The following is a 142,680-nucleotide window of genomic DNA, read 5'->3' on the forward strand; positions in this document are numbered from 1 at the left end:
TCGAACTCGTGCTGCTGAGGCTGCAGATTGCTTCATAGTGCAGTGCTTAACCCCTTGAGCCACCAGGGAGGCCCGAGGCATCTCATTTTGACAGAGAAGAGTGAGAAGATGCATGGGTAGATGTTTCCAGTTGCGTCCAGGGCCCTAAGTCAGCTTTGATTAATCCACTTGCAAGTGCTAGTCCTCCCTGCAGCCTGGGATGAGAGGTAGAGAAGGAGGAACTGGGGGGTAGGGTGGAGGAGGGGTGACTGTTGGCCAGCACCAACATCCCTTCTTCCCCTCGACCCTACCACTGCCAAAAATAATGTAGCAATGACAGAATGGACAGCCTATAATTAGGCACATGAAGAGAAGTGGCCACCAGCTTCAGCTCTGTTAGCAGCTGGGGGAATAGAAAGGGGAGGGCTGTTTTCCAGGACAGATAGCTTAAAACTGACTTCTGAAAACAGTGAGGAAAAAGAAACTTAGGGGGGAAAAGATGCTTCAAACCTCTGGAGAGGGAGTGGACTCTGGAATGATCTAAATGAGCTCTGGGTCTTGTTGACTCTGCGGTTCTGGCTATATTACCCAGCATCTCCCAGCCTCAGCTTCCTGGTCTGAAAGGCCCATATCATCTTTCATTCATATGTGGGGTATAAAGAACAAACCCTAGAATCTGCAGAACTGAGGGGACTAGAGGGGGAGGGGGAGGGTGGGGACTGAGGTGGGAGGGGTTGTGGGAGCCTTGGTGGTAGGTGGGGTGAGGTCACACACATCTGAAGAGGTGTGGACCTAAATCACATACAGTTTGTGAACCAACACTACCTCAATCAAAAATAATTGAATACACAAAGGGGAGATAACTTTATAATAGTCCTATTAAGACTTTTTCTTACAGCAAAAAAAAATATGAATGGCCAGACCATGGCCATTTGTATAATAATTGACGTTAACAACTTGAATATGACATTGCTTTTTTTTTTTAAAGATTTATTTAGTCATACAAGAGCTGGGGTACAGACCAGAAGCACAGGGGGGTGAGAGGATTCACCAGAGACACAGTGGGGAGCAGAACAGGCAGATGGACCGAAAGTGCTGCTGAGGGGAGCAGCGGGCGAGACAGGAGAGGTCTGCCATGCCATGTGGGTTTCTCCCTGGCCGGCCAGGAATCGAACCCGTGCTGCAGAGGCTGCGGACAGCTCCACAGCGCTGCACTCAACTCGCTGAGCCACTGGGGAGGCCCATGACATTGCTTTTTTAAAATGTGTAAATGGGGCCTCCCCGGTGGCGCACAGCGGTTGAGCACTGGGTTGCAAAGCTGCCCGCAGCCTCTGCAGCGCCGGTTCAATCCCCAGCTGCCGCTGCTCCCCTTAGCAGTGTACTTCGGTCCTTCTGCCTGCTCTGCTCCCCGCTCTGGCTCTGGTGAATTCTCTCACCCTCCCACGCTTCTGACTGTACCCAGTGCTTGTATAATAAATAAATAAATAAATCTTCTAAATAAATAAATAAAGTTAAGATCTTTAAAATAAATAAATTAATTAAATTAAATGTGTAAATGAGTAGGGATGTGAAAAAATTCTAGGCCTGTAACACCATGTAACATAAAGTCTTAAAATGAGAAGTCTCCATCATCCATTCTAAAGTGCACCTTTATTTTTTAATATTTTTCAAAAAAGATTTATTTATTTATTTATACAAGAATCAGGGTACAGGCCAGATGCACAGGAGGGGTGAGAGGAGTCACCAGTGACAAAGTGGGGAGCAGAACAGGCAGATGGACTGAAATCCACTGCTGAGGGGAGCAGCGGCCAAGACAGGAGAGGTCTGCTGCGCCATGTGGGTAGCTCCCTGACCAGGGATTGAACTCATGCCATGGCAGTGATAGCATTGCAATTCAACTCCTAGGCTGCCAGGGAGGCCCCCTGTACATTCCTCTTTTTTTTTTTTTTAAAGATTTATCTATTTATGCATACAAGAGCTGGGGTACAGGCCGGGGATCAAACTTGTGCTGCAGTGGCTGCAGGTAGCTTCTTAGTGCTGCGTCTTAACCCCTTATGCCAAGGAGGCCCCCCCAAACTTTCTTTTTAATTGGAAAGATGCAGACCATTGTTGGGACAAAGCTCCCTATTGATTTCTTTCTTTCTTTTTTTTTCCTTTTTCTTTTTTTTTTCTTTCTTTTTTTTTTAATAGAGGCATTTTTTATTTATTTGTTTGTTTGTTTGTTTGTTTGTTTTGTTTATACATGCACTGGGTACAGTCAGAAGCGCGGGAGGTGAGAGAATTCACCAGAGCCAGAGCGGGGAGCAGAGCAGGCAGAAGGACCGAAGTACACTGCTGAGGGGAGCAGCGGGCGGCAGGAGAGGTCTGCGTGCCATGTGGGACCCTTGCCCGGTGGCGGGGAATCGAACCGGTGCTGCAGAAGCTGCGGGAGATGTGGGAGAATGCTGGCTATGATCTAGCTGTCCCCCCTTCTACTCCCTCCATCCCCTACTCTTCCCTTCCCCCAAGTGATTTGTTCAACTTGAATTGTATCAATTTTCTTAGAAGGTTGTTAGCACATGAATATCTGGGTATTTGTTATTGAGTTCAATACTTGGGTGTTTCATTTGGTTTCTGAAATGCTCTTTTATGAAAGGATTTCACTGCTTGATGGAGTGGGGGAATTCCTGAAGTAAAATCCAGGCTTGCTCTGGATGGATCCAGAGTAGTGATGCAGGAGGTCAAGCGTTCATAGTTTTGCAGGTCCCCAAGTATAAGAGCCAGGGAAGGACATCACATCAAGGTAAATAACTTACAAAGAAATTTGTGCAATTGGCGACTCAGGACAGTCATTATTCTAGGAAAAGGGCATTGTAATGAGTTACTTTAAGGGTAGGATTGCCAATTGTTATGCTACTTTTTTTATAGTTTTTTTTAAGGATTTATTTATTTATACAAGAACTGGGGTGCAGGCCAGAGGTGTGGGGGGTGAGAGGATCCACCAGAGACAGAATGAGGAGCAGAACACGCAGATCCACTGAAATCCACTGCTGAGGGGAGCAGCAGGTGAGACAGGAGAGGTCTGCTGTGCCCTGTGGGTCAGCAACGTGGCCGGGGATCAAACTCATGTTGCAGAGTCTGTGGATAGCTTCACAGCGCTGTGCTTAACGCCTTGCGCCACCAGGAAGGCCCTGTTATGCTACTTTTTTTTAAAAAAAAATATTTATTTGTATATATTTGTTATGCTACTTTTATGCAGAAGAGAGCAAATGTGAAAATGCTCAGTTTTGTAGCTAATTCAGCATATGATTGTATAATGTGGCAGATTCTGCTAAATGACAGTATAAATATGATTAACAGATTTATATTCAGAAAATACAGATGATACAAAAATGCAGAACTGAGTTTTTGATCATGAGTTAGCTTGGCATATTACAACATGTTTATAAATATATTCTATGATGTAATTGGTCCTTTAATTTAATCAAGATGACTTTTCTTTAGAGATAATTTTTGTTAAAGCAGTAGAGATAGAACTTAAATTTGAAATTCTGAGCTAGAAATTGGGCTGTTTGAATGTAATTTTAATTTAAAACATTCCACAACATTAGAGTTCATTTGCTTGGTGAATTTAATTAGGGGCAGGCAATGGTAATCACTGGTGAATTCAATGGGACTCTGTCTCCATAAGTAGCTTAACTCCTTGTTCCACCAGGGACGCCCCATTTCTTTTACTTTGAAAATTGTCCGCTGTGTCGTCAGTATGGTTCCAACCAGAGGTGGTTGGAAATTCACTTGAAGACCCTGGGTGGCTGGCAGAGCATGCTGTGAATGTGGAATGGGTGTGGCTGGATGAGCTGGGGGTGGGACATGGATCTTTAGCTTGAGAGAAATCAAATTTCAGTCGCATGGATTTGATCTGGGTTATTTCCAGCACAATTTATGAACCTTATGTACTGTTAAGTACCATTCTTTATTTTTTAAAAAGATTTATTTATTTATGCATAGAAGAACTGGGGTGTAGGCCAGAGGTGCAGGGTATAAGAGAATTCACCAGAGAGTGGGGAGCAGAACAGGCAGATTGACTGAAATCCACTGCTGAGGGGAGCAGCGGGCGAGACAGGAGAGGTCTGCTGCTCCATGTGGATCAACTCCCTGACCAGGGATTGAATTCACGCCATGGCAGTGATAGCACTGAGATTCAACTCTTAGGCTGCAAGGGAGGCCCCTATACATTCTTTTTTTTTTTTTTTAAAGATTTATCTATTTATGCATACAAGGGCTGGGGTACAGGCCAGAGGTGAGGGGGTTGAGAGGATTCACCAGAGACAGAGTGGGGAAGAGAAGAGGCAGATTGACTGAAATACACTGCTGAGGGGCGCAGCGGGGAGACAGGCGAGGTCTGCCTTGCATGTGGGTTGCTCCCTGACCGGCTGGGGATTGAACTCGTGGTGCAGAGGCTGTGGATTGCTTCATAGGATGGTGCTTAACGCCTTGCGCCACCAGGGAGGCCCGCCCCCGTACATTCTTTAGACACTGTGACAACACAAATAATATATTCTGCACCTAAAATAGCTGACTATATTGCAGCTCCTTCTAGGGGCCCCACTGGCAAGTGGAGGTGAGTCGGTCAGCTGCCTCCCGCTGCACCAGTGCAGGCATGAGCCCTGGTATGCTGTCGCTCATCCCTGACTGGGACTGGGAGAGCCAGTCTTCTGCACAACTCAGGGTCTGAACAATCCTTTCTGGAAGCAGCAGTATTAGACCACAGTGGCTAGCAACTTCCCCAGGCTCTCTGCGACTGTAGCAACATCTTGAGAAGGTTGGATTCCAGCCAGGGTCGCTGCTTGGACCTGGAGCCTCTGTCCCATTCCCACATGGCCCCAGTCCTTCCCTGGACCCTTATTCTTCCAGAAGCTTGGCCACTGCTCACGCTGGCAGACATCACTGGTTCTTCTTTGGTGTGAGGGCAAGTGTGCCTATATTGGGGCTTGTCCCACCTGCCAGAGGTGCCCCCCCTCCTTTTTTTTTCCAGTAGGCAATGAACTGGGTAGAAGATACCAGGTTAATAGAGTTCCAGATCGAATTGTCCTGACTAGCCTGGCAGGCACTGCCCTGCCTGGGGTGGGTCAGTGGGTTTTCTATCTAGTGTTGCGGGCTACTACCATTACATCTGCCTCATTTTTACACACAGCTGTGCTCATTCACCTGTATAACACACGCATGCACACACACACACACACACACACATACCAGCCAAATGGCAACCCCCCACCCCCCAAGGTAGCTACGGAACATTCCCCACTTATCCCTTTTCCAGCTATCCCCTCTGAGTCCCTAAGAATGATGTCACTCACCTGAATCCAGATACAACCCTTTTCCCTAAATCCCAGGACAGGAAGAATCTGGCTACCTATTGAATTACAGGTAACTATGATCTTTATCATGACCCATTACAGGGTATCTAAGAGCCTTCTGAACTCCGGTTCATACCAATATGGACAGAGGACACCACAGTCCCTGCTACCGGGGTATCCACCACTGCACAAGCACACCCAAAGCTTCTTGTCTAAGTTCTCGAAACTCCACTGCTCTGGGACCCCCAACCAAAAGTTCTTATTGAATGTTCTAGTTCCTGCAATCGACACCTTCCCGCGTGGGTGTTCCCCTGTAGATTATGCCAGAAGCATAGCAAAATGAGTATATTCATCTTTTGAAGCTCAGATCTTCCAACCAGCAGAAGAAGTTAGCAAATCCTTGACAACACATATCAGGGACACGTGTCTTTGTAAAGAAGAAAAACTGGGAGTTCCAGCTGCAGGGTCAGCTCCCCAAAAAGGGTCAGACAGACTTTTCTCAGTAGGCCAGAGTAGGCCTCTTGTCATGTAGGTATGGGAAATAGAGGTCAGGCAAGGCTCTGTAGCTTCGGGAGGTTACTAAAAGAATGCAGATTGTTTTGGGTGGAGCGCAGAGAGGGCCTTGGAGGCTGAGAAGAAGCACCTAACTCCTTCACGCCTCCCCTATCAAAGAAGAGATCAATATGTCCTATCCTTCTGTCCTTTTCCTAGTAGAAGAAGCAATCACTGCTCTCCCTTTTAGGACCTAGAAGAATGTAGTTTGAGAGTCCCACTCGGTTCCATGTTTATCAGTAAACATGTTCTCTCTTTACACTCAGAGTAAGGATGAAGAGTAAGACTTCATGTCTGTCATGTGAAGTCTCCCCGTCTTGATGCCCCAGATCCGAAAATAGAGCATAAATATCCCTGGTCCAGCCATTATTCTTTCGAATTTACAAACATGTACCTTCTCCTTATGGATGTTATTTTTCTTTGCTCACCGATCTGATGCTGTTTTGCTCACATGTCTCACATAAGAAGAACCTAGAAGGCATGGGATAATTTCTTTTGTGCCCCAACACAGCTAAAACAAGACTGCCAAGAATCAAAGTGGGACCCCCAAAACAGGAGATACTCATCTGGAAAGGAAACTGAGATCTATCTCTGTGACTTGCTCATAAAAGTCCCATGTAAACACTTTCAGCCATCACACTCCCACCTCCATCTTTCCCACCAGGATCCACACCCTGTCTTGGTGGCCCTAAGTAGCACCATCACAGTAAGAGACAGTGACTCACTCCTGGTTATTGTCAATTTGTCAATATTGTCATGAAGCCAACTCAGAGGAGCCAGTCCTCTTGTAAAGCTGGACTTCTGAGGATGAACAGTTCAGCTGTGGGCCCATGAACCATGAAGAAGGCCTCCTGGATGTGTTTGGACCAGCCCAAGTATTTGGTGATCTTATGAGGCCTGAGTCACCCCATGTGGATTCTAAGGACTCACAGATGTGAGCTGGCCAGGGGTGAAGCCCTGTATGACCCCAGTTATTTCTTGGACCATGTATCCACAGCACATGTGGGTCACTACTCTGTCCCCCAAATATGTATTTGACATACTTGAGGTTGAGTTGACCAGGTTCCTACTGTCAAGTCATAAACCCTTGTAGCACCAGGAGTGAGCTAAATTCTCTGTTTACCATAGATACTCAAAAACTCACTTTTCCGTTGCCACCTTGTCCACGGACCTCCTCAAAACAAAAGGAATATTTTTGGACCCCAAAATGAGCAAAGACTCTCCAGGAAACCAAGAATCTTTCTTCTTCTGCCCTCAACTGAATCTGTCCTTACTCAGCCTACTCATATCCTCCTGGCTTAGACGTATCCAGCCACATATGTGGGCTGCCACCGTGTTGCTAGAGGACTTAGCTCTTGGACCTATTTTTCAAAGAATCTGGTTCTGTGTAAAGCCAAGTCCCAGGTCTAGAATGACATTCAAAGAAACTTTAAAGCTTGGAGAGATGATCTCAGTGGAAACTGGCACCAATGGGTCTTGACGCCTGACCATTGCAGCTTGAGCTACACTAAGGGAGAGGAAAATTTGACCCTGGTGATTTAGAATGGGCACCTGGCTTTCCAACAATGGACTTTTCAAACAACTAGTCCAGGCAACCATTTGGCTAAAACCTTTTTTATAGGAGCCCATATAACAGGAGTCAGCCAAGGCCATCCTAACTTGAAGAAGATCCCTGACTCTGAAAAAATGGTAGCTAAACACCCTAGAGTCACCAGCATGACTGGGTTCCCACACAGACCGAGGCTGCATTCAGAAGCCCCTGGACAAGGCCCTGTGCCTCTCTGTAAGGACTTCCAAAGTGCAGAGGACGGGGGCTTGCTCTGCCCGAGACCCCGCCAACACACGGCTTGGGGTAAAACCAGCCCCCAGAATGCACTGCAGCTGAGACACCAGAAGGACCCCAAGGGAAGGTCTTCTGGCTGGGCTTGCTCAGGTCAAGGTGAGGCCAGTGAAGACCTGAAAGTTCCCTTTATCCATCTCTGATGCCAGGGCCCCTCATAAGCTGGGCTCGCCAATGGTCTTGGCCCCTTGAATTGCTGGTATGATGGGTAAAGTCATCCAGACCTGCCTGTAATCTCCCAGGTCAGAACCTCCTTCCTAGGCCTTGTACCAACCCTACCCTCACCAAGTAGGGTTCCGATCCATGACCACCTGTGGCCTCAGTGTGCTCCCCAGCTCTGGAGGCATAGTTCAAAGGCTAATGTGTGCCAGTCCGTCTTTGTCACCCCCATTTTTGTTAAAAGAGTGAGTCAGCCCCCAGAATGATCCAGCCATCACTCTACACAGGGCTAGGTTTCAGTCAGAATCTATTCCCTTTAGTTGGTACCTGGATAGTTCTAGATTTAAATATGACATTTTTACTATCACCCTGGCTACGTGTCAGAGTCAGCGTGGCCTTTCCCCTACCACGCCTCTGATCACCTTTTTGTCAGTAGATTGCCTCCTCGTACCAGGCACTGGGTTAGACCTGGAGACAGCACAGAGCATGCCTAAGAGCCCTGAGACGTCTCAGGGGCTTCCCTGTTACCCCTGGGACCTCACCCCACATATGTTAGTTTCACCAAAGGACTCATACATCTGACACATCAGAGAAAAGTCTACCCCAGATGGATGTCTAGAATCCTCAGGCTACAGGAGAGAACATTCCAGAATAAAGACATCATCTGGGCCACCTCGCCCTTCTCAGCATGTGCCTTTGCTATAACTTTCTTATTCCTGTGGAGCCGCAGAGATGGCGAATCCCATCCCTGGCAGCCTTTAGAGCCCCTGACGGTGACTATGGTACTCGGTGGAGCCTTCCCTGCCCTCACCCACTCCCTAAGGGAGGGGAATAGGGTGGGTTCAGGGCTGGTTAGAGGTTTGCACACCTTTTTATTTTTGGCCGGTCTTACTCCCAACACTTTCCCCCTTTGGGGCCTCCCCTCCTCCCACTCACCACTTTTAGGGCTCTCCCTAGTATTTCTGACTTCCAGGCTCACCCTTGGCCTTTAGATTGGCCACTCTGCCAGCCCTCCAGCACCTACTCTGTCTAGTTCTGCCCCGGCCTGCACTCTGCCCAGCACCTGTCCAGGCTGGCACCCCAGCTGCTAAGAGATCATTTCCTCTTTCCTTTAAAGGTCTATCTGGGGGTTTACCCTTGGACTCAGCTAGAAGCATCTCAGGCTGACTCATTTCTGTCCATTCAAGAGAGGATGAGGGAGCTCCCTTCCGTGACCCCACCACTGCCTCAAGTGTCTAGGGCCACACGCCCCTCTGTTTACTCATGAGTTGAGCTGTTGAAAAGGAGGTTGTCATATGACCCAGGGCATCTATCCAAGGAACATGAAACCATCAACTCAAAAAAATTATATGCTCCACATCGTTGATTGCAGCACTGTTTGCACTGGGCAGAAATGGGAACAACCTGGGTGCCCACTGATCGCCAGCTGGATAAAGAAGACGTGGTCTATCCTCACAAAGGAGCCCTATTCAGGCACAGGAAAGACAAAATGTTGCCATTTACAGCAAACTTGGAGGCGTTCAGGGAATTCTGTCTAGTGAAGCAAGTCAAAATGGCAAAGACAAATATTGGACATTTACATAGTGGACAATTTAAGAAAACAAAATAATTATAAAAACCAGCAGACACTAATAAATGAAGTGAGGTTTCTGAGGTTACGGGGGACAAGGGGGAAAAAAACTTAAAAATAAGAATCAATAAAAAAAGAAAATGTGGTTGTCTGCAGGATGAGGTCACAGAGGAACCGCAGAGCCTCAGCCACAGAGGACAGCCCCTCCTCAGGACAGTCAGGGAGAAGCTGGCTGCCACCAAAGGGAGGCTCTCGCTGGGGATGCAACAGACAGAATTCACCAGGTAATTAAAGAAAATATTTGTTTTTCTTTAAAAAAAAATGGGGATGGGATCTGGGGTTTACAGAGTCAGGTAGAGAAGGGAGTCATTTTAAGAGGGCTCTGAGGGAGGAGGGAAGATTTTCTGGGAAACTTGGAGGCCAGCGTGGTCCTCTGTGGTCAGCTGGGTTGTCATTTCTGAAACACAGAAGGGTGGGGGGATTTCTTCACCATCACTGCGGAGGCTGCACAGGGTTCAGATGAAGTTCAATATTGCTGATACCCCCTTTCTGTTCAAGATGAGTATCATTCTCCACTGGCAAGTCAGAGGGCAGCAGAAACTCCTGAGTGGGGTGACCCAAGAAATAGTCTCTCCAGGATTCTTGTTATGTTGTTTCTATAAAATTAGTTGAATGGGGCCTCCCTGGTGGCGCAAGGGGTTAAGCACAGCGCACAGCGGAAGCCTCTGCAGCATGAGTTCAATCCCCGGGAGGCCAGGGAGCAACCCACATGGCACAGCAGACCTCTCCTGTCTCGCCCGCTGCTCCCCTCAGCAGAGTATTTCAGTAGATTCTCCTGTTCTGCTCCCCACTCTGTCTCTGGTGAATCCTCTCACCTTCCTGCACCTCTGGCCTATACCCCAGTTCTTATGTGCATGGATGGATAAATCTTTAAAAAAAAAAAAAAAAAAAAACTAGTTGAATGGCAGTGGCAGAGGTTAGTTATTTTAGGGTCCTGGAAGTCAGACATTGTAAAAAAAGAAGCTGAAAATAGAGAAATGGTTCTATCAAAGTTGTATAAAGTGGGTTGTCCCTGGTGGCACAAGGGATTAAGGCACAACACTATGAAGCTATTGGCAGCCACTGCAGCACAAGTTCGATCCCTGGCCAGGGAGCTGACCCACATGGTGCAGCAGACCTCTCCTGACTCGCCCACTGCTCCCCTCAGCAGTGTATTTCAATCAGTCTGCCTGTTCTGTTCCCCACTCAGTCTCTGGTGAATCCTCTCACCCCCTGCACCTCTGGCCTGCACCCTAATTCTTGTATGCATAAATAAATAAAATCTTAAAAAAATAAGTTGTATAAAGAGCCAAGAGTTGATTTTTGAGAATTAACCAGTCCAGTGCATTCCAAGAGGTCAGCAAAAGAAAATCTTGCAGTGCTGCCCTTTTGAGTTTCTTAAGCTATGATGGCCATGCTCTTGGAGACATTATGTGTAGTCTTGGCTGCCTCTTCTAGAAGGGTAGGTGTGACCAGAGCACTCTGTTGGACTGCCTGAGTGGTCCAGCAGTGGGTTGTCTAGGGGGAATTCCAGTCTGTGTAAGGTCTACTGTGCTGCTGAGTTCTTCAAAGCTAGTGTCAAGTTAACAGGCTTTAGTTAGTAGAGTCTCTTCAGATTCTGGCAGGAAAAGCCAGCTTCATGACAACCCAGAGTAGTGATGGGGGTCTGGGGGGTCAAGTTTTAGTTCTTGGTGATGCTGAGTCAGGCAGGGGCAGGAGAGGTTTTAAAAGTTAGTTTGGGGCCTCCCTGGTGGCTCAAGGGATTCAGACACAACCTACGAAACAATCCGTAGCCACTGCAACACGAGTTCGATTCCCAGCCAGGGAGCAACCCACATGGCGCAGCAGACCTCTCCTGACTCTCCCACTGCTCCCCTCAGCAGTGTATTTCAGTCAGTCTGCCTGTTCTGTTCCCCATTCTGTCTCTGGTGAATCCTCTCACCCCCCATGCCTCTGGCCTGTACCCTAGTTCTTGTATGCATAATTAAATACATCTTTAAAAAAAAATAAAAGTTAGTTTGGAGGTTCATAGTCAGATCTTGAAGAAAACTGGATGGACAACTGGACAAGGCAGAAAGATGCAGTCCAATTTACAGGTAAGTACCAGAACTGGTTTTTCCACAAGGGGTAGGAGAGGAAGTCAATGAAATGTCATCTAACCAGACAGTTTGCCCAGTCATCAGCTACCTGCAATTTACAAGGAGGTGCAAGAACTAGGCCATGAAGAGCCTGACAACCTGAAAGTCTGTACTATTAACTGAGCCTCAACATTTCTCATTTTTGTCCACCCTCATTTATTTATTTTAAAGATTTATTTATGCATACAAGAACTGGGGTGTAGTGAGAGGTGGGGGGGCAGGGGACGTGAGAGGATTCCCCAGAGACAGACAGAGAAGAACAGATGGATCTACTGAAATCTACTGCTGAGGGGAGCAGCAGGCGAGACAGGAGAGGTCTGCTGTGCCATGTGGGTCAGCTTCCTGGCCCAGGATCAAACTCATGTTGCAGTGGCTCCCGATAGATCACTTGCTAGGCCTGTGTCTTTAACCCCTGCACCACCAGAGAGGCCCATGTCAGCCCTCTTTAACAAAGTTAACTGCAAAGTATGATTTTTCTTGATCTCAAAGTAAGGTTGGTCTCATTACTTTTGCCCTATTTACACAGGTGCAGCAAGAATGGCAATTTACCATGTAAGCCTTCTTAAGTTGTTTTACTGGAAGTTTTAATAATCTAAGATTGGATTTTGAAAGCTGCTTGAGGCTAGAAAGCCAAGCCAACAAATTCACCTACAGTACTTAAAAGTTTGGGGAAATTTCTCTCTTCTCATGGTTCTCTCCAAGTACACCCAGCTTCATGGCCTGCTAGGAAACAATCTTCCTTACTCAGCAGTAAGGCTGAGAACCACATAAGCCGGGTACCAGTTTTCCAAAGAGGTCTTTGGATCTCTTGGCTCCATAAAGTCAGCCTTAGTTTCTCAAAAATGTTAGGTTATGTCTGGTTAAATGAACCTTACTCTCAAACATGATATCCACCCTGGGTGCATAAAATACTTTTACTATGTCCTCTTACCAAGGAAGACAGATCCTTTCCCTTACACACATAATTACATTGCCATGAAGTTAAGAAAACTCTTTTTTTTTTTTAAGTGGCATGTATTTTATTCATTCATTTATTTATTTGTTTGTTTGTTTGTTTGTTTATACATGCACTGGTTACAGTCAGAAGCGCGGGAGGGTGAGAGAATTCACCAGAGCCAGAGCGGGGAGCAGAGCAGGCAGAAGGACCGAAGTACACTGCTGAGGGGAGCAGCGGGCGGCAGGAGAGGTCTGCGCGCCATGTGGGTCCCTCCTCCAGTGGCCGGGGAGCAGCTGGGGATCGAACCGGCGCTGCAGAGGCTGCGGGCAGCTTCGCAACCCAGCGCTCAACCGCTGCCACCGGGGAGGCCCAAGAAAACTCTTAAGAGTCTCCAAGTTCTAGAGCCAGCAGAGAGGGAGAGTAGGATATTTGCAAATGGCTCAGTTTTGGTTACCAAAGCATGGCCCACCAAATTGTGAGATATGGAGAACTTAAGAGAATGGGCTCCTTGTTTAGTCACAAAACAGAACATTAAAACAACATAAACGCGATTGCAAACAAAGCCCACTGTCCTCCCTCGTCTGTTCATTAAGTTCTAGGTTGTTAGTTCCTAGGTAGGAGTCTCATGAACTTATCTGTGTCTCCACTACACTTCTAGGAGCTCTGACTTGATTCTCAAAGTTGTTTAAAGGAGGCCTCAGAAGTCGGTGCTCAAAGTACCTAGCGCAGTCCTGTCCCCAGGCTCTGAGACTCCCATTCTCTGTTGAGCGCAGAGGTCTGTCGCCGCTGACAAATCATCAGAGTAAAACACCAGCCCATGTGTCGCTGACAAAGCAAGAGGGCGGTGGTTCGCCTTTTGCTGACAGTTTTCAAAAGGGAAGGGTCTGCTGGGAGCTCATAAAAAGAAAAGGGCCAGGAAATGCGGAGGTTCCGCAGCATCGTGAAATAACAGTCCATCCTGAAAACGCTTGAGGCTAAATATCAATGAAGAGAATGAGTAACTCGACTCTCAGAGAAGAGGCTATCATGTCTAAGTTATAAAAATGGGCGAATATCCTCTTCCCTGAGAAAAATGACAGGTAACCATCCTGACCTACCACACCGTGAAATTAGGGAACATGGAGTTAGACTATGTTAAGACTACATAAAGGACACCTCGCAGAAAGACTGTGAATCTGAAGTAGCGCCGAAGCATTTGCATATTAATGTAACTCCACAGGCAGGAGATGTGTTTCCGGTTGAAAAGTGCCATCCCAGGAGGTGCCAGATCCAATTAGAGAAGTTGTGGCTGAGTTACCACCTGAAGAAATAGCTGAAGGGAGAGGGAAGGAAGGGGACAGGACATCAGCACTGGGCTTTGGGGGGACTGAAACTGTGCTCCCCAATATGATACAGTCGCGTGAACCACAGGCAAATTAATGAAATTGGAGAAAAGAAAAAAAAATAGTGAGATTATGGCTGACAGCACCTACTGTGGTGTTTAGTGCCAGAGACGCAGTCTGGAGAAGCATCAGGGCCAGGCGGGCATTGCCAAGCCCCTGCGATTTCCCCCGAGCCTGAGGCTCTTGAAATCCGAGTTTAATTACATCTTACCATTACCAATTTAACCTAAACAGCATCTCCTCTTTTTTTTTTTTTTAAGATTTATTTTATTTATTTATGCATGCAAGAACTGGGGTATAGGCTAGAGGTGTGAAGGGGTGAGAGGATTCACCAGAGACAGAGTGGGGAGCAGAACAGGCAGACTGACTGAAATACACTGCTGAGGGGAGCAGCAGGCGAGTCAAGAGAGGTCTGCTGCACCATGTGGGTTGCTCCCTGGCCAGGGATCGAACTCATGCTGCAGTGGCTGCAGATTGCTTCATAAGGTTGTGTCTAACCCCTGGGGCCACCAGGGAGCCCTATTCTCTCTTTTACCTAACAAAACACATCCTGTATACCTCAACGCCCCCTCCCCATTTTACTCAGTTGCCATCTCCCTGGACCTCCACCCTCTTCTGGGCTATTACAAAGAAGGTCCACTCTTTCATGTCCTGTGCTCCCGTGAAGTGTCCTCCCTCATTAGGGACCTCTCAACACCTGTGATCCTTTCTCTTTCAGGTGTTTTCTTTATTTAGTCCTCCCCAGGGCATTGAAACATGTTCAAGTCTCCACCATCTTGACCAGGTCTTCCTCCACAACTTCCTGGCTTGAAGGTGCTATCTAATGCTCATTACTTCCTTTTCCATATCTCCCATCCACACCTTAATCCCACTGCCATCGGGCTGCTTCTTCACCCTCCACTCCTCTGGGACAGCAATCTCCACAGTACCACAGTCCTCCTGTTGCCACATCCAACAGGCAGAAAGCTTCCATCCTTGTATTATAGGCTCCTACTGCAGTCTTGGATTGTGGCTCTTTTTCCCTCCTGAAAATTTCCTGTGGAGCTTCAAGCTCTCTTGGTTTCCCTCCTGTCTTCTGATTACTCCTAGATGGTAACCGTCTGATAAAAGTCTTACCATATAAACAGTGCTTGTGTCAAAAGATTTCCATCTTGTTTCCCATTCTCCCCTGGCATCTATAGAATCAAATCACCAAGTACTGTGTTCTATATACTTTTTGTCAAAGTTGCAATTTGTTCCATGGCTGCTACCACAATCTTCTGCAGGCCCCCACTATCCCTCGCCAAAATGAGAATAGCCTCCCACTGGTCTTGCTGTGTCCAATCTCCCTTTCATCCCATCATAGTGTACACAGGATCAGGGTGGTCTCTAAATCTAAATCACACATCTGAACTTGACACTCCACAATTTCAAGTCTCAATGCCCACTCCACTGCCCTCATGTTGAAACCAGTTTCCTTGAGGGAGATGATCCTGGGCCTTCCTGGTGGCGCAAGGGATTAAGTCTCAGTACTATGAAGATATCGCCAGCCATGACAGCACGAGTTTGATCTCCAGCCAGAGAGGTGACCCACATGGCACAGCAGACCTCTCCTGTCTCTCCCGCTGCTCCCCTCAGCAGTGTATTTCAGTCAGTCTGCCTGTTCTGCTCCCCACTCTGTCTCTGGTGAATCCTCTCACATACACCCCATACACACATCCCTCTGGCCTGCATCCCAACTCTTGTGTGCATAAAATAACAAATATTTAAAAAAAAAAAAAAAGGGAGAAGATCCTGCCCTTCATTATTGGACTTTGTTATTGCTACAGTCTTATCCTGCTTTTTCCAACATGGCTGAATCTTGAGGGTGTTATGCTAAGAGAACTAAGTCAGAAAGAGAAAGACAAATACTGTGTGTTATCACTTAGATGCAGAATCTTAAAAAGCTGAACTCGTAGAAACAGAAAATAGAAAAGGGGTTACCAAGGCCTTCAGGTGTGAGAAATGAGGAGATGCTGGTTAAAGGGTACAAACTCCCAACTATCTGATAAGTCATATCAGGGCATCTGAGAACAGCCTGGTGACTATGATTAACAACACTGTATTATATACTTGAAAGTTTAGAGTAGGTCTAAGTGCTATCAACACATACACACTCACAAAATTGCAATTATTTGAGGGGACCATGTTAATATACGGGTCCAGAAGCCTCACTGCTCCACCCCCTGACTTCTTGAGTGGTGACAGCCAGAACTGAGAGGCAGAGCAGAGCTTCAGGTAGATACTAAAAGGAAGAGCTGGGGGGCTTCAGAGGGCCTGTCCGCTTCTGCCAGGCCTACTGCTCTCACTCCCACATCCGTTCCATGGGCCCGCTCCCCCTCTGGGGAAGGGGTCCGGTAGGAGACCTCCTGCTTCTGCTCAGAGTTCAGAGCGCACCCCTTTGGCTGGCTTCTGTCTGCGGCGGCTCTTATTTCAGCTACGGTGCTTTGGCAGGTGGAAGATCTGGCTCGCCTGAGAGAGATTATGGCAGCCGCCATATTGACTTTTGCAATTTGGTTCTCCCTTCTCTCCCTTTGGGCCTCATGTTTATGTTTCCTGTCAGGAGATTGCCTTGGATTCGCTCTCCTGGAGGTTCTGGTCTTGGGCCCTGCCTGCTTGGCTGAGTGCTTGCCAGCTGGTCCGGAGTCCATGTTTTGAAGTCCTTTTCTACTCCTGTCTGTTCCCTTTGAACCTCTCAGCAGTTAAAAATCTTTGGGCACAAGAGACTTTGATTACTCGCTGTTATCCTTACAGGTGAGCACAAACCCTTAACATGGACCACATGAGTTTTTTCCCTGAACATTTTGGGGCCCCTGGGCACCCCTTGGTTTTTGCCAGGTATCATTAGTTCACCTTGACTGTGGTAATTATTTTACTGTACAGAAATGCAGCTGATCATCACATTGTACACATTAAACTCACACGTGCCGCGTGGCAATAATATCGCAATAAAGTTGGGGGGGGCAATAAACCACAATAAAAAAAAATTCCGTTCTTCAACCTCTAAGTTCTATCCAACTTCTGAGCTTCTAACTAGTCATACGTGCTCCTCAAAATCAACTGTGCTTTCCTTTTTGTTCTTGTGATTTTCCTTCAACATTTGTCCCCGTCTACCATGGGCTAAATCTTATTCCGGCTTCATGTCTCACTCTTCTATCGTTGTTTATTTGTGTGGCTCTCCCCAGTCATAAATTAGTTGAGAGGAGGGACCATGGATGGTTCAAGGTCTCATTCCACTTCTTGGGACCAGTCATTATCTGCTCTCAATAAGTATTAGTTGAGCAAAGTTTTAATGTGATTTAGAGCAGGTTAGGTGGAGAGGTGGGCGTGGGAGGGCGGGAGCAGCAGTTCGTAGGAGAGTTACAGAGAGTTCAAGCTTCAAAGACAGAATCACCAAGACAGCAGAGATCAGGGTGGGGAGTGGAGCTGAAGGTCACCGGGCACTGAACACGAAGGAACTGTGGAATCCAACACATTGGATGAATGGCACTTCCGTGGCCCGGGAGAAGCCGGGTGTGGAGTGGGGTGAGGAGGGAAGCCGTGATTCAGGCTCCAAAGTCCTTTCACGGATGGTGTGATTGAGTCAACAAGGCCCTGTCTGCCTATGGCCCAGGTTCAGCAGAGAGGAAGGAAATGAAAGTGATGGGAGGGTCACACAGGACCAATAACAACTGCCAGAGAATGATGACCCTGCCCTGTGGCCCGAGATCCATCGAGGGACATTGTGTGGGCGAGTGAGGGGCTTCCGTTGAGAGCGTTTCAAGATGAAGATGTGGAGGGATTTCCCAGAAAGAGGTTGTGCCTACAAAGAAATATAAGAATAGAAGGGGCCTCCCTGGTGGCGCAAGGGGTTAAGCACAGCCCTGTGAAGCTATCTGCAGCCTCTGCAGCACCAGTTCCATCCCCCGTGGGCCAGGGAGCTACCCACATGGTGCAGCAGACCTCTCCTGTCTCCCAGCTCTCCCCTCAGCGGTGTAGTTCAGTCAGTCTGCCTGTTCTGCTCCCCACTCCCTCTCTGGTGACTCCTCTCGCCATCCCGCACCCCTGGCCTGTACCCCAGTTCTTGTGTGCATAAATAAATATTTTTTAGCGCAGCAGGTTGAGTGCCGCACTGTGAAGCAAGCTGTCCCAGCCTCTGCAGTGCAGTTTTGATTCCTGGCCGGCCAGGCGAGACCTCTCCTGTCTCTCCTGCTGCTCCCCTCAGCAGTGTCTTTGGTCCGTCTGCCTGTTCTGCTCCCCACTCTGAATTCTCTCACCCTCCCGTGCCTCTGACCTGTATCCTAGTTCTTGTATAAATAAATAACTCTTAAAAAAAAAGAAAAGAAATATAAGACTAGATGGACTTCCCAGAGATCCCAGAGGAATCTCCCCAGTGTAAATTCAAGTGGTCACCGAATAAGTTACAAATTCCTGCTCCAGAAACTTCTGCTCTCTGGAAGCGCCAATGCTTGCTTGAGGCTAGTTAAGAGATTAATTGGGAATCCTGCTTTGACTCTTAGAGCAAAGGCCTCAATCCCCCCAGCATATGGGATGTCCCACATCCATGCCTTCTTTCTTGGGGGAAATTTGGTCCTGACTTGTTTTTGTGGAATGTCAGTACAGGAGAGACCTTGCTTTGGTTGGCAATGCAGTTAAGAACTCCAGTCTTAAAAAAAAAAAATCTGCAGGGGGCTGGGAGGGATAGCAGAGCATTAAAGTCCTTATTGAACAAAGTCTCAAAATTAGGTAAAACTCTCTAGAGGAACCTCCTTCCAGGATTCTTAGACAGAAGCAAAGACATAGCTCCAGGAGGCCGCCCTTCCTCCAAGTCCCGGCTGGCTGAGGTCTTCTGGTCAGCTGACCTCTCTGAGGCCAGATAAACCCTGAACAGGAGCTTCTATTATGCTTGAGATAAATTGTTCTTCATCGGGATGAACTTTATTTTTAACATGCGGTTATTTATGTTTCCTACTTTTTATTAGGTTTTTCATATACATTTATTAGCAAGAGTCATATGCTTTTGTTGTTGTGTGTTGCATTTATCAAGATTTTGGTATCATGGCAATTACAAGAATAACAAGAATAAGTGTCACCCTTCCCCATTCTACCCCTACTTGTTAGAAATGCAGAATCCTGGGCCCCACCCTAGACCAATGGAACAATATCTGCGTTTTGACAAGACCCGCAGTAATGCACACAGACACTATCATTTGAGAAGCTACCTGGGTCTTGTCACTACTGAAATCTCCTTCCAGAATCTCATAACCTCCCCCATAGTGCTGACTCCGATCACCTTTCCACACATGGTTCATTCCGAAGACCCAAACACTTACAGGGTCTCCCCCCTCTTCAGCCCCCACTCGCCTCTGCATTTTCTCACTTCCTCCTTGCATGGCTTGAACGCAAACAGCCAGCCATAACTCCATTACTTCCTCGTCTAAACCCTCTCCTTCCTTGCCCCTCTCTTCCTCCGTGGAGCTCTCTACCAAAAAGGTAGGTCTCATTCTTTCTAGAATGAGATGGCTCCAATCCGGCTTTCTTACCCACCTTTGTGCTAAAACAGCTGTTACAGAGGCCACTAGTTACTTCTAGGTGGTGACATCAATGGCCAGCACTACCCTTATTGAAGTCTTAGCCACAGTGGAGGCACATATCCACCCTCCATCCCTGGCACATGGTGGTCTCAGGGTCTCCTCCCTCCCCTTACCCCCAATACCCTTTACTGGTTCCTTTTCATCTCTTTGCCCTCTCAATACTGGCAGCCTCGGTCTCCTCCTTGGCCTAGCCATTCATCAACATTCCCTAAATGTCTTTCTTCACTGAGCCTCTTATTATCATGGCATCATAATAATCCTGGATAGAGTCTGAAAACTGTCATCTGGCCAGAACCTCTCTCACCGGTTCTGGGCCTGGCCACTCAACACTATAAAAGCGAAGAGTCTTTGGTGCAGGGGAAAAAACCTATTTATTCTAACCGACAGGGTCGAGGGCTGTTTCATCAGCAACACCGCAATGATAAAGAAAAGAAACAGGAGTTGTGGAGCAGGCTGAGGATGCAGGACGCTGCTAAAGAGCAAGATCCTGGACTTTTTATTGACAGAGAAAAGGGTGGGTCAAGCTGAATACCGGATTTGGGGCTTTAGGGAAATCAAGTCTGCTGATACACTCTCAACCCCCACCCTTGGCTCCAATCTTATTAACAAGGCTTGTTCCATTGATCAGTCCCTGGGACACAAAGCACGTCAATGGCCCCCAGACGTTCCTGATCATACCTCAGGATGTACACCTAGCACCCCAGAGCGATCAAGCCTCCAGCTCTGTCTAATTTGAAAGGAGCCTTGTAGCTCCTTGTAGCTCCACCTACAGAGGACAAGGGAGAAGGTCCGTTACTGAAACCGTGTGAAGTGAAGCTGTTGTTACAGGAGCACCCTACTTTAAAGGGTTACCAGGCCTTTCCACCTCCCCTCAGACTGCCAGGATGGCTTTTCTCACAGAAGCTCTGACAGCAGAGCCCACAGGGACCTTGTTCCCTTTTAAAGGCGCCCCCCAAAATGGCCGCTCTGCTCTGCTCTGCCCCCTTCCCAGCAGCCCCTTGATTCTGGACCTCAGGGGTGGTCAGAATACCACTGTCTCCCCTCCCAGCTTGGGCAGTGCTAGACATCAGGGGACGGAGTTCATCCCTCACCCAAGTTTGTCCCAGCCTGGACGGCCCAGCTGGCAGCCCAGGGCTGCGGGGTACAGGGTCATTCCAATATTATGACATTATCTAAGTTTTAGGGTCATTAAGTATTGAGATTTTTACTTACCTTTGCGGGTTCCCAAAATTCTATTTTCATCTGCTTGGATCCAGACTCCAGGCTTCTATATCCAGCTGCGTGTGCAATGGGCACCTCCAACAGTATGACCCAAGATGAATTCACAAGTTTTGCCCTTCACCTCTAATTCTAATAAGTTTCAACTTACCAGATTTCTGATTAGTTTCAACATATCAGTTTGTGATTAGTTCCCATTTCACCAAACTGTATCTTCCAGTTAATTGAGAAAAAAAATCTAAAGCAAAAAAATGTAGAATCAGCAAAATCCTATCGATACTGCCTTTTACATGTATCTAGAACCCTATCAATAGTTCTCTCCTCCAGGGCTGCCACCCTGGGCCTCTTCTCCTGAGGATCATTTCAAAAGTGTTCTAACCAGCCCCCTGCTAACTCCTCAAACCCGGCAGGCTGGTCTTCACGCCACACACAGAGCCATCCTTTCCAAATGTCAGATCCTGCTCTTTCTCAGTTCCATCCAAAACAGCCTTCAACTCACTCAGGGTGAAAACCAAAGTCTCCAGGGGACCCCACTCTCCTTATCTCTACTTCTCCTCTCATTGTGGCTCTCACTTTGCTGGGCTCCATGGAGTACCACCTCAGGGGTTTGGTCCTTGCTCTTCCCTCTGCTTTTCCATACACAGATCCCAGAGCTTGCTCCTTCTTCACATAGCTGCCCCCGTAGGAATGTCACTGACAATACCCTGCCATGCCCCTCCTTAGGTGCTGTCGTTTTGTACACAGCACTGAGATGACCCCATGTTATAACACCCGTGTTGGGGATAGGGGGCTGTTTGTTCACTGCCCCATCATCTAGAATAGTGCTTGGCACACAGCAGATGCTGGAAAAAACCTGTTCAATTACAACTCCCCCCCCAAAAAAAAAAATAAAACAAAACAAAAAAACCAAAGCAATGCAAAGGAACAAAAATACACACGCATGAGTTTTTAAGTACCAGACTTGTCAGAACCTTGCAATGCATTGTCTCGTTCGTGCTCGTGAGCCTAGGGTGCTGTGTGATTACGAACAGTGTGTGTGTGTGTGTTGTGTGTTGCATGGGTAGGAACTTAGGCTGACCTGCAAGAAACAACCCATGGAAACTAAATGGTGGGGCCGGGATTTAAATGCACGCCGTTGAACCCTACTCTTCCGGATCATTCCATCATTTCCAACGTTCTCTCACCAAGGATGCAAAAATGAGAGGTGCATGTTCCGTGCCAGTCTCCAAAAGTCGGCTGCAGGTCTTCGGCAGACAGAGAGCTTCGTTTCGAGCTGAGGAGGCGGTGGTGGCAGGTGGCGGGCGGGTCCTGCAGGAGGAGGGCTTGGGGAGACGCACCTGCCGCGGCAGGTGGCAGGTGAGCCGGCCGCGCTCTCGCGCTCTGCTCGGGCGGTTCCGAGACGGCTCCCGCCCGGGCCTGGGCGCGCGCGGGGCGCCCTGAGTCCGCCCGGCCGCTCGGGGGCGCCCGCGGCCGCAGGGGGCGTTGCGGCGCGGCCCGACGTCGCGCCCTCGGCGGCCGCGGCTGCGCAGTGCGCACGTCAAAGCCGGGCTCGGCCGGAGGCAGCGGCGCGGCCTGGGGGCGGCCGGTGTCCGGAGCGCGAGCGAGGCGCGGCGCAGGCGGCGAGGGCCCCGCGGACGCCGCCGCGGCCCCGGAGCGAGCGCAGCAGCGCGGCGGCCGCCGCGGGAGCCCCTGGGCCGCCGCCGCGGGGAGCGGCCGCCGGCGGAGGACGACGGAGGGGCCGAGCGCCCGCGCCGCGGGGACCGAGCGCGCAGCCCGAGGCGGCGTCCGGGGCCGGGGCCGGCGACGGCGCGGAGGCGGGAGGGAGCCGCCCGGCCCAGCGCGGTGAGTGCCCGGCGGCCGCGGCCCGGCTTCCGCCGCCCGGCCCCGGCGCTGCCTCCATTTTCTCGGGCGGCGGCGGCGGCCCCGGCCCGGGAGCCGCGGGAGCCCGGGCGCGGCCTGCGCTTCCCGCCCGGCGCGGCCTCCGCGGCCTCCGCGGCCTCCGCGGCCCCGGGCGGGCGGCGGCACCAACTGTCACCGGCCCCCGCCCGCCCGCCGGGCGAACTTCCTGTGGTCGGGGCGGCGCGCCCGGCGCCTCCTCGGGGTCCCGGCGGCCGCGGGCGCGGAGGGGCGGCCGCGCGGGCCTGCTTGTGCCCGAGCCCGGCGAGGGGCCCGGGGCGCCGCGAGTCGCCGGGGAGGCCGGGCCGGGTCGGGGGCGTCCCGGAGGCCGCGGGGCGGGGCGGGGCGCGGGGACGGGCGGAGGCGCGGCTGGCCGCGGGGGGCGACTCCGTTTCCTGCCGGGAACCGGCCGCGGCGGGTTCGCGAGGCGCTGGGGGCGCGGACGGACGCGGGACGCCGCGGAGGGGCCCAGGGAGCGGCGTTTGGAGGGACCCTTGGAGCGCCCGTTGCAGCGCGTTTCTCTGTGACTCACGAGCCCGGAAACGTCAGCCGGAGGGCCCGGAGCGCGCGGGTGGGGGGAGGCGGCCGCGGGGAGGGACGGGCTGTGCTTGGGGTGGAACAGGCTTGAAAGCGATGGGGACGGCGCCCCCCGTACTCGGGCAAACCCCCGTGCGGGCCGCGCGCAGCCCCGCCGTCGAACGCCTCGTCAGGTCCAGGGCTTTCCGAAGGTGATGGACGGACGGATAAAGGCCGTAGTCAGCGCTCCCTCCGCGAGCGCGCCTCTGATAGTGCAGCTCCCCAGCGTGTGTCCTCTCACGACTTTGCACTTTGTGTTAGGTGTGTCCGCTTTGGAGCGAATGACCTGGAGGGGCCCCTTACAGGAAGCCAGGTCAGATGGGCGCGTTCAGAAAGATTGTCACTAACCCGAGAGAGACGCTGGACACAGACCCTTTTTATAGAAAGATACATTTTCCTGGTTTTTAATTTGGAAATCTTTAGAGCAGCATCAGAAGTGAAAATCGTTAGCTTTGTTTTGTACGTTTTCCCCTAAATTGCTAACAAAGAATTAGTGCCTGTGTTCGAAGACTAGACGGTGTCATCTGTAGAAGCAGCTTAGAAACTGTTGGAGTTGGACACACTTATTTGTTGTTTGTGTGTATTACAAGTATCAGCGTTTTCCCAGTTAAAAAGAAGACCTTGTGTCCGTGCAGACAGTACTGGACAAGCATTTTTTAAACTATCTTCTGTGATTTTACCACTTAGATCTGGCCAGTGTTAACATTTTGGCATATTTCTTTTCAGTCTTTCTGTTCATAACTAAATAAACTGTGTGTATATGTGTGTGTATATATATATATATATAAACTTATTTTTTGTGTCATTAAATATCTTCACATAAAAATATTTTTCCCCAGACAAGGGATGTCTTCTGAAATGTATTTATATTTTTTCTGACAAGTTGCAGTATTTATCTTAGATAAAGTGCAGGGATCGTGCTTAGGAACTGCTACTGTGGATTGAGCTTTTCCAAAGACTTCTTGTTTGAAAGATATTTGTTCGCTTCCCTGTGAGACTTGGATTCTGTTACTGGTTGAGATGCGCTTGGGATGCATGTGGTCATCAGGTATGGAACAGTCTCTGCTGTGTGAGTGGGTGTACTGAAAAGAGAACTCTATAGAAAGATTAGAAAGATTGCATTTGTGGCTGGTACAATATCTCCTTGTCCTAGGCTGTACCTCCCCATCCCACCCCACCTCCACAACCCCCTAAAAATAGTCATTATAGTAGGGACAACCTTATAGGTTGACTACTTTTTGATCATGACATCACAAAGATCCAGGTTAGATATATTTAGGTTTTCTATTGGTATTTCTTTAGTAAAATATAGAATTAATGATGAAATAACTTGCTGCTACAACAAGAAGATTTTTTGGCTTTGTTTCAGGGCGGTTCATTTCAGTGTGTTAGCATTTCATGCTGCAGGTTCTTTTTCTTTTTCTTTTTTTGCAAGTTCTTTTTCAAATGAGTTTCTTCCACTACATTCAAAAATGTAATAATGAGTTCTCTGTTTCTGATGGCATGTAAAGTGATATGCTGATAGGTTAAACTATACAATTTTCCATAAAGTTAATAGAAAACTGCTCGTGAAGTCCAGTTTAAATGTGAGGTTTGGTTTTATGACTTGATTTTATTTAAAACTTTATATATTGCACAGGTGTATACCACAAGATCCTCTATTACTTTGGGATATTTACTACAAAGTTTTTCTTTTGGTCAACTTTTGTGGATTGTAGACTTTTATAATTATATCGCCAAGAGCCTTTTTTCCAGTAGGCATTGATCACTGATCATTCAGTCTAACCATTTGCCATAAAAATATGGACACACCCATATGATCCCCCTCTCCCCCAGCTTTACAGCATGTGAAAATAAAATCCAATAAAATATAGGGCAGAATTTCTTTTCAGGTGGTGTCTTCTGGTTACTTTGCTGGTGGTCTTTTTTTTTTCTTTCAATATTTATTTATCTATCTATCTATTTATTTATTTATTTATACAAGCACTGGGTACAGTCAGAAGTGTGGGAGGGTGAGAGAATTCACCAGAGCCAGAGCGGGGAACAGAACAGGCAGAAGGACTGAAGGACACTGCTGAGGGGAGCAGCGGGCGGCAGGAGAGGTCTGCGCGCCATGTGGGACCTTCGCCCAGCTGCTGGGGATTGAACCGGCTGCAGGGGCTGCGGGCAGTGTGGCAACCCAGCGCTCAACCTCTGTGCCACCGGGGAGGTCCCACTGGCAGTCTTTTTATTTAAAAAATCCATTTCCATCTTTTTTGTGGCTCCCTTTAATTAGCAATTTGACTTTATGAATGTTATCGGGTGTAGAGATAAGAATACGATAGGTGGCTTGTTATGGATAAAAGCAAAACTTGGTTGTGTGAAACTGTCGGTAAAATTTTTTGTCATGTGATAAATTGGGGGAAAGAGGATTGAATCTGTAAACTTGGCTTAGATTGTGTGTGACTTGTTTTGTTGTTTACTTATTAAGATGTAAAGATCTTGCATTTGAATGTAGATCAAGCCTAGAAACCGAGAAATTGCATAGCAATTTAGCCATCAGCCTGTATTTTGGCTTTTATTGGAAAGAAGACCTGTATTGGAGTCTGCCTTAAAGAAGGGCTCAAAGCGTCTTGAGAGCGTGTCTCTCCGTGTTAGTGGGCTGTCTAGATGAACCTGAATCACCAACTGTATCCATCCAGAATTCGGGGCCAGAGCAAGTGAGGCAGACTCCTGCACCAGCATTGGTGGGACATGCCTGTCTGGGCGTAAATGCTAAATGCTCTGCTTCTGTTCTGCAGGCTTCCAAGGATTGTGAGAGTCATCAAGAGACAAGGTGGTAGATGTTAGACTGATGGTGATGAAATTAAGGTGAACAGCTTGTTGCCATGGACATTTTGTTTTGGGCTGTGTGTGCACACGAGTGTGTGTCATCCTCTGATGTGTCATTTCTACCTTTGTGAGCTTCCTGGCCCCATTGTGTTTTTAACTTTTTTCTTGAGGGGCAAGGGACTGCAGAAATGTGGTTTATAGCAACTGTGATTTTCAGCTGGCAGGGACCGGAAGAATGGCATGCAGAGAATTTGCGGGAGGTCAGTCAGGTGTGAGGTGGCCCCAAAGGAGGGCGGTAAAGCCTGCTGTGGCCATTTATATTGGCAGCCCAGCACATACCTATTTGCTAATCCTTAATAGATTATGTTTGACTTGAGACCCACACAATGTGTAAGTTGTACGTTTGTGCTTGCTTGTTATGTGTATCATGCGTTTTCATATGCATCCTTACCAGACTGAGAAAATCCAGTTAACTGACATTTAGTGGCTACTCTGGTTGTATATGATCATTACTCCCTGGGAGCATTATCCAGCAGATAAATTGTTGCTGCTGACCAAGGACTTAGGATGTTAAAAACATTACAACTTTATTTTGAGAAAATGTTTGCTGAGAAACAAAATACACATTTTGTAGCTTGATCTTAATTAAGTTGCTACTTTATAACTTTGTCTAATGAACTGTAGCTTGCTCTTTTATAGGGTAATGGAAAGGTGTTCATTGTTCTCTCCCTTCGAAGTAGTTAAGTATGAGATCTGGGAGGATTTAGCAGGAACAGATTTTCGTTTTCATGTCTGTAGTTAAGGTCGTTTTGGGAATTTTAGGGTTCTGAGAGGCAGTCATAACAGTGGTTCAAAACAGGTGCAGCCAGCCCCATGCAGCCTTGACCCCTCCGCCCTTCTGTGGGCTCTGCAGCCTTAGGCAGAGCCTAAATAAAGGCAGGTTCCTTTACTTCTCTTGAGCTTCCGTTCCTTGTGTGAGAGTGACATAGACCATATCTGAGGAAACTGGGGGGGAGTTGAGAGAGTTACTGCTCTACAGTGTTTAGAACCGGGCCTGGCACATACCAAGTGCCACACATAAATTTTGTGATGCTGCTGATAGAAGGTTTCAGGAAGAAATGCAGGCCTTTAGAAAGCATCTCATCAGTGTGGTTCCTTGTGCCAAGACCCACCCTGACAGAGCAGTGCATGGCTCACTTGGTAACTGGAGGTGCTTTTGTAACAGGGTGGTCCCCAGGAAAGGGGGAGGTTCCCTGCCCCACCCAAGGGAGGGTGGAGCTGAGCAGGAAGAGGAGAAGCTGCAGAAGAGACTGAGGAGGGAAGCAGGATGGAGCCAGGAGACCTGGAGGAGGCGCATGGAGCCTAGAGACACGTGAAGAAGCTGCGCTTGTCTTTTGGTCGTGGACGGGGTGACACAGATGTAGGTGAGACCCGTGGGGAGGTGACAATGGCAGCTTTTATCTTGATGTTGATTTTGCTCTTTTCCTTCCGGACTTGTCCGGTTGTTTGTGACCCTTTTCTGTGGGTCCCCACTGGAAGATGCTTTAGACTTTTAGCAGGCTTTGGGGCCTTGTTCTGGGCCGATCCCATATGGATGGACTTTTACCCACGAGGGGACGGGTCACTTTGGGTGCTTCATTTAGAAGCTAGATCCTTTGCCTTTCCTGTATTGTTTCCTAATTAAAGTTTCTTCCCATTAAAGTCTCATATGTTTTGTGTTGATGCGGCGGATGGCAGAACCCATTTAGAATAGGCAAGTTTGCGGGGCTTGGGCTGCCCCTCTCCCTGTCCTATAACAGTTTCTACAGAGTGGACTCACTGCTGAGGGTTATGGGTATTAGGGGTAGGACCAGACACCTAAAGCCTTGGTCTTTTCATTTTTTTATCCAGTTTGCTTGAAGAAATTAAATTTTATACTTTATGCAGTAATGCCTAATTTAAACCTTTTCACAAACATTTACAAAGATCATATTCATGTATTAAATGTTCTTGGGCACATGATACTTTTTTTTTTTTCTCAAAGATTTATTCATACAAGAACCCGGGTACAGGCCAGATGTGTGGGAGGATGAGAGGATTCACCAGAGACAGAGCAGGGAACAGAACAGGCAGACGGACTGAAGTACACTGCTGAGGGGAGCAGCAGGCGACACAGGAGAGGTCTGCCACACCATGTGGGTATCTCCCCGACCAGCCAGAGTCATATCCGTGCTGCAGAGGCTGCGGACAGCTTCACCGTGCTGCGCTCAACCACCTGCGCCACCAGGGAGGCCCGCACATGATGCTTTTTTAAAACAAAGTTATTTAATATACTAATATTAATAATATTTATAATTGACAATCTCTTGGGGGGGGGTATGAAGTTAAAAATTGAAATAGACAAAGAATCAAAGGCAATGAGCAAAAACTACTTCATAGTCAGGGGAGAAAATTACCACTGAGTACTAAGTGCTGGGCAGACGTCTGAGGTAGGTAGTACTGTCCCCAGCATCTTTACAGGGGGGCTTGTCCAAGGTTACACAGACATTGCACAGTTGAGCTAAGGTTCGAGTTCAGGTCAGCCTCAGTTCAAATGTGTTCTCTGTGGAATAGGGTGTAGACGCTCATGGAATAGTTTTATTTTCCTCCTTAGGGTCTTGTTTTCTTGTTGACCATTTTTGATTTACTACTTTAGAGTGAGGGTTTGTAAATACAACCTAGTGCAGATTTTAATAGGTTTCCAGGCAGTAACTATATGTTATAATGCAAAAGGAGGTGGTTTATTCTAAGTTCTTTAGTTGTATAGTCATAATTTGATTAGTGGTTTATAGTTTTACTTAGGCCAATAGGTAGTGTTTATTTTTCTTGTTCTCCTTGTAGAGAAGTAGGGAGACCTTGGGTTACAGTGGGAAAGGCAGAAGCCTGGGAATTGCAAGATCTGGGCTGGACCCTGATTTGATGACTAATCATGCCACTCTGGGCAGGGGTCACCCTACCTCTCTGGTCTTCGGTAACCCCATTATTATGCTAAGGGGACCAGTTTGAATCCCCTGAGGTCTTGATCTGATTTTCTCTGATCCTTTGGGTAGACTTTCTGACTTGCCTTTTTGCCAGTGTGGTCTTGAAGTCAGTTTTTGAGACTTTGATGACAGATAACAATGTTTTGACTTTTTTTTTCTCATGGTTTGTCAGATATCTAGAATTATTTCACAGTACTTTATTTCTCTGATTCAGGTACTGTGAGTTACAGCAAGATGTGTATTTCCAAATTTCCTAATTTTGTACTTGTGAATAAATGGTTAAGAATTAAGTGTTATGTGGTTGTAAAAGTACAAGCTTAGTCAAGTTATTGAGTAACATATCCTCCAGCTTCACATCAAGTTTCATTGTCAACTTTTAAGTACTATGTGTTGTAAAGTTCTATGAGTTCTGTTTTGGGGTCAGGTAAAACATTAAGCGGAGGCAATGGAAGTAGAAAAGAGGACCAAAAAAATAGATTTGAGGATGTGAAGAAGAGTCTTCAGGTAGAATTCTTGGTCTGTAACTGGTGCTACTCTTCTCCTTACCTAGTGGTGATGCTGGTTAGATCATAGAGTTGTTTCCACCCAAGGTTCAGTCACTGATAAGAAATGACAGGTGATAGTCACTACCTGTGAGTATTCATAACTCCTCAAATATCAACTGTGAATTAATTTGTTCCACGAGTAATTTTATTACCCACTATGCTGGGCCCTGTTCTAGATGCCAGTCTTACAATGTTCCTAGTTTGGGTAAACATCTCTTCCCCTCTTGGATGGCATGTATGAGTCAATTCTTTTACTTCTGGATGACTCCAGCAGGGACACAGAAGCTCAGGTCACAAATAAAATCTTGCAGATCTTTTGGTGATTTACAGTATGATTTTATTCTCTACTCAGCCTTCGTATATAACTTTCCCCTGTGTATGTAAGTTTTGTCTCTCTGGGTTCTAATTTATTTGAATGGCAGATCTTATTTTGTCTTTTTTAAGCTCCTTTCCTCTTCCCCCACTTTATATTTTCAGAGTACATTGTAATACATTGTTTCTGTAAATATTTGTTAAATGATGTAGCTATGTAATGTTCTCATAAAACTGCTCAGCAGAGATGAAATGCTTAACCAAAATATAATCTTTGTCTATTTTCTTTATCTCTGCTGTGTATGTGCTTATTTGAATGAGGTTTGCCAAGTGTGATAACTGAAACATACTAGGACTTCCTTTTCTGGAGAGAGCATTGTTTCCTCAAATTGTTTTTCACAGAATACTACTTTTATGAAAGACAGTAGTTATAGGAGAGATTGAGGGATGAAATTCAAGTTTGAGGAAACATTGGCTTAAAATAGTTGATCATTTTTAACTTTTAATGGTGGTTGTGTTTTTTGTTTTTCTGAATTCACTAGAGTTTTTAGTAGTGTGCGTTGCGACTATTCAGGAAGGAAATGTAATGTGCAATATTTCCAACTTGCCAAGTTTATTTGGTTACAAGAATGCCCCTTCTCCCAGGAAATACCCACAAACATCTTGAAAGGAAGATTCTATAGGAACACAATTTGGGAAAACAACCTTTGACATTTACTAGCATGAAATGCAAAGAATTTATTTTTTGATTGGGGTCATTACTTACTAGGGTTGGAATCCAACTGAGATTGGAATAATTTATTTTCAATTTTGTTAAGGAAAAATAAATGAATACTTTATTTTTTATTTTAAAGATTATTTATGCATACAAGAATTGGGGTACAGGCCAGAGGTGTGGGGCGGGGTGTGAGAGGATTCACCAGAGACAGAGTGGGAACAGAACAGTAGGATTGACTAAAACATACTGCTAAGGGGAGCAGCAGGCGAGTCAGGAAAGCTCTGCTGCACCATGTGGGTAGCTCCCTGGCCAGGGATCGAACTCATGCTTCAGTGGCTGCGGCTAGCTTCTTAGTTTGCATCTTAACCCCTTGCGCCACCAGAGAGGCCCCTAAATAAATAGTTTAGAGTTGCTTTTTTGAGCCTCTTTTTTTATTTAATTCAATCCACAATGAAAAATTACATTTTTCATCAGTGACCTAGCACATACATAGACACACTGGCAAAACTAGATTCTCACAAGCCATACTTAGGCCTTGTTATGGAATATGTATTCTCATATTTTGTATTATGTTCTGTTTTCCAGTGTATGTTACCAGCTACTAATGTAATTCACACGCAATTTGAGAAACACAATGAGGTTACATGAATTTGTAAACTCCTAAGGTGTTAGAGTGACTTTTTATGAGTGAGAAAGATAAAACTAACTTAGAGATAAGAGTAGCAGGGGCAAAAAAAAAAAAAAAAAAAAGAGTAGCAGGGGCACTTGCCCTCAAATTCCAGCATTAAATTCTGGTTGTGTGTTCTTGAGTGGAGTTCTTCATGTCCATCCTTCCTCACCTTTCTCATCTGTAAAAGAGCAAGAGTAGTGCCTATGAATAGCACTTGCACACTAAATAGGTATGAGAATTCAGTTAGAAGCGCAATGCAATATGTCTGACTTGCCCTGCCTGCTCAGAACTTATGGTTTTTGTGATAACCAAAGGTCTAAAACACTTCCTGCTGCACACTAGCACTTTCAGAAATGTTTGAAGACTAGAAAATGTGGAAGTAACCTCCAAGTAAACCTGGACTCTCTGGGTCAGTGGCTGGATGTATCATTTGCTGTGATACCAGCTCTGAAATAGTAAGTTTTCCAGTAGCCATAAAGAGCCACTTAACTTGTTTTGCCTCATAGTTACAAATGGATTCATAGTTGCAGAACTTATGCTCTAATAGCCTATGTTTAGAATAACCTTTGTTGATGGCCTGTAACTAAAGACAGATGTGTACACACCTATATTGTTGATTAATGACATTCTTATGGTTTAATTCGCTGAAAGGGGAACAAGGTAAAAGTTGCTGTTTTCTATTTTATCCCCATTTCTGGGGGTTTTTAATTCTCCCATTCTCAATATTTTATATGGCTACTGGAGGTTTACTTTTTTTTTTTTTTTTTTTTTTGCTTCAACCTAAGAAAATGACTTTCAGAGATTAACAGCGGGGGTGGGTGGGAGACAAATGCCGTTTGTAGGCTGTTCTCTATGGCCCGAACATAACTGGTACCTCATGCATTTCTATCACTGACTGAGGCATGTGCTCTGCCTAGCCCTGGAGTAAAGTGTCTTTCATTGCCCATTTGCCCTTAGTATGGTCTGAAATTGCTGAAATGAAAGATTGTAATCAGCATCATTGAGGCATACCAACACAGGATGAAAGGAGCATAGAGGTTCTCTAGCTGTGTGTGTGCGCGAGAGGAGCAAGGTGGAAAGAATAAATAATGCTAACACAGCATGGACCTGTCACCTGCTGGTATAAAGTTTAAGATCACTCTATATAGTTTCCTCATTTAACCCTATAGTAACAGTATTTTCATTCCCTGATTTCCAGTGAGTACCCAGAGAAAAGGAAGCTAAGTAACTGGTCTGAAGTGCCCTAGATTTGCACCCCTAGTCTCAGTGTACCCCGCGTGCTCAGTTGCCCCTGCCACCGGATACTGAAATGCAGAATCATCACGGAACAGAGGAAATTTGTGTTCGAGAAACAGATGAGGTCAAGTTTTTGGGTCAGGATGTGTGATATCCTGGGACACAGAGAATTTTCATGTTACTTGAGTCACCCTTAATGTATTTTGAGGCGTTGTGAAGAGGAGGAGTTGTGCAGGAAGGTGGGAGAAGCTAATGTCTTATTTTTCAAAAAAATGAAAAGTAAAGTATCCATATGTCCCACCAACATGAGCAAGATCACATATTAGTGGAGGAGAAAGGACTATAGCAAAAAAAATTTTCTAGACAGTTGGTTATCCTTTGGGAAATCCATTTTGATAATTAAGTTATCCTTTACCTAAAAATAAATCTGATGAAAGAATGGGTGAGAAACATAAATTAGAAGGCCATTTATCTGAATACTTGGCAGACCTGTAGATGAGGGAGCAGGCAGATAGCTGCTAGGTGACGGAGAGGAGAAGACCTTACAGTCTATTTTAGAAATAATTGGGACTCAGAAGGTTAATGTTTTGCCCAAAGATTGGTGCGCACCTCCACTAAACCGCAGAGCTGAGATCCCAACTTGAGTTTGGTACAAGCTTATGCTTTTAGCTCTTTATTGTTCAAACGCGGGATAAATGCCGTCAATTCCGATAAATAAAATCAATGCAAATGAGCAGTGGGGGTCTGGTAAAGATTATTTTAAGTGGTAACACTAATGCTAGTCATGATACACTGAGGCATTGAGATAGAGCAATTGCATGTATGCCCTTTGGGCTTTTCTGGGAAATAGTTTGGACCCATATATATTCAGATTCTTAAACTGTCCATGTCATGCAAGCTAGGGGTAAAAAATAATGTGTTTGTGTTTTCTGCCCTTACTATAATTGATCCTTCAGTGCCTTTTTTTTTTTTTTAAAAAAAAGGCTATTTTAATTATGATGATAGCTGCATAACTGAATATACCAGGAACTTCTAAATGTTGTACTTTAAATGGGCAAATCTGTATGATATATGAACTGTATCTCAGTAAAGCTGTTATTTAAAAATATCTAGCTACTCCCGAAACCCATACAGTGTTATTTTAAACCAGTATTACCTAAAGAAAATCCCAAGAAACTAGTTTTTACTATTGAGTAGAATAGTTTACTGCTTTGGATTGTTAAAGACATTTAATTTAAGCCTGTTAGAGTCTTCCAGTTGATGCTTTCCTGACTGTATGTATACTTTATCTGATGCTGTATCACAGACCCTAAAAAGGTGGAATTGGTTCTTCTGAGACCATCCTAATGGTCAGAGTGGGGGGGAGAGAGAGCTTGTGGCCTGAGGAGTCATCTCTTAGCAGAGAGCTCAGAAGTGCTGAAGACTTGTGTTTGTCAGTTGGTCTTCAGGCCACATGCTGGGGTTTTAGGAGACGCCCTACACCTACCTGCGTGCATTTCACACTCAAGTGTGCTCATACAGTCTCTCATTGATTTTCCTTTAGTATCCCACAGCCGCTGTGGAGATTAATTATTGTGAGGAAGAAACACACACAAACCCGATGACCCTTGTTCTTGCGGGGCATGCGTGAAATGTGTTTCTTATGATTTTCAAATGCGAGAGGGCAAAAGCCAGAGTGAAATAGCCCAGAGTCTCAATGGAGGGAGGTGGCGAGAGGTGAGGGGGACTTAAGAGATAGGGAATTATTGGGGGATTTAGATCAGCCTGGTTTTTTTTTTGTTTGTTTGTTTGGTTTGGTTTTGAGTTATACCAAATTATTTGAAGGATGACAAGGAATAAAAATAGCATGTGGGCTAGTAGGTTTTAGAAATTCTGTAAGGTAAAGCAAAGAAACAACCAACCAAAAATATATGAACACTTGGGATAGAGTTTAAGTGGACAGATTTAAAATGACATATCATTGGGAACGGTCTCTAATGAGTTGAAAGCTACTCTGTTTTTATTACGCACTTCACTTAGTTGCACCTTGTGAAAAACCAGCCTGTCTGCCCGCTCTTTTGCAATGAGAGCAGAATGGCATGAATCATGGCACTGTTTAATCATGTGCCTGTAGGGGCCTTGGCAACTTAGTGGCCACCTGGCCTGGAGCAGAGTAGTTTGAACAGAAAAGTTAGCTGCCAAGAGGGAGGGAAGCAAGACAGCTACTGTCTAGAAGGGTGGCCAGAGGCGGCCTGGTTTGCTCTGGCAGGGGTAGGTTTCATCCTTTGTCTCCACATAATTGTTCCTTTAGATTATATATGCAAACACCTTCTTTTCACGCAAATTCACACTTGGATTCTTCTTCTACTCTCTTCAGTAGCTTCTTGAGAACTACTGAAGAAAGAGAAATTGGGGAGTTCATTTTTAAATGGGTGTTATTGGGTACCATAACTTAGAAAGGGCTGTTCAAGGAGATGATAGACCAGTTTTTAGATACTTCTGTAGTATATTGATGTAGTCTTTAATTTGTTATACTGACTTTTCCATATCTTTTCCAGGTTTTAGAGCAAAGGTATCCAAGGGAAAAATCACGAGATTCACAAGATCATCTTGACAGTTCAGTTAGGATGACCAGGAAAAAGTGCCTTTGATTTGCATTTGTTTATATAATCTTTTTTTTTTTTTTTTGGTGGGACTCTCGCCAGTGGCCGGGGATCGAACCGGTGCTGCAGAGGCTGCGGGCAGCCTCGCAACCCAGCACTCAACCGCTGCACCACCAGGGGAGGCCCCTGTTAATATAATCTTGGACTTTATGCTCAATTTGTGTGAATAAACAGATATCTGTTTCCACATTTTCATATTTCCTCCTCTTTCACTTATTGACACATTTCAGAATTCCAAACCCCAAAGAATTTAGAATATATAGTATTTAGAGTACATGGAAGAAACAATAGTGCCACTTTTATTAGTCTTCAGAGGCCAGTTTAAGAGAAGGAGTATAAGAGCTGCCTTTCTGGAGCTACAGACTGCAGCAGTCCGTCCGGGGACGTAGCTCCTGTGTTCCTCAGAACTCTCGTTTCTTCCAACAAGGTAGTGGTTTAGTTAAAGTTTATTTCAGGAAGGAGTTACTCAAGGTGGAGGAAAAGGCAGAGATGCACTTGGGTCTCACCAGCAAGCCTACACGTGCTTACTACTGCATTTCCCTGCTTGCTGGCCCCATCCTCTCTGTGCAGGACAGCCTTGCCTAGCTGATAGCCTGGCCGCCTGCGTAAAAGTTCTCTCACGGAGCTTCACCCCTGTACAGAAACCTGCCCTTTAGGGTATTATTTTGCTGGGGCCAGCAGGAGTATGTTCTGGATTAGGTGAATGGTGCACACATGCAGGGAGGAATCAGTGCCAGAAGGAGGTGGCACTGGGGAAATAGAGCATGCCCCTATTACCTTCCCAACCGGGAAGTCTCCCAACTGGAGGGTTCGCATCCTCCGACCCAATTTGTTTGGTGCCCACAGTATAAGTTCTAACAGATTTCTTAATTATTTATCTTCCCCAAGGCTGTATGTTCTTTCCTGTTCTTATTTTGTCCTTTATCTCTCAGTTTAGCTTTAAAAGTAGGCCCCCCATTTTAGCTCCTGGCCATAGATACCCTCAAGATACAGAGGAGTCTAAAAGGACTGGGTCATAGGATCCTAGAGGAATTCCACTCCGACCAGAAAACCACTACGCTTACATCCACTAACAACCTTGGAAATACGGAGTCTTTCTAGCCAAGGGTGGAAAGTTAGTTTTTGTTAGTCCGCTTTCAGCCTGAAGTACCTGCATTTGTTGATTGGATCGAGTTTTGGCTTATCTTAACCATTCTCAGTTTGTTTACATTTACATTGTGCCCAGGCATATTCTCGTTCTTTCCCCTCATTTTCTAGAAGAGATTGCAATAGAATATAGGAGGGGAGTTTGGAAGTACAGCTCAGTCATTATTTTAATTTAAGAATGGCCTTTTTCAGATTAGCTGATAAAATACATTTTGTGTAACTGGCTAAAAAATCTTTTCCTATAGATAGGCAGCCATTTCAACCATAATTCTGTAATGCCTCCTATATAACAGGGGCTTGAAAAATCCATTGACAGAACATGGACGTATTTTTATTTATCCTTACTTAAAGAGAGGAGATTTACAGGGCCTGCGTTTGCCTGCTGGCATGGGAGCATTGAGTTGGAGGAACCGCATCCACCATCTCTTGGGCCACAGAGGAGGCTGGGCCATTGTTATTAACAGATTGAAATTACTTGACTCTGAAGAAGAAGACTGGAAGCGCCTCACTTCCCTGGGTACCATACACGTTGTCTTGATATACTCTTCCTCCTGTGGACTTAGTGCAGTGATCTCTCCAGACCATCCCAGCGCTCTACCCGCGCAAGAGAAGTGGTAGACTGGGTCTAGCAGAGTTGAACGGACTTGTCTCAGTCGTGTGGTTAGAAGCCACACTCTTCATACTGAAAGTACCTGTTATTTTTTCATTTTCTGGAATTGAAAAAAATTAAGGGTATGCTTCTCTTCTTCCTCCTCTTCACCCCAGGGAGTTAGGTAAGGAGCAAAGGAAAAATAAGGGAAGACAAATAAGATGACTCCTAGTGCTTTTATGGAAGTTAGGTGGGGACTGCACATTTGACTTTGTGAGTAGCCAGAACAAAGAGGACAAGATCATTTCCCAGCTGGTGTTCGTGAGATAGGAAATAAGCCACCTGGAGAAGCATAACTTTTGCAGGAGTTGAGACCCTGTGGATCTTTCATTCAAGTAGGTTCTGCAGCCTTAGTGCACTTCTCATTCTATACAGTATCTGAAAATAAAGTGTCTGAGTTCAAGTTTAAGCTATCTTAGTACAAGGCAAGGACTAATATTAGGCCAGAGTGCAGTTTAATGAAATAATTTCTTGTCTCATGCCCTGGAGCTGTGTGGCCCTCTCCAGTTTTCTTTTCACTGAACATTTTATTAAAAATGGGTACCAGAGAAGTCCAAGGTTAATGTCCAAGTAACCACTCTTAACAGCTGGGCAGGTGGGCAGCACTATTGAAAATAGAAGCTTTATCAGAACCTTATTTCAAGTCTAGTTATGTGAATTAACTTGAATGCCAAGTTGGTGCTTTCCTCAGAAAATATACCGGATCCAACATGCGGGCATATTTAATGGACATTGTTTTGTGTTATAAAGTGGTTTTTAAAAGTGTGTAAAACTGGTGACATAGACACCCAATTTAAATAGGAATGAAATAGGCCATCACCTGCTCCAAATCATAGCGCAAGGCTTAAATGCCACTGTCAGCTTCATGACTGAGGTCATTTTGGTGTGGAATATCCTCAAAGTCTAGATGACCAATCCCCCACTTTTATCGAACAAGCTTACCTGTGTACTCTCCCACTGCCAAGAACACCTATAGAAAACCTAATTTTTTAAAAGATTTATTTATTTATGCATACAAGAACTGGGATGTAGGCCAGAGGTATGGGGCCGGGGTGGGGGGGCGGTGAGAGGAATCATCAGAGATAGAGTGGGGAGCAGAACAGGTGGATCTACTGAAATATACTGTTGAAGGGAGCAGCAGGCAGGACAAGAGAAGTCTGCTGCACTGTGTGGGTCAGCTCCCTGGTCAGGGATCCAACTCATGCTGCAGTGGCTGGAGATAGCTTAATAGTGCTGTCTCTTTAACCCCTGCACCACCAGGGAGGCCCTAGAAAACCTAATTGTAATTAATACTAATTTCTTGTTTGAATCACTAAGGTTCTGGCAGGTTGGCAATATGGTTAGCAGTAAAAATCCAAAAAAAAATTTGGGAGAGCCAGCTAAAGCCAAGGGAGATTTTTGAGTCCTGCACTAAAATGAAATTATGTTTGCTTTTTTGCATATAACAGAACACACACAAGTAGTTGCCATGCTCACTTGAGTTAGTAGTAGTCTTCTAAAATAGTTAAGGAAGATGAAATCCTATGTTTAAAATTTTTGTTTTAAAAAATTTTGAAGGAAGGAAGTTTTTAATGTAAGTATTCATTTTATATAGCTCTTCCTGAATATTTCAGGATCTCTACCTAAAACTTTTTATACTTAGTTGGATATAATGTTTTGGTTGTGCATTTTAGATACCACTTTCAGATTAAGAAGCAATTTTCCATTGTGACTATATTGTGATGTCAACACTCACCTGGAAAGCACAACTCCATAAAATGTGGAATGTTCTTTGAGCAATAAAAGAAGGCATGTAGTTATTCTGTAAACAGCCCTTAACTCTACAGTGAGTTTTTCACCTCCTGCCTTCCTTTTAACTTGGTATTTTATTATCCACTAAAGCTTGATGAAATTACAAAATAATTTTTGTTTGCCTGTCATAGTTCAGACTGTTGCATAAAGTTCTCCCTCCAGTCAGCTGTCATATATTTCCTGACTTCTTTCTGCAAAACGCAGCTCAAGAAGTTTCTCCATTGAAGTCTGAGACCTTCAGCATACAGTACCTGTCTGTCTCCTGAATGTGCTGCCTATATCTCTTGTTTGGGGTTACTCATACAGGGTCTGTTGTTTGGGCTTACTCATACAGGGTCTGGAGGAAATACATTAATCTTCCATAGAGGTCAGTCTTTTCTGTGTGTGTTGTCTCCCCAACTGTCTTGAGTCCTGAAAGAACTAGTGAGTGTGTACTGCAATGTGAGGTTTGACCCCCCAAAGGTGACCTGAGTTTTGGCTATAGAATTGGAACTTTTCCCCTTTAAAAGCACGAACAAGAGTTTTTATAATTTGATCATGCTCGTCAGTTGACAAATGAACTTCAGTTATGTCCTTCCCTTGAAATTAAATGATTTTTAACATTATTTCATTTAGAATTTTTTTTTCTACCCAAATCAAGCCTCCATATGCCATTTAGCGTGTTGATGGGGTGGGATGGTTTGGAGAATTCTCACAGAAATCACCCTTCAGTTAAATATTCTGCGTGATCCTTTAAAGGACCATGTAACTGTGTATTCTGTGACTAAATACTTAAGCTGGAAAAAGTTTGTTTACACTAAATACCACTCTATAGTGGCCTTTGAGCAGTTTAAAAAGAAAACAGATCTTCAGATCTCCAACTATGGTGCTTCAGCTTGAGCTGGTTTGGTGGCATGTTTGTGCTTTTGTGGGCATTTGGCCAGAACAGAAATAGAAATGTTTGGACCTTGAAGGAGAGTGATTTTCCAGGTTTACAGCTGATCCTCTAGAAATAAGTCTTAAGCTTGCACATTTTTGAAAGGACATTATTTTTTCAAAATACAGTTCTTTATTGGAATGACTAGGAGGACAAAGTAAAAGTCATCAGGTGTGACTTAGAACCACAGCATGCTCTTACTTTTTTAATCTATCTTACTTCTTGGACACCGTATTCTCTAAAAGGCTTCTTTTCATCCTTAAACTTTGTTTCACATTTTCTCATTTACTTACAGTTCAAGTTTTGAGGCACATTCTTTTTAAGGAATTATCTGTTTAAAAGAGCAGGATAGGCTGTTTGCTTTTCTTGTTTACCAAAATGTGGGTGAGGCCATGAAGTTTGCGCATGATCATAAGGACCGTGTTTACAAAACCTTGTGGCACACTGAGTAGGAAATTTAACCAGAAGAAAGATGGATTTACAATTTCATTTTCAAAGGCTGACTTTTTAAAGTGTTGGTTACCGTTAGTATCATTAAAATACAGTGTTAATTTGTAAAGAAATAAGTGAAGTTGACTTTTTCTAAAATTATTTCTAAAACTATAACCTAACTTTTAATTCTTTAGAATATCTGTGAGTAACTAGCTGTAAGTAAACTAGAGTTGGAAAATTCCAATTGATAAGTCATTTAATATATTCCTGGAAATCTGTTAATTAGTTATATATTGTAGGTATTTCTAAATAATGCTTTGTAATATATAACCACAATTTCAAGTCTTAAACCTAGTGATGAAACTTTTTGCCTTGTGGTATTTGAGAAATTCAGAATTGTGAGTAAGATGACTATCATTTGTAAAAGAGCTATTCAGATTGATTTTGTAAATATGTTTTACAAACTGCAGATCTCATCAGTTGATTGTGAAAGCAACTTAGTGGGCTATGACTATTATTTTAAAAGGGAGGGAAGAGAGCAGGGGCCTAGGAAAAAATGGAGTAGAGAATATTAGTGTAATTTTACATAGTAAGGATAACTGCTGTTTGGTGATTCTGTGTGTGTGTGAGAAAGAGAAAGAGAGAGAGAGAGACTTTTTATGTAAGAATATATGTGTGTTAAGAAGTGTGATGGTTTACAGAAACCATCACTCTAGTAGTAATGCAGTTAGGTTGCCTGATGGTTGCTTAAATGAGTGTTCACACAATGTAAATTGATGGCAGGCTTTAATTGGAAAGCTGCAGTATTTGTATTTAACAACTGGAAATTGAGGAAGACCTTTGTGACTTGCTGGTCAGATTTTAGTTGATAGGAATCTGGTAGGGAAAGCTAATAATACACTGGATAACAGAATCAAGACCCAAGGAAAAAAATCAAATGTCACACTATGTACTGAATCTAAGTGAGAAGCAATTTAATAGGAATGGTTGTTCAGTCTGGCAGGTATGTCCCCAAACGCAGCAGTGAACAATGGCGAAGTTGTGGCTCACTGAAGAGCTTATGGAGAAGATGTAGGTTAATAAAATTGCTCCATAGAAAGCAGCCATGTAATGTATCAAGATTTTTTATCAGTGGAGTTTGAGCCACATTTATGAAATATATAGGTAGGTAGGTAGCTCTGCTGTGAGTCACCTGTAGAATACGTGGTCGCAGTACCACACTTTCTTTTTTTTTTCTTTTTTCTTTTTTTTTTAAGATTTATTTATTTATTTATTTATTTATACAAGCACTGGGTACAGTCAGAAGCACAGGAGGGTGAGAGAATTCACCAGGGCCAGAGCGGGGAGCAGAGCAGGCAGACTGACGAAGTACACTGCTGAGGGGAGCAGCGGGCGGCAGGAGAGGTCTGCGCGCCATGTGGGACCCTCCTCTGGTGGCCGGGGAGCAGCCGGGGATTGAACCGGCACCGCACAGGCTGCCGGCAGCTTCGCAACCCAGCGCTCAACCGCTGCGCCACCAGGGAGGCCCCCCACACTTTCTTGACGCGGGTGCATGGGGTTGTCTCTGATGGTCGCTGTCTTTACTTGTAAAGCATAAGTTGGGCTCACTTTATGTTAACATCAGAAGGGACTAGACCACCACACTCTTAAGAGGGATGGTGACAAGCCGGATGCCTGATGATAAATGAGGGGTCATTTGATTGAATCATCTCCCTCAACATTCATCTTCTTTATGTGCAACAAAACCTCCGTGGATAAATCTTACAGGAATTTGGCTGCCAGCTATGCCAAGTATTTTACAGATAGACTGTGACTATATTCTTACTTCCAGATACCGCACAGGCCAGTATGGTGATGATAATTTACACATTTAGTATGCCTGGTTAGACTGTTCAGAATGCTTTGAGTTCCTTCTACATGACATGTCTCACTTTCAATTTTCATAATCTCAGATGCCTCAGTGATTAGGACTTAGGGATACAGACCAGTTGCAAAATATTCCTGAAATTGTTGCCCAAGTTTGATGGTATATTTTGTCAACTTCTAATATTTGCCTCTGCTTGACTTAGACTGGGATGAAGTCTAGGGGTGGAAATTCTCTCACATCATTAGTTCGAATCCTTTTCCAAAAGGCATATCTTTAAGTTCATCTTTCAGAGTATTCTCAAATCAGACTTCTAATTTTGAAAATGGATCTTTTTTAAAAATTAAAGTAACATGGGTTTATAACACTATATGTTTTAGGTGTAAAGGTTCACTCTTAAAGAGATAATACCACACCACACCTACCACCAAAGCACGAATAACCTCACACCACAGCTCACTGGAGCCCTTTACTACTGCTTCCATCCCTCTCCTACCCCTCTGTAACCTCAGTTATGTTGTCACAATCTAAGGGTCTGTTTTTGTTTTGTTTGCTTGCTTTGTTTCTTTATAATGCCACATTTGAGCAAAATTATTCAATATTTGTCTTTATCTTTCTGGCTTTGCTTAACATACGTCACATAATTCCCTCATATTGCAAATGGCAAGATTTCATCTTTTCTGTGGTTGCACAGTGTTCCATTGTGTGTGTCTGCCGAAGACCAGCCTCGGCAAAATGTGGTGTCAGGAGTCCCTGAAAGGATGAGACTGCCTCCGGGAAACTTAGGGGCTGAGGGGAAGGGGGTGTGGCAGAGGCAGCAAGGCCCCCTGCAGCATGTGTCTTTTTGTATATGATCATCTGCTGATGGGAGCTTAAGTTGTTTCCATAGCTTGGCTATTATAAATAGCACTACAGTGAGCAAAGGACTAAATATGTCTTTTTTGAATTAGTATTTTCATACTCTGCATAGATGCCTAGAAGTGGAATTGCTGGATCCTAAGGTAGTTCTCAACGATGTATCAACTTTAATAAGTTCATTTAACACTCAAGTGTAGTTACCAAATATGCAGAATATGTTCTCTCCCTCCCCCCAGCTTAATTAGATGGTGACTAGAGAAAGTTCATGAAGTCATGTTACATTGGATTTCATGACTGATATTTTTCTCTTAGAACTAAGCACAACTAAACAGAGCTAGTGTGTAAGTTGCTATAGTTTGACTAATTGGATAATATAGTGAGGTTTGTTAAATTATTAGAACTTCAAAAAGGATACCCTGGTTTAATTGTAAATGATATGCCTTATGTCTATGATCAGAATGAATATGAAATCTTTCATTCATAGTCAACATGCAGTGACAACCTGATAGGAAATCCAGAATTCATAAAGAATTGTTGGTAAAGCTGTAAGGAAATAAAACTTCGGTACATTAAATGAGAGAGTTAAAATAGAAATGGTAAACTAGGAGAACATATTTGCAAAGACCAAACAGTCAAAGGGATCATATTCATTATATGATGTCCTACAAGTCAGTTTAAAAAAGGGCATCAAGCCCTGTGGACTAATATGTGGTAAAGATGTACAGTTTTTCTATAATACAAATCAATAACAGGTATATAGGGCCTCCCCGATGGCGCAGCGGTTGAGCGCTGGGTTGCGAAGCTGCCCGCGGCCTCTGCGGCGCCGGTTTGATCCCCGGCTGCTCCCCGGCCACTGGAGGAGGGTCCCACATGGCGCGCAGACCTCTCCTGCCGCCCGCTGCTCCCCTCAGCAGTGTCCTTCGGTCCTTCTGCCTGCTCTGCTCCCCGCTCTGGCTCTGGTGAATTCTCTCACCCTCCTGCGCTTCTGACTGTACCCAGTGCTTGTATAAACAAAACAAACAAACAAATAAATAAATAAAACATGCCTCTATAAAAAAAAAAAAAACAGGCATATACAGATATGTTCATTATCACCAATGATAAGCAGTTTAAGTCAAAGTAATTGAATTGTTCAGAGGGCTGGAAAGAGGAAGAGGTCAAAGAAAGAACATTTTAATCCTGCAGATTGGCAAAAAATCAAGGGTTCCTGGGGCCAGGTGTTGGGCAGCAGCAGAAGAATCTGAGGCTCCCGCGCTGTTGATGCCAGTGTACGTTGACATAAGCTTCGGGGACAAATTAAGAATCTTCATGTTTTGACCTTCAGACTGTAACCCTACTTGAGTAGCTCAGAGTCTTGGCTTCTTGTACTCTGGTATCTTGCAGAGACTGCACAGGACATTGTGTAGTGTTTTTGTGGCCAGAGTAATCTTTGTTTAGTCATTCCTTAGAAGAACATAGCTTTCTAAGGTGGGCAGGCCAGGGATCATTTCCTCCATTTTTGTAAGAATGAGGAACTGACACTTAAGTCCAGTGACTGTCCTGAGTCAGATGGGTCTAGCCAAGAGAGAGAAACCAGGAGTTTCTTGACCCTTGCCTTTTTTTTTTTTTTTCCCCTTCTGGGGACAACCAGACTGAGATATCTAAGACAAAATGGGGCAGGTCCTGCACAGGAGGAAAAGGACACAAACAGTAACACATCGGAAATGACACCTGATGCCTGTAACCTAAGTGACTTTGCTGAAACGGGTGCAAGATAGTCTGTCCTTTGGAGAAATGCTGCAGTAGCCGCCTGCGGATGCAGAGAAGAGTTGTGTTCTACCAGCAGTTTCAGCTGCAGAGAAAATGTGTGTTTACTTCTCTAATGAGTTTAAAAAGCATTGTTAGGGTAAGGGTATGTTTTGTGTGAATTGTTTTATAAAATATTAAAAGTTTTTCCAAGCTATGTTCACACAGAAAATGGAAACATAAGGACACAGACCTTAATTTTTAAACTCTACCTGTACTGTTGTCAAGCTAATTCAGAAGCTGATATTTATTCACAACTGAAAGAAATGCTTTTAGAATAGTGCTCCCATTGATGGCAACTGATTTTAGTCCTGACCTGTGCAAACTACCCTTTTCTAAACAAGAGATATTTAAAAACTGAGTGGGGACAAAAAGCAAATATATAAATAGCAAACTTTATTCTGCAGAAGTTGGAAATTGGATTAGCACATGTATACATGCATAATGAGTAATTAAACTTACAATGATGAAGTCATAGAATGCTGATACATGATACATTCTTGACTCCTAAGAGTTACTCAGCTGTGTTCGCTTAGGTAAAAATACTTGGAACCATATCATTAAGTGAATTCTAGAACTGTTTAAGTGGATTTTTGTACAAGCCCTGCCTTGTTTCAGAAAGAATTTAAGGCAACTCTAAATATTCTATTGTACTTGTCATAACTTCAATCTTGAAAATCCATAATGGCCACATGACGCACTGAAATTACCACAGTAAAACTTGACACTAGTAGTATGAGTCTCTTTATAAGTGCTTAAGATTTAGTATAAGGTTCAGTGTGTAAAATTAACACATTGTTTTTCTTCTTTTACAAGAGCTGGTGTGTTTAAAATTATCATTGTAAAATTGTCTAAAAATCAGCTTTGAAGCAGAGCCCTCCTATAAACAAGTATATTTTGCTGTGTTGCTCAAATAAGGAATGAACTTTATCTTTAGAGCATATTTCATAAACATAATTTACATTTCTATATTTAATGTGGGCAAAAGAAACTTAAGGACTAACAGCCTGTTTTGGAAGACTACAAAGTAAAATTTAAACTTGTTTAAATTTCATTAAGTAGTCATTTTTTAACTCAGTCAGAACAAAGGCTATTAATTTAAAATGCTGGTGTTTTTTTTTTTCCTCTGAAAATTTTAACTGGGGGATACTGGTAAAGATTGAATCACATATGAATGAATACTTGACTACAAATGGAATTAATGTTTCCTATTACAAATATAATAGGTACATTTAACTTTAAGAATCATGGAGAGTGTTCCCACTAGTAGTCTACCTTTACCCTCACCTCTGAATTGTGAAATATTAAAAAGATTAAAAGCTCTGAGACATTATTTCTTTTTAAAATATTATGGAGGGCCTCCCTGGTGGCGCAGCAGGTTGAGTGCAGCGCTGTGAAGCTGTCCACAGCCTCCGCGGCGCCAGTTCATTTCCCAGCCAGCCAGGGAGAATCCCACATGGCGCGGCAGACCTCTCCTGTCTCGCCCGCTGCTCCCCTCAGCAGTGCTTTCGGTCGGTCTGCCTGTTCTGTTTCCTGCTCTGTCACTGGTGAATCCTCTCACCGTCCTGTGACTCTGGCCTGTACCGCAGCTCTTGTATAAATAAAAATAAATCTTTAAATATATATATTATGCAAATTTTTTTAAATTTTCGGCATAAATTATGCCAAAAGAAACTGTTTTAGTTGAGGAGGAGGAGTGGATGGCAAAGCTCATGGTTACTCAGATCTATGCATGTATTTGGAGACTTGGTTGGAACTGGAAAGTAGTATCCAATATTCATGCCCTAGCTCTCTATGCAGTGCATTTTTGAGATTTCATAGGAAAGGATGAGCAGTGATGAGCAGTAAAGATCCTCTCAAAAGCATATGAAACAGACTTACGGGGCATTTGTGTTTGTTTTATCAGAGAAGGGGACATTTTGGTGTATCCTTTTAAGTCTCAAGCATAGCTAACATAGTTAAATGCTTTTTTTTTTTTTTTTTTAATGTTTGATCTGTATGTAAGAAGATAGGACAAATAAATATGAAGAATAAAATTTGGAGCCAGGAGACATAACTTGAATCCTGATGCATATATCAATACTGAATTTGAGGGCCAGCCTCTTCTGTGAATCTAAAGATGTACAAGTAGTATTTTATCATAGGAGTTGGGAAAAATGAGCAGGGGTAATTTCATTCATAGACATTGGATTAGAGAATACACATCACAATACAATGACCAAGTAGTCAGTAATCCTAAAAGCTAGTAGGAACAACAAATGAATACAGCAAATTACAAAAATCCATAGTCTTTTTATACATAAGCAATGAACAAGAAGCAAAAGAAATTAATAACTTAGTAATTGATTGCGAGCTATTCTCTCTTTTCAAAGCAATCTAACAAAGGAGATAAAAGACCTACACTATGAGAACCACAGGATGTTACTAAAGTATTCCAGTTGCGACATAGAGATGGAAGGACATCCCATGTTCATTGATGGGGAGAATCAGTAAAAGCAAAATGACTATCCTGCCTAATCTGCATCAAAATCCCAGCAATATTTTTCAAAGAACCTAAACAAAAAATAACGAAATTTGTAAGACCTACAAAAGGCCTCGAATTGCGGAAGCAACCCTGAGTAAAAAGGAGAGTAATGGCAGTATCAAGTTACTTGATTTCAAAAACTACTGTAAAACAGCAATATTAAAAATGGTATGGTATGGCATAAAAATAAATAGGTCAGCGTGACAGAATTGAAAGCCCCAAAGTAAAACATTGTTCATATGAGCACGTAATCTATAAGACAGCTATGATCATAAAATGGAGCAAAGACAGTTTCTTTAATAAATGGTGCTGGAAAAAATTGGAAGGCCACACACAAAAAATAAAGTTGAATTACTAAAACTTAAACAAAACTAAATTCAAATGTGACAAAGACCTGTGACAATAAAATACATGGAAGAAAACAATTGTAATCATTTCATGATACCAACAATTACATATCAACAATGAAGTTTTTTGGTAACAACTTCCATGGCAAGAGAATTAAAAACAAAAATAAATAATTGAGATTAACTCAAGGTAAAAAACTTATGTACAGCACAAAAATACAAGATGATTACATAGACAACCTATTGAATGGGAAAAATATTTGTAAAATAGATAACTGATAAGGGATTAATATCCAAGATATAGGGCCTCCCTGGTGGCGCAGCGGTTGAGCGCTGGATTGCGAGGCTGTCTGCAGCCTCTGCAGCGCTGGTTTGATTCCTGGCCACCAGCAAGGGTCCCACATGGCACGACAGACCTCTCCTGCCTCGCCCGCTGATCCCCTCAGCAGTGTATTTCGTCACTCTGCCTGTTCTGTTCCCAGCTCTGGTGAATTCTCTCACCCTCCCATGCTTCTGACTGTACCCAGTGCCTGTATAAATAAATAAATAAATCTTTAAAAAAAAAAAATCCAAGATATATAAAATGTTCATAATTCATCATTTTTAAAAAACCCAACAAATAGCTATGGACAGTCCACCAAAGATGATATCCAGAATGCCAAAAGACATGAAAAAAAGTTTATCATTTCTAATAAGAGATGCAGACTGAAACTCATTGAGATAACTCACACCCACAGGAATAGCACATATTTAAAAAGACCCCCAGCAACAAGTGTTGCAGAGAATGCAGAAAAAAAAGAAACCATAATACACTGTTAGTGTACTGGTGAACTGGTACAGCCATTTTGGAAAGCAACTTGGGTTTACCTTAAAGAACTAAAAATGCAATCCCACTCCAAAGAATATGAGACCATCAACACAAAACCCCAGATGTGGGCCTCCCCTGGTGGCGCAGCAGTTGAGTGCCGGACTGTGAAGCTGCCCACAGCCTCTGCAGCACCAGTTTGATCCCTGGCCGCTGACAAGGGTCCCACATGGCACGGCAGACCTCTCCTGTCTCACCCTCTGCTCCCCTCAGCAGTGTATTTCGTCAGTCTGCCTGTTCTGTTCCCTGCTCTGGCTCTGGTGAATTCTCTCACCCTCCTGTGCTTCTGACTGTACCTGGTGCTTGTATAAATAAATAAATAAATAAAAATCTTTAAAAAATAAAAAAGCAAAACCCCAGATGTTCCACAGTGTTCAGAGCAGCACTGTTTACAAAAGCAAAGATGTAAAAGTAGCCTAGATGTCCATTGAAGGACTATTGGATCAAGAAGCTGTTGTCTGTCCACACTGTGGAGTCGTAGTATACAGCCCTGAGAAAGGATGACATGCAGCCATTTTCATCAAAGTGGAGGGAATTTGAGAGAATTGCTTGCAGTAAAGTAAGAACAATATAGACAAGTACTGGACATTCACACAGCAAGACAATTCCTAAAACACTTTTGAAACCAGTGGACATCAGTAAACAACATCCTGAGGGCTCTGAGGTTAAGAGGGAATGGGGAGGGCTCGGGGCAGGGGACATAAGGGATGATGGTAGGGGAAATATTTTAAAGAATACAAAAAAAAAACCCAAACCCAGCTTTTTTGGTAAGAGATACACTGCATTGTTCAGCGAGATTGGGTTGCCTACAGATGCTATTCCCTAGTGAGGTGTCAGTGTTACAGTGCCAGTTGGGGATTCTTGGGGACTGCATTGATCACTCAGACTCTGTGAGTTTCCAGGTGGTCCAGAGAAGACAAGTTAGCTTTTCCAAAGACCCACAAATACTTGAGAGATCTAGAACCCACCCCAAATTCAGTGCCCCTGTGCTGCCTCTTTTAGTGGAGAATGGAGTCCTACATTGATAAGGAAATGCTACCTAATCCAGCCTGTCAAGCATGATCATGGAAAGGGATCTTCATGGGTTTCAGGTTCAAAGCCCCAACTCTGCATTTTATGGGCACAGTAACTGTGGGTTAGAGAGGTGAGGCGTCATTATAAAAAGAGTAGTTCTTTTCTCTTTCCACATTTATTAGCCGTGTGGATCTTCTGTAAAGAACTTTCCCTTGTCACCTATTTAGTTACCTTCAAATACAGACTATGTAGAAAAGATAGGGTAATATGTCTCCCTTTCATTGACTGGTTTTGGGGGTGTTGGTTTGCTCTTATAAAATCCAAATGCATGTCAGGTTGTAGTGAGAGGCGCTATTTTGGAGACAGTGGTCAGGGAATGCCCTTTTGTTTGAGTGGCATTTGAGCAGAACTATGAGTAAAAAGGGTGAGGAGAGCCACGTGATAGGAGCTAAGAGCGCCCAGTATGAGAAGCCAGTGAACGTGACTGAAGCCTAGAGTGTCAGAGGAGGGAGCAGAGTGGCTGGGCCGCCAGGAGCCTTGCAGGCTGTGGTCAGGAGCTTGGATTTTATTGAGTGAAATGGGAAGTCACTGGGGGCAGGATTGAACAGAGCAGTAACAGTGTCACTGCAAAGCGTAGTACGGGAAAAACCTCATTTTAAATACTGCTTCGTTAACACCACTACCACCATCTACTTTACCATCGAAGCTGTAACAGAATGTCTGTGTGACTCCTGCATAGTGTCTGGCGTGGAACATCGTAGGCCCCTGGAAATTTGTTCAAGACATGTTATAAAACACACTCCAGAGTCTTAGGTGTGCTTGACACTAATTTGGTTTTGACACAATTGATGAAGTCTGTGTTTGGTAACTGATAACTAACCAACTCTTCAGTTGCTTCTTTAAACTAGTTTAATGTACCTGCCATTGCATCTTATTTATAGCTAAGAAGGACATGTCTCCTATCCAAAAGCGCAATCAAAACTTTTAGATGCTGGGTTAAAAAGGAGGGTCAGATCACTCCTTTTATATTGCAGTCTAGTCTGTGTGGATACCTTTTTAACACATGTTAAAAGAGCAAAACAAATAAAAAAAATCCCATATACCTATCCATTACTACTATTTATTTGGATTTTACAATATGGAGATGTTAAAACTTTAAATGCATGTAACTTAATTCTTGCACTGCATTGTAGGGAAGCGGTTGTTTTTCCCTTTTAGTGATGAGGAAAGTGGGCTTAGAAAAGTCTGACGTAAACTAAGGCAGGATTTGCAGCCAAACTCCTGTGTGGCCCCTATGCTTTGTGTCATTGCCCTGCCCAGCTGTCTGCATAGTCTTGAACCTGTCCTGTTGTAGGTATTCAGTACTTACTTGAGTTAAGTGATATTTCCACTGGAAGCAAGAGATGAGGTCTTAGAGCCAGCTAGCTTAAAAGGGGGGTGGGGGGGGAGGCCTATAGGTGTGTACTACGTTTTGCAGTTTACTTAACTGCTAAGTACCTTGATAGTCCTTGTGTCCAACCATCAGTCCTACTATTGTGTGTGAGTTGTGTTGTTTGTTTCATTGTTTGTTTGCTATTTTTGCATTTGACTACTAGATTTATGAGTCAGATATAGCAGATATGTTGGGGTAGAGTCTTTGTGAACTCTGCGTTCTAGGAATGCATAGCAGTCGGTCATTGACTGTAAACACGGACACCCACGTCCACACACACCAGAGTGTTGTCTTCCTGAGAGCAGGCACTCTGGATGCCCTTTGTTTGTGGCATACAGTAAGTGCGTGCGAATGAAGTTGCATGCATTTGAATGAATGAATGACCTAATGACTGACTTGTGATCATTTGACTGCTCTCCAGCACTTGTCATTACACAGGGACATAGTTTTAGTGGAGTGTGTGGGAGAAGCCCAGGGCAACTAGATTGCCTGAGGGCAGCACCTAACAACCCTACCTCCAAAATTGTTAGACTCCCCTTCCCAGGGACCAGATACCCTCCAGCACTTTTCTGGAGGCCGGACATGGAGGTGGGGGTGGTGGTGTGGAACTTTGAAGTTTCTGTGCTTTGTAAAATAGAAGTAACCAGTTCTGGTATTGTCTGGTCTCCATCTGTTTCAGAGAGAAGACTCCATGTATAAAAGACCATAAATACAGAGCAAGTAATGAAAAGGAAATACATTGTATCCAACTGTTCATACCAGCTGTCTCTATAAGCTTTGCAGGTGATTCTCACATTTTAGCTTATGTGGTCCTATAGAATTTGAATTTTGCATAATGAACAGTGTAACTTTCAAAAGCTAGAAGTTTGATGCTCAGTGATGGCCTTAGATACATGAGTAAGGAGAAGGATTATTCTGACTCTCCCTCAGTCCTCCCCTGTAGTGGGTTGTTGGAAAAGTCATGATGCATTTTTGCTTGAAAAACATAGAAGAAATATGTCATGACTTTTCCGACAACCCAGTAGAAATTAAGAAAAAGGCTACGCTTATGTCAACAGCAGCACACTATAAATATAAAATTTCCGGCCTCCCCTGGTGGCACAGGTGGTTGAGCGCAGCACTGTGAAGCTGTCCACAGCCTCTGCAGCGCCGGTTCGATCCCGGCCAGCCAGCGAGGGTCCCACATGGCGCTGCAGACCTCTCCTGTTGCACCTGCTGCTCCCCTCAGCAGTGTATTTCATCAGTCTGCCTGTTCTCCTCCCTGCTCTTGTCTCTGGTGAATCCTCTAACCCCTCCCCTCCCCCCCGCATCTCTGGCCTGTACCCCAGCTCTTGTATGCATAAGTAAATAAATCTAAAAAAATAGTCCCTAAATGCTAACCTTTTAAATATATATATATATATATATAATTTTACTGAATATATATATATATATATATATTTTCACTGATCAGTAACCGTCCCAATCATTGGAACAGCCAAGTTTTCTAAAATATCGAGGGGTGATTGACAACCACTGCTGAATTTGGAGATAGTGAAGATCCACGCTTGGTGTCTGTAGGGAGGGATAGAGAGATTTGAAAATAGAGTTAATTGAAACTGAACTGATTATAGGGGAAAGTTAATGAAGGGAAAGAGTGGTATGACAGCCAGATTGGATGAACAGTGATTGGATGAACAGTGGATCCCTTCACAGTGAAGAGAAGGTCAAATAAGAAGTGAGACTTGAGGAGGAGATTTGAACTTCCCAGAGGACATCTAGAGGGAGCAAAAGTTGGAGTGTTGGCTGACTGGTTGGGGCATGCGCTAGGTTTCAGGTTGTTGAAATGTGGGTGGATGTGATCACTCAGGGAGAGTGTAGGTGAGAAGATAGCCAAGGTGGAACCTTGAAGGACATCAGGATTGGTGTAAAGATGAGCCACCGAATGAAGTGCAAGAAGAAAAGGCATTTGGAGAGACTAGGAAACAGCCAGGGGGCGTGGGCGCAGAGGCAGCGGGGTGTGTGGTGCCCCGTGTTCACGCAGATTCCTTTCTGCAGATCTGACCCACGGCTTCAAGAATGTCAGTTTTAATTGTAAAAGTTCTATATTAAATTATTCTTTTCCCTAAAATTTTCAAGTTAAATTTCTCCTCCAAGGCATGGTTATCTTTGGGATTCAAGCATATACCACTAAGTACTTTTAGAAGCCAGCTTACCTCCAGCTTGAGAAAAGTAGGTTTGGATTTCCAGAGCTCTCTTTAGAACCCTGGCAGTGGTTGGCTTTATCCCAGTGATAATTTTAGCACAGTCTAAGGAATCCTACTGAGATTTCTTGAGAACCATATTTCTTTTCTTTTCTTTCTTTTTTGAAGGGATGGGGAAATTAGTTGCATTTGAAACTTAAACGGTTTTTTACAATTACAGTCGATAGTTTTGTCTGTTTCCCTCATGGATTCCAGTTATGTCCAAGACATAGTTTAGGCAATTATAAAATATTACTAAATTTTCTTGAACATACAGAAGAACTGAGTAGCGATGAAAACCCATGTATCTACCACGTATCTACCAAGTGGGACCTTGACTTAGAAGTAGTTGGCATGTTCAGGAAGCAGAAAGGACTGCAGGCCAGACCTCTAATAAAAGCCAGAGGGCTGTGCTGGAGCTGGGGAGAAGCTAGAGGGCCATGGATAGGGATTTGGTCATTATTACAAGGGCAACAAAACTATTGAAGGGCCTTAATAAGTGGATTCTTGTTATTCCCTAAAATTCCCCCAAATACTGAGAAAGGAGGGCAGAAGAGATGAGAAAGGCAGATGGAGAGGCATCTTTAAGCCACCCAGCTCTCACTTAACCAGTGTGACTCAGTTTGGGCATCTCTATACTCTTGGGGTTGTCGCTGCCCAAACTCAGACATGGGGTTACAGTCTCAGCCTTGGGGTGCTGCTGCGTGTGGGTCAGGCCCCTTCGAAGATGCTCCCCACTCTGGGCAGGAAGCTTTGTAGTTGGAGCGGCCGTTCTTGGTGGGGTCTCGGCTGTCATTTGAGCAGTGTTGGGAGGTCATGTGTCATGCTATGAATGGATCATTGTTTCTCATGAAGAAGGATAGAAGAGATTGAAGGAAGAATTAAGTTGTGAAACACAACTCTTTAAATTTATTTGGTTCCAAGTCGTCTTGCTCCTCTTTACTGCTAAAATCAATTACTGTTTAGTTGCCCACTTTAAAAGTAGAAATGAATGAAATAAAAATTAACAGTATGATCTGTGTGTGCATATATGTGCAGATGCCTGTGTGTGTGACATTAAATAACTTGTGGGTTAATTTCAAAGTTTGAAATACACTGCTTCTGTTGGTTCTGTCTTAGCTTCAATATTGCTAAGATAAATTAGTAAATTGACAACCTTTCTCCTGCATTTAGCTACCCATTCAGCTGTTTTGTGTGCAGTATTTTATGTATTAAGGATAGATTGTTTTATATTATAAATGTATTTAAATTATATTTGAGCATAAATAAGGAAGTGGTTATGGAAACCTGAGAAAAAATGTCAGTCTTCCACCCTTTTCTCGGTCCCTCAAAGTAACGTCTACCAACTTTGTGGCTGTTTCACTGCTTTCTCCACCTTAGTGATCACACTCCGGTGACACAGCCAAGATTTCACCTCGGCCACTTTTGTACTTATAAACTCAGTAACAAAATGAATACTTAGTAGCTCTGTGTTTAGTAATCTGACATGTTTATTAAGAATGTTATTTCTTTAAAAACTGCTCTTTACCCTGCCAGCAGTTAGCGCTCTGGGCCTGTTCATTTCCTGCCTTCTCCGTGGTCACTCCGGAGCCTTTCCTGAATTGTAAGCTTTTCTGTGTTTTCAGCTATGTGCACACGTTAGTGTAAAATATTTAACAAACCTAGACATAAGAAACAAACATATCTCTAATGCAGAAACTTTAAACTTTTGGGAGTTTTTTGTTTTGTTTCTCTTTGGTTTTACTTCCAAAAAGTTGACTACCTCTGGGCGAGGATGGGTGACTCTGAGAACATGCGTGAAAGGAGTCAGAGACTCAGCATTAGTGCTTTCCATAAAGAACCATGTACTCTTCTGTAGTAAGTGTACTTTATTTTAAAATCAGTAAACCATGAAAGAATATATGGTGAGGGGTGGGAGAGAGGGCAGGAGGCGAAGCGGGGGACGCGCGAGCTTGTGGGTGGATGTGCTCGGACCCCGCTGACCAGCGCCTACTTCAGGTCTGGCTGCCAGTCACACACTGTTTCCGTTTCACGCTGCGGTCTTCCCCGTGTGTCCGCAGCATCTAGGCTGCCTGAACTCTAACTGAGGGCAGCGTCATGCCTCCTTTTTGCTCACAGAAGCGCCTTGTGCGTGCGTTCTCTTCGGCAGCGATACCTGCAGTATGACTTGAAAACTTCCCTTTGCCCTGGAACGTCACTTCTTCCTCCGCTGCAGCAGAGCTGAAAATATCTCCGTTGCATAGCACCCTGGCACTTCCTGCAAAATACCGTTCAACATTCCCACCCTCACCCAGCTTGGACTTGTAGCATCACGATTATTTGCAGAGCACTAGGCAAGATGATGTTTTCAGAGATTTAGTGTGTGACTCCACTATGTTTATAGAGAAGCCAACCTGTATTGCACCCTCCCTCGAAAAAAGGGGGCCAAAAAAGAAAAAAAGTATTGAAAAAAGTGATCCCATCCAATCAGCGAGAGAATATAACAACTCTCTTGTCATGGGAAGGATGATAAGAAGTAAATGTATGCGCCATTGCGTTATGAGACCCTGGGGTTGGAACATTCCCCTTTGGTTAGATAAGCTGTATGGTTTTAATTAGATGCCAAAAGAAGGTTTACATGCTGACAGAAGGTGAGCTGGATAGGTGACGCTTGGGTATGGAGATTGGTCAGAACAGATCACTCGGTGCATATCGAGAAATAACACCTGTTCACTCATTGGAACATCTCAAATGTCAGAGAAAAAGCATTCAAACACTTCCTTCAAATGAAGTTTTAAGCCAAGTACAAAAGAGGTCATGTGGTGCTGTACAGTGGAGAGTCTCTGTGTTGATATAGGGGCAGGGGTGGGGTGGGGAGTGGGGCTGAGGTGTCTGAAACCCACCACTCCCTACTTTGGTGGCACTGGTGCCAGAGACAGTCACACACAGGAGTTTGGAGTCTTCCTGTATTAGAAAGTCTCATCTCAGTGAGCTGTCAGGTGCTTCTCTGAAGTGTTGTCTTCTAGGGTCTTATGGGCAGCTGTTAGTGCCTGTGAGTATAACTTGCTTCAGTTTAGTTAGTGAAAGAAATTGTGACTTCTTGCATGTCTTCAAGTCCCTTCCATTGTTTGTCTTGCTGACTTTTTTTTTTAATGATGACTTCTTAGAATAGTTGATGTCCATCTTTTATCTTTTTTTAAAAAGATTTATTTGTTTATGCATACAAGAGCTGGGGTACAGGCCAGAGATGCGGGAGGGTGAGAGGATTCACCAGAGACAGAGCGGGGAACAGAACAGGCAGATTGACCAAAGTACACTGCTGAGGGGAGCAGCGGGCGAGACAGGAGAGGTCTGCTGCACCATGTGGGTTGCTCCCTGGCTGACTGGAGATCGAACTCGTGCTCTCAAACTTGTGCTTCAGAGGCTGCAGATTGCTTCATAGTGCTGTGTTTAACCCCTTGCGCCACCAGGAAGGCCTGATGTCCTCCTTTTATATGATGTAATGTAGTTTGTGTATTGGAAGTGTTTTCTACTACCCACAAAAAAAAAGAATTTCGCCCCCAAAGGAAAAAGCTAAGAACTTCCAGAAGTTTATTACCCCCAATGTTTCATCTAGTGAGTTCTTTCATAGGCGATAGGAAACGGCCATATCCACATAGAAACAGTACACACTAAAACTTGTTTAAGGGAGTCGAGGTTCTGGTGGCCAAGACTCCCTCTAAGGGTCTCTTGAGTTCTCTTGGGATCCTGTGGCTGACTGAAGGTGAGGATGGGTGTGCCAAGGAAGTGGGGCCATATTCAGTGCGACACTCTGGGGTGCTTCCCTCCTAAGTGGCATGAACCCTGGGAAAGGACCATCTGGAGAGGCCGACACAGCGGGCCTGCAGCCAGGACCGAACTTGCCTCACTGTTTGCCTTGGCTTCCTCAGCTGTAAAATAGACATATCCATTGACACGGAGGTGGAGCGTGGTAATCCAGGACTCTGGGTCAAGTAGACCTGGGCTTGTTTAACCACCTGGTACCTCGAGGCAGTTTCATAACTCGCTGAGCCTCCCTGTGCAGGGGAGCACTCGTGGCCCCAGGGAAGTGCTGGGAAAGGCCCCTGGTGGCTCAGGGCTTAGCATCGCGTCTGGCAGTCCTCCGGCCCCGTGTCATCAGCACCACTGTGCTCCTCCTCCGTCGGGTGGTAGGGAGAGCAGGTGGAATAAAAGGTGTTTTGAAAAGTACCAAGTATTCTCTAATTCTAAGAAATTGCTGCTCTGATTTCTCACATAGATACATGGGTGGGTTTCCCAGTTCTTGCTGATTTTGAAAGTCACGTGCAGTGACTTTCCAAACACAGGTTTTCTTCAGAGTAGGGTGTTATAAGTATGTCTTCTGTTGGCCTCACTTTTTCTCACTTGTGCCTTGTGCTGTGTCCCCAGGTAAAGCAGGCAGAACGCAGCGAGGCGTCTGTCGCTGCCGCCATGCCGTTCCCTTTTGGGAAGTCTCACAAATCTCCAGCAGACATTGTGAAGAACCTGAAGGAGAGCATGGCTGTTCTGGAAAAACAAGACATTTCTGACAAAAAAGCAGAAAAGGTATTTTTGGGGGCTTTATTGTATATTTTTAATCTTTTGATGAGGAGCAATTGTAAGACATATTATGAGCGGATTTTAAGAAATCAATAAATTCAAGTTGGGTTTATTTGGGGCTTTAAAAACATGGTCCTAAAGGGGCCTTTGCAGCTGCTTGAACACAACATCTCCTGTACTGCCATAGAATACATATTTCTGACTTTTTTCTTAGTTTTTCATTTGAGATTTTCAAGTTACATTTTGTTGCTGAAGCGGTTTCTCTGATTTGTTGAGATCGGTGTTTGTATCAGCATTCTTCCTGGGGAGACGCCTCTTCTGGTTTTCTGTGTTCCCTGTACCCGTGATGAGTATTTCCCTTCCAGTCACCACAGTCCAAAATCTGCCTTGGGTCCCAAGTTTATCTCCCTCATCTTCTCCAAAACATGTCGTCATTCACCAAATAGCATGAACTCTCACTTCCTAAAGGGCTTGTGAATCGATCCTGACTTCTGTCTCTATTTGACAAAGATCCTCGTGACCTTTTTATAGACATTAGCAGTGCTTTTTCCAAAATACCACCCCTAGTTTAGCCCTTCAGTTTAGACTCCTCGAGTGGCACAGAGGCCTGCACAGCTGGCCTCTGCATCTCCAGGTGGATTTTTATCCCCTTCCCTTACTCTGGATGCACCAGCGCGCTCAGCCTACCTCTGGGCATGGAGTCCGCTGTACAGTTTTTAATGCCTTTTTCTTGTTCTCCACTCTCCATTTCTGCCTCAGCCCCCATTCATCTTTCATAATCCACATTTCTTTTTCCTTGATGCCCAGAATACTCCCTCCCCTGTCTCACTCTTGCCACATAAACAAATCTTCATTGGCCACCTCCTTTGGAAGTGCCAGGACTGCCTCCGTCTTCAGCCCGATTCTCTTGTGTTCTGTTTTTGTCTTCCTTGCCATGAGAGACCCCTTTGTCACTTCTGGCCGGCCTGTGTAGCCCATATCATCTGACACCATGCTGTTGAGTGGATGAGCATTTGATTGGAATGAAAATTGCCACTTCATCTTTTATTTTAGCAGGTTGTTTTCTGTCTTGGGCTGAAGGTTAGCTTTCTGTCTTTTTAAGTCTAAGACTGATTTACCTGTATTCTCATGAGGGAAAGAAGTTCACACTCATGGGATTAAGATTCGTAATTACAGACTATTGAACTAGTACCCATTTCTGACATTGGAATTAATCTGCAATTAGTAAAATTTTCTATAATTCAATTTCACTGTAAATCTTGCATAAAAGTTCCAGTTTATTGGATGCCTCTAATAAGAGATGTAGATAAATGTTAATACAATTAAACTTTTTTTTTCTTCTATGTCTGGCTTGACAGAAACAGCTGCATTCTCACTTGTGTCTATGTTCTGTGTGCTAGCGTGTTATTTTGGTTGAAGTGTCTATAAAGCCTATGTGACCTCATGGAGGTGTGTACTGGAATGGCATCTAATGAGTAGAGGCCAGAGATGCTGCTAAACATGGGACAGCTCCCCAAGCAAATAATAATCTGGTACTAATGTCAGTAAGACCAAAGTTGAGAATTGCTCTAAACCTCGGCATTAATAGGCCTTCTACTATTAGGATAAACAAAGCAAAGAAGCATAATTGTTTTCTGAAAAACAGATTTCATTTCAAAAGAAGGGAAACAATTCCGAAGAGCTATCCGTGCAAATTTCTTTTTCTGAAATTGATTAAAAAATATAAAAATTTCTGATTTACTTGCCAAGGTGGGAAGGGAAATAGCAAATGATGCAAATGGTAAGAGGAAACTAAGACCTGAAAACATGGAAAGATGAAAACCTAATTACTGAGTTAAAACCATGAAAAACAACTTTGACGGTGTACCTAATAATTAAAATTTGAAGGTAGCCCCATTAAAACCTCAATGCTTACGTGATTTGTTGCATAGCATTGTCCTGGAAAGTCTAGCTGATGCATTTAGAAATAAAATATATAACTACTGCATATACAGAGGAAAGATTTCTGTTGAGATATTCACATCTTCTCAAAACACAACAAAATCAATGCAAAAACAAATAGCTGAAAGAATACAAAATTCATAGCTTTCCTCAATACCAATCATAACTGCCTAGAAATTGTAATTTTTCAAAAAGCATTACATATATAGTAGCAACATAAAAAATTCAAGATGTGGGCCTCCCTGGTGGCTCAAGGGGTTAAGTCTCAGCACTGTGAAGCTATCTGCAGCATGATTTTGATCCCCGGGCAGGGAGCGTTATAACCTACATGGGGCAGCAGACCTCTCCTGTCTCACCTGCTGCTCCCTTCAGCAGTGTATTTCAGTCAATCTGCCTGTTCTGCTCCCCACTCTCTCTCTGGTGAATCATCTTCCCCTTCCACCCCCCCCTCACCTCTGGCCTACACCCCAGTTCTTGTATGCATAAATACATAAAATAAATCTTTTTTTAAAAATTAAGATGTCTGGGAATACTTTAATCAGTATGGAGAACCTATATGAAGAAAACTGTAAAACTGAAATAAAAATACTTCGTCTCTGTTAATTGAATGGGGTATGGATAAGATGCCATTTCTTCTCCAATTAATTTTTAAGCTTGAAGCAATTCCATTCCGCTTAAGCAGGCCATTTGTACAGATGAAGCAGGATCATTTTGTACCTTGACAAAGAGTGATTCTGAAGTTCTAGAAGAATATGTAAAATAGCTCCAAGAATATCTAAAAATTCCAAATCGGGGTGGAATTTAGGAATCTAAATCCAACTTTGTGTTGAAGCAGAACATACTTCCCACATCTACACATAGTCCTCCAGCCATGTGTAGTGGACCTCCTCTTCCTCGATTAGGCCAGAAGACTTGGTGACTCCTGTCACAGTTCCCAAATCCAGTTCATCAGCAGATCTGCCCACTTTAACAGAAAATTAGAAACCAGAATCTAGCCACTTCTCCCCCATTTTTAAAATATCCCTGGTTTGAGCTACCAGTGTCTCTGCTCTGAATTACTGCAGTGTCCTTCTAACTGGTTTCCATTGCTTCCCAACGGCCACAGTGATTCTTTCAAAATGAATCAAAAGGCAAAAAAGGAGGTTTTTACTCCCCTCAGAGTAAAAGTCAAAATCCTTACAAGAGCTGAATTAAGTTCTGCAGGCCAAATCCTGCCTGGTTCTATTTTTGTAAGATCTGTGAACTGAGAATGACGTTTACTTTTTTAAAGGGTTGACTTAAAAAGTAAGGAAGAATCTGCAACTATCTGCCCTTTAATAGAAAAGTTGATCTCATTCTTGCCCATGATCTTGGTCTTCTCTTCTGGTTCTCCCCTCCATTGGCTTCCTTTCTTCAGACATTCCAGTCACTCTCCTGCCTTTAGACCCTTACATTTAGCTGTTCCCTCTTTATGGAATGTTCTTCTCCCCAGCTCTCTGCTGGCTTACTCCCTTATACTCACATCACTTTTCACCCAACGTCCTATTTGAAATACACCCCTGCCTTCTGGCATTTCTATCCCCCATCAACCCTGTCTTGTTCTATCTCATATAGCACTTAACTTCTTTAATATATTTAGTGATGTGTTTATGATTTATTACCCTTGTTAGAATATAAGCCTCCCAAAGATAGAGTGAAATAACTATGTGTATTTATTGAAAATGGACCACGTAACAGAGTTAACATGAAATGCTGTCACCATGTCATACTTCTGGAATCTTTGCTTTCTACTGATGAGGATAAAATAGATATCGCTGAGCATATTGTAGCAATGTACATTGAGTTTGTGACTTGGATGGGGGTGCAGTAGCCAGGTATCTTCTGAATAGCAAGTGGTGGCTCACATGTGGTATCACATTCCTCTTCGGTGCTACCAGCCACTGAAATAGGGAAATAAATGACTTCTCAAGAGGTGTACCCTATTGCTCCTAGTATTCCCCATGTACTTCTGTGCTCATTAATTATTTTCTCCTGTAGTTCAAGAGATGTGATTGGATGAATAATTATACCCAGTGAATCTGATGAGTGAATCACGGTTTGCTTCTAGGCAAGTGTCCAATGATTTGCAGGATACTGTCCTTCTAAGCTGTTTATTTTTTTAAAAATTTATTTATTTTTGCATACAAGAACTGGGGTATAGACCAGAGGTGCGGGGGGTGAGAGGATTCACCAGAGACTGAATGGGGAGCAGAACAGGCAGACTGACTGAAATACACTGCTGAGGGGAGCAGCGGGTAAGACAAGAGAGGTCTGCTGTTCCTTGTGGGTAGCTCCTCAGCTGGGGATCCAACTCTTGCTGCAGTTGCTGCAGATAGCTTCATACTGCTGAGACTTAACCCCTGCATCACCAAGGAGGCCCTGTTTGATATTTATTGTCATTGATTTATATGAGGAGAATTAGCAGACTTCATTAACAGAGTCTGTGAATGTGAGAAGTTGGGGAATAGCAAACTTGTTGAATGACTGAATCAGGCACCAAAAGAAGGGTCATTTAATGGAATAATTGGAGGAGAGATGGAGGGGGAGGACATGACCTTAACTGTTAAAACATGGTATGAATAAAAGTATAGTTCTGTATTAGTATTTAAGAAAAGAGAGTAGATGCCAACAAAGAAAATAAAACTGGATCACTAAAAATAGTTGATTAAACCAAAAGAGGGCATAAGGAGAAGAAAGGGGGATTAAAGAACAGGTCAATAGGACAAATGGGAAACAAATGGCAAGATGGTAGACTCCAGTGTGCCATGTCAGTAAGCACATTAATGGTCTGAACACCCCAATTGAAATGTGGAGATTTTCAAATTGAATGTCCTAACTATATGTGCCTATAAAAATTGTACTTTGAAGATAATGACACAATTAAGTTAAAAGTAAAAGGATGGGAGGGCCTCCCTGGTAGCGCAGGGGTTAAAGTCTTAGCGCTGTCAAAACTATCGCCAGCTACTGTGGCATGAGTTCAATCCCCAGTCAGGGAGCTGACCCACATGGCACAGCAGACCACTCCTGTCTCACCCACTGCTCCCCTCAGCAGTGGATTTCAGTTGATCCTCCTATTCTACTCCCTACTCTGTCTCTGGTGAATCCTCTCCCCCACCACCCCTCACCTCTGCCCTACACCCCAGTTCTTGTATGCATAAATATATAAAATTAATCTTAAAAAAAAAGTAAAATGATGGGAAAAGATACACTGTGTTAACACTTGTCAAAAAATTGGGGCTCTCCTACTATAATAGATAGAAAATGATTTCAGAGCGAATATTATCAGAGATAAAATTATTTCATTATAAAATAGGGATCAATTAATCCAAGAGATCTAATAACAGCTTTAAGTAAAGCAAAAGCTGTAAAAAGAAATTGTTAATCCACAATTATAGTTGGAAATTTCAGTAACCCACTATTAATAACTGATAGAGCAAGTAGGCAGAAAGTCAGTCAGAATTTTCTAGACCAAAATGATACTGTCTACCAATTTGACCTGATTGACATTTAGAGTACTTTACCCAACAACAGCAGAACATTCCTACTCCTTTGAAGTACACATGGAATATTTTTAGTAAATGTAGACCATATTCTAAAAGAAAAAATTTATGTATTATGTTCTGTTTAGTGACTAGAAAGGAATTAAATTGAACATCAATACCAGAGCCTTGGAAATACTCCAAGAATATTTAGAAACTAAATGTCATATTTCTAAATTAGAAAGTATTTAAGTACAATAAAGATGAAAATACCTGGGCCTCTGGTGGTAGAGAGGGTATGATAACATGCTTTTTTTAGAGGTGTGACCCTGTACCCCTAAAATATATACAGTGTTGTAAACCAACATTACCTCAGTAAACAGAATGAAACAGTTTATTAGAATTGGTGAGCTGTTACTGAAATACTACTTGAAATTTTTATAGCATTAAATGCATAAGGCAGGAGAATTCAGCTTCTGTTTGAAGAAACTAGAAAAAGCACAAAACACAAAGTAGCAAGAGAAAGGAAATACATACAAATCAAATCATAAATCACTGAAAGAAAAAACTATAAAATAAAAAACTAGTTCTTTAAGAAGATGAATAAAATTGATAAACTCTAGCTAAGGTTGATAAGAGAAAATTAGAGATGTAAATTATCAATATCTGGAATGAAGTTAGCATCATTATAGATTCTACAGGCACTGTAAGGAAATATTATGGAAAACTTTGTCCAAAAACTCAACAACTTAGATATCAGCAAATTCCTTGAAAGAAACTGCCCAAGCTCACTTAACATGTAAATAACCCTAACTGCCCTGTACCTCTTAAAATAATTCAATTTGTAGTATTAATTCTCCTTCAGAGATCTAGGCACAAAATAGAAGGGCTTAATTTACCTTATTGCAAAATTATAAAGCTACAGTTATTACAACAGTGTGTTCAACATAAAGATAGACAAAGAGACCCATGGAACAGAATAGAAAATCTAGAAATCTATACATTTCTGGACAATTTTGACAAAGGTGCTATTGCAGATTCAGTGGAGAAAGGATAGTCATTTCAACAATTGGTGCTAAAATAATTTGATAGCCACATATGCCCACATTCCCCAAAAACTGTTGGCTCCATGCTTCATGACATATATAAAAAATGAACTAAATATAAAGCCTAAGATTATAAAGTTTCTAGAAGAAAACAGGAGAAAGTCTTTAGGATCTTGGGCTAGGCAAAGAATTCTTATACATGTCTTGAACAACCTACTCTATAAAAGAAAAATTGGATAAATTAGAATTCATCAAAATTAAAATCCTCTGTTCTTTAAAAGACACTGTTTATAAATAGAGTGGAAAAAAAGCTACAGGCTGAAAGAAAATTTTGTCAAAGTGTATGTCTGATAAAAGATTGCATCCAGAACATATTAAGAACTTTCAAAACAAGAATTAGCAAACTTCACCAAGTGAGACATACAGACTTCAGATAGGCATTTGAAAAAATGTAATCATTAATCATAAGGGAATTAAAGGGTCAAAGCCCAGGATGCAATACCACTGTATATCTACTTGAATGGACACAATTAAAAATGTGGACTGAACGGAATGTTGGTGATGAGGCAGAGCAAGTAGAAACGGCTGGTGGGAACATGCAATGATGTAACCACTTTGGGAGACACTTTGACAGTTTCTTAAAAAGCTAAACTCATGTCTAGTTATTTTACTTCTAAGTGTCAACCTGTGAGAAAGAAATGCATCCAGATAAAGACTTTCACATAATTGTTCATAGCAGGTTTATTTGTGTAAAACAGGAAATAACTCACGCACATAGATAAACCAGTACCTCCATAGAATGGAATACTACTCGTTAAAAAAAGAATGAACTCTAGGGGCTAATATCTAAGATCTCAAATAACCAATACAACTCAACAAAAAGAAAACAAAAATGGGCAGAAGAAAAATGGGCAGAAGAAAACAAAAATGGGCAGAAGAGCTAAACAGACACTTCTGCAAAGAAGATATACAGATAGTCAGTAGGCACATGAAAAAAAAGTTCGACGTTCAGCATCACTGTTCATGGTAATGTAGACTGGTCAATCCCCTATGGAGGGTCCTCAGATTAAAAATATCTACCATATGATGCAGCAATTCCACTCCTGTGTATCTACCCAAAGAATGCAAGAAGGGATGTCTGCGCTCCTATATTCATTGCAGCACTGTTTATAATAGCCAAGTAATGGAAACTAGCTATGTGCCCAGCAACAGAGAGGTGGATTAAGAAGATGTATATATACACAATGGAACACTCAGCTGTTTGAAAGAAAGATGGACTCTTGCCATTTTGACAACATGGATGAAACTGCTGAAGGGTATTATTTAAAGTGAAGTAAGTCAGAAGGAGAAAACTGGATGATTTCTTTCATGTAGACTGTAGAGAAAGAAAGGAACAGACAAAACTAAGCGAAAACAAACCCTAGAAATATGACTGCATAATTGAGACGGCTAGAGGGCAGGGTGGATGAAGGTGGGCATAATGACAGGAGGGGCCCAGTGGACTATGGCAGAGGATTTTGGGTGATTTGGTGGTGGGTGTGGTGTGGTGCTATATACCTGAGGAGGTATGGTCCTGTTCCCTAAATCATATACAGTAAACCAGTATTACAACAGTTGTTTTTTCATTAAGAAAGATGAATTAGGGCCTCCCCTGGTGGCGCAGCTGCCCACAGCCTCTGCAGTACCGGTTCGATCCCCGGCCGCTGGCGAGAGTCCCACATGGCGCGCAGACCTTGCCTGCCGTGCCCGCTGCTCCCCTCAGCAATGTATTTCGTCAGTCTGCCCATTCTGTTCCCCGCTCTGGCGCTGGTGAATTCTCTCGCCCTCCCATGCTTCTGACTGTACCCAGTGCTTGTATAAATAAATAAATCTTTTAAAAAAAAAAAAAGATGAATTAAAAAATCATGAACTGCTATCCACAACAACGTGAATAAGTCTCAAAATATATTGAGTGGAAGAAGAGGGACTCTGAAGAGTATATAATGTGTGATTCCATTTATACGAAGCTCTAGAAATGAAACATTCCTAATGACAGCAAGCAAATCACTGGTTGTTGATTAAATTGTGGGGGGTTGAATTGGAGGGTTAGAGTGGGGTTGGTGAGGTGAAACGACTACGAGGGAAGTAGGAGTCTTGTGATGGAAATGTTCACTGTCTTGATGGTTTCACGGATGTGTACACAAGCACAGACTCCTTAAGTTGGACACTTTCTGTGTGCTTTGTTGTATGTCAGTTATGACTTAATAAGAAAAGACTTTCCATTACCAACTGAGTTGGAGGTTATGTAGAAACCACATATATACACCTGGAGAATAAGTCATGTAATAAAACACCCAGAGAGATTATTAAAAGCTTAGGTTACAATAATTGAAGTGCGCTGTTTAAATTTAAAGTAATCGTCATCTACTCTGGTTCGACAAGTCCACACCTGAAATGTAGGGAATTAAGGGGATGACCAGACTTGCACAGAAATTCAGAACTGCCATGGAGAAAACTGCCAGTTGAATGAACTAGCAGTGTGAGGTAGAGAAAGGCTAAAATTTGAGCAGTGTGACTTTGTAGGATGGAGCGAAGCCCTAGCTAGAGGCCTTAGCAAAGTGTTTTAGGGACTTTTCTCTGAGTAAAGGGAACATTTCAGACAGTGACAGGAGATAGGATTAAGACCTACGAGTGGAAGAAAAAAGTCGCATTTCATCTTGATATTAGGAAAAATGACAGGTGAAATCGGGATGGTCAGAGGGTGGTATGTTGCCTGTCTCTGCATTGGCATGGGCTAGGCAACCACATAGGCACTGCCAGAGGAATTCGAGCTCTGCAAGGTTGATGTATCCTTGTTTTGGTACAACCTTACTTGGTGAGGTAACTTAGAGACAGGCCTCCATTTCATTTTGGGGTAGAATAGATTCCTGTTAAGATTCTCATGATCCCCATGAAGAAAGCTGTTGTGTTGTAAGTTGTTGGAGGACACCCCACATAGTGAGCAGAAGGGCCTTGACCCTAAGGCATGTGAAAACACATGCGTCTCGGAGGAAAACCTCCGAGTGACAGGACTTGGTGTTGAGAGCCTGGAAAGTGACCTGCGTGGAGTCAGGCTTCTACATCTCCACAGTCTGAGAATAACAAAATGGAGAGACCCTGCGCAGTGAGTAGAAGGGCCTTGACCCGAGTCCCTAAGGCATGTGAAAACACATGTGTCTCGGAGGAAAACCTCTGGGTGACAGGACTTGGTGTTGAGAGCCTGGAAGGGACCTGCGTACATCTCCACAGTTTGAGAACAACAAAAATAATGAGCGAACTTCCCAGGCTCTGGCTAGGGGGCGATAAGATTATGTGTGTGAGAACTAACCACCTGGTACCCTACTGTCTGAGGTAAATGGATAATAGTAAGAAAATAGACTAATCACTCATGCATGTTATCATTATGTGGTATGCTTTGATGTTACACCTGCTGCAATTAAAATAGTATATAATGAGCACTAAGACATAAAGAATTACTGCATGCTGGACATGACAGTCCCCCATGTCTGATTTCCCTCACCGTCGTGCCCCAGGTCTCGGACTCACTAGAAGTCCACCGTAAGTAACCCATTACACAGAGTCAGAGGTGGGATTTACTGTAGCTCTGCCAAACCCAGGGTAAAATTGTGTATGTTTCTGCTTTACTCCTTATATCCATGGACATTTTCTCTTTCATTTCTTATGATATTGTAGAGAAAATAATACACATCTGAGTGTTTATTCCTTTATTTATACCTCATTGATATTTTTACTTGTTTTATGTGGTATAGTTACCATATTAAGACTTGGGTAAAATTCAGATATGTTAGCCCCTTAGGAATTATGCCACCAGACCTTTGAAAAAAAAATTTGTAGAAAACTGCTTTCCTCCTACCTTTAGAAAAAATGATTTGTCACACCATCCTTTTTTTTTTAGGTAACTGGGGCACCTGGGGTGGAGTGGGGTAGGGTGGAATTGGTTCTTTCGTGGCTAACAGTCACTCACCCCTTGCGTACAATATAAAGAAGGTATGGCCACCCTCCCTCAGCTTGTTCTTGACTCCCTTCATCGCTGTGAATGCATGTGTTCACAGAGTTGAATAGCGATATTCACTCATTTCATGAGAGGAATAAGTCTGCAACATATTTAAGAGGGGAGGGAGCAGCCTTTTCATAGCATAGCCATTCCACAGTGACTCGTGGTTACTAAACTTGTTCAGCGTAATCTTTGACACCAGAAGGTTATTAATAGGTTTTTCTTAGTCCATGATCTTTCAGTTTTGACTGCTCAGACATTTTCGGTAGCAGAGGGCATGTATTTGTAGGATTTTAATTTAATATAGGAATGAACATGATAGTGGAACTGGTCTCATCATCAAATATTGGCACCAACAATATTTCTCTGTGCTTTTGGATTCCATCTCACATCCTTTATCTTCAGATTCTTTGATTTAAGGACTTCCTTTTTTCAGTGAGGTCATTTAATAGATCCATTTTTGAGAGCAAACTTTTATTTAAGGCAATAAATATGGATTGGTATGCATTTAAAGGACTCTTGTTTGAGGGGATTGTTTTGTTAAAAGAGTGGGTCTAAAGAAACCCAAGAAAATATCAGACAAGAAAGGAACTATCTGGGCTCTTTGGGACATTTCTCAATAATAATTAGTTACATGTAAATTATAACAATCTCTAGCTAATGATAAAAAGAACAAGAAAATCCTGCTTAATCATTTCAAAATTAGTTCTGAATTATGCCTCCTGGTAATTGTGCACAGTAATTGGAAGGACAGTCTTTTGGAAACAAAGACAACAAAAGTAACTACTGTCATTAACTCTTGTCAACTTTGGTGAGAGATTCTCAACTTGATTGTATCCACAGACATTTCAGTGCCCTCATATATGTGGGCTGGTAGGCACATGGGTCACATTTTATACCTGTATTAAGTTTATAACCTAGTAAAGGAAATAGGCACATAAATAATGTGGAGAGAGACTAGAGGGTATATGGAATTTGTGGAAACCAAGTGGATAAAGCAGTCAATACTTCTGTCAGAGGTACAGAGGCAGCATTACCTTTAAAGTGACATTTGAGCTGATTTGTAAGGAGTTGGTCAGGCAAAAAATGAGGGGGAATGGAATGTGCTGCAGCTGAAAGTATGGCGTGTTCAGACAACAGTGACAAGTTCAAGGTAACTTTATTAGCAGAGATAGAAGGGAATGGTAGGAGGTGATACTATAGATGTAGATTGTAGATGATTGAAAAGGATCTTATATACTAACTTTATACTGAGGAAGCTCAAGTTGTCTTGTTTTGCTTTGTTTTAAATATTTATTTTTAAACAATTACGAATTCTTAGGAAGTTGTAAAAACATCTGTAGGGAGAGCCCATATTTCTCCTACTGGGTAACGTAACTATGTACAATATGAAGGCCAGGAAGTTGACACTGATACAGTCTAAAGGCCTTATTCACATTTCACCAGTTTTCTGGGGGGGGGTGTATGTGTGTACGTACGTATGTATGTACGTACATGTACGTGTGTAGTGTGTACAGTTATGTCACATGTGTAGCTGTGGCTGTGTGGCTTTTTTATCCAACACCACAGTCAAGATACAGAATTGCTCCTTTTCCACAAGGCCCCCTCTTGATATTCCTTCATAGTCACCCCCTTTTCCTCTCCCTGAATCCCTAACGCTTGCTGGCAACCACTAATTTATTTTCCAAACCCATAATTTTGTTATTTCAAGAATGTTTTAAAAATAAAGTCATATAGTATGTAACCCTTTGAGATAGACTTTCTTTCACTCCATTTAGTTCCCTTGGAGTCTAGGAGAGTAATTGAATCAATAATGTCCTTTTGACTGCTGAGTAGTATTCTGAACCCCAGTGTGTTTAACCATTAACTAGTTATAGGACATCTGTGCTGTTTCTAGTTTGGGGCTATTAACAAATGAAGCTACCATGAACATTTTTGTGTGTCAGTGCTCAAGAGTGTGATACCAAGGCCAAGTGGTGAGTGCCTGTTGCATTTTATAAGAAACCCCCAAACTCTTCCAGAGTTCCTATGCCATTTTGCATTCCTACTAGCTGCATTTCAGTTAGCGAGTGCATGCCCAGTTCCAGGTGTATTGGGAAGACAGACATGGCAGAGGATGAACTTTGTACAAAAACTCTGGTAGCAAGGAGACCGGAAGGGTAAGGAGGAGAAGCATGATTCTAGACTAGACTTCTGAGGGAGAATTGAGAGGATTTATTTGCTGGTCAGCTGCAGTTCATTCCAGGTTCACATATCCTGTGACCTGTCTTCTACCCACCAGCTATTTTCCAGGGCCTAAGTCAATAAAGTGTGCCCTACACCTGCCCATTTCTTATTTCTCTAAAGAAAGTTTTATTAGACACAGCCACAGCCGCCATCCATCTACGTGTGGACTGTGGCGGCTTTGCTGCGGCTGTGGCAGAACTGAGTAGTTGTGACAGAAACCGTATGACCTAAAGAACACTACTTATCTGGAGAAATTGATAGATGCTTCTAATGAGCTAGATCTTAGCAGGGATCTCATTTTGGTTAGAAATTGGAGGGGCTGGGGCAAGGAGCGAGTGAGCATGCGTGTGTGCGTGTGTGCGTGTGTGTGTGTGTGTGTGTGTTTTGCTATTCATGTTCCACATCTGTGCAGAGGAGACTGGTGAAACAGCTAGGCTTCACTTTCAGGGGCTCTTTCTCCCTTTATCTGTTTTTTCACTTTTATGTTATCTTAATTTGGATATTAGGATTCTACAAAAGACTTCTATTTTGAAAAATGGTGGCAAACAGGAGGAGTTGGGAGTAAGATATGGCTCCAAAGTGCTTAAAAACCACTGATTTAAATAACATCTGACGTTTTTCAACACGTAAGATGCTGTGACATACATCTGAAGAGGTGTGAGTGACCTGTACCTCTGAATCCCCTAATCCCATGCAGTGCTGTAAAAACAATACTACCTCAATTTAACATTTGAAATAAAAAAATCTTTCTTAAGACACCATGATACCATACTGCGGCAACTGCACTTCAAACATAATTCAGTCAACTCAGAATTAATTTTCCCTGCCCCAGAATTGGCCTCCCTGACTGGCTTGAGAATGCTCCTTGTTAGCCCTGGCTCAAAACCTGAAAGTCATCAGTCTTTCTCTTCAGCAGCTGTGGCCCTATTCGTTTGAAATCGCAGGGCGGGGGAAGGGTGGAGTGGGGTGGGATGTGAGGAGACTGAAAGCCGTGACTGCTCCCTCTTTGTCTCTTCATGAGCGCTCCACCCTGTAAGTGGTGTGGGCTGTGCGCGAGATGATGCTTCCTTAAGTCTAGTCGTTTTAATTGATTTCTGTGTATCTGTATGAAGCAGTGTGTTCTGACATCTGTTCATTCCAAAAATTGGAAAAATACAACAAAGGAAAAAAATGAAGCTCATCGTAATTCACTACCATATGAGATGACTGCTAGTGATTAGCCTAATGGAATATGTTCTCATTCATATTCTAGGGCTCTCGCTGTGGGGCAAGTAAGTAAATGAGCTTGGAATCATGCTATTCTGTGGCTTAGGCTTATTTTTAAATTTAATGTTACCATCAAGCCTGTCAATCTAGGCCCACGTTATTTCCAGTTTGCCATGGTTTTCCATTTTACAGGATGCGCCATAATTTAACCAGTTCAGTGGAATACCTTTTATTTTGAACTCTTTGCCATTGTAATTAACACTGCATGAACATACAGTTTTGTGTAGTTGACTCCCTGAAGGTAAATTCCTAGAAGTATAATTGGTGCTTCAGAGGGATTTACCTTTTCAGTCTTAATAATCTCCCAACTGAGCTACTTCGGGGAGGGGATTACACCTTTGAGACATGTGAAATTACCCTACAATAAAGTTGCACCAATTTATTTTTCTACTGTAAGTGTATCATCTAAAAGCTTCCCTCTGATAGAAGGGGGAAAAACTTTAAAATAACTGTAAGATTGTTGTTATTATAAAGTAGAATATCTTTTTGAGGCTATTTACCTATTTTAATTTGATTTTTCCACTACTAGTGTATCTATTAATAGAAGTCTTTTGCCTTTGATTGAAGAAAAGTAAATTTAATATTTTAAGCTTATTATTATTTTTTATTAAGTTTATTTAAGTTATTATGAATAATAAAGTTAAAATATGCATTATTATGAATATTAGAATATCCTTTCAGTGTATTTACCTTTTAATTTCTGATTTAGTCATTTCTATATTTTAACCATTTTATTCTTGCTGTATTTCTTTTTAAGTGTGCCTTATATATTAAGGTTAGGCTTAACCATTAACAATTGGAGCAAGGGAGAGCAGACCCAGTCTTATCCCCACCAGACAGTCCTGTACCTTCATGTTAGTAGCCATCTTGCCACCTCTCACCTCCTCCTAGAAGGCCACTTGTGGATCTGCCAAGTAGCTGGTGTGTCGGGTTCCAAGGAGGAAAAGGTGGTAAGGGCTGTGAACCCAGTGGGACACAGTCTGGAAACATTAATGGGCATATCCTTGAATCTTCTAAAATTGTATTTTTGGTCCCTACTTTGTATCTGAGCTATTGCGTTTGAGGTTGGTGAAATAGGACAGTGATGGGTACTGTGGGTTTTAAGACAAGAGATTAAATAACGAAACCTGAGTTTTTGGAAGTCTGGAATAGGCTATTTGTGTCACTGCTTGCCTTCCCAGTTGCTTGATTTTCCACTTTGTTTTTCTGGTGGGAAAGCAGACGGGGAAAAGTCTCACAGCCACAGTTCTGATCAGGGAAGTTATTGTGGACCCTTAAAAATTTGAAGTAGTTGCTTGTCTCTCACCCTGGGAGGGAAATATATTTCTTAGGGTGTTACTAGTGAGGCGAGGAATTAGGTATGAACTCTGAAATGTTGGTTACTGCTTAAGTAGATCCACTTAGTCATAGTTTGAAAGTATTTTTGAAGGTACTAATTAAAAGGTAAGTTATTACCAATCATTTGTATGTGGAAGTCAGTGAGACTTCATGAAACAGGGTTCGATGGCCTGGCCCCCTGGCAGGTAGGAACCCTGCTTCTCAGCTAAGCCAAGACTGAGAAGCTCTGCCCAGACCCTCCCATGTGGCTCAGCTCTGCCAGCTGCCCCGGAGTAAGCCCCTTCTCAAAAGCTGCATGAAAATAAATGCTCCTCTCACCCAAACAAGTCAACCGTGAGGGAGGTAGTGAGGCCCAAGACACATCATTTTCCAGTCACTGAGGGGCTTGCCACGGGGAGGGGTATTCACTCCCACGCTTCTATTCATGACCGTGTGTTTATAACAGTTGCCTGCTGTTCCTACTCTGTGCCCTTGAAACTCAATATGAGGCTTAACCAGCCACACGAGTGTAGCGTCTGTGTCTCAGAACACTGTGTTCACTGACCAGATGCCCCACACCGTCCAGGCACTTGACAGAGTCGTGAAGTTGGGCCATGTGAAAATCCCCGCATTAGGCCTGGGTGGACTAGGGGGTGTAAGAAGTGTACACACGCCCTTTCCAGAGCCCTTGGAGACATGTCAGGGAAACAAAACACATACAAGAACCTGTGGCACTGGAAGGCCAGGGCCTGAACCAAGGTCAAGAGGGAGGAGAGGCTTTCATGAATGCAAGTCCTCCAAGCAGGAGAGGACAACAGGAGCGTTCAGGCTTTCAGGTCCCCTTGAGCAGAGACAGAGATGTCCGGGGGTGAGAGAGTGAGGCTGGCTGTTTAAAATTAGTGATCTTAAGAAATGGAAAGGCTCTCAGTCTTATGGCCCAACATCTGTACAATGCTGTTAACTTCCAGACCGTGCCTTCCATGTAGTTGTAGCTTGTCCTTTGATCTTCTTTAATCTAGAAAAATACCTCAGTCTTTCTTTGACTTGCATGACCTCCACACTGTTGAAATGTACTGCTCAGTCATTTTGTAGACTGCCCCTTCATTTGGGTTTGGCCGGCATTTCCTCATGAGTCAATTCGGGTGATGTCTTTTTGTCAGGAAAGTCTCATATGTGATGCTCTGCCCTTAGTGGTGCTCCTTGTCAGGAGGTACGTGAGGGCAGAATCTCCTCAATGTTCACTTCAGTCCTGGGGTTAAGCTGGTGGCTTCACAGGAGAGTACTATTGTTGCTTTTCCTTTCGTCTCTAATAAGGAGGACGTTTTTGGAAGTCCTCCAAGTGATTCTGATGTGTCTCCAAGGTTGAGACAGAGAATGGGCAGAAATAATGTCAAGATGGACTGAGGAAGTAGAGGATGTTTTTACAGGATGTCTCGTCTCCATCTAGAAATTGAAGAGCTAGACGCCGAGATATGAAGTGGAGAAAGAGAGACTAAAGTCTCTTGAGGAAAGTGAAGTAATTTTTAAGTATTTGGTGCTAGGAGTTACTGTTTTGAACTCAACCCAGTTTGAAGGGCTGTTTCTGGCCAGATGGTAGGCATTCGAGCAACGTGAACTGGGCTGTACCAGGTGTGCACTGGTTCCATCGCTTTCTATAGTGCCTATAACCCAGGATGCTGAAGTGGAGGAGGATCCAGTAAATGGCCCCCAGCACCCCTGAGGAGAGTGAGAGCTGTGAGCATGGTGGAGCCATGGCAAGCAGCTTAGCAGGCCAGGAAACTGGCATCAGAGAGCCCTTCCTGGGGTTAGGCATCTGGATGAGCTCAGCAGCTGGGAAGGGTACAGGGCTGGAGGAGCTGTAAGTGGGAGCAGCTTACTCAGTAGGTGTGCGGGGACAGGCAAGGAGATGGCAGTCTCGGGGACGTGGCCAGAGAGGCGAGGCCGGGAGCTCACTGCTGCAGTGCAGCAGACCCGAGCTGGAGCTGCTGCCGGGGTGGTGCTGACATGTGCCTGTGAAGGCAGCCAAGTGAGAGCTGAGCAGAAACCACCACAGGTATTTGTTCTGCGAGTGCATCTTCATTTGGCAGGCACATTTTGAGACATTTTGAAAAACAGAAACTGAAAGCTGTTTGTGGAATTTCTGAGTAGACTAGCTACCTCGATTCACAGATAAACCCCCTTCTTCCCTTTCAAGAGACAACACTGTCACCCACATTACAGGTGCGGGGAAAGGCCAGTGGAATTCTCTCACCTGGTAACCATTATACTCATCTACCTGTGTGAACCCTCACCTTCTGGATACCACTCACCTCCTACCTTCTGAGGGACTCCCCTGTCCTGTCATGTCCCTCTCATGCAGTCAACTCCCTTCTCAGTTGATTTTGTCTATCAGTTTTAAAATATGAGTAAATATTCAACTTCTTAAACTTTTCTGATCATGTTTTGGTAATATTTGAACATACTTCTTCCTTTCTTTTTTTTAAAGCTTTTGTTTAATCAATTTGTAATTGTCCAGATCTCACAAATATTTGAAATAAGCCTAAAAATAAAAGTTGTCGATTGAAATAGGGACTTAAACTCTTATCAGGACTGCTAATACGTTATTATAAAGCTCATTAATTTCGTTTTTCTTTCACGGTCTGCTCTGATTACCTCACAGAGGTCTGGTAACTGGCCATGGGAGGCCCCACTGAAAGTCTCTACCCCACTGCTGCAATCTTACTTGTGTATCATTTGCGTCAGCTTTTCATCTAAGCCCTGTTCTAGTCTTGAGGCTTTGGGGATGCATATTTTGGGGGCACTTTTTTCAGGATGTGGTTGGGAGACCAACTTACAGACGTGCCTAATTAGCTGTCACAGCTCTTGTCTTGTAAGCCACCTGTAAGCACTGGGCTGGAGGAGAAGGAGACAGGCTTTAGTCACAAATCACAAGGAAAACACAATTATAGACAACTATAGAAACACTTCTGTAAAGAAGAATTTAAGAAATGACTTACCTCAAGGAACTTCTCTTCAGAAGTGATCACCAAGCTGAGCAATGAAGGAAGAGTGAGAGCCAGCCAGGAAAATGAGGGCAGGACTTGTGCACAAAGACATTCCAAGAATAGGAAATGGCATGTGCAAGGGCCCCGAGAGAAGAGCCATCCTAGCAGAGCACCAGCTGGAGGTGGTGGGGAGGAGGCGGGGTGCGGGTAAGGTCAGGGACTGTTGGCCAGGCCACGCTGCATGGCACAGGTGGTGGGAAGATGGGATTTTCTGCAGGCTGAGAGCAATAGCCATTGAAGCATTTTAAGGAGAGGGACTGTGTTGATTGTATTTGTGTTGTGAAAAGGTATACTTTTGATTTGGAGAATGGATTGTAGGGGATCCGGGGAAACCAGTTAAGAGGCAGTGAGTGGATTTAGGAGGCTTGCGCTGACTGAGGTATTCAGGTGGGTGAAGAAGAGGGAAGAATTGAAAATGACTCCTTGGTGTCTGACCGGTCCAATACCATCGTAGTGGTATCACTCCCTGAAGTAAGGATAGGGAAGAACACCAGGTCTTCGGCAAGATCGCGAGTCCTATTTTCCGTGATTTCAGTTAGAGGTACCTTGAGACAGCCAAGTGGAGCTATTTCAAGCGGGCTGCTGAATGAGATAGTGAGAGAAATGGATTCGAGATAGGGATCTGGGAGGTATCTGCATTTAGGTGTTGATTAGAGCTGTGGGTGTGGGTGAGATTACTCAGGGAGAGAGGATAGAATGAGAAGAAGGCCAAGTCCCTGTCTTGAGGAATACCTGATATTTAAATGGCCCAGTCAAGGAGAACTAGCTGTGAGACACAGGGAGACAGGCGCAAAGCAACATCACAGGGACAAGGAGTGGTTTTAAAAGAAGGGTGTGACAGACTTCAGGTCCTGCCAAGAGCTCACATGGGATGAGACTGAGTTGTGTTTTTTTTTTTTTGCCAGGCAGGTCATCGATGACTAAGCTGTGGGTTGGGCTGAAGAGTGACTAGGAAAGAGATGTGGGTCATAAACTCAGCAGGTGTTTAGAGAAACGTAATCATGGGAGGTGCAACTGGGCTTGGGGAGCTATGGGAGAGCTTATGCAGTTTTTGCTACTGGGAATCTTCATCCTATTTTAAAACTGGTAGGAAAAAATCAACTGAGAAGGGGGTTGACTGCATGAGAGGGACATGACAGGACAGGGGAGTCCCTCAGAAGGTAGGAGGTGAGTGGTATCCAGAAGGTGAGGGTTCACATGGGTAAATGAGTATAATGGTTACCAGGTGAGAGAATTCCACTGGCCTTTCCCCGCACCTGTAATGTGGGTGACAGTGTTGTCTCTTGAAAGGGAAGAAGGGGGTTTATCTGTGAATCGAGGTAGCTAGTCTACTCAGAAATTCCACAAATAGCTTTCAGTTTCTCTGTTTCTCAAAGAATAGCTGTATTGAGCTGTAACTCACATACCATACAAGTCACCATTGAAAGTGTACTGTTCAGTGGTTTAGTACATTCTCAGATAGGTGTACCTATAACCACAATTTTAGAAGATCTTCATCATGTTAAAGAAACCGGGACCCATTAGCTAGCACCCTTTCCTATCATCTTTTGCTCTCAGGAGAGTATAGAGCATGGCCTGAATTCAGGTTTAAAATTGTACAATGATTTAAAAGAAAAGTATATATAAACTGAGGCATATGAAAGGTTGCTGAGTGTCTCAGAATTTTAATCCAGCCAGAGACAGAAAGGGGGCTGAGAGGCACCACCTAAGGTTACTGGTATAAAATCAATAGCTGATACACTTGGAAAACCTAACAAATGTCAAAGAGAATTATCTAAAAAGTAGAGATTAGTAAAATGAAATTGAAGAAGCAGAGCTTGTAATTATATAGATTATAGGAGAAAACTTATAAATTATTTTTATCTCCTGGCCCAGAAAAAGTACATCCTGGGATACTTAAAATTTGCATATGGGTTGACGACCTCGTGTTCGAAATGTAGGCACTATATTGGAGTGAGAACAGGCTGGAAAGGGCAAAGTTCCTGTTAAATTAAGTTTCATCAAGTGATTTTTAGGAGGAGGATTTATGAACATTTAGTAGTCAATAGAAATCAGCATAACTTAGTAAAAAGATCATACCAAATTAACTTCATTTCATTTTCTGATAGAAAATATGGAGGAAATAGTGTATTTTTTATATCAAAATGTTTAGCAAAACCACTTTTTGAATGTGATGTGAAAACAGGTGTGTGTGTGTAAGTGCCCGAGCAGCCGTGCGGGCTCTTTAGTAGAGCATTGCTGGAAAGAGCAGGTGACTCAAGAGGCGTAATGATGCCTCATCATAGTTATTTCCTGTTAAGCATTTGGTCATTGTCTGAGGCCATGGGAGGCATACCTGTCAGATTTTCAAGCAGTGCTTGTGAAAGACAATAAATTTTAGTTCATGCTAAACTCTCTGAGCATCAATTATAATAGCAGAATTTCTTTGCAGTGCCTTTGCATGGCATCAGCATCTGTGATGGGCAAGTCAAAGTCCGGGGTCTTCTGCATCATTCCGTTCTGGATAGGCTTGAGACTTTCTTCCTACCTTTCTTAGGAGGAGGTGTCTGGAGGAGGCAATGTGCACAGAGTGTGGGTCTGCTAGACTTAAGCAGCCTGTTCACCTACCATTATGGTTACCTACAGTTCTGCATTCCTATACAAAGGTCAGAACTGTCCAGTCACAGTCATATGAGCCAAACCTTACAAGGTGCCTTTCATATCAATCAAGAGCAGAGAGCCTGATCACCCTGGAAGGGTGTGCATCACGAGGTATGACTGGGAATGCCCAGGGAGCTGAGGACGGATGCATAAACTTACTCCCGACTCACACATCATGAGGTATGACCCGGGGGTACGCCCGGGGGGCCGAGGACCAATGTACGACAAGGGACCCCAGAAGCTGACCAGTGGAACGCCTTGTTGATAAGATTAGGACCATAGCCAAGGGTGTGGGGTCCAGTTTCGATGACAACACTTGGTCATCAAGCTGATAACATGGTCAGCAGACTCATTGTCCCCCAAGCCCTAGATGACATTCCTGAGTGTCACCATCCTTTCTCCTTGTCCTCCTAACACACGTAGCTGATGCTCTATGATTGTTCTATCAATAAAAACAGCCAGGATCTTGCCCTCCGCCTCATCCTGCCTTGTGCAGCCTGCTTCACGACACCCATGTCTTCGTCATTGCGGTGTTGCACGACACAACAAGAGAGGAAGGTTAGGATACTGCCCAATCTGCAGTGTGGGCCCAGGACTGGCAGGCAACTTAGTGAAGCACTGATTGTCTTACAGATTCTCTAATAACTGTCTGATTCTGAGATCTGCTAATGCTGAATTACCCGATGCTGGAAATACTTAAGATGAAGCAGTGTAGTCATTTGGTCCGATAAGAAGGTTGCAGAAGAAAGGACCACAGACTAGATGGTTCCTTAGGTAAAATTAAATACGGATGTTCTTTGAGTCTACGGTGAAGTGTATTTCTGATCTTAACTGCTTTTGTTATAAAGCTTTTTATATACATACATATATATCTTCACATAGCTTTAATATTCTGTTGATACTTGAGTCTCCTTTTCAGTGTTTTAGCTATAACTGTGTGGGGTTTTTTTTTTTCCCCAACCCTCTAAATGCTAGCTTTAGGACCTACAGTATGTAACTTGAACTCACGGCAGTCTCCTCGGGAAATTTTATGCTGCTTCACATATGAGAACCTAATGACGTTAGACTCCATACACCCCTTTGGGCTGTTATTGCTGTGTTTTTATTCTGAATATGTCATAGCCTCAGAATACAGTTATTTTCAACAGCCTATTGTTTTTAGACATTAAAAAAAAAATGTTAAAAAAACACTATTTACCCACACTACTAGCTAGCTCTAGTGCTCTTCATTCCTCTGTATACGGATTTTCATCTTGAATCATTTTCCTTCTGTCCATAGGACTTCCTGAACCACTTTCCTGTAGTGCAGGATGCAATCGTCTAGATTTTCTGTGTCTCGAAAATTTTATTTCACCTTAATTTTTGAATATTTTTTTGCTTAGTGCGGAATTCTAAGATATCCTTTTTCCCCTAGAACTTTCATAATGTTCCTCTGCTATCTTGATTTGCCTCATTTCTGTCAAGAAAACTGTTATTTTTTGATTCTTTGTAATTTTTTTTTCTCCTTAGATTGCTTTTTAGAATTTTCTCTTCACTAAATTTAAGCAATTGGATTATTCCGTGCCTTGGTGTATTTTTCTTCCTGTCACTTATGTTTAGGATTTTTAAAAAATTCTTGTTTCCATGGGATTATAGATTTCATCGTGTTTGGGAATTTTTCTGTCATGTCTTAAAATATTTTCTCTTGCCCCCCCCCCCACTGCCTCCCCTTTGAGGACTGTGGTTACTCGTAGTGGACTGTTGGCCTGTAACTCAACGGTGTGGCCTCCCTGTCACCCCTCCCACTGCCCCACCTTGGTCCATCAAGGAATTTTTATTGCTGTCTTCCTGCTTACTAGTTTCTGCTGCAGTATCTCGTTGCTCTCAATCCCATCCGGTGTAATTTTTGTCTTAGATACTGTAGTTTTGATTTCTAAGTGATTGATTTGAGTCTTTTGAAAATGTCTTTTGCATCGCTACTAACATGCTTATTTTTCCCCTAAATACGTTAAATACAATTATAGTAACTTTCCATGTTCCTAAGTATTATTTATGCCAGCTGTGTGATTTGCAGGGCTGTTTCTGTGAATGGTTTTTCTCATTATTGGTGTGTTTTCCAACATACCAATGTGTCTTGATCCTCTCTACACTTGCTTTCAATTTTGTGTGGGGGACCAGAGCAGAGTTTTATCTAGGTCTAATTTTGTCTAGTAACTGAGGCAAAGCCCTTGGAGTGCGCTGCCCTGTGACCTGCTCCTGAGCCTTCTGAGCACTCCCTGTTCTGTTCCCTGGCCTTGGGTGGCGCCTTGCGTGCATGAGCTTATCAGCACTCAGCTGAGGAAGTGAGTCCCTGCAGACCTCTAGTGCCCACTTCTCTCTGGTGCCCTGCCCTGTGGATTCTAGTCTCCTTGGCCTCTGCAGGTCCCAAGTTCTGTCTCATCATCACAGAAACCACCTGTGCACCTGGTTCTCTCCTCCCGTGATGTCACCTGGGCATGCTTCCTTGGCAACAAGCCAGGGCAGTTGTGCGTGTCACGGCAGTCCTTTTCCTTCTCTCACATCACTGCCCTGTGCTGTTTAAAATTCATTGTTTGATGTTTTCTCCTGTTCTTTTAGTCTCTTTCATGTGGAATGGTAAATTGAGCCCTGTTCCTTCATCTTGGCCAGAAGTGACTTTTTGTTTATTGCTAACATTTTAGCTTGCATTCATTTCCTGCTGTCACTCCCTTACCGCTCTGTGCCTTTTCTCTGACAGACCCTGTGCATCTCCCTCCCTCTCACCTGTCCATTCCTATCCCCTAAGTCTTCTTTCCCCCAGTGCTGGAGTCAGCATCTCTCTGCCCTCAGAGTCAGTGCAGGTGCCTCTTCTGGGATGTCTCCCTTCCCTTTCAGGAGGCATTGAACCTTCTCTCCCTGTTCTCTTTCTTCCCTGCATATTATTTTCAGTGTTCCAGTGGACAGTTTCCCCATTGAACATGCATGTTGGTTCCCACATATGCACACGTGTTAATGTTAAGCTCCTGAGGGCGGGAATGGGGTTTGCCCACCTTTGCATCTTGTATGTGAGTCGGTGGGTATGAAATATAAAGATAAGGTATTTAACAAATGTGGGTATGTTTATATGTGTGTTAAACTTGTTTTTCTTCTCTCCCCCAAAATCAGGCTACAGAAGAAGTCTCCAAAAATCTGGTTGCCATGAAGGAAATTCTGTATGGCACAAATGAAAAAGAGCCACAGACAGAGGCGGTCGCACAGCTTGCTCAAGAACTGTATAATAGTGGGCTCCTTAGCACGCTGGTCGCTGATTTACAGCTCATCGACTTTGAGGTAAAAAATCAGCTTCTTACTTTTCAAAAACTGGACCCTCTTCGTGGTCTCTTTCCATGTGTTCTCTCCTTTGAAGCATGTTAAGACTCCTGCTGGCTCCTGGCTCAGGTTACTGACCTTAGCCAGCCCGTCTGCCTGTGCCATCGGCGGAGACAGGGTGGGAACTGGGGGGGGGGGAGGGGTTCAGGCTTAGGTGTTTCCTCACTTACATGAAGCTGCTTAATTTTAATAAACAGCTGCTGGTTTTGGGTTTTTTTTAATCTTTTCTTTTTAAAGATTTATTTATTTATACAAGAACTGGGGTACAGGTCAGAGGCACAGGAGGGTGAGAGGGTTCACCAGAGAGAGCGGGGAGCAGAACAGGCAGACAGACCAAAGACACTGCTGAGGGGAGCAGCAGGCGAGGCAGGAGAGGTCTGCCACACCACGTGGGTTTCTCCCTGGCCGGCAGGGATCGAACTCATGCTGCAGAGGCTGCAGACAGCTTCACAGCGCAGCCACCGGAGAGGCCCAGCAGCTGCTATTTTTCACATAGGTCGCTGGTCCTTGGCTTTTAAGGCATAAACAATCTAGAGAAGACCATACAGGGTTAGATTTTAGCAGTATATGAGCTCTTAGAGAACATGCACTTATGTCTTTTTTCTTTTTTTTCTTTCAAACCTATTAAGAGCTCACTGCAGCAGAGATCATTTGTGTTCTGTTTGCTTGGCACTGCTTTTGAATTTTTAAATTAGGATAACATTTAAGTAGCAGGAGATTTCATACACAGTTTTGACATCTTGGAAAATCTGACTCTGGCCATGTAGGCTGGTAGCCTCAGCTAGAGCAGAGCAGCCACTCTCAGCTGCAAGGTGCTCATACTTGACCGTGCTGCAGACGGTGCCATTTGCTCTTCTGTCTCAGGGTTTGCTTTGCCCATCTGCATCTCCCACCCAGCCCTGTAGGCATTAGAGATTGTTGCCAAGCTTATACGGACAAATTTTTCAGTCTTGATATTTAGTGGATTCATCAGTGAGAATAATGGACCATGAGCCAGTCTGACCAGACTTGTCTGAGAAGCCTGTGTGTGGGTGAAGGGCTCTTCCCTGGCTGAGGGCCGTCTCTTCTCTGTGTGCTTGGATGTCTGTGCAGGTACTTGAAAACCTGGGGGAGAAAATGATGGACATAAAGCCAGCTTCAATTTTGGAGAAGGATGGGATGATACAGCTCACAGATTACTTGAATATAATACTGTTATTCTCTTTCCAATCTGTAGAGCAGATTAGAACTACGATATTTCCCTTTATTATAGCTGGCTTCACGAATATTTGGTAGTGTATCAAATTCCAACAACAGTTTTTATTTCCTCTGCAAAGTTGGTGATGCATGGGAACATCCAGTTCCTTTTTCCACCTATCCCACTCTCAACCCGGACACTAAATTTAATATTTGGGACTTCAAAGACACAGCATTTAAAAGAAGGGCGTGCCCTGGAGACTGGTTATCACAGACTGTTACTGCTCCTGGCCTAGTGTGGGCCCCGAGGGTCTCCGCCCCAGCAAGTTAGCAACTCCCTTCCTCATCTCCAGGCTTGGCAGCCTTGAAACAAGTGACCGTACTGAAATATCTCTTGGAGTCCACTTCTCCATTTTTTTTTTTTTTTTTTGTGTGTTTGTAGTTTTCTGATTATTAAGTCTTCAGCAATGTCCATCTGCTTTGCTGAGTAAAGTACAGGGGTAGAGAAGTTCTCGTCCAAGCTCCTGCTTTATGTGAAACTTGAGCCTTCATTATTAATCTGTGTGAAGTCTTCCCAAGGTAGACCTCGCTTAATGGGGGGATGTGTTTACTTGCCGTTCAAGTTCAGCTTCTTACACAATTCCTTCTTTTTTATTGTACTGGCAGAGTACAGTTTCTCCTCCCACCACTGTAAAGGAAAATATATGTATTGTTTATAACAGGAGCATCCTATTTGAAGCTGCTTCTTTCTTGGGGGCGGGGAGATCAGATTCCTGAACACTGCAAGCCTAGAGCAAGGTTTCATTCTTTGCATGTGTGAGTCAGCATGATTTTGAGAGTCAGACATGGTTAAAATTAATGTAGTATGATTTCACTTTGTTCATGTTAAAGATAGTATCACATTAAAGCAACGAGATTTGGAATTACAGATGATAAAGTAATTGTAGATGAACTAAAGGAAGAATGTCTGAACATTTTTAAGTCAACTATTTAGTTATAAATATCAGATGCCTTGATTTAAGTTTATTTGGGAGGGTGGGTGGACATTTTTATATAATAATTCAGGTAAATGTATTAATAATGTATTTCTAATAGGGCAAGAAAGACGTGGCTCAAATTTTCAACAATATTCTCAGAAGACAAATTGGTACAAGAACTCCTACTGTGGAATACATCTGCACCCAACAGAATATTTTGTTCATGTTATTGAAAGGGTACGTATAATGTGATAACATTCACCTGCTAAGTTGAAAACAAGGGAAGATGGTCTGGGGCAAGACCACAATGGTAAATGCAGCAGTCGGGTCAGCTTAGTTTCCACAGGCCTTGAGCACTCCTCCTGCGTGAAGCCAGCCTGCGACCCAAACTGAGTTTGAAAATGCCCATGGATGTAAAGCTAGGTGGATTGGGAGCCTTTAAGTTAACAAATCACCTGTGGCACCCTCTGAAGAAACAACACAGACATAGTACTAGAAAGAAAAAAATTACTTCAAGTACTTCATCTGTGGTCTCATTTCTCTTCTCTAAGAATTTAATTACTGGTTGTCCCCTCAAAGACACCTTCTCTGGACATAGATGCAGTGTGAGGCAGCACGTGCTGCCTAGCAAAAGGAGCCGGATGCTGCGTTGCCGAACTCGGCCCAGTAAAGAAAGTGTATGTTTGCAAGGTAGAAACCTTTACTTTTTGCCTGCGTGTCCACTCACTTAACCCTCTGAATTTGGATATGCTCAGTGCATCCTCCTGGAATTACTGTTGAACTAAGCAGGCATTTATGTGTGACAAACAAAACCAACAAAATGCTAAAAATAAAACTTTGAAAATAAAGTCCTTCTCTCTTGTCACTGAGCCTCCCTGGTTGGCAAAGCACCTCCCATTGTCTGAGCCCAGAGCTGTGTGCCAGCTCTGGCTCCGGGTGCGTCTGTCTGTCCCCGCATTGCTAGTGTTCCCTTCAATCGGCAGGCAGGCGTTTTACTGGCATGACTGTGGGTGTGAATCAGCTTGCTCTTCTGCCTTTATAGCTTGCCTCACTCTGATTCATATCTCTGTGGTTTAACACTTCCCTCAAGTTCAGACTTGTTTAGACAAAGCCTGAGTCAGTGCGTGTGCTGGATGCCAGCATTTTATTTCCTTCTTTCTATTACTATGTGTTGTTTCTTCAGATGTTGCCATACAGAACTTTGGCATCTGATTTTTGTTGTATCAACTTGGAGTTGCATGTGTAAACATGTAGTGAGTATGCTGAAATTTTGGTGTCTTAGAGCAGTTTCCAGATGCCCCTGTGTACTTTTAAAGCCACTATTTCCTTTTCTGTAGAAAGCAATGGTTATTAATCCTTAAGTTAGTTAAAACCTGATTAACATTTTCATTTAGCGGAGCCAAATGAGAAGAACCTCATTAAATTCTGTGTCAAGTAAGACTTGGAGATACAATTTAAGGAAAGTTTAAAATTGTCATCTGAGCTGACCAGAGAAGAATCTTCAGCTAGGGAGGAGAGGTGGAGAAGCAAGGAGAATATACAACATAGAACTGCAAGGAATAATGTAGCAGATTTTTTCCTACCCCTCACCCAGGCTCGGTACCAGCATCTGTCACCCTCGCCTTCTCTTGAGCCTCCTCACCTGTCGCACCACCGCAACGAACCGCTCTGGTGCTTGATACATAACACGATTTTGTTTTGTTTTTTAACATAATCACATTATGGCTTAGAAAGCTACCATTTCCTAATGCCTCGTCAGTGTTCATATTTCCTTGATTTTCATCACAAAACGGTTATTTTTCAGTTTACTTAACTGAATTTAGTCCCCAGACTGAATTTCGTTGATAAGACTCTTAGGTCTCTTCTAACTTATGATAATTCCTACCCTCTTTTTGCAGTGTGCCATTTGTTACCTGGGTCATTTATTCTGAAGAAGAACCACGTGTCTTGGATCTGCATCCCTGGGGTTTTATGCTCAGGGTTATGTAGACGCCGTTTGTTTCACTAGGTTATTGGGTCCAGAGAGTTGATTAGATTCTGATTCAGCAGAGCGAGAATTCTCCATGGATGGTGCTGGGTGCTTCCTGCTGGGCGGTCCTGGCTTCCCACTTCTGGTTCTGTTCAGATTAGTCAGTGGGTCCAGGTGTAAACTGTTTTTTTATCATAAAATAGTTTTTCATTGACCTTTTTCTTGGCCTTCTAATTTTAGTATCCATAGAGGATCAAAGCTTAGTCTCAAAATGGTGATTTACTGTTACTCCTTTTCTATGCGTTGGGTTTTTCCCCCATTATCAATGACTGAGTTAACCCAAATACATACAGTCTGTATTGGAGAGACAAGATAAACGCTTGATTGTTTTTCACTTTACCATTGTCTAGTATAATCAGCTGGTGCCCTCACCATACCTTTACATGAGCAATACGTTTGTCGTTGTTTTTGTTTTTTAACTTATTTATTGTTGTTGAAATACCATTGTTCCATATCCTTGCCAGGGTTTTGCCAGCCTAGGCTCTCCTCCTCATGCTGGCCACCATCCCCCTCCCACCACCAAGTACCTCTAGTCCTCCCCCAGAGCCCATTGCGCTCTCCCTTCAACCCCACATTCTCTTTCCTCTCCCCCACCCCAAGGCCACAATCTGCGGTCAGCTTTCAAGAGTTACTTTGAAGGTTTTACTTTGACCCTTTGTTTGGTTTTTCTATGTTCCATATATAAGTAACACCATCAGTATTTGTCTTTCTCTGACTTGTTACTTTTTTCAGCGTCATTATGAACTCAAGTCTTGGGGTTCCTTAAAATATATCTGATGTGTCTCAATTCATTGTAGTCTTTATATCCAAATTCTTATGTCTACACTGGCCACCTTGGGCATGGGGAGCTCATTCAGGTTGGCTCCTGTGTCCTTGCGGCAAGACCCTCACCTGTGTTGGGTGGCATCCTTGCTTTAAGACACACGAGGTCCCTTGCTCATTTTGTCCCGATTCCTGCCGCAGACTTGGAAACAACAATTTCTTCTAGGAGCCCTACCTTTTGTGAACTACCTACCTTCTAAGATTTTTGTACTTTTGTTGCTTAATTAGTTTAGCTTATTTTTACAAACACAATGTGTTTATCTGTTCAGGCCATAAGTGCTTGGATGTTAGACATTTGGGGGAGTTTTGCTGCCAATAATAGTATTCATCAGAAATAACATTGTTTCTAGACTCCATCTGGAGGCCATAGGTTTTTCACTGATGATTTAAATGTTAAGGTGCTCTCTGCTCTAGTGCTAACAGGTCAAACAGCATAACTGTTTGCCTTGTACTACAGCACTGATTTGTGGCTTAATCATTTAAGACAAGCTCAACAAGACAAACCACCACTAAAACCTGCCTAGCTTGTACCAAACCATCCTGCCCTGCCTTTCAAGCCTCCTGCTTATTAAAGATCAGTGAAGATGAATTATATGATCAGCTGTTTTGTGAGCAGACATTTTAATCACCAAAGAGCCAATCAGCATTCTAGCTGCCACATCAGAAGTGACACGGGAATGTAGTTCTAATGTTGACGAGGATCTGGGACGAGCTAGTGGGGTGACAGGGTAATGCTAGTAACAGTGATGGGGCAGGGTGTCGGGGACAGGATGTGGGTTCGGGTCAATAAGGCAGAGGTCGCGTCCATCCCCTGTTGCTAAAGGAGAGGGGACTTACGAATGAAATTCCAGGTGATGTGGAATGTGCACACACACGAGGAAAGAATAGTAGTTTCGTGGGAAGGCGTGAGCACTGATTGGCAGCAGCGAGGAGTATGGAGCTGGTCAGAACGGCTTCGGGCTTTGTCTTGTTCTTTCCCCACCACCACCCCTTATCCCTTGGGTCTTTCCTATCCATGTCCATCCCGCCCCCCCATTTCCCATCTGCCGCCCCCACAAAAGCCTCACTTCAGTTATTGGTGTTCATTGGTTTTTATAAGCATCTTGCTTTTTTTGTCAGTTTATCTGCTGTATAAATGTCTCGTGTTTGTCTTTGTCATCCTGACTTGCTTCACTGCACATAATTCCCTCAAACTCCTTTCATCTTGCTGTATAAGGCAGCGTTTTGTCTGTCTTTATGGCTGAGTGGTATTCCACTGTATGGGTAGACCTCATCCCGTCCTCTGCTGTTGGCACTCAGGTTGCGCCCATCCCCTGGCTGTTGTAGATAATGCTGCCATAAACCCTGCGGAGCCTGTGATTTTTTGACTTTATGGTTGTAGTCTTTGATCGATGCCAAAAGTGGAATGGCTGAGTCATATGGTATTCCATTTTTACTTTCTTAAGGTAAATCCAGGTGGCCTTCCATAATGGCCACACCCATTTACATTTCCACCAGCAACGTGACAGGCTTATTTCTCCGTGTCATCTCTAGCACTTCTTGTGGGGGCCTTTTTACTGTATACTGTTCTCTCAGGTATGAGACTTTTATGACAGAGTGGGAGATGCATTGTATTAATTAAAGTTTATCTGATGAGCACGAAGAGATCATCTTAAACTCCTAAGCCAGAGGGGCCGTTGATACTCTTGTGTACTGGGTAGATTGGTTGAGACTGAGCATGAACAAAGGTGCTGACTAGAGGCACCTGCGGTTCTCCAGGAGCAGAGTCACAGCGGTGGGGACGGTAAGCAGAGGAGACCAGGCCACCCCCACGAAGCATTACAAAGAACTGATGACACTGAAGAAGGGAAGTCGGGACTAGATGAAGAGAGGGAAGGTTGAGGTCTGCTGTCGAACAGTACCTTCAAATGGCATGTTGTTATTTAAATTAGTTTAAATTAAATCACTTTTTAATTCAGCCCTTCAGTCCCATTCGCCAACATTCAGGTGCTCAGTAACCACACGTGCGAGTAGCCGCCGCCAAGGGCCGCCCAGACTTAGGCCCTTTCCCCGGGACAGGAGCTCCGTTAGACCCACTCAGGCCGAGGTCTCGGACAGCAGTGATGCTGGATTACAGAAACAAGGAAGATGAGGAGGGAGCTTTTTTGTGGAGGGAGATGAGATTTGATTTTTGACAGGTTGTGTGTATGGTAGCTTCTGGCCAAGTTTACTCAGAGGCAGCAGAAAGTGCCTAACTCTCCTTCCCGAGTAGCCCTGGGCCCATCTGGAAGGCTGCTGGGCGTGTGTGGGCATCACCCGCGGCCAGAGGCCGGGAAGGAGAACTGGGAGAGTTGTTTGTTTTCTTTCTTTAAGGAGCGAGATACTGTGGGCACTTGCCTTTGCTGGTAGAATGTTGGGAAACTCTAGAGGAGAGTGGGAGTGGAGAAGGCGTTGAGCTGGAGCAGACAGCTTGAGAGGAAGTGGAGGACGAGAGCCTGTGCTGGAGCAGGAAGGTGGAGTACAGTCCCAGAAGCTGCGTGCATAGCAGGAGGGAGAAGCCTACACCACTGAGGTGTGGGGGGAGGCTGCTAGAGCCCCAGTGACCACTGAGAGAGGCTCCAGGTTCTTGTGAAATTCCTAAGACCTGGCTTTCAACTTTGTGGGGCTTGCGTGTTGCCAGGAGGCTGAAAGCACTGTTTGGGAAATTGAACGGAAGCAACACAGTATACATGTTCTGTGTGGAAGTCTGTGTTGATAACTGTGAATTTGGGAAGCCTTTTGCTTCCTGTTGTTTTTTGATTTCACTTTCAGTTTTTCTGAAGTCTTGACAGTGCCACAGGTAAAACGAATCCCTTTTGACCCTAACCATCCTTCCCAGCTATTAAATAATGCCTTGCATTTGCGTGATCACACCCAGGGCTGTTAGTCTTCTGTGGGTTGAAGCACATGCTCTTCTCTGAGCGACACCTCAGTCACCGCCTACAGTTGCTTGGGCCCATCTGAAACTTATTAAAATTTTGAAGAGCTTGGTGTTAGAATGTTGTTGTTTTTTGTTTTTTTTTTTTTTTTAATATTTTCAGCTGCTTAATTTCCTTTTTTTTTTTTTTAAAGATTTATTTATTATTTATTTATACAAGCACTGGGTATAGTCAGAAGCGCGGGAGGGTGAGAGGATTCACCAGAGCCAGAGCGGGGAGCAGAGCAGGCAGAAGGACTGAAGTACACTGCTGAGGGGAGCAGCGGGCGGCAGGAAGCCATGTGGGACCCTCCTCCGGTGGCCGGGGAGCAGCTGGGGATCGAACCGGCGCTGCAGAGGCTGCGGGCAGCTTCGCAACCCAGTGCTCAACCACTGTGCCAACGGGGAGGCCCCAGTGTTAGAGTTTTAAAAGAATAATCATGTATGTTTTTCTTTTTGCAGGTATGAATCTCCAGAAATAGCTCTAAATTGTGGGATAATGTTAAGAGAGTGCATCAGACATGAACCACTTGCAAAAATCATTTTGTGGTCAGAACAGTTTTATGACTTCTTCAGATATGTCGAAATGTCAACATTTGACATAGCTTCAGATGCATTTGCCACGTTCAAGGTAACAAACTAGACCTCTAAACATACCCACAGGTCAAATTAGGAGATGTGCGCTTCCTAGTCTCTGCCCTCTAAGTTTATGAACGACTGCCCTCTAGTGGGAAGAGAGGAGATGTGTTTTATAAGCGTGTTGGGGGGGTGGATCTAGATATTCGCAGTAGAGCCTTTTAAAAGTAGAGCTTTTAAAAGGATGAAAAATGCAAATTCTGAAGTCTGTCTAAAAGGTGGAGGTCCTATATGGTCCCAAGTGCACATTTTTGTTAAATTACCCATCAAGGCACAGTATCTACATGTACAGTATCTCTAAAACCAGGTTGTTCTCCTGTGTAGTAACTGCTGCAACAGTTTCTTTGGTTAAGCACCAGATGAAGTGGTTGGCTGCTTTTCAGGGCCATGGTCAATTTTATAATATACAATCTTTTAAATACTAGAACCACATGCAGGTCAGATTTCCACGTTGCAGACAGGCATGAAGAACAAGGGTCCTGCCTTTCCCGTCTCGTCACGCCAGAACTGGAGTATTACATGCGGGGCCTGGGGGGTCACCTGCACTATTCACATCATTACCCTCCCTCGCCACTTACCTTAAGTACACCTGTTGCGTTTTTCTATAAATTAAATACACGTGACACTGTAGAACTTGCACCTTTTTGAGTCGCAAGGTTCTCTGCTGCTGAAGTGTACACATGCAGCTGTCTGTCTCCTTTCCCGCAGGAGAGCAGCCTCTGCGCCGCCTCCCTCATGCAGTGTCGGGCCACATGAGTGAACATTTGGTCTTTCAGTGTAAACAGAGCTTTATAAACTAACCTGGAGATGTCCTTTCTCACAGTGAGAAGCAGCCACGTTTCTAGTGGGGGTTCAGCTTTATGGTTACAAGAATTCCTCACACTTCAGTCTCTGAGTAAAATATGTGTCTCAGAGCGAATGAACAGCCTTAAAATAGAATGAGACTGGCCTTTAGGGTTTTGTGTTGAGTGAGGAGGAGACAATACTGTGAGAGGTGCCCGTGGAGTTACTTTCCTGAAACCATTAGAGAAGGTATCAGAAGCCTCGGCTTAAGACCTCAGGTAGTTATTTGCCCGTTTACAAAAACCCAAGTGAAATAACTTGAGATTCTAGCCCAGACTGCTCAATCCGGGGTCTTAGGAAACAGCACACCTGGGGCTGGGGCTCGTGATCCCTTCGTGTGCAGTGAAGGGGCCTGGGTCCCATGCGGGAGAGCAGACCCATGAATAGGGGAGGGACAGCAGCACTGTGTGTCAGGAGAGAGCAAGCCGCAAGCTGGGCGCAGCCCTGGGAGCAGGGGGTGAGGGAGAAAAAGGGGGTGCAGCCAGAGCACCCAACGTGGATGCCATGCTCCTGGACATGTCTGATGGTCTTCGTTGCCCTTGCTGATCAGGCCATCTCGCTTAGCATGGCTTCTTGAAGTTAATTGTCACCAAGAGGAAAGGGTGGGGTTGGAATCTCTCTGGGTAAAGCGCCCTGTCAGGTCGTGGTAGGCAGAGAGGGAGAGGTTAGGCAGAGCCAACAGGGAGTCCCCCTAAAGAAGGGACACTCATAAACAGCACAGGACTCTGAAGGATCAGCTGTGAGAAAGCATCGAGAAGCCAACTCAGTTCTGTGTACGAGCTGCTCCTTGTCACACAGAAAGAGGAGAGCTAGTTACAGAGCCTCTGAACAGAGGGCTCCCCAAGAAACAAAATAAAGTGGAGCCGCAAACCAAGACCACATACACAACCCCAGTCAGAGCCAGAAGGACCGGCAGCTGTGCTGCCGGGAGCAGGGAGGGCTGCCCCTGCTCCCCCCACTCTCCTGGGGTCCTTTTTGCAGAGAGTATTCTTACAGTAGGGAGGAGGCTAGGTGTGTGGTTCGTGCTCTCCTTGGAGAGGCGGTTGCAACCAGAGCTACCTCCCCAGAAAATGCCCTCTGTACAGGAAGCTGAAGCCAGCACGACGCCCCCATAACCCTGGACAGGTCTGGGCACTACAAGGAGAGAAAGGCTGTCTGCTCTAGACATCCAAAGCAGGCACCGAGGTGGGCAAGCAGCTGGCCAAATGTCGGTTAGTTTTTGCTGTTTTGGTTTTGGTTTTAGGAATTAAGGCGATAGGGCAGGCGGGATCCAAAGGCCAACAAATTTATCTCCAATTTCCCAGAGTAAAAGAAGGTAGATTCTCCAGAAAGGCTGGTGGATCTTGGAGCTTGATATTATAGCTATGTAAGGTTGTAGAAAATATTTCCAAAGAGAGAGGTGATATCTGAGCATTTTAAAAAGGAAGCATATACCCACAGATTGAGAGTATTACCAGTTGTAGGTGCCAATGGATCGGGGACTGAGCACGTGCTACTGGAGCAGTGCCCAGTCTAGCGAGTCAGGTCGCAGCATCCCCCAGTGCGTGTAGTAGGCGGCAGCTGTTAGGCTTGTTCATGATGGCAGCGAGGAGCGGCCTTGTGTGGATAATCACACAGACCTGTTCTAATGGCCACAATGAAGAGATTGATGCCAGATGGGGTTTTGGTGCAGTGATTCACAACAGATACCACACCATCTCCATAAGGTGCTGGAACACAGATTGCCATCACCCTGAGAGCGTTCTAGCGGGTCTCCTTCTGGGCGCTGTCCCCGCTGGATCCAGTTAAATGGATGACTTAAGAAAAGAATGCTCAGGCCTACTTATCTGATGTGTCAGTGATAGCCACGAAGGGCAAGGCAGCAGACAGCAACAGGCTTTATAAAGATCCAGAGGCCAGAATGAAACCAAATGAAATAAAATGCAGATACCCAAGGTCTGCCCCTAGTGGCCCCGACTCTATAAATAGGGGCTGTGGGAATAAGGTATAACAGTAATAGTACTAATAGCTACTAAGTGTCAGTGACTCAGATAACCCTTTGACAGTAGTAGTATTACCTCCTTTATAAATAAGAGAACTAAAACCTAGAGATGTCAAGTGAAGTCAGACAGAAAATGGGGAAGCCAGAATTTGAACTACTCTGAGAAAACAAAATTCTGAACTCATCCAGTAAAAAACTAAACAGTATGACACCCCCAAGCCTTGTGGACATGTCCTGTGACCTCAGGAGCTGTGGATGGCCTGGCCTCACCGTGCGCTCGCCAGGTAGCGGTGTGTGCATGTGTTCCCTTCCGGGCGCTGCACTGTGAGAGGTGCGTAGACGTAGATGGTGAGGGACTCAGCCTGTCTTTCAAGAAGTGTTAGTTAAAGGAGCTGGACGTATTCATCAGGAACTCGAGAAGACTCAGTAGGGACTTGCCATGAATGCATTCCTTGCGTTCAAAGTGGGTCCTGTCGGATGTGGATTAAACCTATTTCTGTTGACTGCCAGTTTCTGGAAGTAATCTGGGCATAGGTTTTTACTTGAGCATAGGAAGAACTTTCTAACTCACTCTTGGGGCTCCAGCGGTGAGAGCCACACAGCTGGAAGAACTGAATTTCTTGTCCTTGGCCATGGTCAAGCATCAGGCTAGAAACTGGACGATGACTTGCCGGGGCCCTGTGGAAATCAGCCCCTGGTGAGCAGCTCCCCTTCTGGGAGTCCAGGCCTGTCTTTGGGGCCCAAACTTACCTAACGTTTAGGAAATTTTTCAAGGTCAGCACACCCCAAAATTTGGCTGTTGACTGTTGGACTTTCAGGTGATTACCCGTCCCCACATTGCACTGGGGCTTTGAGTGGACTGGAATTTAGACAGGCAGGAAATCGGAAGTCCTGCCCTTCTCCCCCCGCTGCCTGGTGTCCCGGCCATGCTGCTGGCCCTGCAACCCTGCGCTTGCCAGCCAGCTCCGACTGTGCCCTTGCCCCTTCATCTCTTGGTTTCTGCCCCCTCCCTAGTTTGAGCTCTCCAAAGCGCTTGGTTCTAGCCCCGGTTCTCATGTCTCTATAGATGGGGGCTCAGCCCAAGTCCCCACCTCTTTTACAAGTTAGCGTTAGCTTTTTCTCAGTGCTGTGCTTAGTCATTAACTGCAACTTTTCTACTAATGTCAGCTCTTCCGTGCAACCCTGGCAGGGCCTTCTTAGCAAAGGGCTTGTGTCCTGCCCTGTGCCCAGCCTGCTTCAGCAGGTTTCTCCAGCCTCTCCAAGGCCATCGAGACCTGCTTCCTCCTTGGCAGCGGTTTGCTGAGTTTCCTGGTCTCTTTAAACCAGGTAATAACGAAGACTCTCCCCTAGGTGGGGAGATGTTGGAGGTCCCCCATTTTGTGTATGGCCCAACTCTGAGCCTTTCGCTCTTGAGACGCGCCCTCTAGGGTAAATGGTCGCCCTTCTCAAACCTTCCGCACGAGTCTGCCACACGGTGTGTTGAAAAGCTTTGCTTCTCAAGCAGACTTTTACTCCACCTGTCCCTGAGCCCAGGGACGCACAGTGGGGAGCTGTGGTCTCAGAGACGCTGCTCCTTTGGGGTTCTCTCGGGTGAGGACAAAGCAGTGAGCACTGGCTTCCTCCTTTCCTGCACTTCCTCATGTGGGTCTCCAGGTCATTTCAGCCACAGAAAAGGTAGAATTGGCAGCCAGTCTCCGTGGGTCCTGAAATGAGTCCCTTGATTTGCTCATTCAGTTCCTTCGTGTGCCTTAGTGCCTGCTTGGCTTCCAGCTCTGTTCTTGTCCTTGAAGAGCCTGCCCGGGGGCAACCACATAAGTGTGGTAGTTAGAAGGTGGGGTGTGCTTTTCAACAGCCGTGCTTGACAGGCCCCTTAACGTCCCTTGCTCCTCTCTCCCGGCGTCTGAACCCCGGGCCGTACGCTAACATCATCAATCTCGGCAGCTGCCTCCTCCTTCCCCAAGTGTCCTTCCCCTGGTGGAAGCGCCAGAGAGCCTCTTCCCAGGTTCCCCAGAGGACTCAGCTGACGCCTCTCTGATCCTGCTGTTCAATTCCCAAGGGTCTTTCCCCTACCCAGCAGTTTGAACACCTGTCAATCTTTGGGGTGCAGTTCGAAGCCTCTGAAAGCATACTTTGAAAATTACACGATGTGATGTCTTCCCAGACACACTCCCTGATCCTGTTGGCTCATTCACTCACTTATTAAATGTTAGGTTCTTGCTTTGTGCCGGCTCCGAATGGGGGTTGGAGAGCCGAAGCTTGGTAGGAATAGCCTCGGCCCTTATATATTTATAGAATTTATAGTCTAGCATCAATGAATCTCTTTTTTAAGGGAGCTTAGTCAGGTGAGCCCAAGGAGTCCTGCCCTGGCCCCGAGCAGGCTCTCGTGCTGGCAGCCAGGCAGGAGAGTCCCCGTGCCGGTGATGCTCGAGGGGCGCCTGTGGGAAGCCCCAGGAGATCTGAATGGGTGTTAGGAGAGTTCTTGCCGATTCTCGCAGGGACCCAGATCGCCACAAGGAATCAGCGTGGGTCGCTTCCCACGTCTGTGGGCCTCGGGAGGTTCCTTCGGACGGTTCCCAGGACCAGTTTTGCACTTGGGCATACACAAGGAAACATTAGTTCACTGCACCCTAGGTAAACTTTCAAACAAACAGCAAAGAAAATAAGATCTGGAGAGCTGGCTTGGAGGCTGAGTTGTTGGCACTAACCTCTGTAGTAGGCAGCTCTAGGGAATTTTATTCATAAATTTGCCAGATATTGACTGGCCATTCCTGCTGTGACATGTTCCGATTCGCACTCCCGCCTTGTGAGACCAAGATGAGTCCGGTGCTGACTCCCGGGTCCTTGGAAGAGGACCGCGTCTGTTTGTCTGGTGACTCCAGCAGCTAAAACTTACCTGGCACATAGTAGGTGTTTTCTGAATGATTCTTGTTTCCAGGGAATCCTTAGGGTGCAGCTTAAGCTCTACTGATGCCACATTTTTGTAGCATTATTCTGGTGCTTAGCCAGCCTTTATAATATGGTGGGGCTTTTTAAAAAGTTTCTGCCTTTGAAAAAAGGTCACACCATTAATGAACCTGAATGTAATTGAATTTAGGGGACAGCGCATGGACTCTCCAGTACTTCAAATAACAGTTTCTTCTTTCTTCACCGGCAGTGTAGTTGACATTTTACCACAACTGTTACTTTCGTTTCACTTGACATCTTTATTCCCTTTCTTGGAATTTGTATTTCCATTGCCTTCGTGTTTGTGTTTCAGTTCTTCCTTCTAAGAGCTAGAGACCTGTGACTAATCAGAATCATTAAAATCACAATTTCAAATTATTAATGATTTTATTGCTCTCATAGAGAATCAGTGTTTTTGATACAGTTCCTACTCATAATTTTTAAGTATAGCAATTTTTAGCAACAGTTTTTATCAGGTAAAATATCTTGGGAAGCTTTGGATTCTTTTTTCTAAAAGAACTTGAATGCAAAACAGTTGTAAAAATTGTATTTTTCTTTTTCTAGGATTTACTTACAAGACATAAATTGCTCAGTGCAGAATTTTTGGAACAACATTATGATAGAGTAAGTATATGAAATACTGTTTTAAAATAGCAAATTGTGTGAGTTTTGTTATTGGAAATGAAAGATTTAAATTGGATCCTATACCAGAATATTTATTGTTCATAAGTAATGTGTTTAAATGTACTTTAATTCTCTACTGAAACACAGTCTAGACTGTTACTTGGTCAGAAACAAAAAGGTAGTCTTTTGCTTGGCGCATTGCCCTTCTCACCTTTTCTGGCTTTAGAAGGTGGGAATAAAGCTCCCAGCTCCCTGCTGCTGGCTAATAAGGTACAGAGAAGATGCGGGAGGATTCTCACGTGCTCAGGTTTTCCTCCACCCCTGCTGCTCACCAGGGAAGGAGGCGGTGCTGGTGGGAGGAGCGGAGCGAGCAGCCTTAGGCAGCAGCTCCAGCCCCTGCCCCCTGCTGCCTGTGTGCAGTCCTGCCTGCTGGCCTCTGGGCCTCACTGTAAATGGCAACACTGGACTAGGCCAGCGAGAGGTCCCTTCCAGGCTTCTGGAAACAAGTGCTTAGTCTCTCCACGCCTCCGGTGCCCTGCCTGAAGGTTGGTCCCTGGTCCTCCCAGTGGCCTGGGTTGCAGTCCCCCTGCACTGCCCTGCTCTCCACCGCCCAGTGCTCCTGTAACTCCCTCATTGTCCAAGGCCTGATAGATGCTCCTAGAGAAGCCATGTTAATAACAGCCCACTTAGAATCCCTAGATGTGGCTTAGGCAACTTCCACTACTAGTCACTTGACTTCTTGCAATCCTAGGTATTAATACTCTGTTGCTTACTTTGCTGTCAGACTAACTTGTAAGGTTCTTGGAGGTAAAGCCTGTGCTTCTAAATGTTCTGTCCTTGCTGCCTGAGTTTCTTGTCCATCCCCAATAACATCACCACGAAGTGCTGAGCGCACAGTCAGTCCTTCAGAAACAGCCTCATGTGACTTGAACATTGCTGGTCATTTATTTTTATTTCTGCCCTTGTGTGTTTGGGTACAGATGTGTTTCTGCATGTCTGTAGGTATAAAAGGTCAGCACTGTCTTGTCGGTGCCTTGTGATCAGAGTCAGAAGTGAGAGCTTTGGCCCAGGTGCCTGGAGTCTGGATTCAAGTCCCCCCGCCCTGGGCCACCAGGCCCTGGCCGCAGCTGTTCACCCGGTGCCTTCAGCCCTAAAGGAGCCTCGGGTGGCCCCAGCTGCCGTGCCACGTGCCAGACACGGCGCCCGCCCCCCCACCCCCCAGCAGCACCTCATACATGTCAGCTCTTAGATCCTATTGCTGTGTGGTCCCAGAGATTCCCCCCTACCCCAGCACACAAGTATCTTAATTTCAAGCTTGTCAGAGATACAAGCTCACTAATTTCCAAGACATTTACTACTGCAGTGACATATGTTTAATTTTGTAATTAAATATTTTTCCTTCCTGTTATTAATGGATGACGTCAGCAGGATTTAAAAAAAAATTATGTGAGGCATCTAACAAAAACATATACAGTCAGACAGTTGATGGAGGGGAGGTGTGGGTAATTTAAATTAAACGAGGGGTCAGGCTGTTACCCAAAAGCGTGCATTCTAAAATCTTAGCTGCTTTGGCTTGGAGCTTCCGAATAACCAAAGCATCAAGGGAAACACAAGCAGTGACGAGATCACAGTGTCTGTAAAGCGAAGCATTTGTGCCCGTCACTCAGAAGAAACGTTTTTTTCAGCGCTGGGAGCTGAAACGGATCTTCCCTTGGCATTCATAGAAGGGGGTGAAATGCAGTGTCAGGAATGTGATTCCTGGGAACAAACCTGAGGGCGCCTAGCAGCGCTTTGTTCCAGCCCAGGAATGAAAGCTGATGATGGAAGGCGTGCGCCGACCCTGTGGGCTTCAAGCGCTTCCCTGGAGAAGGGTTTCTAGCCACCAAGCTTAGCCTGAAAAGGAGCTTGAAGAAGAAATTCAGCAGAAAGGCTAATTTGCACTGTCAAGAATTGAAGTTTACATAGTCTCTTCTGACTCAAGGTGGATCTCATTGAAATCTGTCCATTGCAAGGCATCTCATTGTTTTGATCGTCATCTTAAGGCCAAGGTAGGCTTAAGGCCTTGTCCAAGAAGAGCAAAGTCTAACTTTTTTCACACTCGGTAGACAGCTTCTGCCTCTGCGGAGGTGAGCATAAGAAGTAATGTGCAGGCAGTTGCCACCAGAAAACCTCTCCTCCAGGGCCTCCCCTGTGCCACACTGGGTTGAGCGCAGCGCTATGAAGCTGTCTGCAGCCTCTGCAGCACGGGTTCGATTCCCTGCCGGCCAGGGAGCTACCCACATGGCGGGGCAGACCTCTCCTGTCTCTCCCGCTTCTCCCCTCAGCAGTGTCTTCGGTCCATCTGCCTGTTCTGCTCCCCACTCTGTCTCTGGTGAATCCTCTCACCCTCCCGCGCCTCTGGCCTGTACCCCACTTCTTATATAAATAAAAATAAATTTTTTTTAAAAAAAAAAAAAGAAAGAAAAAAGAAAAAGCCTCTCCTCCCAGGGACCAGACAGGGATCCAGGACCCAAGACCCACAGCCCTGCTGTCTGTTGTACTGTGGAAGCAGCGGGAAATGATGCACCAATGAATTTCTTTGCAGTACACGAGTGAGCAAAGAAACAAAACTCTAAATCTATATGTCTGCAGGCTAACTGGTCTCCTGCCCTCATGCTTTGAACGTGTAGCCCTGGCCCCTGTACGTCCCTCCTCCCTGCCTCAATCTGCTGCTTATCCTCACCGGTGAGGACACGGCTCCTGTCAGGGACGCCATGTGTAACTCTAGTGGACACTTGTCACCTCTCAATCTGCAAGCACTTGCATTCGCCAGGCCTGCGCCCATACTGTGCTCCTCCCTTTCTCTCCCCGCCAAAAATATTTTCCCTGTTTTTAAAAGAAATGACCCAAGTTTGAGCCCCGGCCCTGTATTCTCTAGGGCACCGGCCTGTCCGGCGCAGGCCTGCGTATCCTCTCCTGTGCTTAGTCATGTTCTCTTCTTGCTTGGGACATTGAGAGAACAGGTAACTTTTATCTTTGAACCAGCAGAGTTGTGAAAATTAGTAATTTTCTAATCTTAGCACCAAGAAATGAGAGCTGACCCAGCAGTGGGGGGAAGTTGTGGCTCCTGCACAGGGAGCTTGCAGTGACAGAACAGGAGCGAAGTGGAGCTCCACACGGGCTTGAATGAAGCTGGAAGGGGGTGGGTCCCAGGAGCCCTCCTCACAGATGGCACCAGTAGGTGCCCCCCAGGGCTCTCGGACCCAGTCAGGAAGGCCGTGACACAGCGGCACTGACAAGCAGGCCCTGCCTTTGCGGTGTGAGAACTTGTGCTCAAGCTTTATCAACAGTGTCTGCCGACTTTTAAAAAGAAATCACGCTGATACATGCTTTCTTGTCTTTTAGTTCTTCAGTGAATATGAGAAGTTACTTCATTCAGAAAACTACGTGACAAAAAGACAGTCCCTCAAGGTACATGGATTGTTTATCTTGTGTAGTTTATTTCTCTTTGCCCTGTTTTTTATTTGGGGAAAGGGAGATGTGCTGGTCTGTGTCTCAGACTTGGGGGTGCGGGGTGCCTTCGTCACGGTCAGGGTTTATATGGGGAGGGCTGGGAAGTGGCCGGTGCACGGTGCCTGCCCCCTTCTTCTGAGTCAGGAATGCACAGAATTTTGAAGAGGACTTTATCTCTTGGCAATGCAGAGTTTTAGATTTTGAAGTTTATTTTTAAAACCCAGGGTCATATCCACTAGATGCAGGCGCTGTGGGTGGTGTCTCCCCAGTGCTGCCCGGCAGGCACAGGCTTAGGGGGCTGCCCCAAAAACAGGATGTGACCGATTCCATTTCAAACTTAAATTGATCCATTTAAGAGTCTATCATGGGTTGGCAAACTACAGCCCATGGCGAAAACCAGCTCACTGTCTAGTTTTGTAAATAAAGTTTTATTGGCACGTGGACCCCTGCGTGGATGGTGTCTGGCTGTGCCTGTCTGGTAAGACCGGCCCTCTCACCTTTGGGTGGTCTGTGCCTCGGGCAGCTGTGGATGGAATGTTCACTCCGCTTTACTGCTGATTGCTTGTCTCCAAAAGCATGTGAGTCACTGGAGGTCCCAGGGGCCATCTCCCCCTGTGATCCTCAAAGTGAGGCTTCCTCTGCCAGGGACCTCGGGGTGTCTGATGGCCAGAGGAGCGCTCCTCCCGCATGGCAGCCAGGCATGAGCAGCTGGTGACACCATTGTCTCCCCAGGCCAAGGAGGCCAGACGGGCTTGCTGTGGGTGGTAGCTTCTGGAGGGAAGCCTCTTCGTGGGAGGAAGGGAGATTTTTTTCTTGCAAATCAGTAAACTGTGACCAAAATCTGGATTCTTGGGCTGCGTAGATACAGAGCAAGGCTTTCACGACCTTCCTGCTCCTTCAGAAGCACCAGCATGAAAAGGCAGGTGGACCTGCCATGTCACCATCCCTGCCATGCCGAGGCAGGGCTCCCCTCGGAGCTCCCGCAGTTCGTGATGCCCCCTGAACACTCGGAGCAGTTTGAGCACTAGGGATCCTTTAATTGGGTTTTAATTTGTACTTCCCTTTTCTGTGCTCACACTGCCGCTGGGCCCTGCATTTATGTCACTGGCATTTGCGTTCCCCGGGCAGTTTTTATTTTTATGTTCAAAGACATTTAAAGACTCACAGTCATCCTTAGAGCGCTGTGCTGAAATGAGCTCTTTTTAGTTTTTCTTTGGTTTTTGTGATGGAAAATGAACCGCCAGAAAGCGACAGGCCTTCCCGGCCCTTACGCACGTCTGCAGGAGAGGACGTGCTCGTCGAGGCTCACCCTGAACTGGGGAGTCTGTGGTTCAGACGGATGGGCTTTTGGAGTCCTGTCAAGTCTTTACAAATTCTAATAAACCCCAAATCCTGAGAATAGGTTTGTTTTCCTCCAAGTCACGTTATTCTTGACTAACATGACGACGTGTCTCATCTGGAGACTCGAGGACTTGGAACCAGCAGGGAGCAGCAGAGGCAGCGAGCTTAGCCCTCTCCTTCTGCTCTCGTGTCCCCCCCACCGCCACCCCCCCGCAGCCTCAGCCTAACATCTTTGCCTGTGTTCACGTTTCTCTCTCGCTCCATGCCCATGAGGGGTATGCAGGTCCTCTTAGCCACTCCCATTACAAGGCGATGAAACTGGGGCGCAGGGACAGCAGGAACGGGCTGCAGGTCACCCAGCTCACAAGGAGCGAGCAGAGAGCCAGGGTGCAAGCCCCAGGCAGGCCAGTGCCGGGCCAGCTCCCCACTGCAGGCCACTCCACCTGCACGCTTGGCTGACTAGATGTCAGCATCGTGACAGCACAAAGCTGTGACTCCGGTTTCAGGAAGAGCTGAACTTAGAACCAACAACAGCAGTTTTTAAGTTTCGGGCTGGTTGGGTGTCATCGACTATGGAACTCCGCTCCCCGGGAGGCACAGGTTTGCTGGATATTGTTTTAGCTTTATCGATGGCATTAGTGACGGTGAGGGGGTCCCTGAGAAAAACTGAGAGGACCTTCATGATACTTTGATTAAGGAGGAACAGAAAAGTCTTCATTTTTATTAATCTTTCTGAATCAGCTAAGATAAAATAACTTCGGCCTCTGCAGACGTGAGTGTATGGGAAACGCTGGACCTAAATAAAACACTTGTCCTGTGACGTTCGGACAAGTAAAATTATTTTTTAAGTAAGTCAAGGTTTGCGGTTCGTTAACAGGAGTTACCAGGGACTCACCTTCCGCACACGGGCTTTGGCGGGCTGTCTAGTGAGTGCAGATGCGCCTGAGCGAACAGGCCCTGGCCGCCTCATCCCGCCTCCCCCCCACCCTGTGCCCCATGTCGCACGCCCTGCAGGGTTAAACCCCCAAGACGAGGCTGGTGTCCCGGCGTCCACAGCGCCTGCCCGTGTGATGAGTATGTGTGAATTGCTTCTTAGCCTTCGATTTTTCTTAAAATCCTAATGATGATGTAAGCGTCGTCGTTTCATTGTCTCCTCAGCTTCTTGGCGAACTGCTATTAGACAGACACAACTTCACAATTATGACTAAATACATCAGTAAACCCGAGAACCTCAAGTTGATGATGAACCTTCTACGGGACAAAAGTCGTAACATCCAGTTTGAGGCCTTTCACGTGTTCAAGGTAGAGTCCCCGCCCCGGGCCCGCCCTCCACGCACTGCCCCGCGCCTGCCTCAGATCCCTGACGTGTGGGCCTCATGCTGGTTACCTGAGTCACCAGCCGGAGGCTCTGGGCACCAGGGCCCCCCTCCCCGGTTCACACAGAGCGAAAGGGGATCCGTCCTTGCGCTGCCCGTGGAGGTTTTTATTCTAAAATCAGTCTGTATTTCTACCAGCCACTGGGAGTGTCGGCTCTCTTTGTGCTAAAACATGCCATTTTTTGCCAAATTGTAAAATAGGTCTCGTAAAGCAGAGCCTCTGAGCTGCTGACCCCCTCGCACTGGTCCGCGTGCCCCCGGGCTGTGGGCCGAGGAGTGCAGATGTCCCTTTGTGTCCTGTTCTTTCCCTGGACTGACGGTGCTCTCTCCCCACGCAGGTGTTTGTAGCCAACCCCAACAAGACGCAGCCCATCCTGGACATCCTCCTCAAGAACCAGGCCAAGCTCATAGAGTTTCTCAGCAAGTTCCAGAATGACAGGACCGAGGACGAACAGTTTAACGATGAGAAGACCTATTTAGTTAAACAGATCAGGGATTTGAAGAGACCAGCTCAGCAAGAAGCCTAATTTCCAATAAACACCTAAAATATTAAATCCAAATTCAGCATTTGCTGTTAGCTATTCCGCATCAGCACTCTTACGATTCATGAGGAACATTACTGCTAATCTGCTGTTAAGTGAACGGTTTTTCCTTTTACCTATTTTGTTTCTTAGTCCGAGTTGGAGAACGTAGCTGCTGCTTCCTTGCACACTAGAGCACACGTGGACTTTTCTTGATCTTTGTGTCATTTCAGAAATCCAAGACTCCATTGCTGTGGGAGTTCGGAAGGCGGCTGGTTCCCGAAGGCAAAGGTCTGGGTGGTGGTGGGGCGAGGGGAGGGGGCGCCGGCCTCTCCCGCCTAAAGATCTGAGCGTGGCTTCCTGGCCAGGTCGCCCACTTCGCAGAGCAAGACTAGGGGGGGCTCTAGTGGAAATCAGAGGGGAACTGTGTCAAAGATGAGAGCTTTGGGCAGGTAAAGTTGACATAAGAATAAATGATGTTGAGACTTAGCAACTTCTCGAAAGTAGGATGCTTCACAAGGTCATAGAGGAAATGTATATATGCTTTTCACGGCTTTCTAGAATTTTTTGACTTTTGATTTTCTTGAGACTTGTAAACCTGGATATGTTGAAGGGTATTTGTTAATTTTACTTTTTGAAGGTCTTTTAAAAGAGTAGCTCTAGGAATGACACCTTGCATTTCATTTCAACAATGCTTACAGGTTTCTTTTGTACATAATTCTTAGAATGCTCATTTCTTTTAAATGATTTAATTTGTACAGCAGAGGAATGTTATTGTATTGTAACTATTACCTAATATTGAGTTTTTGCAAAAAATGAATGCTCATATGTAATTGAAATACTTCAGATCACATGAAAATGCTGATTGAACATTTAAGTACCACAGCATTAAAAGAAAAAAGTAAACCAATCTTTGTATCCAGTTACCGAGTAGGGTGCCACCCGGGCGATCAGGCAGACCAGGCTCTGTCAGCTGTACTCTCCTGCGTGACGTCGACCTTACGTCCTATGAGTCACGGGTTCGCCAGATCTATGAATGATACAGATTATGCTGAGTTAATGCTGATTCGGGGCGGGGGGTGGGGGTACCTGTGTAGAGCACCTTTTCTTTCTTAGAGTAAGTAATCCCGTACCGTAGTCGTGGCCATGACTAGCTGAGACTTGGCTTCTCTGAGGGGAGGAGTCCTTCGCAGTCTGAGGTGTCCTCTGGGGAAATGTATTTTTTTTAATGTCCTGTTCCTTAATGCTGCAAATTATCAGTATTTATAAAGTAACTGATTTGGCACCTCTTTTTTTGTTACTGGGCCCACGGCTGAACAGCGTCTTCTAGAATACGTCCATGTGAAGTTATTAGAATGGCCTCTGTTCATCGTAGTGATACAAAGATCACAACTAACAACTTACAAATCAGAGTTTGCCAGTTCGAATTCAGCATGGCTGCAGCTGATTAAGAAATTTATAGAATTATTCTTTGCTAGCCTCTCTTACTAATTGAATTATTTATCAGCCAGTAAACGAAACCCCCCAAAGGGTGTTGCAGCAGGTTTCAAAACCTCCTAGGAACACCCGTTAGGAAAACTAGCACCAGAAAATATAGATATATTTTATTCTATTTAATTAAAATGGCAGCCTGCATCACAGTGGTTTTCCTGAGACTGCCTCTACCAAAATCGGTGTCAAATAATACATGTTTTTCTATTGGAAACTGGGAGTGCCACCTAAGTACCACCTGTGTGAGGAGGCCGGCCCGCCCCTCGGGGTGCGGGGTCGGGGTCGGGTGTCTGCGTGGCTGGGCGTCTGGGCTTAATGTCAAAATGCAGCCACACCAGGGGAGGCCAGTCTCCTCCACAAGCTGGTTCTTAGAACTTGAAACCAGAAAGCACCTCCCTGGGTGGAGCCACAGCCCCCTGGCATGTGGCTCCTGTTTTCTTGGTTTTTTGTTCTTGTTCATTTGTTTTAAACAAAAATGTGATTGAGAGTTGACAGTTGCATCTGAGGTTATGATCATTTAATATATATTACCAAAACTGTTGTACTAGACGTGGTTTCTCTTTGTGTTATAAAGGTTTAATTTTACATAAGTCAGTTACTGGATGTGATTTTTAACCCTTAAGCAGGTGGAGATGTATACAATTGTTAACAATGCCATAAAAGCATTTCCTTTCTCCTAAGGAAAAGTTAATTTCTTATCAGAATATCTGGCTGGCCCTGTAATTTAAATTAAAATAAAATTTTGGAGAAATAGCTTCGTCCTTCCTCGTGGTGTCTTGCATGTGTCACTCCCAGCCCGGGGGAGACCCACCCCCTGTCCCCGGGACAGTGAACACTCTCAAGGTTTTCTTTCTGGTATCAAACGTGTGGTTTTCACTTACAGAGCTCACGGCTGCCTTTCCCACGTGTAATCGATTTCCCTTCTCGCAGCATCAGTGCTTAGACCCCACGGAGGGAGCAGGCCCTGTCCGGGGAGGGCACCTGGCAGGCATGTTTATGAATTACTGGAGCTGAGTGGATGTTCGTGTGAGGCGGCACCTGCAGGAGTCGTCTCCCTGCTGCCTGGCCACACGCGCACAACCCCACCCTCCATTTCTATTGTGACCCTTGGGGCGGGGGCATTCTCCACTCGGGGGGGAAGAACCACTCCGCCAAATAGTATCACTTGTGTGTCCTGGTTTCATCACTTGTGTGTCCTGGTTCTCAAATGGGTTCCCGGAGATCAGAACTCTTCATCCTGAGGGTGAACACCACTCATCACTGATTCTACTTCCTTCCACCCCCCAAAATAGCCGAAACTTTGAATCTCCAGCCTCTGAGGGCTATTAGGGAGCTCTTACCCTGCCCATCCATTTACAAGGCCTCTATAGAGATGGCTCTGGCAGCTCTTTGAGGGCCGCAGCGCTCATAGCCTGGTACATTCTGGAGGCCAGAGCCATCCCCCATCGTCCTACAGGTTAAGAGCATCCTGCAGGAAAAGCTGCCAAAGACCCACCAGCGGAACCCCCCCCGCCCCCCCCCCTGCGGTTCCGGGCCTTGTTCCCCAGCCATTCTAGTCCCTCCCACCCGTCCAGGTACCCCCTCTGGCCATCGGGTGCCCAGAGGCCTGGAGCGCAGGCCAAGACTCCCCACTACCGCTCAGTCTTCTGCCAGCCTCCCCAAAGCCAGCCCACCCAGGCCTCCCTCCAGCAGAGCCGATACCTCCAGCTCCAGGGGACGGGGCCACACGTGCCTGGACCCCCGGTCTGGGTTTCTGCCAGCGGCTGTGTCCTCTGCGCTTTGTGAGTTGCAGTTCTTAGCACTTCGGGAAGACAGATGCAGATGTGAGGGAAAGACTGATGTTTGCAGCATTCTATACGGGTGGGCACGTTTACAGATGAGTTTCAGCTCTCAGGGCCGGCTCCTGGGTCTCCCGCCCACCCCTAAGCGCTCGGGGCTCTGTGGGCAGGACACGGGCTGCTCCTGTTCCCACTGGCCGGTTCTTCCTTTACATGGAGATTGGTCGCAGGCGCAGTGGGCAGAGGCCCGGGGCTGGCCCGGGGAAGCTTCCAGCTGCTGCTCCTCTGCGGGTCCGGCTCCACCCTCCGGAGACAGCCCCTCTTCTAGCCCTGCAGCGCCTCAAGGCCCAAATCTGTGTCCTGCTGCCTTAGGCCTTGCTCCTTTGGGGTGAGGGGGGTGGGATCAGGCTCGGTGCCAACCCCCACCACACTGAGAGGACCTAGTAGTGCCCCCAACCCCGCACCCTCTTAATGTCCCTGCGTTAATGTCCCCCCAGTTACTGTCCCCGCGTCTCAGTGGGTGCCTCTCAGCAGAACTGTGCCCCCAAGTCACTGTGTTAGTAGTTAATATGGGATCCTGCCCTCCCCCCAAAATGATGAGCATTTGACCCCTCGCCCAGGGCCTGGTTCTGGGGTAACCCAGAGCAAGATGAGTCCATTTGGGCCCTGGCAGCCCAGACGGAGGAGCCGCCCCTCGGGAGGCCCCCGCCGGGCCCGCAGCCTCCAGCGGCCCCGCAGTTCGGGGAGCAGCCGCGGGGGGGGGGGGCAGCAGAGCTCTGGCCGCCGCGGGCCCCGGCGCAGGTTCGCGACCCGCCGCCCCGGCCCCAGCGCTGCCGGCGGCCGCAGAACCGGGCGGAGCCGGGCCGGGAGGGCGCGCGCGGCTCGGTGTCTTAAAGCAACTTTCCAGCATCGCTTCCAGCTCTCCGATCTGCAGGAAAACACCGCGCAAGCCCAGGCCGCCCGGGGCCGACGCCCGGCGACTCGGAAGAGCCGGCCCCCCGCGCCCCGGGAATGCCCCGCGGGGCGCAGCGTCTCCGCGCCCGGCCCCGCCCGCGCTCGCCCCGCGGCCCGGAGCCCACGGGCTGGGCGGGGCCCGGCCTCCGGCTTGGGGTGACAGCTGCAGGAGCTCGGGCGCCCGCCGCCCCCTCGCCGGGGCTGTGTCTGCCTCGCCGTGAGGCTGAGGTTCTGGGTGTGGGGCGGGGGACCCCGCAGACGCGGGCCCGGGGCGCCCGGGGGGGGGGCCGGTCCCCCAGTCCCCGGGGAGCCCCTGCTCCGGCCCGCGCCGGCTGCGGTTTCTCCTCGGAGCTGCTCGTTCCTCTTCTCCCCGGCTCTGCGCTCGCGGGGCGCGGCCTGGGCCGCGGGGGGCTGCGCGGGGTTCTGCAGGGAGCCGTGTCGCTTTTCCCCGTCGCGTCCCTGCCCCCTGGAAACTTCCCATTTTCTGTGCCCTTGAAGTGTTTCCTAACAAAATGGTGGGAACAAAATAAGTGATCCCCAAAAATGGGTGGGTGGGGGCGGACAGACAGACGCCCCAGGAGCTGTAGGATACAGGCAATCGGCCACCCAGCGCGGGTTTGGGGTGTGAGGGGCTGATGGGGACCCAGCGCCTGCTCCCGGAGCGTTGCTTTCCTCCGCGCGCCGCTGGGGTGGGGGAGCAGGAGCACCCCAGAGGCGCTGGGTCCTCATGAGGGCCCCCCAAGCTCAGGGCCCCGGTTCCTCAAGCCAACAGCTCGGGAATCATCTCTTCCCTCATCTCTCGCCTCTCCCCACCCCCACCCGCACCCCGACCCTGGGCACGGACCCCCTGCACCTGCCTCCAAACCCTGGAGTCTGCAGGCGGCCTGGGGATGTCGGGAACAGGCCTGACCTCGGCATCCCAGGAAAACCCTTTTCCCATTTTGGAAAACAAGTTCCCTGGGGTGCTGATGCAAGAGACCAGGTAGTGGTTGGATTTAAAAGTTGCGGCACCTGGTAGGTAATTTCTTTCCAACCTTCTTACTCATCACACAATCCCTCAGTCTCCCTCGGTGCCCCTGCCGGCGGGACCCCAAGCTCTCGGGGTTCCCGGTCACTGCCCGCCAGCCCCGTGGTGAGTGGCCGAGGGGCGATCAGCGCTGGACAGGGGTGACCTTCCTCAACCCTCGCGTCCTCTGTTAGCCTGGGTGTGCCGCGGGGAGACAAGCAGGGAGGGCGAGGCTCCCCAAGGCCGCACAGCAGGAGGCAGCGCAGAAGCGGGGCTCGGGGCCCACCGGCTCCCACCAGCTGCGTGTGTGAACCTCAGCAGTGGGGGCTGCTCGGCCCCTCCTCGCAGGGTGGAACCCGGAGGGCGCCCCGGCCTCCCCTGGGCGTCCCGTAAAGCGCTGACGGGCCTGCGGGCCGGGCCGGCTGAGCGCCGCCTTCCTGACAAGCTCCCCGAGGGGCGGCGGCCTGGAGACCGCTCTGGAGGGGCCCTCGGGGGTCGGTGACATCAGCTGCCGGCGTGAGAGCCCCCGAAGATCCTCCCGCTCCTGAGCAGGTACAGAAACAGCCGAGGCGGCGCTGGCCTGCGGCGCGCGAGTGGGAGCAGCACCCGCGAGTGTCGGGGTGTCCGGGATGAGGGTGGCTGTGGGTGGGGCGCAGCTGGGGTGCCAGGCTGGGCGAGCTCAGAGGGCCTCTCCACGGCCACGGCCAGCGGAGAGGCCAGGACTGGGCTGCGGTGGGGGCCGGCTAAGGGGCGCAGAGGGCCGAGAAGGCCTGGGCCCGGCCCTCAGAGGTGGCAGCCTGAGGTGCTGAGCCGTCCAGAAGAGAGCGGAGGGCCGAGCGGGGCTCCCCATGTCTTGTCCATCCCTCCCTGGGGTGCCGTAGTTTATTAGTTTACGCGTCTGTCCCCCTTAGTCCATGTGCTTCTCAAGACAGGGAGCCAAGCTCTGTGCTCAGCCCGGTCTCGAGGGCACCTGCACAGTTTGGGACTCTCCATGCCGCCCACCCCCATCTCCCTTCCCGCAGGGCAGCATTGCCAGAAAGTTTATGCAATTCCACAGAATTCCAGCAGGTGGCAGGAGCATCCCGGGGCGCCCTCAGGACTGCCCGCCTGGGGTGAGTGAATGAGCCTCCGAGCCCAGGGGTCTGACTCCAGCAGGAGGGAGGCGGCCCTGGGTGCTGAGCCGGGACTCTGAGATTGCAGGAGATTTGCAGGGCCTGGCGCAGCGTGACGCAGCCCTCCCCCCAGCCGCCCCTAGTACTACCCTAACTCTGGCAGGCAGGATAGCTGGGCGTCCACCCCACAAGCGGGCCTGGAGAGTGCCACCTTGTGCCCTGTGGCAGCTCCGGGGGGCTGGGCACACGGGCGGATGTTTTTTGGGGTGATTGAATCTGGGGTGGATTGAATTTGCCCTTGTGAAGTGCTTGGTCCCCACTCAGTCACTAACAGCTGGCCAGCAGTAACCAGGCACCCTGAAAGCGTGGGGCCCTGTTGGCTGGGGCTCTAAGGAAGACTTAGCGGGATTTTGTTAGATGAATAATGTTAGGGGGCCTGACCCGGTGGCAGCCATTTCTGTGTCCTCAGGAAGGTAACAAAAAGGAAAACAAACACACAAAATTAAAATGACATGTTTCTAGGAAGCTAGAAAAAGTGCCGGACATGGGAAGACTTGATGAGCCTGCTTGATGACCATGCTTGAGGCAGAAACATGGACCTGGTCTTCCTGGATTCCTCATGGGCTGGGAGGGCGCAGCACAGGGAACCCCACGGCTGAGGGGGGTGTACAGGAGGCACATCTGTGAGAGCAGAATGCTGGCTGAAGGTGGTGTCCCAGGTAGGGTGTGAACGTCTGGGCTCCTGTTCCCACCCAGTTCACCGTGACTCATAGCTCCTTGGCCAGACCCTTGAGTGAGTCTGCTAGAAGCAGAATGGGGAGTAGGGGGACAGATCCTTACAGAGGTTCTCTTTGATCTGCCCACCCCGGAGACCTTAACTCTTCTGGCCCATGAGCACAGAAGCTAATGGCCCCGGAGGTGCAAGGGTTACAGAGTCACAGCAACATCCCATCAGGGCGCAGGCCTGGACCCTCTCAGGAAAGTCCGTGCCGTGAGACACACCCTTGTTTGATCAGGCTATGGCCCCATGTTCCTGTCTCATGTGCCCAAACACCACCTCTGAGGAAATGGTCCTTGAGGCCCTGGCAGGGGGGGTTTCACCAGGTCCCTGTGGGTGTGGGCAGTGGGAACGGACACCCAGGAAGGGGCTTCTCCCTGATGCCTGCCCTGACGTCCCAGTCAGCTCGTGCTTCTATAACAAATCACCCCAAACTAGAGGGTTTCCCAACAGAAGCTCCAGAAGCAGACAGTCGAGGGCCAGGGACCCATCTCTTCCTAATACCATTACACTGGGAGTGGGACTTAGTCGTATGAATTTGGGGGAAACACAAGCATTTGGTCCACAACACCAGGCCCACAGTTGTAAAGGACAAAGTTTTAATAATCATCTCACTGAAAGGATCTGCCAGTTTAAATATCACTGAATTCTGAAAACATGTAAGAGAAATGTCAAGTTTGCACTGGAGCTTCAGTGAAGTGAAATCGAGGATGTGTGTTTCCTCTCTGCCTCATCTCATCTCTTAGACTTCCCGTGAGGACCAGTGTTTATGAGGGCCAAGAGGCCTGGACACAGTCTGTCCTCAATAAGTGCTTGTTTAGAAAAATCGTTAGGTTCACATTTTTAGCAGCGTCCTTCAGAATACTGCCCTGTCTTGGTTCATTACCCTACGCAACGGGTGAAAGCTAAAGCACTTCCCTGACATTTGCTGAAATGCCTGGCCCACCTGAGGTCACTGGGTGTGGTGAGCACCACCACCGAGTGCTGGCTGCCTGCCAGGCTCAGGGCCGAGGGCATATGTGGTTCAGCTCATCAAATCCTCACAACAACTCTCTGAGTCAGGACTGAAAACAGTAAATGCAGTGCTGAGAGCATTTATTCTCAAGCCAATACACCTGAGTGAAAACTCCCTCTTGACCCTTTGCTTCCAGCCAGGATTTAGGAGGTCACAAAGAAGGTAACAAAAAGGAAAACAAACAAACAAAATTAAAATGACGTGTTTCTATGAAGCTAGCAAAAAGTGCCGGACATGGAAAGACTTCACGAGCCTATGAGGACAAAAACTTTCCTAGGTGAGCGGGAAGTGAGGCAGCTTCCGTAACCTGGAGGTAGTGCTGGCCCGGGTAAGAGCAGTCCTGAAACTGCAATGACAAGGGGAGATCAGTCATGGCTTGAAAAACACAGTGGCTTCATTGGACAGATTGGAAATGTGGAAAGAGTTCCAAACACAAGAACAGACCGTTGGGCCAGAAATCTCCTCCTCTGAGTTCTGCCAAGAAACAGAAATAGAGTAGAGCAGGGTAACAGCACAATCCCAAATACTCTTGTGGTGATGGGCTCTGGGGCTATGTAGAGTTATTCCAAAGACACAGAGTTTAATCCAATGGTAAACAAACCAAAAATATCTGAAATTAGAGCCAACTGACTCCCATGTCAAATAAGATCAAAGAAGCAGGCTCAGGAGACTGAGGTTGAGTTAACTTTATTCTCTCATGGAGAATAAAATTCTATTAAATTCAGTTTAATTAAAACTGCAGCCCAGTCAAAGCTCATTCTGTTCTTGAGGAATCTGAGGAATCACCCACACACCAGATGGAGGAAAGGGCTCACACTCAACGTGATTGTGTGTCTATCTATCTATCTATCTATCAGCCTTACTCTGCACATCCAAGAGAGTAGCAAACCCCAAGGAGAGCCACACAGAGAGACCCACATAGTGGGGCTTTAACTATGTTGAAAACCTTGAACACACCAAGAGCAAAACAACTCAACCATTAGGGGATGACAATAAAATTAATGCCTGACTTCTCTCATCTCATTGATGGAAGCCAGAAGGCAGTGGAAAGACCCACAGTCCTGACCACTGAGTGACTTAGGCAATGACAGACCACATGTATGACTGTCATCCCAATATACCATAGGTGTGTGGGCAGCTAACCATTTAGGTTTGTGTAAATACATGCTGTGACATTCTTGCCTAATGATGTATTGCTCAGAATCTATCCTTGTTGTTAAGTAGTGCAGGATGGTATTCAGAGTGCTACAGAAAAAGCTGTCAATCAAGAATCCTATATCCAGCAACACAATCCTTCAAAACTGAAGGTGACATGAAACCATTCTCAGATACATGAAGACTGACAGACTTTCCTGCAAGCAGAATTGCATTATGAGAAATACTAGAGCAAATCCTCAGGGTGAAAGGAGATGACACCAGATGCTAACTTAAATCCTCAGGAAAAAGGAAAGGGTGCAGAAATGGGATATGTAGGTTTATATATCAGGAAAATACTTTTGTCTCTTATTTCTTCTCTTAACTCCTAAAAGACTTGAGTTTGTATAAAGCAATAACAATGATACTGTAATGTGTTTCTAATAGAGACAGACAGATTTTCTATCTATGACAATAATAGCACAAAGAAAAGGGGAAAGGAATTGAGCTATATTGGGGCAGATTTTCTGTTTTATCAGAACTGAGTTATTACCAATCTGAAGTAAATTGTGGTAAGCTAGAGCACATATTATAATGAATGAAGCTACCACTGAGGGGGGAAAACACTTAAAATGTCATTTAAAAATCAACAAAAGATTAAAATGGCATACAAAAATATTTATTAAGCATAAGACAGTAATGAATAACAGGGGAACAGAGACAGGACACAGAAAGGAAGAATAAAATGGCAACTATAAATCCAAAGCATATTAATTATTACATTAAATGTGAGTGATCTGAACACTCCCAAAGAGCTGATAATGTCTAGTGGACAAAAAAGCAAGATCTACTGGATTCTGCCTATAGGAGCCACACTCCAGATTTAAAATCACAAATAGGTTGGAAGTGAAAGGAAGGAGAAAGATAAATCATGCAAACCTCCTGCAATAAGTTAACCAGCAATTCTACTCCAAGAAATCCCCCCGCCCAGTGAAAACATGTTATACATGTGGATATTCAGAGCAGTGTTATTCATAATAATGAAAACCCTGGAAACTTCCATGTCCAAAAACTAAGAAATATATAAACACAATGTGACAGACTCATCTAATAGGATACAGTTCAAAAGAGAGAATGACTGACCTATTCTACACCATGGATAAACCTGAAAACCATTATGCAAGTGGAAAGAATTCGGACATCAGAGACTACACATTTTATGACATCGCTTAATAGGAAATGTTCCAAATTTATGAGATAGAAAGCAGGGGAGTAGTTGTTAAGGGGTGAGGTTGGGAGCAAGGAGGACTTGCAGAGGGGCATGAAGGAACAATTTACGGTGGTTGGAATGTTCTAACCCTGGACTGTGAACACTGGACTGCTCAGCTCTATCTATTTACTAAAAATCATTGAATTGAAAAAAGCAGTATTTTAACCAAAAAAAGGTATTTGACAGAATATTTTGCTTCTACCCATTTAAAGTTTGGCAACGCTTCAGTATAAAAATTCAGTTTCTATTTTTTTTCCTAAACAAAATCCAGTGATAGATAAATAATCGAGAATGCATGTTTGCAACCACAAAGTAATGGCAAGGTGTCATTATAATGTACAAATAAATAAAATTTTAATTTCTATCATACCAAAATTTTTAAATGAAGTGCAAATAAAGACATTTCCAGATAATACTGCTGAGAGAATTCTGACCCTGTAGACTCATTGTCCAGATATGATAGAAGAAGCTCCTTAGGCTAAAGAGAAATGATAGCAGATGAGACTTAGATCTAACAGAAAGGAATAGAGAGTGCCAGAAATGCAAATATAGGGGTAAACTACTTTATTTCCTAATTTCTTTAAAAGGCAGTTGGCTCTTTAAAGCAAAAATAATATATCGTGAAATTATAATATATGTAGAAGCAAGATACATGGCACCAATATCAAAGGCAAGAGAGGAGTAATTACACTGTTGTAAGATTCTTGGGTTGTTCAGAATGGGTGTGATATTAATCAAGCATAGATGTGATAATAATACATGCTTTGTTTAATGCCTGAAGCAATCATATTTTTTTAAAAATCAAGTAAAAGGAAATGAAGGTGTAGAGCTGTAGAATCTTTTTTTCTTTTTTGAAGATTTATTTATTTATGCATACAAGAGCTGGGGCATAGGCCAGAGGTGCGGGGGTTGAGAGGATTCACCAGAGGCAGAGCGGGGAGCAGAACCAGAGGATTGACTGAAATTCATTACTTTTAACTTCTGAGAAAGGCATATGAGCAGTGGGCGAGACAGGAGAGGTCTGCTGCGCCATGTGGGTATCTCCCTGGCCAGGGATCAAACTCGTGCTACGTTGCCTAGCAATAGCTTCATAGTGCCAAGACTTAACCCCTTATGACACCAGGGAGGCCCGTGTAGAATCTTTAGAGGAGATAAAATAGATTATCACCAAACAACTCATTAACTCAAAAGAAGACAGAAAAGAGAAACCACGAACAGAGAACAGAGAGGAGAGTAGAAAGCAAGTAGCAAGATAGACGCCTGAACCACACACTGCTCGTTACCAGACAGCACACGATTAAGAATTGTCAGACTACACAGAAAGCAACCCAGCTCGATGCTGTTTACAGTAGGCACACTTTAAATACAAAGATACAGAGAAGGGCTTCCCCGGTGGTGCAGCAGGTTGAGCACAGCACTGAGAAGCTGTCCGCAGCCTCTGCAGCGCCAGTTCGATTCCCAGCCAGCCAAGGAGCAACCCACATGGTGCGGCAGACCTCTCCTGTCTCCCCGCTGCTCCCCTCAGCAGTGTATTTCAGTCAGTCTGCCTGTTCTGCTCCCCGCTCTGTCTCTGGTGAATCCTCTCACCCCCTGCACCTCTGGCCTGCACCCCCGCTCTTGTATGCATAAATAAATAAATCCTTTTTTAAAAAAATTGAAAAACTAAGTGTAGCAGAAAAAACGGGCCCAGTCCTGCCAAGGTGAAGTGTCCACACCAGCAGGAGCCCCGTGACACTGCGGTTCCCCCACATCGCCTCATTGCTTACTGACGGGTGAGGTGATGTGAGCTCTACAAACAAAAGAGGAAATGGGTCCAAGTCACCAAATTGTATACAGATTTCTGTACACCAGTTACACCTCTCCAGAGCCAGAAGAGGAAGAGAAAGAGGGAGCAGGAGGAGAAAGAAGAGCAGGGGAAAGGAAGAAGAGCAGGAGGAGCAGGAGGAATCGTTCGGCTGCCCCCGCTCTGTCCCTCCGCCTGGGCTCTTCCCGACCTGATGTACAAATTCAGTATCATCCTGATCTGATCAAACGCCAGCACATTGCTCTGTGGACATCCATGAACTGATGCTAAAGGTTTCAGGGAAAAGACCCCAAAGTGCCAGCGTATTATTGAAGGAGAACAAAGCTGGGGAAGTGACACCACGCGCCCTCAACGCTTGCTATAAAGCTCGCCCGGCAGCGGGACACTTGGAGAAAGGAAAGACAAGCAGAGAACACAGCAGAACAGAGAGCCCCGAAATAGACCCACAAAATACAGTCAAGTGGTCTTTGACCAGGGAGCAAAGGGAATACAACGGGGTCTCTTTTCTACAGTGGCGCTGGAACAACTGAACAGCCTCATGCAAAGGAGAAAAATGAATCTAAACACGGACCTTTCTGCCTTCTATTAACTCAAAAAGCGTCACAGAATGTAAAATGCAAAGCTGTAACATAGAAGAAAACTGGCATGGCCTTGGGTATGGAGATGACTTTCTAGACACACCATTACAACCATGAAGAAATGCCTGCTAATCTGGACTTCATTACAATGAACACTTCTGCTCTACAAAAGACACTATCAAGATATTAAAAAGATAAACCACAGACTGGGAGAGGATAATTGCAGAAGACAAGCCTGGTAAAGTAACATTATCCATATATACACAGAATTCTTAAACTCAGCAACAAGAAAACAAAGAACCTAATTAAAAATGGGCTAAAGACTTGGGCCTCCCTGGTGGTGCGAGGGGTTAAGACACAACCTATGATGCTATTCACAGCCATTGTGGCATGAGTTCAATCCCCAGCCAGGGAGATACCCACATGGTGCAGCAGACCTCTCCTGACTCGTCCCTTGCTCCCCTCAGCAGTGTACTTCAGTCAATCTGCCTGTTCTGTTCGCCACTCTGTCTCTGGTGAGTCCTTTCACGCCCCACACCTTTGGCCTGTACCCCAGTTCTTGTATGCATAAATAAATCTTTAAAAAAACATGGGCTAAAGACCTTATCAGACTCCTCACCAAAGGAGATAGGCAGATGGCAAAGAAGCATATGAAAAGACGCTTCACATCAGATGTCAAGTGAAAATTAGAGTAATGTGGTTCCATGACATACCGGTGGGAGTGGATAGGATTTTGAGAACTGTCTGGGCAGTGGAAATACTCTGCACGCTGCTCTAACAGTGCTTATGTCATCATGGTGCATGAAATGTCCACCACCGAGAGCAAACTTAATGCAAACCCTGGGCTTGGGATGATTACAATGTGCCAAGGTAGGCTCACCAGTTCTAGGAGATGTACCACTCTGGAGGGGGGTGTTGATGAAGGGGGAGGCTGTGCATGTGTAGGGGGTGGATCTGTGGGAAATTTCTCTCAATTTTGTTGTGACCTTAGAACTTCTGTAAAAATACAACGTGCTACAAAGAGAAAAACAACAACTGGAGACATTCACACAGAACTGGAAACCACCAACCCTTCACTTGGGCTTAAAATAGAACTTTTAGAAAGGACAGATCAAAGAGAAATGTAAACATACAGAAGAAGCTAAGCTGACGCCAGCATTACAAGAAACATTCTGTTTTTAGAAGATGCATCAAAACATACCCGACATCAAGTAGTAGCTGCAACCAAAAATAGCCTTCCAGGTACAGCCGCAGACAGATATATCAATAGAAAGGAGAGGGCCTCCCTGGTGACGCAAGGGGTTAAGCACACTGCTGTGAAGCTATCCGCAGCCTCTGCAGCCCGAGTTCGAGTTTGATCACCTGCGGCCAGGGAGCTACCCACATGGCGCAGCAGACCTCTCCTGTCTTGCCCGCTGCTCCCCTCAGCAGTGTAGTTCAGTCAGTCTGCCTGTTCTGTTCCCCACTCTGCTTCTGGTGAATCCTTTCACTTCCCCCACACACACTTCTGGCCTCTACCCCAGTTCTTATGTGGTTCCATGACATACCGGTGGGAGTGGATAGGATTTTGAGAACTGTCTGGGCAGTGGAAATACTCTGCACGCTGCTCTAACAGTGCTTATGTCATCATGGTGCATGAAATGTCCACCACCGAGAGCAAACTTAATGCAAACCCTGGGCTTGGGATGATTACAATGTGCCAAGGTAGGCTCACCAGTTCTAGGAGATGTACCACTCTGGAGGGGTGACTTCCTACCAAAACTGTGACTTCCTACCAGAGGAATAAAAAGGACTTTTGAAGAAACTGATAGACGTCACTTGATGCAAAAAATGTTTTAAGACACTTTCAAAGAAGTTAGAAGTATCCTAAATTAGGTGAAGAAGATGAAATAACTGGTGCTCTTATATTTAAAGGCTTCACACTGAGAAAACTTCACTGAAGTTAGAGAAACACAGAGTCAATAGCTTCAGCAGAAATATCAAGTCCTTCCTGAATTACAGCAGAAAAATAAGTGAATATTCAACAAACATCCCATCTAGAGAGAACTTGCCCTTTTAACGTTCCAGGAGAATCTTTCTAAAGCAGATGGCAGGATTGGGCATGCTGGGCAACTTTAGGACCAAGCCAAAATTGTGTCAGAAAATTTCCAGAGACTCATGGGCTATTACTGAAGCCAGTTTATTTCCCAAGAGAGAAAAGGTTCATAACAATGGGCTGTGAGCTGTTGACTGAAAAAATCTTAATAAGAAAGGACCATTATTACATGAAACAAAAAATATTGGGGGGAGAATTTCATTATTTTGGAGAGTGTCCTACCACCCATCTCTCCCAAACGGACAGCCAGCTGAAGGGCCAATAGAGAGGATTGTCAGATAAGATACAGGAGGCCCCGTTACAGTGACAAATATTCCCTATCAGGTGGCCAGGGTCAGCACCAGCAGAGGTAAGTCGTGGTCATAATACGTATCTTGGATGAATTGGCTTTTTCACCTGTGTGATTTTTCTTTTTTTAATAGAGGCATGTTTTATTTATTTATTTGTTTGTTTGTTTGTTTGTTTTGTTTATACATGCACTGGGTACAGTCAGAAGCGTGGGAGGGTGAGAGAATCCACCAGAGCCAGAGCGGGGAGCAGAGCAGGCAGAAGGACTGAAGTACACTTTGAGGGGAGCAGCGGGCGGCAGGAGAGGTCTGTGCGCCATGTGGGACCCTCCTCTGGTGGCCGGGGAGCAGCCGGGGATCGAACCGGCGCCGCCGAGGCTGCGGGCAGCTTCACAACCCAGCGCTCAACCGCTGCGCCACCGGGGAGGCCCTGTGTGATTTTTCTATCCCCAAACTCATAACCCCCGTCTAATCATGAGAAAAACATCAGCTCAACCCCTTTAGAGGAACATTCTACAAACTATCTCAAAACTGTCACCGTCATGAAAAACAAGGAAAGTTTGAAAAACTATCATGGTCACAGGAACTTAAAGAAATGTGAAGACAAAATGTCCTGTGGCATTAAAACTGATCTAGTAGGGGTAACCCTCCTAAGCCCATTTTAACGTTTTTTTACAGTAAGTCATTTATTTCAACCGCTATATTTTGATCCTTTTTAATATCTTTCTAAAGACAGCATTAATCCAGATGTATTCGTGTGCTGGGGCTGCTATCACAAGTGTCAGGGACTGGCTTGCTTAAATACAGGAATTTATTTTTTTGGAGCCTAGAATTCCAAGATGAAGGTGTTGGCGGTGTTGACTTCTTCTGAGGCCTCTTTGCTTAGCTTGTAGATTGTCATCTTTTTTCTTTCTTCACATGGATTTTTCCTGAGCACCTCTCTGTGTCCTAATCTCTTCTTCTTAAAAGAATATGATCCTGGGCCTCCCTGGTGGCGCAGGGGTTAAGATGCAAACTATGAAGCAATCCGCAGCCACTGCAGCACGAGTTCGATTCCCAGCCCACCAGGGAGAAACCCACATGGCAGACAGACCTCTCCTGTCTCCCCGGCTGCTCCCCTCAGCAGTGTACCTCAGTCTGCCTGTTCTGTTCCCTGCTCTGTCTCTGGTGAATCCTCTCACCCCCACCCCCACATCTCTGGCCTGTACCCCAATTCTTGTATAAAAATAAATAAATCTTTTAAAAAAAAAAGAATGTGATCCTATTGGATTAGGGCCCTATGGCCACTTTTTAGCATAATTATCTTTTCTTTCTTTTTTTATAAATTTTTTACATCCTTCTTCATTTTTGCACAATTTGGTGGTGGTGCCCGGGTGAATGGGTGGTGGGAATTTCATGGGGACTATAACTGAGATGCAAATTGAATGTATTATCGTTTTAAAGATCCTATCTGCAAATACAGTCTCAGGCTGATGTGCTGGGAGGGTAGGACTCAGTATATGAGTGACAGCACAGTTCAGTCCACAACACTGTGTGTGGGTAATCCCTAAGGGGTTTTTGTTTTTGTAGTAACAATAATTACAGCAGAAAAAAAATTTCCTTACACACAGCCCAAAAGACAGCTCCAGGTCTAAAGGGAAATGCCTCCCACACCCAGGCCAAAGCTGCCAACATCCTCATTCCCTGCACAAGAACACGTGGCAGACTCCGCTTCTCGCTGTGCACAAGAAGGAACTTACCCTGCGGCTGAACAGGCATATGAAACCGCGTCATCCACTCGCAGGATGAGAGGACAGAGGAGGCGACAAGGGCGCACGTATTGCACCTTTCTCCTGACGGAATATCCACTTCCATAAAAAATACAGACTCAGGACTGGACGAGAGTGGGTCGCCTCTAGCCTCTGGTGCGCCCGTGCCACCTGCTCTCTCCTCACTCAGCTCTCCGCCTCCAGGGCTCGGCCTGGGAGACGCCCCCCGCGCCCCTCCCGGCAGCTGGAAACCCTGTGAGGGGCACGCAGCTCGCTGCCCGGCGCGTGGGGGCTGAGGCCAGGACACCAGGGTTTGGAAAAGAAAGCAGCTTTGCGGGGACTGATCAGCAAGGAGGCAGGTGGTGAACGCACACTTGCCTGTGCGACTGAGGAAGGGTGTGTGAGGGGACGAGGGTTTGGGGACTTGGGCTGAGAATAAAGGGGTTAAATTTTGTTGACTGAGAGAGAGGTAGGGAGGGGCAAAGAAATATGGCCTTGGCTGAAGTGACCGACGAGTTCCAGGGCAGTTCAGACGTGGAGGGGTATGAAGAGCTTTTTCCTCAGACAACTGGGGTTTGGGGTTTCCGTTGGGGGCCCCTCAGCTCCGGGTGGCCCGGTTCTCGGGGTCGCAGCCTCTGAGCTCCTGCCGACCTGGGGCTCAGCGGGGCTCTGGCTGCCTCTGCGCTCGGGCCGTGCCGCCCCGATAAGCCGCGGCTGGGGTGCGGGCCTCGGGGAGACAGGCAGGTTTGGTTCTGTTTCTGGGTTGTGGTTTTCGTGTGTGTGCTTGCGGGTCTGGGAGCAGTTCCCCCAAGGGGCCTGGGTCTTCACCCCACTTCCGAGCACTGAACACCCCAGGAAACAGTCAGCTGCTTACGTGCTTATTTGCCTCCTTCGCCTGGACCCGGCGCTGCACGCGCCCAGCAGGCCCTCGTCTGCGGATCCACCTTCGAATTCCCGAAACTGACCCATGAACCTCCTCCCCCCGCCCCCCCCCCGTGCCAGGGTGAACCCACAAACCGCTGCCACGTTTCCAAGAATCAACATGGCTGAAGCATGACTTTTGCATATTTGTCTTCCCAGCTGCATTGTGCTGGATCTAAAATGCTCAAAACCTTTGCCTCCTCCCCGGGGCGACCCCAGCAGGGACGGAACCCCGGGCGGCGCCGCCCCGGGGGACCAACAGCAGCAGGGGCGCGGCCCGCAGGGGCCCCAGGGGGCGCCGTGGAGCCCCGGCCCCCCTCTTCCCGCCCTCCCCAAAGGGGCGGCCCCGGGGAGCGGCGGGCGAGCAGCGGCGGCCCTCGCTGCCAGGGCAGGAGGGGGCTCCCCCTTTGCCCGCCGCTGCTTCCGGGTTCTTGGTCCCCCCCAAAGTGCCTCTTGCTCTCTCCGTGTACCCGGGGCCCCAGGAGGAGGGTCCCGCGCGCCAGGGTGTCCCCAGAAGCAAGCGCGAGCGCGCCCCGCGCAGCAGCGGCTCCGGACGCGCAACTCCCGGGAACCGCCGTCGGCGCGCGGAGAGGCGCAGGGCCGGCCCGGGGGGCAGCCACGACCCCCAGGGGGGGTCCCCGCGCCTCAAAGTAGCGCAAATCCAACAAGTCCCCAGAGGCTTTTGCCACCAGGTAGAAAATCACTCCAAAATGGGTCTGGAGGGCCTCCCCGGTGGCGCAGTGGCTGAGCGCTGGGTTGCGAAGCTGCCCGCAGCCTCTGCAGCGCCTCCGGTTCGATCCCCGGCTGCTCCCCGGCCACCGGAGGAGGGTCCCACATGGCGCGCAGACCTCTCCTGCCACCCGCTGCTCCCCTCAGCAGTGTCCTTCGGTCCTTCTGCCTGCTCTGCTCCCCGCTCTGGCTCTGGTGAATTCTCTCACCCTCCCGCGCTTCTGACTGTACCCAGTGCTTGTATAAATAAATAAATAAATCTTAAAAAAAAATTTGTTTATTTATGCACACGGTGCCGGGGTGCAGGCCAGAGGGCCGGGTGAGAGGATCCACCAGAGACAGAGTGGGGGGCAGAGCAGGCAGATCCACTGAAACACACTGCTGAGGGAGCAGCGGGGAGGCAGGAGAGGTCTGCCGTGCCCTGTGGGTATCTCCCTGGCCGGCCGGGGATCGAACTCGTGCTGCAGAGGCTGCGGACAGCTTCATGGTGCGGTGCTTAACCCCTTGGGCCACCAGCGAGGCCCCCATAGAGGCATTTTTGAGGGACAATAGAAAGGCAGGCCTGGAACTGGAGAAATCCCAGGGGCTCCCTGGAGCTGTTTGTTGATGCATCAACGAGTCTTCTCCGGTTTTTACAAATACTCACTAGGAGGAGAGCGCGGCGGAGGGCCCAGCGGGGCGGGCGCAGCGGGGCCGGGAGGCCTGGCTTTGTGGGTGGAGTAACCCCCGGCTTTGGGGGCTGCATGGGGCGCGGGTGTGGACGGAGGCGGGCAGGGCCGGGCGGCGGGTCGAGGAGCGCCCCCCGACGGCGGCGGACGGAACAGACAGCGGCGCGGGGCGGCCGGGCCGAGGCGCGCGGGGGCGGCCCTGGGGGGGCCCTGGGGGGGCCGGGCAGCCTTCGGGGCACAGTCCCGGGTCCTGGCTGGTCGATTCGCCGCGGGGCGAGGAGTCCAAGTGAGGCGCGGCGGGTGACTTCAGCGTCTGGCCTCGGCGGCCGGGCGGAGCTGTCCTTGCGGAAAGGTCGAGGCCGGGGACGCGCGGGACCGGCGGGCCAGCCTGGAGTCGCGGCTCTTCGGCAGGGCCTGGGGTCGATACGTGTCAGCGTGACCTGCCAGCTGCGGGCCATCAGAGCAGCGGATGCACTCGCAGCCATTTATCTTGGGAACATGACCAGCCAGGGAGGGAGGAAGCGCGCGGTGTGCAAGAAGCATCAAGGCTGCTTGGCTGGCGAAAGCAAACGCTTGGGAGAGCCAGTGTTCTTCCATGCTCAGAACAGGGTCCGGGGCCTCCCTGGTGGCGCAGGGGGTTGAGCGCCGCACTATGAAGCAACCCACAGCCTCTGCAGCATGAGTTCGATCCCTGGCCAGGGAGCAGCCCACAGGGCGCAGCAGACCTCGCCTGTCTCGCCTGCTGCTCCCCTCGGCAGTGTACTTCATTCAGTCTGCATGTTCTATTCCCCGCTCTGTCTCTGGTGAATCCTCTCGCCCCCCGCGCCTCTGGCCTGTACCCCAGCTCTTGTATGCATAAATAAATAAATATTTTTTAAAAATAAAATATGGTACGAAAAAATAAAATAAAATGTGGTACGAGAAAGTGTGGATCCTCATTAATATGTAATCTATATTGTGTCCTCATTAATATGTAAGCTTCTATATCTGTATGCTCATTAATATGTAATCTGTATTTGATGCCATGGAAAAGATGTTCAAAACATTTTGCTAAACAAAAAAGCAGATTAGAAAACTGCATTATACCATTTTTCACGAAATAAACTAGTGAGTGTCCGTAGGTGTATAGGGTAAACCCAGAGGCATAGACACCCGTTGTGCACTGATGCTGAGAGCAACAGTTAGCCCAGAGCAGTGTAATTATGGACAAGGCTCATGTGGGGGTGAGATTATGCCCCCCAAATTCATCTGATGAAGCCCTAACACCCAGGACCTCAAAATGGGGCCTCATTTGGAAATAGTCTGCAGACATAATTAGTGAAGACAAAGTCATTAGGGTGCAGGCCCTAAACCAATATAACAGATGTCCTTATAAAAAAGGGAAATTTGGACACACACACAGAACAGTACATGACAATGAAGGCAGAGGTGGGGGTGATGCACCCACAAGCCAAGGAACACCAAAGGTGACCAGTAAACCAGCAGAAGGAAGGGGAGAAGCAGGGAACAGATTCTTCCTCACAACTTCCAAAGGGACCAGCCATGTTGACACCTTGACCTGGGACTTGTAGACTCCAGAACTGAGGCCAAAAAGCCTGTCGATCAGGTTACTGGGTTTGGAGACTTTGTAATGGCAGCCCCAGCTGACAAATACAGCTGACTTCTTTGTTGTCTGGAATTTCTGCTATATACATGTATTTCCGTTATCCTCAGAAAAACAAAATTATTTCCATGTAAACAAAATTTTTAGCTAAAAATTAACTCTCTGGTATAAGTTGGTCTGGTAAAAAATAATTTGCTTCAAAATGTATTTCAAATTTGTATATCGCATTCATATTTTTATTTTCTGAGAAGTATTTTGAGATATGCAGACAAAACAGTAGGACTTTGTTTTAAATCATTTAAAGGGGACCCACTCCATCCCTCAGTGGGGAAGCTGTAGGAAGGCGGCAGCAGAGCCCCTGAGTTTGAAGGTGAAGTCCTTATGGGGAGGACCTTATGGGGAGGACCGAGGATGTCCACAGCAGCATTGTTTACAATAGTGAAGAACAATGGACAACCAGTCAGTCACAGCGTGATCTGAATTATAATAACTCCAAGTCCTATATTGTTTATTATCCCATTTAAATCGAATTGTATTATTTAATCATCGTTCCTGTGAAATAGGTATTTCCCCCAACTTGGAGACAGAGATGTACATAGTAAGAAAAAATGTCCACCTTCGCTAGGAAAAGAAGAACAGAACAAACATGAAGAAAAGAGGTGGACACTAACTTTTGTAATTAGAATACAGAAAAAACTAGCTCTTTGAAAAAGCTACATATTGAGCATGTATCGGAATGAAAAGATTGACAAAATATTAAAATATGTTCTTACTTACCTCATTAAAAGGCAGCGATTTCACTAAATGTTGGTAAGAGCAGGGCATGGCCATTTCTCCCTTATAGGACTGATGATAAGTGAAAAAAAAAAAAATACTTCTGGAGAGGAATTTGGCCAGGTTTATGAAAAGCCTATGAGATGGGGACAAAGATACACGAATATGACAATTTCTTTTATTTTTTAAGTGGTGATTAACTATTTAAGAGCATGGGGGAAAATTTTCTTTTGCGGCGACATTGGCTGACTGTACTGTCTGTGACGTAGGGGTGCAGGTTCACACCTCCTCAGATGTACGTGACCACATCACGTCCCTTAGCCTAGACGACTGGACCCCCGCCCCCCTTTGCTTCTACCCAGCTCCCCCGCCTCTAGTAGCCTCAGTTCATCAGTCATTGAATATGAGAAGTTTTAGTCAGGCCAGATACATCGGTTGTGTATTGCTGCTGTCATATGTTATCATGAAGAGAACAGCGACACGATCCACGTCTCCAGGTGCAGAAGTCAGCTCCATCAGCGGGCTCTGCAGTTCGCTCTGCTCCTGATCCCCCAAGGTCAACTCAAGGAGGTGGCCAGCAAGGGTTCCTCATCTGGAGGCTGTGTTACAGCAACCCCAATGTGAAACAGGGTGGCCTGACGGTGGGTCCTCACCTGGCGCTTGAAAGGCATTTATATGAGACTCAGCTGCAGACACATACAAAAAGGGTAATAAAGGGTTTATTTATAAAAAGGGGAAATGAAGAAATTAATAACTCAGGGAGAAAGCGAGAGATAAACTGTTGAATGTGTTCCACTGAGCTGGGACCCCAATAGCACAAAAACCAAGGACCCCCAGGGCCCACATGTCAGGTTACACCAAGCCTGGCTGCTTGACTCCACCCTCAGTTCCCAGCATCCTCCCTTTGGAGGTGATAACATGGGATTTGTAGTCCTTGGTGCCTTGGGTCTCTTTGGTCTGGGGTGGGAGTGGGGTCCATAAAACCTATTTGTGGAGTTCATTCAGGACATCCTCGCCCCCTGCAGCTGGGGGAGCAGGGAGATGGAGGGAGTGCTCCCGGGCTCCTCCAGCTTATTAGCAACATTCTCTTGGGGTCTGTCTTCTAGCTGTGAGCTGGGTGCTTCTCTCAGCACTTGTGTTCCTTGTACTTTGTGGCCCCCCACCCCCACCCGGGCCTTCAAACCAGCAAGGCCACCTCCAGTCCCTCTCCTGCCCCAAGTCTCTGAATCCTCCCCCTGCCACATCTCTCTCACTCTTGCTAGAGAGCATCTCTGCTTTTAAGGTCTGTTGAGGCCGGGCCTCCCAGGTGGCACAAGGGGTTAAGACTCAGCACTATGAAGCTATGGGCAGCCGCTGCAGCACAAGTTTGATCCCCGGCCAGGGAGCTACCCACATGGCACAGCAGACCTCTCCTGCCTCCCCGCTGCTCCCCTCAGCAGTGTATTTCAGTAGATCCGCCTGTTCTGCCCCCCGCTCTGTCTCTGGTAAATCCTCTCACCCCCTGCACCTCCAGCCTGTACCCCAGCTCTTGTGTGCATAAATAAATCTTTTTAAAAAAAGGCATTGTGAGATTAGATTAAGCCTTGGCCAATAATTCAGGATAATCTTCCCATTTTAAGCTCTGTAACCTTAATCACATCCGAAAAATTCCTTTCACCATGTGGGGTAGCAAATTCACAGGTTCCAGTGGTTAGGAGGCGAGAGAGGTGGCACGCTTTCTGTCTACCATGTAAGATAAGTATCCTGAAGAGACAAAAAGCAGGATATAAATCAGGGCTCCTCAGCACTGGCACCACTGACCTCTTAGAATGGATGCTTGTCGTGGGCACTGGCCTGCCCGGTATAGGAAGCTCAGCAGCGGCGCTGGGCTCTGTCCACTAGAGGCTGGTGGCAACTCTGGCCGCTCAGGTCAAGAGAAAACATCTCCAGACATTGTCAAATGTTCCCTGAAGGTGGAAGCCCCTACTTGCCCCCAGCTGAGAATGCACACACAAGCACACTTCCACACAGGCACACTCACACACGGGCTGCACAAAGCTGCAGTCCCAGTTTTGTAAAAAAACAAACAAAAAACCCACAAAAACCAGCCTACACACAGAGTAACAAATAAAGGAGGAAATATAAAGTGTTCATGGTCGTCATTGTGAGTTTTGTCATAATGCTTAGCTTATTTTCTTTATGATTTTCTATGCTTTTCAGGTTTGAAGAGCTATTGCTTTGAAGCATGATTTCACCAAGCAAATTTTCTGCAAATAGATTTTCCAACATAAAATCTGTGTCTTCATTTGTCGAATTTCTGCTTGATGACTCTTCACTGTCCTTCCAGTGTGCTGTGGAATTTTTTTTTATCTCTAGTCATAACTTTAATTATGTTTTTCTCTCTTATTTGTCAGGTTTTTGAGTCAGAATATACAATCGATGCCTAAAATTAGTCAAAGCGTTCGTGGAATTAGCTGCGCCTTCAGTGTGAAGGAACGTCCTGCTGATGGTCTGGCTGCTCAGAACCATTTTGCAAGGTAATTGCTCGAGAAGTTTTTTCAGCAGTGTCTTGATGCTAGGGCATTTCTACTTCATGTTGAGTCCATGTTAGCAATTTATACTTTTCCAAAAAGCATAGACTTTGGATATTGACGTTTATTAGATATGATCTGATATAAGATACATTACAATGGGTTGTAATTCCAGTCTCATCTACAGTCACCTCTTCTTCCTCCCTGGGTTACTGTTGCAGCAGCCGTCTGCTGAGTGCGTCAGTCCAGCTACACCAGGCAGTGGGGCTCGACGGCCAGTCCTGGTGCCGTCATGTTTGGATTTTAGGGAAAAAAAGAAAAAAACATGGCAGTCTGGAGACACATAGGTCAGGTTTGAACCTGGCCAGTGCCATTTAGATACAGCAATGCCCACCTGCCCGTCTCTTACACAAGACAGATGCATTGCCAGGGTTTTTGTTTTGAATCCTGAGCTGGTTTCAAAAGTGAACCAGGTCCGAGCTCCCACTGGCGCCAGTTAGGTTCAAGCTTCCACCGGCACCAATTAAGTCTTGGAAACAGCTGGTTTGGAAAATGGACCAATGAGATTTGACAGTAACCTGGAGGCTCGACTCAGCTTGAGGGCTGTTGGTGGGTGAACAGAGAAGGCTCCTTGGGGGAGGAGCTGCTTGGCAAGCCTGGAGCCAGCTTCAGGGGAGAGCTTGCTTTGGGCAGGTTGCAGTTGGGTCAAGAGAGGCTGTCTGGGAAGGCTTGAGTCAGTCGAAAAGGTTTGACTCGGCTTGGAGGAAGCCTCAGGAGGAGAGAGACTTTGATTTCAGGAGAGCCACTCCTGCCGTGTGGCCTCAGCAGCCCCTGCGCGTACCCCAGGTGCCGCAGGTTAGCTGGGTCCTGGCCCACCACTTGCCGGCGTGCCAGCAGCTCCAGGCTCTCAGCACAGGGACAGCTGCGTCTTGCAGGAGCAGCTTTTGGTTTGGACTGTTGGACACTCTCTCGGGTAGAACAACCAGCCACTCGTGGCCTTGGAAACTCTGTCCTTATCCCAGTCTCCCCTTTATAAATGAACCCCGTTGCTGCACCCTGAGATTGAGCTGTGTGAGCGCGTGGTGAAAAACCTGCAGCGATCATCTCAAGTTTTACTCTATTTCATCCAACCACATTGAGAAAGACAAATGTTGTCTGATCTCTTTTACATGTGGAATCTAAAGGAGTTGAATTCCTCGAACCGGGGGGCAGAACCGTGGTTATCACAGGCTGGGAGGCAGGGAAATGAGATTCTGGCCGAAGGTCCTGGGCACTGGCAGAACCAGGGCGGTGGTTCACGTTTTCCTACCTCTGGTTCACAGATGCTTCCGCAAGACAGTCCCTTCTTGCCTGCCAAGATCTGTTGCCTCTCGTTCCGCGGTGCTGGGTTTATACCCCCGTTTCCATCACTAACATGAGGACAACACATCGGTCCCGGGGGCTGTGATGAGGATGAGGTAACACTGGGAAAGAATGTGCAGGAATCCACGAGGTCAGGCCCTTAGCTGGGGGCTGTGTCCGGGCCGCTCTGTTTCCAGTCACAGGCTTAGCACAGGGCTTGGCTGCAGGGATGCGTGGACAGCACTTTCTGAGTGGAGGAAGAATGGGGGGCAGGTAGAAATCGGGAGTCAGATTCCAGACCTAGGAGTTCTGGGAGATCCACAGAGGCCCCTTCTCTGACCCTTGTCCACAGCACCTTCCTCTTGCCCTCGCCAAGCTTTTTCCACTTCCCCATCCCTCTCCCACCACCCCCCACCCCCAAGGCTTAGCGCCAGTGAGGTCTTCTCCACCCACGGGGCATCGGGGCTGCTAGGTTCATCCAAGACCTGAGCCAGGATGGCAGGGTCCACAATGTGGGCACTTGGGTTCCTGGCAGGCACACAGACCAGGGAGGAGGGTGGCTGGAGAGCATGCTCTGCCCGCAGGGCCTCCCCTGTCAGCCGGGCAGCTGAGGCTGCACGTAGCCCAAGGCTGAGCCGGTGGCTGGGAGCGACCCCCGGCCCAGTCTGCCAGGGGGACTTAGAGGGAAGATCCAGGACTTTGGTGCCAAGAGATGCCCCAGCCACGGATCCCTCGCTCTGCGACACTTCTCAGTCCCAGAGCCCTGAGTGGACTCCAAGCCCCCGGGGTCTTCCTGGGGGGGCAAGAAGCGCGTGTCGCGGCCCCTCACTCAGCGGCTGGGGCCCCAGAAGGGAGTCAGAGCGCGGGCTGCCTCCTTCCTCTCCCCCCGGGGTCTTGGGCTCGCGCGCCGGGTACCCCGGGAGCTTCTGCAGCAGCGCGGCGGGGAGGACAGCGATGGAGCAGGAGAGGCGGGGCCGCCGGGTGCGGCGAGCAGTTGCGCTCCTGGCCTCCGTCTCCTCCCCAGCCAGGACGGCCACAGGGGCGTCCTGGGAGCAGGCAGTGGGGGCTCTGGGGTCCCCAGAGGAGGGTGTGACTTGGGGTACGGGTATGGAGAGCTCGTCTGGAAGCCGCACGCGCTGGCAACACGGGCGGACAAAGCCTGGGCGTGGGGGGCGCGGCGCGCGGGGCGCAGGCGGGGGGGGGGGGGCCAGGGCCGGGGCGGGGCCGGGTCCGCGCCCGCACGTCCGGGGGGCGGGGGTTGAGGCGAGCAGCCCCCCCGCCAGCCGGAGCCGCGCGCCCCGCGGACGGAAGGGGGCGCCGGCGCGCGGGCCCCGAGGGGGCGGGCGGGGCGGGGCCGGGCGCGGGGATCGGCGGAGCCAAACTTCCGGCGCTGCAGCGCGGCGGGTCGGGGTGCGGGCGGCGGCGCGGGGCGCGGGCGGCCATGGTGAAGATCAGCTTCCAGCCCGCCGCGGCCGGCGGCAAGGCCGACAAGGCCGACAGGGCCGACAAGGCCGACAGGGCCGCGGCGTCGGCCCGGGCGCCCGCCCCGGCCGCGGAGGTCCTGCTGGCGCCCGCCCGGGTGAGAGGCGCGGGGGCGCGGGGCGCGCGGGGCGCGCGGGGCGGGCGGAGCGGGGCTGGGGGTCCCGAGCGGCGCGCACCCCGCATTGGGGGGTTTGGGGTCCCCTCCTGGAGCGGCGGCCGAGAGCGCGGGTCGCGGAGCGGGAGGGTCCGAGCGCCGGTGCCGGGTGCGGGGCGCCCGGGCCGTCCGAGGGGAGCAGCCCCCGAGCGGGAGCCGGGAAGTTCCGGCAGTGGCGGGGGGCCGCGGGGGGCGGGGGGCGCTGGACGCGTGGCTGCGGGTCTCGCCTGCGGGGAGTGGGGTGTCCTAGCCCCAACGACGGGGACTTTGCCCCGGGGGCGGGGAAGGCGAGACGGGCCGCGCCTGACTTGGGGGACCCCGGGGGGATGAAATGGAAACAGCCGGGGCAGCCCCGCGGCGCGGCCGGGCCCGAGCGCCGGTGGCGGGTCGCGAGGCCCGGCGCCCCGTCCCCCCGCGCTCGCGCCCCCCTCGCGGCTCTCCCGGCTCGCGCCCGGCTGCACCCCGCGGGGAGGGCGCCCCACTGCCCCGAGCCTCCCTGCCGCCCGGGCCGGCGGGGCTTTGTGGGGCGGGCCTCGGCGCCCCCCGCCCCGCCCCGCCGGGAGACAGGCATTTCCGCCGCGGACGCCGCGCCCGGGGGCTGGGGGGGCTGGGGGGTTTGGGGGGGCGGGGGGGCCGCGCGGGGACGCGTGGCGGCGGGGCGGGCGCGGCCGGGCTGAGCGGTGCCGGGGCGAGAACGTCCGCGCAGCCCTGCCCGGCGGCTCGGGGCGCTCCCCCGGCCCCCTTGGCGGCGGACTCGGGGGCGCTGCGCCCGCGCCTCCCGCTGCGGCCCGCGGGGTCTTCCTCGGCGCCGAGGCCCCTCCCCGAGCGCACGCCGGGCGCAGCCGTGCCGCGGCTGGGGGAAGGGGCTGCCCGGGGGCGCCCCGAACCCTGATGCTGGGGCTGCAGGAGAGGAGCCTGGGGGGGCGTGGGGGGCTCTCGGCTGGAGCAGAGACCCTGCCCAGGAGTAGGAGGACCCCGGGGGCGCGCCCGCCCTGGGCAGCATCACGCCACGGGCCGGCTTGGGGGGCTGCTGTGGACTCCCCCCGGGAGCGCAGGCGGGGGCTCTTTCACAAGTTTGCACGGGACCCCTCCTTCGCAGAGGTAACCTCGCAGCCCGGGGGAGCAGAGGGGAGGCCCCGCCCCTGAGGCGGAGGGCGGCGCCGACCTTGGGAGATGCGGGTCTGACTCCCTCCCGAGGTCCCGAGTCACAGGCGTGGCCAGTCGGGGCAGCCGCCCTGCCCCGGGTCTGCGGGGGAGACGCGCAGCCCCGGCGCCCCGCGGTGCCTGCCCTTCCCCCCCCAGCGTGAATGGAAACATCAACAGCCCCCCGTGCTGGCGTAACAGCCTGTGCTGCTCCCCGCCGGGTCGGGCAGGCCCCCTGCCCTCCCGCTGGCCGCCGCGCTGGCCCCTGGAGGAGGATCCTGACCCAGCCCCTCTCGGATCTGCCAGCAGAGGGGCCTGCGGGGCTGCGTGCTGGCCTGGAGCTGCCTGCCTGGCCCTGGGCCTGGAGAGTGGGCTGCTGTGAGCTGCTTGCGGCCTGGGGGGGCACATAGCCCACGCTCAGGGCTGGAGGAGCCCAGAGGTGCCCAGCACGCGCCCATGTCGCTGGGCATTTATTAGGGCACCCCAGGAGAAGGTGTGGGGTTAGCAGGGGTGCCTGGAGCTGCACAGGACTTGGGGTTGACCCGTGCTGATGGGGATGTAGGGGGGAGGCTTATTGAAGGTGTCTTCTGGCCGGGGGGAGACCCCAGAGCCCCTCATGGTCACTGAACTGGACTCACAAAGAAGAGTGGAGGCCGTGGAGAGACCACTGGGCCACGGGATGCTTTGGGGTGCCTGTCAGCACTGCCCCCCTGGCTGTTGCTATAGGATGTTCAGTGCAGGGAGGGGGGCGCTGACAGCAGCCCCTTCACAGCCGGCTCCCCTGCTTCTGAGCAGACGTTCAGATGCAGAGTGGGGGTTGTCTCCAGACCTGCTGCTCGGAGAAAGGGCCGCCTTGGGCTGGGAAGGGCCGGGATGGGACCCAGCTGGGCCCGCCCACCTCCCCACGTGGTGATGGAGGCCCAGATAATGGGAAACCTGGGCCGCGGGGCAGCTGGCAAGAAGCCAGCTTGGAAAGTGGGCTGGTCAGAGGCCCGCAGTCTCTCTACCCCTTTGGAGGCCCGCTGGCCAGCCCTGCCCCTCAGCCCAGCTCCCCTCTCCCGACTCCCAGTCTGTTCTGCGGGCTGCGCGCCCACACCCACGTGCACGCACACGCAGGCTCCACTCGCAGACTCAGGCTGGGGCTGCCGGAGGGAGACCTTGGCCAAGGCAGACATCCCCCTGGCTCGCGCCTTAGACGAAAGGCCCCGTGTCACCCCTCCCCCAGCCTGCACACCTGGGGATCAGGTTTCATTGTCCCAGTCCTGGCCTCTGGCCCTTGGCAGGAGGAGCTGGACTCCGGAGTGGTTGGGGGAGGGTGGCTCTGCTGGCGTGTGGTCCTCCCACCCCAGCTCCCACCGCTGCCAGGGCCTGGGCTGAGAGGACCCCCTGGGTCCTGCCCTGGCCTTCCCCCAGCAGCTTGGCATGGGGCACACGCCACCACGACTTCACTGCCTCTGTGTGTTTCCCTCCTGTCTGTTCCCGTGGCCTGTGTCTCAAAGCTGTCTCCCCACTGCCAGGAAGGATGAGTTTCTCTTGGCGAGAAAGAAATGTTTATGGTAAGATCAGGGCAGCCCAGCTTCCCACCCCCTGCAGCCACTCGGCCCTCCCAGTGGCCTCTGCTCTGCCTGGAGCTTTTGTTCTCTGGAGTCTCCAGTCTCCACTATCAGGAAGGGCAGGGGCTGGGAATCCTCCCGGGCACGCAGGGCGGAGGGAGGGACGGGGCTGTTCAGGGCTCCATGCTGACTTGCTCACCCGGCAGGTGCTAAGGGTGGGGCTCCAGGACACAACCCCAGCAGCTGCCCTCTGCGGCTGGACTCAACTCTGCCTGCCCCCCACCCCCCAATAAGGCCCCTCTCTCACACACAAAATACTGCTTCTGAGCAAACATATTGGGGTCCCTGCCTCTGAGTCCACAACCTGGAGAAGAAAATTGCTGGGAAGCAGGTGATGCTGGGAGGCCAGGCGTCCGGCTCCCCGGTCAGCCTCCTCCCGGCAGCCACAGCTGAGGTTCAGCCCCACTGCAGTTCATTTGGACCTTGTCACCCAGGGGTGCGGGACACCCCCAGTCTGCTTAGTTCATGCTCCCCTTGGCAGTCTCCCCACCTGGGGGCAGGAGCAGGAGGACCCGGGCTTTAACTCCCCTCAAAAGCGCCTCAGTGAAGCAGGCGGACCTCAGAGGCCCTCGAAGTCCCCCTCCCATGCCCCCACGGTGTGCACCGGCACTGGGCTCAGGAAAGCCAGTTACCTTGGAAACTGCAATATTTTTCTTATTTCTGCATGGAATTCCCCCATGTCACTAACTGTCCACGGTGCTGTCTGCGGGGCATTTCCCTGGGTCTCCAGCCCAGCTGGTGAAGCCCTCTGGCCGAGGCCCTCTGCAGGGTGAGCTGGGCGGCCAGCTGACTGCTGGCCAGGCTGACTGCTCTCCCCGGCCTTGAGGGTAGGGAGCCTGGGTCTGGACAGCAGTGGTGGGGCCAGGAAGCAAAAGAGGGCAGACTTGGGCAAGATGTGGGGCCCTCCCCACTGTGAGGCTTTATGTCCTGAGAGCCTCTTGTCTGGCAGGCTCTGGCGCTGCTGCTGCCCTGGATCCTTGGGGGGTAGGAGGGGTGTGAGGCTGGGAAGGGGGCAGGGAGGAAGCCTGGAGTGTGCACCAAGGGGTTTGGCTAGGGTGAGGCTGGAAGCCATTTGTTAGGCCCAACCACTGGGGAGGGGGTAAGTGCAGGGGGTGGAAGGTGGGGGATCCCCGGCCTCTGCAATGACCCCCGGACAGACAGGTGTGGACTCAGTCGCATGGGGGAGGGGCCCTGGGTAAAGGCTTCCTCACTGTCAGCCACCTTGGCCTCCTCTCCAGGTCAGCTGTGGCCACTCAAGCCCCGCCTTCCCCCTCCCCCAACCTCCTCCACCCTCCCTCCCCCCCACGGGCCCTCCCCCAGCACCCAGCCCCGTGGGCCCGGCGGAAGCAGGAGAAGGTCACTGTGGCACCCATTGACCTTGTCCGTGAACTTGTGCAGCAGGCCCCGGGGTGTGCCCTTGTGCTTGGCTGACTTTCCCCCCATTGTTTTATTTATTTTTATTTATCCTTAAAGAGAAAAGTGGCCACTGTGCAGCCTCAACAGCTGTCCCCGGGTGGCCCTAGAAAGAAGGCTCCCCGATGCAGAGATGCTATTTTTGTCCGGCACTTTATCCTTTTCAAAGGGCCTTCGGATGCTTTGTCTCCTTTAATCCCGACAAAAGCCCTGCCGGGGAGCTTCTGTCCACATTTTGCAAGAGAACCCCGGTCCCCTGATTCTGGATCTGAACTCTGGGACCCACAGCCCCTCGCCCCAGCGCAGGCTACACCGCCGGTGCGGGGGCCTCACTGAGTCTGAAGCAGCTCTCGGACCCGCTCCCGGCTGGGGGACCAGAAGCACTCCTGCCCCTCTGAGGCATTTGCAGGAGCTCCTGGGGGGCTTGTTCCCACAAGCAGCTGTGGGGCCGGACTGTCGCTGCCCCGTGCTGCTCCTGGGAGTCCCCTGGACAGTCAGAGCCACGGCAGCCCCGTCCATCCCCTGACCGGCCCCTGCGGCATGTGTGCCAGCAGCCGCTGCCCCAGGAGCCCCAGGGTGCCAGGGAGATGCCAGCCAGGCAGGTGTCTCAAGCTTGCCTCTCTGGCCTTGATCCCAGAACCCCTGCGGCGGGGCTGAAGCTGGTGAGGCCCCAGCAAGCTCCCTGAGGGCAGACCCGGGCATGGGGTGTGGGGAGCAGGTGGGTTGGGCACCTCGCCATCCTGTCTCCATCCTGCAGTGCATAGGCTGCGGGGCCAGCTGGCCTGGTGATACGTGTGTCCAGTGAGGGGGAGGGTCCTGCAGGGCTTTCCTGTCCTTTTCCTGGCCGTGGGGAAGCCCCGTGGGGGGGAGTCCCCTGCTCTGCCCAGACTCGGCTTCCCGAGACCCAGAGCCCACACCCCCATGTGCTCTAAGTGGGGCAGCGCGGTGGGTAGAGAGGACTGAGGGACACAGCGGGCCCTGTGCCCCACCCCACGTGGGCCCCCCGTTCTTGCGGAGAGACGCGTCTGTCCTGGGTAACTTGGACCTGAGCCATGTCTCAGTCTAAGGATGCAGGAGAAGGGGTGTGCAGCGCCCAGAGGGCTCCGCAGACAGTAACAGGCACCTGCCGGAGCCTCCCTCCTACAGCCTTAGCTGGGGTGGGGGCCCTGGGTGGGTGCAGGCCTGGATTTGGGTGGAGGGGACAGGCGGGAAGACGGGAGGTCTGGCCAGGAGCCTTGCACCCTGGTCCCTAGACACAGGCCGGGCTCCTGAGTTGTACGCTGGCACCTTCATCTGCCAGCCCTGGCATGTGTGGCCTGGTGCTGGATCCCGTCAACTGGCTTTTTCCTGGCAGCCCGCGGCTGCTGTCTTAAACCTGGGTCCAGCTCCCAGAACAGGTTTTACCCAGCAGCGTCCTGCCCTGGCCTCCCTGCTGCCACTGCCACGGCCACCTCTCTCCTGGCAGCAGTGGCCTGGCTTATAGGAGCCTCCAGATGTCACCCTGCAGGCACCACTCCTGGTGGCCTGTTTGGCCGTGCCCTCTGTCGCTGCTGCGGGGCCATGGCTGCTGCGGGCAGGCTGGGCGCTGTGCCCATTGTGGACCAGAGGGAGATGACAACCCGTGCCCAGACCCCGAGCCTCCCAGAGCGCCATCCCCGTCAGTCAGTGACCACTCCCCGCCATGACGTCCCTGGCAGAGTCTGACACCCCTTCCTGCTACCCCATTGCAGTCTACCCTGTACACCCGTGTCCAGTTATGTTACCACTCCTCTGCTCAAGAGCCTTCCGTGGCTCCCTACTTCCCAGAGCAGTGACTCCCAGCCTGCCCCAGCCTGCCCCGTGGTCCTGAGCCTGTTGGTTCCCAGGCCTGCTGCACTCACAAAAGCCATGTCTGTCACCCTGGCTGACTCTGCTCTGCCTCCCCAGGAGGAGCGGCCCCCCTGCCACCGCTACAAGAAGGGGGGCTCTGTGGGCGGTGTGTGCTACCTGTCGATGGGCATGGTGGTGCTGCTCATGGGCCTGGTGTTCGCCTCCGTCTACATCTACAGATACTTCTTCCTGGCTCAGGTGAGGCGGGGTGGGGAGGGAGGCGGCCCTAGAAGGGTAGTAGCTACAGAGGAAGCAGTTTGTGGGGGGGTGGGGGTGAGCTGGGTGCTTGGGGCTGGTGATGGGAGAGACCCCAAGGAGCCCAGAGGTGCCCCCATGTCGGGGAGGTACCCGGGTCTGCCCATCCTCTGATCTCCCCAGGCCCTGGGGAAGGGTCCTGACCCATTTTTTCAGACTTGCCTGGGGTCACTGGGCACTTTGCCTGTCAGGGACAGGGGAGCCAGCCCTCCCCGTCACAGGACATCCATCACCTGGCCCTCCAATGTGCACCCCTGCCTGTCAGGGATGGGGCCCGGGTTCCAGGCTGGCTTCCCCATCCCTGGCGTCACCCACCGGGAACTCCACGATCCCCATAGAGGCCAGGCCCTTCGCCAGGTTTTAAGGATTCCATTCCACGCTTGACCTTTGGGGTCCAAAGCAAAGGCGGGCGGGGCGTTTAGAGACAGTTCGTGTGCCCGCTTATCTGCTCACCCAGCCAGCCTGGCCCTGAGCTGGAGAACTTGGCACCTGGGGCACAGGCAGTGCCACCGAGCTCAGGACTGCAGGGAGTCCCGTTAAAGGGGACTCAGGATAAGCGCAAGCGCCCTGGGCGGGACTGTCACAGCTGCCAGGGCTGGGAATTGCCAGTCATTTCTGGCGCAGGTGCCGTCCCCCCAGTCAGGCGCTGGGCTTTGATCTGTCACCGGTGGTTCCGTGATGGAAATTCCCAAGGAGCTTGTGTTCCATGGGCCTTCCCCTGGAGCCTCCGGGCCCACACGCTGGCACTTCTGCTTTCGTTGTGATCTCCTGCTGTCCCCACCCCCGCGGCCCGCTTCCCACTCTCTCTGCGTGGGACCCTTTCCCCACCTCCCCCAAAAGCCCCTCCACCTCTTGCTGCCCCCTCTGTTGCTGCTACCCCAATTCCCAGGGAGTGGGGGCACCGCAGAGCAGCTCTGGGACCTGAGGTCTGGCTCATGGGGTCCATGTGTGGTGGGTGATCTGGCTTCCCGGGCACGTCCCCGGAAAGGGGGAGTCTGCCTGCAACAGGCCAGCCTACAGCCCCCTCCCACTGCGCCCCTTCCCTGAGGGATGGGGTAACCAGGTTGGCTGCTGAGGCCGGGGGCCCGGGAAGCTGATGGCTGGGTGTGGAGTTAGCATGGTGCTTCCACCCCGACCTAACTGGGCTGCTCAGCAACCCCCACCTCTTGTGGCCCCCCAAGGTCTGCAGGCCCTACAGCAGGGGAGCAGGAAAAATGGGGAGCACCCTCTCCCCTCTGCAGGGGCCCCAGCCTGTCCGACTCAGAGCTCCTATGTTTGCCCCTCAGGCCCTCCCACCCAGCCCTGCCCTTTCCAACTTGTCTGTCCCCCTGTCGGGGACACAGGGTCCTCCCCATTTCACAGTCAGACTCAGAGACCAGAAGAGACGGTAACCTCATTACAGATGGGGAAACTGAGGCCCTGAGAGGTCATCCACTGAGGAGCCCTCCGACCTGTGGCCCCTCCCCGACCCCCCAGTCTCAGCCTGTGAAAGGGTGTGAAAGGGTCTTGCAGTCCCGCCTCACACCCCCGGCCCTCGGCACGGGGCGGCTGGGCAGAGTGGGCGTGCCCGGGGCACCCGTGACCGGTCCGTCCGTCCCTCCCCGCCTTGCGCAGCTGGCCCGAGACAACTTCTTCCACTGCGGCGTGTTCTACGAGGACTCCCTGTCCTCCCACCTGCGCACCCGCATGGAGCTGGAGGAGGACGTGAAGATCTACCTGGAGGAGAACTACGAGCGCATCAACGTGCCGGTGCCTCAGTTTGGGGGGGGCGACCCTGCGGATATCATCCACGACTTCCAGCGGGTGAGGCGCCAGGGCTTCGGGGGGCGGCGCAGGGCAAAGGGCCTGGAGGACCCAGAGCCCCTTTCCTCCGAGACTCCCGAGAAAGGAGAACTGGCGCCCTCTGGGTCCACTCTGTGCCATACGCTGGGTGTGGGGGTTCCGGGCTTGAAGGCTGTGCTGCCCGCGGCGACCGCTTGAGCACAGGAGCCCGCCGGGGTTGGCTTCTCCTCCGACAGCCGCACGCGGGGCTGTCCCGGGCCAGGCCTGGCTCCCTGTCCGGAGGTGCTTCTGTGCCGGCATCTCCCCCAGGTTCGCACCTGCACCTGGTGCAGGGGCCACATTCATGGGATGCCACCCAGATCGAGACCTAGAGCAAGCCCAGCGATCCGGAAGGCGCCTGGCACGCCTGCCCAGTCAGAACCCCACCAGGGGTGACCGTCCTTCACACTGCGGTTGCCGGGGAAACGCCGGCTCCCTGGATCTCACCCCAGGGCTCCCCATGGCTTCGTGGGCCTCTCCCCAGACCTGGACATTCCGGCAACAGCTGTCCCCAGGGTACCTGGGACAGGGCCTCTGTCAGAGATCCCAGACCACCCACAGGGGTGGCCAGGCCTTGCGGGTTTGATAAAATGCAAAATTGGGATGTTACCGTGTTCCCCAAGCCTCAGCACTGTAAACTCAGGAGAACCCCCGTGACACCTGCGGCATTGACACCCTCACAAGGAGGGAACCTCCCCCAAACAGACCAGGAGAGGCGCAGGGAAAGGGAGCCACCTGGATGTCTAGGAATTTGGGGTGCATCACACTGCACCGGGGCCTGTGCCTCAGCCACCGGGGCCAGACCCTCGCCTGCAGAGACCGACGTCTCCCCCCATCCCCCGCCTAGGGCCTCACCGCCTACCACGACATCTCCCTGGACAAGTGCTATGTCATCGAGCTCAACACCACCATCGTGCTGCCCCCTCGCAACTTCTGGGAACTCCTCATGAACGTGAAGGTGAGGGGGGCTTGTCCAGCTTGACCCTCCCTCCCAGCCTCCCCTCCTCCAGGCCTGGGGTGCGGAAGGTTCCCGCAGCAAAGGTGCTGGCCCAGGGGCTGGTCTCCCTCCTCCCTCCCCTTCTCCCACACTGTGGGAGTCAGTGCCTCTGCTTTCCTCTGCCCCCCTGTACCCTCCATGCTTCTGCCTCCCTCACCCAGGAAGAATCCAGCGTCCTTAGCGCTCACAGCCGTGCCTGTCGGCCGTGCAGGGAAGAGACGGGGGTGTGCCCCTAGGGGGGCCACGTGCACAGGCTCCTGTGAGGCAGGGTGGGCATGGGCACTAGCACAAATGGGGGGTGCCTGGGGGAGGCAGCGGGGCGAGGGTGGGGCGTCTGGGTAAGGGAGGTGGGCATGTGACATGAGGGGGCCCCGGCAGCGGAAGCCAGATGGCCACTGGGGGAGGCGAGCCTTGGTACTGACCCCTCTGTGACTGCCCCCTCTGCAGAGGGGGACCTACCTGCCGCAGACATACATCATCCAGGAGGAGATGGTGGTCACGGAGCACGTCAGTGACAAAGAGGCCCTGGGCTCCTTCATCTACCACCTGTGCAGCGGGAAGGACACCTACCGGCTGCGGCGCCGCGCCACCCGCAGGCGTGAGTGACCAGCTGTGCCCACTCAGGCCCCCGTCCTGGCTCTGACCCTGGGCTGTCCACTGGTGGCACCCACCCCCCGCCCTGGCTCTGACCCTGGGCTGTCCCTGGTGGCACCCACCCCCCGCCCTGGCTCTGACCCCGGGCTGTCCGCTGGTGGCGCCCGTCCTGTAGCCGGGCCATCCCCAGAGCTCAGAGAGCAGCGTGGTCACGGCTAATGCTGTGTGCCAGGCGCTGCTGGGAACTCTGTGCCCTTCTTAAAGCCGAGGCAGCTGAGGCACAGAGAGGTTAAGGAGTACCCCTAGGTCGCACAGCAGGAGGTGGTCCCCCTCAGCCTCTGCAGCTGTGGTCAAGGCCCAGCTCGTTCTGGGCCAGGACACCGGCCTCACCGGGATTCTCTGTTCCCTCCCAGGGATCAACAAGCGAGCAGCCAAGAACTGCAACGCCATCCGGCACTTCGAGAACACCTTCGTGGTGGAGACGCTCATCTGCGGGGTGGTGTGAAGCCTCGCCTCCGGGCCCCGCCTCCTTCCTTTCTCTCCTGCCACTCTGGCCTCTTCCCTGCGCTTAGCTTGTACTTTGGACGCCTTTCCTTAGATGTGAGTGTCTCCGAGTCCTCGCCCGCCCCACCCGCTTCCCCGTACCAGACCTTGACCTCTCGAGGCCCCACCTCTGCGGACCTCCAGGTCTGGGCGTGAGGGACGCCCCGAGATGTTTACGTGGCCACCATCTTGAAATGGGTCTGCCAGGGCCTGGCCCACAGCTGCACTGGCAACCTGAGGGGCGGACATAGGGGGTCCTGGGGGAGGGGGCGGGCTGGGGGTGCAGAATATGAAGTGGGTCTCAGAAATACCTGCACAGTTGGGCGAGCCCCAGAAGACTTTTTCTGGGGCATATGCCCAGGAACGGACCCACCCAGAGCACAAGGGAAGGGGCTGGCCTGGGGGCCTCCCTGGGACACCTGTCAGTGCCTTCAGCAGGAGTTTGGGGGTTGGGGATAAGTCAAGCACAATTGCTGTCTGAGTGGAACCAAAGAAGAGGGACCAGCCCGCCCAGGCTCCCCAGGAGCAGCAGGGGGTCCCCGCAGGCCGCGGGCAGAAGAAGGTGGCTCCTGCCTGGCCGGCACTGAACCCAGAGGCGCCTTGGGCCCTGTCTGAGGGCGGGGCTCGGCCTTCTCCAACTTGGAGCTGCCTTAGAAGCCCGAGGGGGGACACCTGGTACTTGTGCACCTGCCCCCTCTTATTCTCTCATTCCATCCCCTCTGCTTTGGGGGACGCCGTGTTCTTTCCTTCCCCTTCTCACTTTTGCATGTTTTTACTGAGGGTTCGCTAACCCGTCTCAGCCCCGACTCCTAAAGAGGACTTGGATTCCTCCAGCCAGGCGGTGTTCTCTAGAGATGAACCTTAAATGCTTTGTATATTTTCTCAGTTAGATCTTTTCAGAAGTGTCTGTAGAACAATAAAAATCTTTTGACTTCTGACTCTGACTTGGCAGTGGGGGTGGCTCTCCACCCCTACAGGCTGCAGGGCCGTGGGTTAGGGGGTGCCTGGGGACACTGTGGTAAGCGGCCTGTGTCCTGGCTCAGCCCAGGCGATGTCTCCTTCATCTCCATCCTCCCCAGCCGAGCTGAGCAGATGCACGAGTTGCAGGTGAGGGCGGAGGAGGGGCTGGGAGAGCTTACGTAATCAGTCCAAGGTCGTGCTGCCTTTAAGTGCCTCCAAACCTCCCTGTTGGGTTCTGCACGGAAGATGATATCATTATTGCTTGGCCTTTAAGTGCCCGGACAGTGTCATGTTCTCTACAAGTTCTGGGCAGTTAGTAAGCATTTTAGGGGAATCTGAGCTGAGACCTGGCATAAGACGCAGGGTCACATCCTACCAAGAAGGAAATGGTGGGAGCTGCCCACAGCCTGGCTTACTGGATGCCCAGGGGGACCAGGTCCTGACCTGGCAGGAGGATGGGAGTCTGCGCCCTGGGCCATCCTACTATCCAGCAAGACCGAAAGCCCAGACACCCTCTTTCTGGGCTCCAAAGGCAATCTTACAACAACTCGGGTTTTGTTACCTTTGCTAACCTGAATGCAATGCACGTACCGTTAAAATGCCAGCAGGATTAATTCTTTTATTTGGCATATTCCAGAGAATAG

The 142,680-nt window shown here is 47.7% G+C and overlaps 2 protein-coding genes and 1 long non-coding RNA gene across 4 annotated transcripts; 2 read left to right on the forward strand and 1 right to left on the reverse strand.

Moving 5' to 3' along the window:
• Positions 1 to 19,925: 19,925 nt before the first annotated feature.
• Positions 19,926 to 22,047, reverse strand: LOC129146569 (uncharacterized). The gene is made up of 3 exons (XR_008553435.1): positions 21,926 to 22,047; positions 20,736 to 20,979; positions 19,926 to 20,289 (listed from the first exon to the last, which is right to left on the reverse strand). It is a non-coding gene; the product is annotated as an uncharacterized LOC129146569 (long non-coding RNA).
• Positions 22,048 to 22,538: 491 nt separating this feature from the next.
• CAB39 (calcium binding protein 39) lies at positions 22,539 to 105,850 on the forward strand. Of its 2 annotated transcripts, XM_054700145.1 has the most exons (10): positions 22,566 to 22,583; positions 51,449 to 51,552; positions 57,396 to 57,551; positions 81,697 to 81,861; positions 84,172 to 84,290; positions 90,302 to 90,470; positions 96,807 to 96,866; positions 100,251 to 100,316; positions 102,858 to 103,001; positions 103,414 to 105,850. In XM_054700145.1, the coding sequence occupies exons 3-10, from the start codon at positions 57,438 to 57,440 to the stop codon at positions 103,600 to 103,602; spliced, it is 1,026 nt and encodes a 341-aa protein (XP_054556120.1). In that variant the 5' UTR covers positions 22,566 to 22,583; positions 51,449 to 51,552; positions 57,396 to 57,437; the 3' UTR covers positions 103,603 to 105,850. The 2 variants fall into 2 exon arrangements, with proteins under 2 accessions (XP_037380093.2, XP_054556120.1); XM_037524196.2 differs by lacking the exon at positions 51,449 to 51,552 and having other exon boundaries at positions 22,539 to 22,583.
• Positions 105,851 to 130,611: 24,761 nt separating this feature from the next.
• On the forward strand, positions 130,612 to 142,027 carry ITM2C (integral membrane protein 2C). The gene is made up of 6 exons (XM_037524197.2): positions 130,612 to 130,771; positions 136,924 to 137,064; positions 138,736 to 138,924; positions 139,790 to 139,900; positions 140,387 to 140,537; positions 140,947 to 142,027. The coding sequence occupies exons 1-6, from the start codon at positions 130,634 to 130,636 to the stop codon at positions 141,036 to 141,038; spliced, it is 822 nt and encodes a 273-aa protein (XP_037380094.1). The 5' UTR covers positions 130,612 to 130,633; the 3' UTR covers positions 141,039 to 142,027.
• Positions 142,028 to 142,680: the final 653 nt, after the last annotated feature.

The sequence above is a fragment of the Talpa occidentalis genome, unplaced genomic scaffold (genome assembly GCF_014898055.3).
Source record: "Talpa occidentalis isolate TD23 unplaced genomic scaffold, MPIMG_talOcc4v2.1 talOcc4.3, whole genome shotgun sequence".
Lineage (NCBI taxonomy): Eukaryota > Metazoa > Chordata > Mammalia > Eulipotyphla > Talpidae > Talpa > Talpa occidentalis.

Excerpts from the sequence above, each read along its gene's own strand:
- ITM2C (XM_037524197.2), top strand. The coding sequence starts at position 130,634 with ATGGTGAAGATCAGCTTCCAGCCCGCCGCGGCCGGCGGCAAGGCCGAC. Across the intron at positions 130,772-136,923 it reads TCCTGCTGGCGCCCGCCCGG|GAGGAGCGGCCCCCCTGCCA; the intron begins GTGAGAGGCGCG and ends CTGCCTCCCCAG. Across the intron at positions 137,065-138,735 it reads GATACTTCTTCCTGGCTCAG|CTGGCCCGAGACAACTTCTT; the intron begins GTGAGGCGGGGT and ends CGCCTTGCGCAG.
- CAB39 (XM_037524196.2), top strand. The coding sequence starts at position 57,438 with ATGCCGTTCCCTTTTGGGAAGTCTCACAAATCTCCAGCAGACATTGTG. Across the intron at positions 84,291-90,301 it reads TTGTTCATGTTATTGAAAGG|GTATGAATCTCCAGAAATAG; the intron begins GTACGTATAATG and ends TTCTTTTTGCAG. Across the intron at positions 100,317-102,857 it reads CAAAAAGACAGTCCCTCAAG|CTTCTTGGCGAACTGCTATT; the intron begins GTACATGGATTG and ends TTGTCTCCTCAG.